The 138630-nt window shown below is 41.1% G+C and overlaps 16 protein-coding genes and 1 non-coding gene across 21 annotated transcripts in view; 12 read left to right on the forward strand and 5 right to left on the reverse strand.

The window, feature by feature from the left end:
* The first annotated feature begins 4819 nt into the window (after positions 1-4819).
* Positions 4820-11866, forward strand: LOC133019363 (T-complex protein 1 subunit theta-like). Of its 2 annotated transcripts, none has more exons than XM_061085807.1 (15): positions 4820-4972; positions 5433-5523; positions 5621-5700; positions 5786-5935; positions 6048-6228; positions 6635-6696; positions 6778-6915; positions 7207-7385; positions 7770-7836; positions 7941-8028; positions 8136-8251; positions 9248-9319; positions 9430-9594; positions 9805-9924; positions 11574-11866. In XM_061085807.1, exons 1-15 carry the CDS (start codon positions 4913-4915, stop codon positions 11646-11648), a joined length of 1644 nt encoding a protein of 547 aa, XP_060941790.1. In that variant the 5' UTR covers positions 4820-4912; the 3' UTR covers positions 11649-11866. The 2 variants fall into 2 exon arrangements, with proteins under 2 accessions (XP_060941790.1, XP_060941789.1); XM_061085806.1 differs by lacking the exon at positions 11574-11866 and adding an exon at positions 10325-11566.
* A 1354-nt stretch (positions 11867-13220) lies between these two features.
* Positions 13221-19567, forward strand: rskrb (ribosomal protein S6 kinase related b). Its single transcript, XM_061086577.1, has 13 exons — positions 13221-13250; positions 14605-14895; positions 14985-15068; positions 15227-15295; positions 15852-15921; positions 16693-16800; positions 17089-17129; positions 17987-18014; positions 18290-18379; positions 18531-18619; positions 18867-18977; positions 19078-19191; positions 19331-19567. Exons 1-13 carry the CDS (start codon positions 13221-13223, stop codon positions 19565-19567), a joined length of 1362 nt encoding a protein of 453 aa, XP_060942560.1.
* A 2295-nt stretch (positions 19568-21862) lies between these two features.
* aldocb (aldolase C, fructose-bisphosphate, b) lies at positions 21863-31777 on the forward strand. Its single transcript, XM_061085390.1, has 9 exons — positions 21863-21950; positions 27279-27395; positions 28273-28484; positions 28906-28960; positions 29046-29206; positions 29359-29442; positions 29556-29730; positions 30351-30550; positions 30658-31777. Exons 2-9 carry the CDS (start codon positions 27284-27286, stop codon positions 30748-30750), a joined length of 1092 nt encoding a protein of 363 aa, XP_060941373.1. The 5' UTR covers positions 21863-21950; positions 27279-27283; the 3' UTR covers positions 30751-31777.
* A 1653-nt stretch (positions 31778-33430) lies between these two features.
* On the forward strand, positions 33431-38829 carry pigs (phosphatidylinositol glycan anchor biosynthesis, class S). The gene is made up of 12 exons (XM_061085651.1): positions 33431-33462; positions 34623-34762; positions 34888-34999; positions 35097-35186; positions 35293-35384; positions 35704-35944; positions 36057-36199; positions 36276-36390; positions 36502-36647; positions 36746-36846; positions 36932-37142; positions 37730-38829. The coding sequence occupies exons 1-12, from the start codon at positions 33444-33446 to the stop codon at positions 38006-38008; spliced, it is 1689 nt and encodes a 562-aa protein (XP_060941634.1). The 5' UTR covers positions 33431-33443; the 3' UTR covers positions 38009-38829.
* Positions 38830-39855: 1026 nt separating this feature from the next.
* srsf1b (serine and arginine rich splicing factor 1b) lies at positions 39856-43864 on the forward strand. Of its 2 annotated transcripts, XR_009682862.1 has the most exons (5): positions 39856-40280; positions 41301-41542; positions 41636-41808; positions 42234-42937; positions 43281-43864. XR_009682862.1 is itself a non-coding variant. In XM_061085426.1 (4 exons), exons 1-4 carry the CDS (start codon positions 40093-40095, stop codon positions 42420-42422), a joined length of 792 nt encoding a protein of 263 aa, XP_060941409.1. In that variant the 5' UTR covers positions 39856-40092; the 3' UTR covers positions 42423-43864. The 2 variants fall into 2 exon arrangements, 1 of the variants encoding a protein (XP_060941409.1); XM_061085426.1 differs by having other exon boundaries at positions 42234-43864.
* A 2488-nt stretch (positions 43865-46352) lies between these two features.
* On the forward strand, positions 46353-48381 carry dynll2b (dynein, light chain, LC8-type 2b). Its single transcript, XM_061085668.1, has 3 exons — positions 46353-46425; positions 47326-47470; positions 47575-48381. The coding sequence occupies exons 2-3, from the start codon at positions 47339-47341 to the stop codon at positions 47710-47712; spliced, it is 270 nt and encodes an 89-aa protein (XP_060941651.1). The 5' UTR covers positions 46353-46425; positions 47326-47338; the 3' UTR covers positions 47713-48381.
* Positions 48382-50519: 2138 nt separating this feature from the next.
* Positions 50520-59180, forward strand: heatr6 (HEAT repeat containing 6). The gene is made up of 20 exons (XM_061085945.1): positions 50520-50807; positions 51731-51838; positions 51940-52080; positions 52165-52280; positions 53245-53359; positions 53452-53553; positions 53683-53847; positions 53923-54122; positions 54321-54495; positions 54594-54800; positions 55285-55384; positions 55467-55858; positions 55937-56059; positions 56156-56242; positions 56536-56670; positions 56768-56890; positions 57015-57139; positions 57299-57395; positions 57836-58040; positions 58209-59180. The coding sequence occupies exons 1-20, from the start codon at positions 50520-50522 to the stop codon at positions 58793-58795; spliced, it is 3591 nt and encodes a 1196-aa protein (XP_060941928.1). The 3' UTR covers positions 58796-59180.
* A 542-nt stretch (positions 59181-59722) lies between these two features.
* Positions 59723-65269, forward strand: ddx52 (DEAD (Asp-Glu-Ala-Asp) box polypeptide 52). Its single transcript, XM_061086001.1, has 15 exons — positions 59723-59822; positions 60062-60302; positions 60757-60881; positions 60989-61174; positions 61263-61406; positions 61780-61891; positions 61975-62047; positions 62173-62376; positions 62464-62554; positions 63131-63253; positions 63333-63483; positions 64118-64193; positions 64451-64522; positions 64654-64917; positions 65135-65269. The coding sequence occupies exons 1-15, from the start codon at positions 59736-59738 to the stop codon at positions 65169-65171; spliced, it is 1986 nt and encodes a 661-aa protein (XP_060941984.1). The 5' UTR covers positions 59723-59735; the 3' UTR covers positions 65172-65269.
* Positions 65270-66633: 1364 nt separating this feature from the next.
* On the forward strand, positions 66634-68691 carry rpl23a (ribosomal protein L23a). The gene is made up of 5 exons (XM_061085237.1): positions 66634-66703; positions 67579-67759; positions 67950-68126; positions 68350-68419; positions 68625-68691. The coding sequence occupies exons 1-5, from the start codon at positions 66634-66636 to the stop codon at positions 68637-68639; spliced, it is 513 nt and encodes a 170-aa protein (XP_060941220.1). The 3' UTR covers positions 68640-68691.
* On the forward strand, positions 68486-68552 carry LOC133020040 (small nucleolar RNA SNORD42). The gene has a single exon (XR_009682913.1). It is a non-coding gene; the product is annotated as a small nucleolar RNA SNORD42 (small nucleolar RNA).
* A 1446-nt stretch (positions 68692-70137) lies between the features above and the next one.
* On the reverse strand, positions 70138-78244 carry birc2 (baculoviral IAP repeat containing 2). Of its 2 annotated transcripts, XM_061085238.1 has the most exons (14): positions 78195-78244; positions 77665-77728; positions 75000-75844; positions 74602-74882; positions 74120-74422; positions 73664-73931; positions 72907-73006; positions 72677-72755; positions 72540-72588; positions 72085-72327; positions 71869-71967; positions 71354-71509; positions 71027-71068; positions 70138-70516 (listed from the first exon to the last, which is right to left on the reverse strand). In XM_061085238.1, the coding sequence occupies exons 3-14, from the start codon at positions 75091-75093 to the stop codon at positions 70323-70325; spliced, it is 1908 nt and encodes a 635-aa protein (XP_060941221.1). In that variant the 5' UTR covers positions 75094-75844; positions 77665-77728; positions 78195-78244; the 3' UTR covers positions 70138-70322. The 2 variants fall into 2 exon arrangements, with proteins under 2 accessions (XP_060941221.1, XP_060941222.1); XM_061085239.1 differs by lacking the exons at positions 77665-77728; positions 78195-78244 and adding an exon at positions 77217-77332.
* Positions 78245-80265: 2021 nt separating this feature from the next.
* LOC133019387 (transcriptional coactivator YAP1-like) lies at positions 80266-90376 on the reverse strand. Of its 2 annotated transcripts, XM_061085847.1 has the most exons (9): positions 90195-90376; positions 89614-89855; positions 87106-87305; positions 86198-86352; positions 85127-85228; positions 84785-84888; positions 84459-84577; positions 84050-84150; positions 80266-83336 (listed from the first exon to the last, which is right to left on the reverse strand). In XM_061085847.1, exons 2-9 carry the CDS (start codon positions 89815-89817, stop codon positions 83155-83157), a joined length of 1167 nt encoding a protein of 388 aa, XP_060941830.1. In that variant the 5' UTR covers positions 89818-89855; positions 90195-90376; the 3' UTR covers positions 80266-83154. The 2 variants fall into 2 exon arrangements, with proteins under 2 accessions (XP_060941830.1, XP_060941831.1); XM_061085848.1 differs by lacking the exon at positions 85127-85228.
* Positions 90377-99852: 9476 nt separating this feature from the next.
* On the forward strand, positions 99853-103685 carry angptl5 (angiopoietin-like 5). Its single transcript, XM_061086397.1, has 8 exons — positions 99853-99910; positions 100872-101043; positions 101491-101594; positions 101689-101782; positions 101927-102030; positions 102114-102234; positions 102967-103152; positions 103263-103685. The coding sequence occupies exons 1-8, from the start codon at positions 99854-99856 to the stop codon at positions 103580-103582; spliced, it is 1158 nt and encodes a 385-aa protein (XP_060942380.1). The 5' UTR covers position 99853; the 3' UTR covers positions 103583-103685.
* A 3573-nt stretch (positions 103686-107258) lies between these two features.
* Positions 107259-116903, forward strand: trpc6a (transient receptor potential cation channel, subfamily C, member 6a). Its single transcript, XM_061086325.1, has 14 exons — positions 107259-107416; positions 108338-108666; positions 109105-109237; positions 109400-109700; positions 109808-109993; positions 110374-110538; positions 110638-110881; positions 110997-111224; positions 112343-112607; positions 113939-114134; positions 115103-115303; positions 115474-115530; positions 115696-115771; positions 115943-116903. The coding sequence occupies exons 1-14, from the start codon at positions 107274-107276 to the stop codon at positions 116068-116070; spliced, it is 2652 nt and encodes an 883-aa protein (XP_060942308.1). The 5' UTR covers positions 107259-107273; the 3' UTR covers positions 116071-116903.
* Positions 116904-117262: 359 nt separating this feature from the next.
* arhgap42a (Rho GTPase activating protein 42a) lies at positions 117263-131302 on the reverse strand. The gene is made up of 24 exons (XM_061086324.1): positions 130778-131302; positions 128499-128594; positions 128343-128404; positions 126003-126074; positions 124525-124626; positions 124312-124422; positions 123708-123812; positions 123104-123233; positions 122900-123000; positions 122444-122553; positions 122208-122286; positions 121957-121996; positions 121756-121818; positions 121593-121667; positions 121424-121508; positions 121279-121337; positions 121075-121180; positions 120296-120455; positions 120029-120179; positions 118873-119607; positions 118579-118738; positions 118251-118322; positions 118027-118106; positions 117263-117808 (listed from the first exon to the last, which is right to left on the reverse strand). Exons 1-24 carry the CDS (start codon positions 130929-130931, stop codon positions 117720-117722), a joined length of 2997 nt encoding a protein of 998 aa, XP_060942307.1. The 5' UTR covers positions 130932-131302; the 3' UTR covers positions 117263-117719.
* Positions 131303-135512: 4210 nt separating this feature from the next.
* snrnp35 (small nuclear ribonucleoprotein 35 (U11/U12)) lies at positions 135513-137133 on the reverse strand. The gene has a single exon (XM_061086170.1). It carries the CDS (start codon positions 137064-137066, stop codon positions 136362-136364), a length of 705 nt encoding a protein of 234 aa, XP_060942153.1. The 5' UTR covers positions 137067-137133; the 3' UTR covers positions 135513-136361.
* A 1109-nt stretch (positions 137134-138242) lies between these two features.
* Positions 138243-138630, reverse strand: part of bud13 (BUD13 homolog) — a 4022-nt gene continuing 3634 nt past the window's right edge. The window contains exon 9 of the mRNA XM_061085914.1: positions 138243-138548. Within this exon, the coding sequence (XP_060941897.1) occupies positions 138455-138548 (94 nt within the window). The 3' untranslated portion in view covers positions 138243-138454. The remainder of the gene's footprint in view (positions 138549-138630) is intronic.

Here is a 138630-nt window from a genome sequence, read left to right on the forward strand (position 1 = left end):
TGACCATGCATTGGTTAACAAATACAAATGTGAAAGTAAACTGTATGGATAGCGCTGTTTGCTTTTTATGTTCTTAGGCCAAATAAAAGGCACTGCTGTCATGTCTTGGTTTGCTTGTGGGTTTGTGCCTTTCAGCCTTGTTCTGTGATTGTAGTACTCTGTGTGTTCACTCACATTGTTAACTCCACCAGTGAGGTTGTTTTTTCATCTGTGTTTGGTTGTTTGGGTTTCATAAGAGGACTTAGCAGAGGTATGTAATCTCATGAGTGCCATTCTAGTTTAATTACAGATTTCAATTTTTAATCTTATCACGCTATGAGGTTTTTTTTAAGTTTGGACGAACATAAGTTGTCATGTTAGAATGAGTTTAAAGCCGTCATAAGGCAAGACTGTCATATGCACAACAATTACATACTGCAGTCGCTGGCAATTAAACACTTTGGTCACAGGCTACTTCTAACCATGCTCAAAAATATTAAAAAGGAATCACACAAGCAAAAAATGTGATTATAAAATCTAAAATAAATATATGAACAACTACATGAGATTTTCCTGCCATTTGAATCCACAATAGGATGCACCTCTCGTCAATCCGCTGCAGGATGCACTGACATGCATGAGATGACTTTACCCATGAAGCTGCCCTGTGGGGTTTCACTTGATATGTTGTGGAAGCAGAAATTATGCATGCACGGATTTATTTTTAGACCAAAGGGAAGTGAAGATTTGAATCAAGGGGTCGATTGAAGATTCATCATCATGCAACGCAGCAGGAATGATTGTTTTATTGATGCTTAATTTGTTTCCTCTCTGCAAATATATACGACCAAGCAAATTATGACAGGAAAAAAAAGACACTAGTGTAATTTCACTCCACAGCTGTGTTTGCAGGAGGAGCAACAGGGGGCGCTGCACTCCCACAGTTTCATTGGCTGGAGGGGATGTGGGCGGATCTGCGCTGACGTTGAACATACCCGTGATTAACTTGTGTGGTTCTGTTATGTCGCCATATCTGTCAGGTTTTTGCGCAGGATATCCCGATCACCTGCGGTCTGCCGATAACCAGACCAGCTCGAGACCAGGGCGGGGCCGACGTAACTGCGTCACCGTGGCGAGGCGACGCAAGAACAGCCAACGCGCATGCGCAGGGGACGGGTCTCCTCTAGTGATGGGAAGTTCGGATCATTTACCGACTCGGTTCTTTGAATCTCGTTCAGTAAAATGAACGAATCTTTTCGAGTCATTCGTTCATTTCAACGGGGGGGGGGGGTTCCTGCTTGAAATTCCTGCATTAAAATAATGTATCATGACAATTTGGATGATTTGAAATGGTTATTTATTATCACACTGGCATTTAATCATCATAGCAAACAATTACACTGCACTAAACTGTAAGTGTAAAGTGAAAATAACAAAACCAGTCAGTATGACTTGTGAACGAAAATCATTCACGTCTTTCTAAAACAGTGTTCACGCGAATGGGAATGAGGTAACTGTTTCCTCTACTAAACCAATGTAGGTCACGTGAAAAAGGATCCAAAGACTCGTACCCGAAAACCCAGTCAAAATTAACAAATCATTTCTGTTTCCTTGACTGAGCCTATGCAACAGTCCAGATGCGCGGTCCCAAGAAAATGAGCAAATCTCTCTTTGAGAGGACTCGTTACTCCTGAGTCCTTGTAAGGATTTGTTCAAAATGAACGAATCGTTCACGAACGACACATCACTAGTCTCCTCTGCCTGGCGTTTCCATGCAGCATGATTCTGCAAGTTTTCAATGTCGTGACACTGAATGAAACATCACATCTGCAGCATCTGCCCTGACTTTTCATGGTAACAACGTATAGGATTTAAAACTGAATTATGTTCGTTTTATTGTGACTCATGTTTGTAAGAAACAAAATGGCTTCTACCCAATCAAGTTTGTATTCTAAATCAAATAAAAGATGTCTGTGAATGTGAATAAGTCTTTCCGTGCTCATCCATTCGTTGTGATAAAACAACAACTATCACTATTATGATATATTGAAAACCTGGCTTAAGTTTTTATGTTTTCAGTACCTATATGATACTGACTGTTAAATAATGTCTTGTCACAACAGTTCCCTACTTCTAGCCCCTATGTCTGAATCTTTACTGGGACAAACTTGTACATCTACTCTCTCAGAGGAATCAAACAAAAATGGCAATGTTAAAGAAAGCCTTTACAATCTGTGGAACAATCCAATACATGGGTGAGAAATGTGTCTGGGGCTGATTCCTGACCGAGCTGCAGTCACTGGGACACATTAGTGCATTTTAATATATAACACCAAGAAGTAAATTATTCATGATACAAATACACATTGCGTGCAGTGTTTTCGAATGTGCTCTGTCTGCTCTGCAGCCCCAGAGGTGCTGAGTGGTGGACCCTATAACCATGCAGCTGATTGGTGGTCACTGGGCATTCTGCTTTTCTCATTGGTTACTGGGAAGGGGAGCTCTTGTTGCCAGTAGGCTCACAGTGTCTTGCATAATAATGTGATATTACACACAATTAACACTTCCAGTGACATAGCTGAGCTTGGATTTTGCTGTTGATGTAGTTGATGCTTGTTTCATGATGTCATTTGTGTCATGATGTCATTTGTGTTCACACTCTGCATCGAAACTGTTTTCTAGTTCCTGAAATCTATTTTAAAGAAACGCTGCATGAGACCAAATTTGTATCTGCAGAACAAGCTAAATTCACTGACTGAAGGAAGATACCCTTTCCTGTACTTTATACATATGCATTGATGTTACTAACATTTGTTATGCCTTTTTTATATCTTATTGGATTATACCAAATTGTGAAGTGTATTTTCTATGAAAGGGGACATTGTATACAAGCATAGACATATTTGAATTGTATGTTTCTTTTTTCTTTTATATTCTTTCCTTGAGGTAGAGTTCCACACTATTGGTGGCCTGTAGATGATTCATGCACCAACAGTATTCGCATAAATCATCTTGTGATGTGATAAGAAAGATGTAATGGCTCATTATCTGATGATGATGATGTTATGAAGCCATATCTAGCAGGTCAATTATGTAGAGACTGTCAAGCAAACAGCCTCAAGTGAAGCAAAACGTCTCTTCTGTCAGAGAGACAGTGTTTTAATGTGAAAAAGAAAATAAAATCTGTAATCTTCCATCAACCTAAATGTGAATGCCCTAATTTTCTTTATTGCAACACCTGTAATATGAGCCATTTACACAATTCCTGTCAACAGCATTGCTGATGTAACTCTTGGTATTTTTGTCTCAAAATGATGACACAGAAGTTTTCATTTAATATTTAAGCACATGAATGGAGAACATGAAATATATGATGCATTGATATCAATAAACTCTATAGTGCATTTAAACTGCTGCCCTAATCATTGCCGGACACATCTGTCCAGGCCCTGGGGATATAAAGTTTTTGTAGGGGCTCCTAATGATTTGTTGATTGACATAAAATTAATTGGCAATCATTGTTAGTCAATTAAAAGTTCCTTTAAAAGAGCTGGTGTTTTACTTTTATAATAAATCACTTCAATACATGTTATCACGATAAAAACTAAAGTAGTTGAGGTTTCAACACACATTTCTTTCAACCACTGCAACACCAGGGCCACAGTATGGCCGATGAAGGACCAAACAGTGGAGTAAAGTTTCGACAAATTGGCAATCAATCCAATTATGTCGGCTCAAATGACATGTAGTCATCCTTGGATTAACCTACAGAATGGTCTCACCAGTCGTTTCCATAGACTTTGACAAACCCAGCTTTGGCCTCAACAATCCAGTGATATAGTATATTTATACATAATCAAACTTTCTCCAAATCTGCATTCAACATGATATATAACTTTTCTTTGATCCTTTAATTTGCAGCATTTTGTTTATAATGGTAACGCTATAAATAGTCTGGATACCTCCATCTATGGAGCCAACCCAATGCCAATTATTTTTAAAAACGATATTTGTAATTAAGGCCCGAGCACTGACATCAAGGGTCAGGTGAGACCCTATTGAAATTGTAAGGATTATTATTATTATTATTATTCAGGCAAATTAATTGGCTTTTTGAGGGCTTTACCATGCTCAAATTCTTACCAAAATTTGCAGAAAGTTAGAAAGTGGTGAAAATTTACGTATTATGAAGGAATTTCCAATGGGCATCGCAAAATGGCTCAACGGTGCCCCCCCGAGACCCCTGGAACGTGTTCACATTGACCGGTCTTCACAAAAATCGATATACAGGTGTATCATGACCAGACAAACAAAAAAGTCTTAGGTGCAATTGGAAAAACACAACAGGAAGCCTGCTATTTTGCATTAAGTGGCCATTTTGGCCATATTCCACATTTTTACTTTGATGTACTTGAAAAAAATGCATTTTGAAACTGTAAACTCCGATTTTCATGTCGAAGTAATAAGAACGTAGGAATTGTGGAAAGTTGGTCGATTTTAATCAGATTTTATTATTTAGATTACTGGCATTCTATATTTACAATCATTGAAAAAATAATAACCTCGCTTATTTATTAATTGAAATACATAAGCAAGGTTATTATTTTTTCAATTTAAAAAATTGAATTTTACAATTTTACATTATCAGATACTTTGTTTCATTGTTTTTAAGCTGTAAATCAAAGTTCTTTTTTTCTTTCAAAATCAGTTTTACTTCACTTTAGGTATTTTTCAAATCGACAGCGCCCCCCAGTGGCGCTTCTTCGTCCCCGCTGGTGAAACGCGAGCGACTCGGTTTGTCCCTCGCTGTTCCCCGTCCGTCGCCCCACGCCTCGCTGAAGAAGCTCCACCTCGCTCTCTCAGGCTTTGTACCCAGAGCTGATCCCACGCCGCCGCTGACTTCCAGAACTCAGGGGCCGTTAAACATCAGAAAATGGCTCTCCACGTCCCCAAAGCACCGGGCTTTGCCCAAATGTTGAAGGATGGCGCCAAGGTGAGAATCTACCAGCGCGTCAGACCATCGTGTTAGCCCCGGGTGAAGCAATGTGGAGTTAGCATGCTAGCTAGCATTAGCACGTTTATTCGCAGTCATGTGGGAGAGTTCTAGAAGCATCAGGCCGGTCGCAGGGGCTGGACCCGCGGCTGCTCGCATGGACCACATAACGGATCCGCGTCTTTAAATGTCCACTACAGCGCCAAGTCCCACTCTATATATAAGAAAGTGATAACTGTCGCACATAGTTAGCATTGAGCTAACTGTCAGGCTTTGATGGCCACCAGAGCTCATGGATGATGATGATGCTGGTTCCTGTTTCCTACGCACACATGCACTGATAAATCCATCACATTTTCTGATGGGATTTTTTTTTGCTTTACTTATGGGTTAGGATATCTAGAGCTACTTGATGACAGTAAGGAAGTTGAATATTGCATTATAATTCTGATGTTTGCAGCACTACTCTGGGCTTGAAGAGGCTGTCTACCGTAACATCAAAGCCTGTAAGGAACTGTCTCAGACCACTCGCACCGCCTATGGGCCCAATGGTAAGCACCACCCCTCCCACTAGCAATATGTTTTTTTATTAAATCCTTTTTCCAGAGTAATCAGTGAGCACTAAACTTCCACATTGTTGCCTTTCAGGTATGAACAAAATGGTCATCAACCACTTGGAGAAGCTGTTTGTCACCAATGACGCAGCAACGATTCTTAGAGAGCTTGAGGTGAGGGCAACTAACAGTAAAGAAATATACTGTAACCTGGAATGACATGCACATGATGGAAATTAACCGCTTTATTTTCTCATAGGTGCAACATCCAGCAGCCAAAATGATTGTGATGGCATCACACATGCAAGAGCAAGAGGTCGGGGACGGCACTAACTTTGTGCTGGTGTTTGCCGGAGCTCTGCTGGACCTGGCTGAAGAGCTGCTCAGGATGGGCCTGTCCGTGTCCGAGGTAAACACACGTGATCACTGCTCGTCATCGTCCCCTTGACGTTGGGTAGATAATTCAGAAATGTTGAGAGCTGGTCGCAGTCGGCCTCAGTGTACATGTGTCTTTGCCACAGGTGATTGAAGGCTATGAGATGGCGTGCAAGAAGGCGCTGGAGATCCTCCCAGAATGCGTATGCTCCTCAGCCAAAGACCTCCACGATGTGAAGGAGGCCACGTCACTGATCCGTACAGCAGTCATGAGCAAACAGTACGGCAATGAAGACTTCCTCGGCGGCCTCATCGCTGATGCCTGCGGTGAGTCAGCAGTCTAGGCTACCTAAACCAAACTGAGGCTACGTCCATAACCCTGTTCTTATTTGTAAACCGCATTTGCAAACTAAAAGAATCCCGGTCCGCACAAGCGTTTTGGCTCCGTAACAGTTTTAATCCCCACCCAAAGTAACAAGCCGGAAAACACATATCAGGTGGCTACTCGGGTACACGGGGCGTCCCGGTGTAAACAGGAAGCATTTCCAAACTTCAAGATTTAGCAGCGCTATAACTCTTTAGTAGTGTGGACACTAGGTGTAGCAGACATGGTTTATTTTCAAATGAAAGCGTTTTATTACTGAGCCATTCAGCTGTAAAAAAAATAATCCACTTGATTACAAATACTTTTCCTTTCTTTGACTGTCTTTTTCTTCACCATCATGTGCCACAGTGTCCATCTTCACAGAGACCGGCAATTTCAATGTTGATTGCGTCAGAGTCTGCAAGATTTTGGTAAGCAGCCTTATCAGTCAACTAGATTCTTTCTGTGAGTGTGTTGGCTTTTGTCTAAATTGATGTCTTTGGTGTTTTCAGGGTTGTGGAGTGACGGCGTCCACCATGCTACATGGCATGGTTTTCAAGAAGGAGGCGGAGGGAGATGTGACATCTGTCAAAGATGCAAAGATTGCTGTCTACTCCTGTCCCTTTGACTCCATGGTGACAGAGACCAAGGTAATGAATACAGTACTGAACAGATTCTTAAGAGACATCAGGAATTCTATTCTCTGGCATGCTATAATTTCAAGTTCATTTTGGCCAGTGTCGCATGATGTGAATCGGTTTATAGTGTTATCTTGATAGCAAAGTATTAATTTGTAATATGTATGTGTTATGATGTATGATGTATTCATTAAAACATCATGCAACTAAGAACAGGTGTGTGAGCCACATTTCAGGTTGTATAAGAAAAGAGAAGAAATTATCATTGTAGTTGTGCTGACATTGATCTTGTGTGTCTCATAGGGCACCGTGCTGATCAACAGTGCTAAGGAGCTCATGGACTTCAGTAAGGGAGAGGAGGATATGATGGAGGAGCAGGTGAAGGCCATCAAGGCCTCTGGTGCCAACCTAGTGGTCACTGGAGGGAAGGTGGCCGACATGGCGCTGCACTATGCCAACAAGTACAAGCTCATGGTGGTGAGGTAAGACAGGGAAGACTTGTGATTATCCCATCCCAGTTACTGACTTGAATTCAGGATGGTTTGCATATTTGAAATTATCACAATAGATTGAATTACATAGGGAGAGATTTCAGCATGTAAAACACTGTGAAATCTGCGGGATATTCATTCTATGGCTTTCTTTTTTGTGTAAAACCTTCAGATGAAGTGAGATCTAGATATTTTGTCAGTCCTTGTAATAAAATGTCCCGAATACTATTATCAGATATTGTCAACATAGTATATGGGTTCTTCATGTTATTCATTTATGATGAACTATTTTTTTTAATTTTGTCTTTCTTTTCTCAGTATTGTACTGTTTCTCACAGTGTTCTTCCCGACCTTAAATCTTCCTTTCCCCCCCAGGCTTAATTCCAAATGGGACCTCAGGAGGTTATGCAAGACTGTGGGAGCTATTGCACTGCCCAGGCTGGTGAGTGCAGACATGTTTTAATGAGGTCACATAAATGAGACAGTTGTTATGTGTCATCTATAAAATTATTGTTATTATAATCATGTTATTATTATTGTTCCTAGATCCCTCCAACCCCCGAGGAGATGGGTCACTGTGAAAATGTGTACCTGAACGAGGTGGGCGACACGCAGGTGGTGGTCTTCAAACATGGTAAATCACTGTTTGCGCCAGTTTTGTGAATTTTCATTTTAATTCAGTGTTTCTTTCCACGTTGCGTTGTAGGATTAACACTGTTTGGTCTTGGTTGTTTCAAACAGAGAAAGAAGAATGTGCCATCTCAACAGTGGTGATCAGAGGCTCCACTGACAACCTGCTGGACGACATTGAGAGGGCCGTAGATGATGGAGTGAACACCTTCAAGGTTCTGGTCAGGGTGAGTCAGCACAATCAACCACTAAAGTTTTTTCTACCTCTGCCGGTTTTCACTCCTGTCTGTTTGTTTGTCGATTAAACAAGCAAGCAAGATTACACAAAAATAATAGAACAGATTTTCACAAACCCTATTAGTTTTGGGGGCAGGGCCAGGATTTCTTCCCCCCTACTTAAACCTTGCGTGTTAGAGCTTTTTCTAATATTTGGCTCATTTCCCAGGGAATGATTTATGGATATTGATCAAATAAATCTGGAATTTTTTAGGGAGTGACATTTGAATTGAATTTAATTAAGGGGTCTGTTGGTTCCTTGCGGAGGTATGAGTTCTACTAAGGGCCATTCTAATTTATAACTTAGTAAAACTAATAAGAAATGTTGTGGTACAGAAAATCTGGAAATACAAGAGGCTGGAAACACCAAAGTTATCTACGTGTATTTAATAAGGGGCTTTCTGTAGAAAGGATCAACACAGGGAGTCCCAAGGATCTCAGAGTGAAGATAGAGAACAGTCAAATACAAGGATCTTATATAGGACGACTGAGGGCTGTCTCTCTGAACCAATCCAGACTGGTTCCGTAGGCGCGGGAAGGAGAGGAATCTTAACAGAAAACAGCTGATCACATGTGTTTCTTAAGGTGATAAGCAGACATGCACTCCTTCATGTGGGGGGTAAACAAGTGGCAAAAGGCTCTGACAGTTGTCAGGTCATAAACAGTTCAGATCATAAAACAGCTCAGGTTATAAAAGTCTTTAGACAGAGCTGCAAAAGCTTACTTTCCAAATACAAAATAGTTTCAACCACACTTAATTAATTTTTCAAATACAGACGTTGAAGATAACTGATACTTAAATCAATGATATTCATATGTTGGAAGGAAAAAGTTTGTTCTTAAACATAACATTAACATAAAATTATGAGTTAAAGCTGAGAACTTTTTTCCCCTTTTACTGTTTATCCTGCACAACAGCTGACGTTTCTTTGTGATTCCCTCTCTAGGACAAGCGACTGCTACCCGGAGCAGGAGCAACTGAGATCGAACTGGCCAAGCAGCTCACTTCATATGGAGAGGTATGCAGATTATACTACATTATATGAGCCAGTTTTAAGACTGTCCTTGGTTTTGCTGCTCACTGGCTTACAATTAGCAGAGTCATGACTTCTTGACTTCCCCTCTGTAGTCCTGCCCTGGTCTGGAGCAGTACTCCATTAAGAAGTTTGGTGAAGCCTTCGAGACGCTGCCCCGTGCACTGGCTGAGAACTCCGGTGTGAAGGGGAGCGAGCTCATCTCCAAGTTGTACGCTGCACATCACGAGGGAAACAAAAACATGGGCTTTGACATTGAGGTCAGTATGGATACAAAAAATGCCTGCATCACATTTAATAATGCATTCATCATGTGTATTGTCCAGAAAATATATTTTAAGTTAATTATGTTTTTCTAGCAAGCTTTAGCATAACAGTCAAATCAAATCTGCAGAGCAATGTTAATGTTCTTGTTAGGCAGCATGTCTTGATCTGATGACTAATGGCATATACATATGTGATGACTTCAGGGAGAAGGCCCCGCAATCAAGGACATGCTGGAAGCCGGCATCCTGGAGCCTTACCTGGTCAAATACTGGGGCATCAAACTGGCCACCAACGCTGCCATAACAGTACTGAGAGTTGACCAGGTACGTACACTAGCACACAAACACTCATTACACACACATTATCAAGACTTTTCCCCACCAGGGCATAAGAGAGTTAACCAAGTCCTTAAAATGTTCAAATGTGACCTTCTAGGTCTCAGTTACCCATAGGTAGGACTTAATTATGTTATCGCCTTACCATCTTAAAAGTCCTCTGGAACCTGCAGAACCCCTCAATGCTTATATCTGCATTTCAACTGTACAAGGGTTTTTTTTGTTTTATCTAGCAGGATTCCTGATGGTGCCGAAGCTTTTACAAAAAATTGTTATGTTCATTTGTGAGTTTAAAATGTCCTAATGTTCTTTCAGCAGGTGAAGTGTTGTTTAATGTATTTATAGCTCAGGTAGTTAATGTTTGTGTGTGTACATATGAACGAACCAGATCATCATGGCAAAGGCTGCAGGGGGACCCAAGGCTCCCAAGCAGAGCGGCCATTGGGACAAGGACGATTGGGACGAGGCACCAGAGAATTTTGAAACTCACCATTAAAGGGTGCACACACACGCCCTCTGTCAGTAGGTCCTGGAATGCGTGTGCGATTTTTGACTTGGAAAAACTCACACGGATGCCCTCAATCTCTCACAGGCCACTGAAGCTGTGAAACGTTTGTCACTGCTAAGCCACTTCAGTTCACGTGTGTTTTTTTTATTAATACAAAGCGTGTCACCGACGGCAAACTAAACCTGCACCGAGTGGATACAGTGTGGTGTGTTGGCATGCTGCATGCACTAATGAACACTTTTCCTTACAGTGAACGTCCTCAGGCTGCATGTGAAATTGAAGAGAGCATGTTAATAAGATGTAATGTGGCGCTCCGGAGTCTGAGGTGGCCTTTTGTTCCAAAGGGCATCCTCCCAAGCAGATATACTCCCATCACAATGAAGGCATTCTACTTCATTAATAATCTGTACTGTTTGGATCGCAGTCCATGTCTCGAGATACCAGTAGAATCTGAGATTATTAAAACCACATTCATCTTCCTTGATGAGAGTATTTCTTATTTATAAACTATCGTCCCTCTACCAGAGCTTCCACTGCCTGTCCCCTGCTTTCTTACTGAGGAGCTTTAAAGCTGCTCTGGTTACATTGAAGGCCTCAGTGGTGTTTCCATCCATTTTTTTCAGCATCAATGAAAATGAAGGTTGTTCTTGGATTCATAACTTTGTCATAGATTTTTCTAATATATACTGAAAGTGCTGTTAGTTCATCACTGAATATAGCCGTCCGATCGCCCCTTTTTTACCCCCTGTAAATACTTGAATTGCCTGTGCTGCATAATTTTTCCTTGTGTAGCAAATTCTCATATGTGCTCATGAATATTTCATCGCCATCAATAGTCTTTAATGGAATCTCCAGGGGCTTTAATCACCTATTTTACTTTTAAATATTGTGAATGCCTTTTTTTTTTCTTTTTTTTTGTGTGCAAACATTTTCTAATCAAATGAAAAACTCATCCGTCATATTAGCTAAACTGAGTCATTGATGTCTACAAATAACACTTGATGCTACCTTCTGTTTGACAAGTTTGTTTTAAAATGTCCGTCTGTTTCCTCAGAGCCCGCAGCCTGCTGCTTGTATCTTAGTGCTTAGCCAGGAGGGATCGACTGACTGCTGTGTTGTCTCCTTTCAGATCATCATGGCCAAACCAGCAGGGGGACCCAAACCTCCTCCCCAGGGCAAAAACTTCGACGACGACGAAGACTAAAAGCAGACGACGTCCAGCCGATGCACCTTTTGACCCTTATTGCTTCCACGTGGATTCACAAACCCCTTTTCTACTTGTTTATTTAAAGTTCAACAGTTCGGTTTATTTTGTTTAGATGACCATGCATTGGTTAACAAATACAAATGTGAAAGTAAACTGTATGGATAGCACTGTTTGCTTTTTATGTTCTTAGGCCCAAATAAAAGGCACTGCTGTCATGTCTTGGTTTGCTTGTGGGTTTGTGCCTTTCAGCCTTGTTCTGTGATTGTAGTACTTTGTGTGTTCACTCACATTGTTAACTCCACCAGTGAGGTTGTTTTTTCATCTGTGTTTGGTTGTTATTTAGCCAGCCACATTAACCAAAAACTACTCAACCAGTTTCCATGAAGATTTGTGGACGGTTGGGACATGACCTGGGAAGGAACCCTTTAAATCTTAGTCTGGTTCCATTGAAGGGGGCACATCCAGGAATGTTGCATGAAATTCCAAAAAGGGGATTTTCCTTGATTTCTCAGACAATCCTTCATGGATCTTAATGAAAAGAAACAGGCAGGTGTGCATTTTGATACAGATCCCAATAGGAATTTGGATTCATAAGAGGACTTAGCAGAGGTATGTAATCTCAGGAGTGCCAATCTAGTTTAATTACAGATTTCAATTTTTAATCTTATCACGCTATGAGGGTTTTTAAGCAGTTCAGTTTGGACAAACATAAGTTGTCACATTAGAATGAGTTTAAAGCCGTCATAAGGCAAGACTGTCATGTGCACAACAATTCCATACTGCAGTCGCTGGCAATTAAATACTTTGGTCACAGGCTACCTCTAACCATGCTCAAAAATATTAAAAAGGAATCACACAAGCAAAAAATGTGGTTATAAAATCTAAAATAAATATATGAACAGCTACATGAGATTTTCCTTCCATTTGATTCCACAATAGGTTGAACCTCTCGTAGAAGCTCATCAATTCGCTGCAGGATGCACTGACATGCATGAGATGACTTTACCCATGAAGCTGCCCTGTGGGGTTTCACTTGACATGTTGTGGAAGCAGAAATTATGCATGCACTGATTTATTTTTAGACCAAAGGGAAGTGAAGATTTGAATCAAGGGGTCGATTGAAGATTCATCATCATGCACCGCAGCAGGAATGATTGTTTTATTGATGCTTTATTTGTTTCCTCTCTGCAAACATATACACCCACGCAAATTATGACAGGAAAAAAAAGACACTAGTGTAATTTCACTCCGCAGCTGTGTTCGCAGGAGGAGCAGCAGGGGGCGCTGCACTCCAGCAGTTTCATTGGCTGGCGGGGATGTGGGCGGATTTGCGCTGACGTTGAACATACCCGGGATTAACTTGTGTGGTTCTGTTATGTCGCCATATCTGTCAGGTTTTGCGCAGGATATCCCCATCACCTGCGGTCTGCCGATAACAGAACGCCTCTTAATGCGTTAAATCCTTAGACTCGTCCGTGTGATGTGTATGTGAGTGCGTGTGTGGTGCACACGCACGACAATGTGAGGACGCATGAGGAGCGGATCCGGAGCTGATGTCCTGACGGGTTGATGGGGGCCGACGGCAGCAAACACAGGAAGGTGAGTGATTCCTGTTGCCAAGGTGTGACGCACTACAGGGGGTTCCTTGTTTCCATGGCGATGAGGATGAGACCGAAATCTCCAGGTAGTAACCATGGTGCCAGACATGGACGTTTCCTTCTCCAGTGTATTGAACATCACAATAGTTTTTTCAGATAAATTCCTTATTTGTTATTACACTGGGGATCATCCGTCAACAGACTTTCTATTAGTGTTCCATAGAAGGCTACTTTCATCTCTTTTATACTTGTGTTATGCTTTTACTTTGAAGATAAGATCACGCTTCCTGTATTGACATGTTAATCGATAGAGAATTGAACCCTTTACTATAAACCAAATTAAATCCTCACACTGGCTCCCTCTGGTCAGTTGTCAGGCGATGTCCCATTGAACAGTCTTTTTTTTCTATCTGAGTGGGTATAGATTGGTCCATGTGTCCCATTTCTCTGGCTCAGATGATAATAACATCCTGCATGGTTGGTTGCTCTGCACATCTTGCACCACAGAGCATCAGATCTGTCGTGGAGCACAGGGCCCAGGGGGAGAGGGCCTGTCTGACTGTGACTGCAGAATGGAGGGTGTTGTTAATCACAAATGAGAGCAGGAACAGTCAGATTATTCTAAGCTGTTGGTCAATGAGCTCCCCCAATTCTTTCTAGGTTGCATAAGTTTCCCTTTTCACAGTTTGCGACAAAGGTTTAGCACAGTTTTTCTTCTGCAGTTCACAGCGTCATTAACAGGCCTGTGGAAATCCTAATGTACATAACACAACTTAAGTGATTGTGTATGACTTAAATGATTGTCTGTTTAAATGAGGAATGACATTTATGTAATAGAGTTTTTTCTGTTAGACAATTGAGTTTAATATTTTTGATGACACCTTTTAAAACAGCCGGTAGAAAGTGCTTTACAAATAAAAACAAGAATACAAAGCATAAATGGAAAAAATGATACCAAATCTAAAATAAAATAAAAACAAAGGCAACAAATAAATAATCCAACATCATTTAGAAGTAATAGCAAAACAAATTGATATAAGAAACATGAGTAATAGCAAAAAAAATAGAAACTAACTGAATACATTTTCTTAAAATACTTAAAAAATACTTTATATGGCCCCCATCTGAACCTATTATATTAATATATATAATATAAAATACTGTTACTGTTAAATAAATAGTCACTTAACACGGCCTAGGGGTTGTCTCCTTAGAAATCACTGTAATAATCATATTCAATCAGGGAGTAACTCCACAGGGCGACTAGCTCTTGTTTCTGGTGACACCAGCAGCACCATTTACAAACCTGTACCACAACTTCTCCTTCTCCTCCGTCTCCCCTGTCTCCCCTGCAGAGGCCCACTGAGGGGCAGGAGGAAGAGCCCCTCCCATCTGGATGGCGTGGCTTCCTCTCCAGCATGGGCCTGTCAATCCCAGCAGCCCTATGTCGCCTGGCCCCACCGGGCCTGCGCCTGGGCCGGCACCGAATGCTCCAAGGCAAGTCCCCTGACATCCCGGAGCACGTCCTGAGGCTGGCGGGAGTCGGCCCAGACAAGCTGAGAGCGGAGTGGAGCCTGCCGGGGTTCATTAGTATGTTCCTGCCTGAATATCCCCACAGAGCCCTGCCTGGGCAGGAACACTTCCAGGTAAACCCCAGTTCCAACATCAGATGCCAATAATGTGTTAGGCTTGATGTGATTGGATAACACATCCCGTGTGTTTTTCCCTTAACCAGGTGTTGGGTTATATCGCCAAAGGTTCATTTGGACCCATTCTGAAAGTAAAGGACAAGTCCAAACGGAAAACATATGCTGTCAAAGTGAGTCTTCTGTTTCAGTGAGTTTAATTATTTCCTGAGTCATATACATGTGCACATATAGTAATAAACAAGCTTCTTTAGCTTAACTTAACTTAATATACAATATACAACCTTTGCTAAAACATTTTAAAGACTATGGTATTTTTGTCTGTCAACAGGTTATTCCTAAATCAGAGATTCTGAGACTCGGGGTCTTAGAACAGTCAAAAGAAGAAGTCATAATCCAGGTAAGCAGGACAGGCCTGTAAAATCATAAAGAATAAAGTTTTTGACAATTAGAAGATTAATTATTTATCACTGCTTTGTAGTAATTTCTTTTTTAGATCTGAAATACACTCAAAACTCATCTATTTAGCCAGAGACAATGAAGAAACAATTCCTCTAAATTTTTTTCCATGTCCTCGGTTTTCATGAAAGCTACGTAGTTATATTAGTATGAGGAGAGAAATAAACACTGACCTTCAACTATCCCTCTATTAGTATTCAGCATTGAATAATTCATCTCATCTAAGGTATAAAAATAGTTGACAGTCAACCAAAATGTCTTTATGCAGATGATGTATTATTATATATCTCAGATTAATTGGTCTAAGAAAGTGATTTTTGTTTGCCCTCTCTTCAAAAGTGATGTATCTATAAAGTTGTATTCTAGTTTTATGTCAGAGTTCAGGATCATAGTTTATCTGAGGAAAACGAGTTAGATGCAGAAGAAGAACAGGACTTCTCTTTGATCGAAGGCCAGAAGTGAGATTTTCCAGGTTGACCTTTCACCTTTGCCCGCAGCGTCAGGTTCGCCACCCATTTGTCCACGACCTCGAGGACTGCTGGCAGACACAGCGCCACCTCTACATTAGTGAGTCAGCCAGAGAACCAGTGACCCAATCCAACCCAGATCCCACTATCCAAAACCCCTCACTCCAATTTCTTCCACCTCAACACTGGTAGTCTTATCCAGGATCTTCCCACAATTATTATTTGAATTCTGGGGGTTTTGCTTGAACAGAAATAGAACCTTTACTTCTACAACCCCAATCTCCCACTGCCTGTGTTCCTCGTAGCTGATTTGCCCCCTTTTCTTCTCCCTCAGAGCATTTACCCTTTTTTCAAAATCAGTCACTGACTCAGAAAGTGTGACCCAGTATGTTTGCTTCCCCACCCCCTGTGAAGAGACTGTGTTAGCCCGCGGACCTGATGTGGAAAAAACAGCTGCAGCTCAACATAATAAGTGTGTCACATTCCAAAGAAAAGACGCCCCTTCTCAGGAAAATGATGACTCATCACTGAATTACAAATTTCAATAGAAAAAAAATCGAAAAGGAACGTAAACGCAGCAGAGCATTTTGCTGTCTTCTCTTGTCGCGGCACCATTATTCCACATTCACATCTGTTCACTTCAGCACCCCCAACACACTTTATAGAACACTGAAAAACAGGCGGCAGAAAACCACTGTTATTTGATTTGTAGAGGAAGATAGTTGTTCACTGTCCTCAATTCCAGAGCTCACTCCTTTTTCCTCATTTCTCTTGCCAGTGTCTGTTCCACATCCTGCTGACCTTCACTCCCCCCTCTACACCTCACATCACATGACACAGGCATGTTATAACGCTGTTTCTCCTCCTGCAGTGTGCGACTACTGTAGCACGGGAGACCTGTACACCTATTGGCAGATGATTGGTCAGTTCACAGAGGACACAGTACGGGTGTTTGCAGCAGAGTTGGGATGTGCGCTCGGTGAGTAAGATCAAAGGACAATTACAGAAAGGGTTCAACCTACTTACTGTTTTATACACCTCACCTTTCCCCTCAAATAAGAACTAGATCAGACTTAGCCAAGTGAATGTTTTAATTAATTGTAAGTACTTATAAAAAGAGGTCTAATTAAAATGAGATGAGCTCCCAAAGGATTTCCCACAGCATCAAGGTGGGGCCAGTGTTTTTTAAAATGCCTGTAGCACGACACAGGGATGGATTTGAAGAATGTTGACTAAGTTTTATATTTTTGGTTCCTCTCTTTTACAGGCTTTCTGCACGACTTTGGGATCATTCACAGAGATGTGAAGGTAAGACAGGGAACAAAATGACAAAGTAAAAAGTTTATTCTGATTAAACGTACAAAATCAAAATAAATGTATTAGTTCTTAAGTAAGAAGTAATGAAGGCAGTTTTATTCCTGTCGTGTCAAACTGCTGATTCATCCTACCTGATAGTGTGAGACATATACATACATACGTTTTTTTAAATCCCATTAACACAGATGCAATACCCAGTAAAAACAGCGAGGAGTTTTGCTCATACCACCGCCAAGGCCCGACAGTCCCCTTATGAAACCACATTTTAATCCAGATTTTTATTTGGATCTGCACCAAATTTCACACACATTCATAAATATCAGTCCCCTAAACAAACCAGATTTGTTTTAACATCAAGATCCATAAACGTTTCTGACAAATCAAAAACACCCTACCTGCAACGTGAGAGAAAATCAAACCAAAGAGTCTCTGACTCATACCACATCCTTCCTAAGGAAGTAATAACATTATGTCGACATATCTGCATATAGTCGATGTATAAAGTTTATGTCCTAGATAACTTGTTCACCATAAAGCCTCCTCCACTTTAGCTGCCCCACTTACATCTTCCACATGTGACTGACTCAGCAGTGTCCATGCTGCAAAAATCTATTTCTGTTTTTTGATGAAACTATTTTCCATGTATTTCATCTATAAAGCTTTCAAACTGTGTGTGTGTGTTTGTGTGTGTGTGTGTGTGTGTGTGTGTGTGTGATACAAAAAATCACTGGCAACTTAATTATGACAATAGGAAATCCAAGGCTGAGGAGAATCAGCTATAGGCCATTTATGCCATTTAAATTAAATACAGATGGTGTCTAATTAAGTCTGCTTGCTATTTTTTGTAGATGGAGAATATTCTGCTGACAGACAACGGTGAGTAAACAGCCTGTTCCCAGCAGAGAGCAGCACAGCGCTGCACGCAGAAGCTCACATGGGAACATCCTGACTGTGCAGCTGTCAGTGATACAGATTAATGCAAACAGTACATCTGTTACTGAGAGGGAACAGCCTGTATCCAATCACAAACACTGAGCATGACAGATTATGATGGGAACATCTAATGTTTCTGCATCAGTTGTATTTGGAATCTGTATCCAGGGTCTCATGTCACAGGCTCATATTGATGTAGAGAAAATGGTCTGTTCCAGGACACCTCCGCTTAGCTGACTTTGGTTTGTCCCGTCGCCTGGAGAGAGGAGGACGAGCCTTTACAATCTGTGGAACAATCCAATACATGGGTGAGAAATGTGTCTGGGGCTGATTCCTGACCGAGCTGCAGTCACTGGGACACATTAGTGCATTTTAATATATAACACCAAGAAGTGAATTATTCATGGTACAAATACACATTGCGTGCAGTGTTTCGAATGTGCTCTGTCTGCTCTGCAGCCCCTGAGGTGTTGAGTGGTGGACCCTATAACCACGCAGCTGATTGGTGGTCGCTGGGCATTCTGCTTTTCTCATTGGTTACTGGGAAGGTGAGCTCTTGTTGCCAGTAGGCTCACGATGTCCTGCATAGCAATGTGATATTACACACAATTAACACTTCCAGTGACATAGCTGAGCTTGGATTTTGCTGTTGATGTAGTTGATGCTTGTTTCATGATGTAATTTTACACATATTTGAGACAGTACCTGACATTGTAATTCAATAATGTAATTTTTATTTTAAATTTTTGGTTGTTATTTAATGTTTGTTCTTCATGTTCCTCCGACTCTCCACAGTTTCCTGTGCCTGCAGAAATAGACCACTGTTGTATGCTGAGGAAAGTGCGGGGTTTCCCCTATGAAATGCCCCTAAGCTTCAGCTCCCCATTTGCCTTGCTAATAACCGAGGTAATTTCACAAAGTGTAATACTTGTACTACTTGCACCAGGATCTAGGTGTTTGTCAGGTTTGATGTAAGATCATGGCCATCACCTGTTTGTCCATCCAGCTTTTGTGCAAGACTCCCGCCCGCCGCCTCAGGACCATCGATCGTTTCAAACGACAAACCTTCTTCTACGGATCAACCTTCGACCTCGCTCTGCTGCAGCGCCAGCCCGTAGAGGTAACTGATGAATGTCTGGATGTGTAGTCACCGTTGTTGTGCCCTTGCAAAACTTCAAAATCATGAGTCAGGCAGTCAAAGTGATGCTCAATGTGCAAACGAAGTGAAGTGACTTTTCTCCTCATCGTCATTGTTCCAGGTGATTTTGGAGCTGAGAGAGAGGCCAGACCGAGCCGCCAAAGCTCGACGAGGCCTCACTTTGTCTCTGCAGCCGCTTAAAGGCTTCGACTATGACTTCCTGCTCAGCCCGCCAGCCACACCGGACACACAGCTGGACGCCGACACACAAACTCACGCTGATGCACCGCTGCCCGGCCCGGCACTCCCATTGAAACCCACTCAGGAAAATGTCCCACACAGAGAAGTGTTTGTGTGATGGACTGTGAGTTTACAGTATGATTATTCACCACACTAAAGATAAAGGCCAACAACAGTGTACTTCTGCACACTTCTTATCACCCTGACACACGCCTTGTAAAATGTCTTATTTAGTAAAAGCCAAAATAGATGATTACGATTTTATTGTATCTATGGTTTTAAAAGGAAAAGATTCAGTTAACTTAAAAACAGTACATCCCCATTTGTATCAGCAAGTTTTCTTTTTTTTGTGTTGTACTATTCACAATTTTTTACTTGATTGCCTTTCTCCAATGAGCACCTTCTCACGCCTACAGTGTTTGCTCAACAAATGTGCAAGAAAGATTGCACTATTGTCCATCTTCTTTCAGTTTTTACAGCTATCTGGTCACGGTCGCCCTGTTAGGACATAATGTACGACTGCTCTCAAGTTCACTCCACAATGCACAACACGTCTTGTCTTTCTTTAAAAAAAGGGGAAAAAATTAGGTCATTATGAAGAAACCTGTCCTCTATCCGTTATTCACACTGCGATACAACCTTTTCATAAACTTGACGTTTTTATAGCCTAAACTCTGTCGCAGCAGAAATGTCTCTCCTCCTCTTCTGTACTTTGTAAAATATCAACTACTTTATCATGTACAACGTGTCTCAGGGGAGCACTTACTGGTTTTCTCAAGTCAGTTTTGACTCCGACTCCAAGATGGCTGATGCAGACCTGAGCTGGGAGTGTAAAGGGTTGAATGATCAACATAAACAATTGTTTACCTTCAATGAACATTTTGATAGATACAGGGCTTTTTCTATTGTCCATTATGAATCCTAGCCAGTAATCACACGTTCATGCACTTACCTGATCATCAGATTATGTAACTGTTTTGTAAAGCATGCCCAGATGTGTACCCAGAAGGCCTCACGGTGATCCCCAGTTGCTTTTAATGTCACAAAGATCCTTATCTGTAAATTCCTCTTTACAAAGTTTATATAAATCTTTTGGATGCTATTTGATGTTATATGTTATGTAACAATGTATTTTTGTAATGACCATGTAGCACAGATGGAATATTAAACTCTTAATATACAGTGGTCTTCTGGTTTTGTCTGCACTTAATAAGCACTGAGAATTTAAAATTTTAAAAGCACTGATAGTTTTTAACATATCAGTGATATATTGAAAATCATCATTGCTACAGTTATAAATCCATTTGAACATGGAATCCAACTTTATATATCATTCAATCATGGACAATTAACTAGGTTTGCACTGCAACTTATTATAATTTAAACTATTCATTTGATCAGGGAATTCTGCCCAGGTCGCCCAGCTTCCTCCACAATCCAAACACATACATCTTAGGTTAGCTGGAGACTCTAAATTGTCCGTAGTTGTTAATGTGAGCATGAATGGTTGTTTGACTCTGTATCGTGGCCCAGTGAATCACAGGCTGTGATACACTGGTGAACTGTCCATGGTGTAGCCCACCTCTAGTCCAATGTCAGCTGAGATTGGCTCCATCCCCCTGCCACAATCGAAGGATAAGCAGTATAAATATTGGATGTATGAATGAAGGAATGTCATCCAGGTTTAGAGATCAACAAACAAACCTTGAGACATATCTCAGCTTAGTAGTAAAACATCAAAACGATATTCCAAAAAGCCTCCTGACAGATTAACATGAAACTTGGTTGGAGAATGCAGTATGGGGGGGAGGGAATATCACATAAAATACTGATGTGGATGCGGATCGGGGGACGGATGGAGGATGTTTTTAAACTTTCTTTAACATTGCTATTTTTTCTTTGATTTGTCTGAGAGAGTAGGTGTTTGCTAGTCCCAGTAAAGATTCCGACTGTAGTGACAAGAAATTATTTAACAGTCATTATCATATAGGTACCAAAACATAGGAAATTAGGCCAGGTTTATAAATATATCATATTAATAATAGTCGTTGTTATATCACAGTGAAAGAATGAATGGATGAGCACAGAAAGACTTATTCACATTCACCGACATCTTTTAGTTGATTAGGAATACAAACTTTATTGGCAAAAAGCATATAATAACACGAACAAAATTCAGTTTTAAATCCCAAACGTTGTTACCATTAAAAAACAGGCCAGATGCTGCAGATGTGATGTTTCATTCAGTGTCACGACATTGAAAACTTGCAGAATCATGCTGCATGGACACGCCAGGCAGAGGAGCCCCGTCCCCTGCGCATGCGCGTCGGCTGTTCTTGCGTCGCCTCGCCTCGCCACGGTGACGCAGTTACGTCGGCCCCGCCCTGGTCTGGAGCACTTTAAATGAGTCACGTTGCGCTGCAGCAGTGAAACAGGAGATTGTCCCTCATCCGCCGAGCAGCTCTCACCTGATCTCTACACAGCCCGACAGCCATCAGCAGGTAACACACACACACACACACAGACACACACACTTTCTCCTCACGCCTTATCTATCCTCCTAAAAAGATTATAACAATATGGAAGAGGAGGATGAGGAGGAGGAAGAGGATGCTCTGCTCAACCCACTCCTAACTTTACCCTCCTCTCTGGTGGGGGGTACATTCAGTGCCCGCGACAGCAAACGACGTCGTGTACTTTTTTGACCCAAAACTATTACGACTCTTCCGCCTTTTCTGTGTATGTGTTTAAAGTGGCACATCATCGAAACACGTAACCGGAAGAGCACCGCCAAAAAAAAGAAAAGAGGATGACCTTCAAGGGCGAGCCTGTTGCGTCAGCTCGGTTTGAGCCCGCACGACGAAACCTCCAGTTGTACACGATTTAATATGATGTAAGTCTAAATTAGATTATGTTCATTAACACGGTGTGTGGTGTGATGGGGAGATGGGGTGAGGAGGGGGGGGGGTCTGTCTGTGTGTATCTGAGCCGGAGCACGTAGACCTCCCTCCTCCTCCTCTTCCTCCTCCTCCTCCTCCTCCTCTGTGATGGGAGGGAGGCGGGTGTACGTGCAGCAGTCAGAGTGACACATCTGTGAAGCTGCAGCACATCCCGGTAGATTTCCACAAGCAGACTTCATCCGAGAAAGATTGTCAGTGTTTGCAAACCTATAGCGATATGTGCATAATAAATAGTATGGTGAAGAGATCACTGGAAACCTAAATAAGAGAATGTTTTATATATGTATATATATTTTATAAGCACTGAAACTGTAACAAATACTTTATTTCCACGGTCAACTAATTTTCCAAGTACTTTCTTCACTAAGTGAATATTTAGGAAAATACCAACAACTCTAAGCAGACTATTACCATCAATTTTTAGGCAGGAAGTAGTGAATTTTTACTAACATGGTGAACAAAAATGTTAATCTATTCATGATCATCAAATCAATAACTATAGAGCTATAAAGGATATGCAAATGTGTATAAACGAATATAAGATTTTTATTTGGATCGGCACCAAATTACGCACACTTAATTATTTATTTTTTAATCAAGATAAATAAATGATTCTCTGAGAAATCAGTGAAAATCATTCAATGTAAAAGATAATAAAAAATATATATATTCCTGTACTGTATATAAATATTATAAATGATGCATCAACGGGCTGTTTGTACAGACAGTACTAAATGTTCTACTTTGTACCCTTAACTGTAATAACTAGCTTTTCCTTATCTATATACTATGGAAATTAAAACATTTACAAATGTTCATGTAAATAACGATTGGAAAGAAAAGAGTGAGGTGTAGGATTGTTAAAGAGAGAATCATCACCTGCTGTGTAACCCAAACATTGTTATCAGTATCAACCTCTCTCTTAACTGTGGCTCTGACGTGATGTCTCAGAGAGCTGCATGGGAACCAGGGCTCCTGGCAGCGCTGCAGCACCAAGGCCTGAAGATACAAAGAGTCCCAACACAGGGGCGGGCATCACGCTCAAGGCCAGCAGCCTGTCTGGTAACAAAACGCTGCACAGAGAGCAAGGCTTTTCACTTGTGACTATAGTGCTGCTGTGGGAGCCATTTTACCTCCTTAAAGCTCACGCAGCTTGCAATGTAGAGAAGAGAAAAAAGAAGGTGGGGAGACCTCCAGTGAGTGATGATACAGACATGGCAGCAAAAACGTGATCCCATTTTCCCTTCAAACGCCCCCATCCTCTCCCTACATCCTTATGACTATAATAACTACTACACTAAATACTATTTACGGAGTTTACCCCCACTGAGTCCCTGCCTGCAGCCTTACCAGTACTACATATTATAGTATGCAAGCTTCAAACACCTTGCAGTTCAATGCATCAAGAAACGAGCTGCAGCAGGACTTCTAGAGATGTAGATTGAGACAGATGCAGAAGGTACACTAGCTTGAGTGTGTTTCAGACAGGGAACATATGAATTTATTCTCCTCTGGTCTTAACCAGTGTCCAAATAAACCTTAAATTAAATTGTTGTTAAAATGTGAATTTACATATAAAGATCGTGATGCCAGTTCTGAGTGGTTCTGCATGACGCCACAGGAGGGAGTTGGCCATAACATCCTGATGTCGCAGTGCAGAAATGGCGTCTTGTGGTCGACCACTCTGCAACAGGCTGAAGAGAAAATCCCAGATAAAGACAATAAATAGTGATCTTCTCAGCTTTCTCACTATTACATATCTCTTGGACATTTACTATGATATCTCTCAGCATTAAGTCTTGCTAAATCAAACAAATTGAAATGGAATATTTGTTTAATTACAACCTCAAACATGTATAACGCCTGTCATTGTGTTATGCATTTCAATGCTCCTCCACACTGTATGAAAAGTGGAAGATAAACCTTGTCAGTGTTGCTATAAAATAACAGCCACTTCAAATCATGTCAAAGTGACATTTTTTGTCACAGGCTGCATTTCTCTTGATAAGGAAGATTATTTTCATGCCCTTGAAACAAATACAAACATGAATTCCCTCATCAGAGAACAAGAGGTTACTAGAATAAGGTTGAAGGTTGTGAAACTTGAATCTCACTATATAATAGCATAAAGCAAAGGTTATTTATTGCTTCCAAGGATCTGTGCAACCACAACTGCATTTAATCAACTTAAGCAGTGTGGAGTGACCAATCTCAAGGGCATGCACAGAAATCTATGAGGCCTGTCGCTATTTGTTAGATTACTCAAGTAAATGAAGTCTCAGGAAGAATACTCGAATAAACCGATTAAACCAATAAATCGCTGTAGATAGCAGCTTATCAGACAGTATCTCTAAAGGAGAAGAACTCTCACTTGACTTACTCCTTCATGTTGTTCCCACTATCAAATTAAGTTCTGCTTGATAGCGTCACATTTTTCTGGAATGGGAGACAGGCCAGAGTTTCAGAGTTATATCATTGCTGGTTTCAGAAACAATAAATATTCAGGCATATAAATAATGTAATAAATAGATATAGAAAAGTGTCATTCCTGTGTAGAAAAGACTTATCTTGTCTCGGACAGCATTGATGCTCTTACACTTACACAACTAATACTGACAAATACAATATCTCCTCTATATGTGAAACATCCTTAGTTGAGTCTTTTTTTGGTTTTGCCATCATGTTTGGCTTTTTAACGGCTGGATATATTTGCAAACCAAATGGCAGAATAGTTAATAAGTAGTGCGGTGGATTCTGTATGTATGTGTAAGTATTTTTTACACAATATCCGGCTTCAGGCGGATCACATGTCAGAGGAAAGTCACTCTGTCCTTCAAGGTCCCTTTTCACGCTCTCAGGTGATTAACACACTTACCCACATATGGCATCATTGTTTCTTTCAGCTCGTTTGATTTGGCAAAAAAAAAAGCTCACATCTTTGGAAACGTTTGACTCAACATTGCGTAAAACCTAGACTTGATATTGCAAAGTTTGCAACGTTTTCTCAACACAAACCAAACCACACTGTGCCAAGAGTCAGTGAAACTGTATTGACAAAGCATGCAGGAACTCACAGAAGATGGCAGGTATTTGCTAGTGTGAGTTTTGTCGGGCTAATAGTGGAGCAGGGACATGCCTGCACTCTTCACTATCACGTTTAAACACTTTGCTTTATTCAATTAAGTAGTTTGTCTGCAGTTTATACTCCCGCTCGAGCTCTTCCCCCTCAGGAGACGAGTTGTACCCTGCAGGTCGGGACGCCTCCTTTCCACCTGCATGTAGAATCTAACTATCAACAGCGAGCCGTGCTTGACGTTTGTGTTGTAGTAACCACTCGCTGTTTTCATTGACTGCCTTTGTGTGTGTGCATGTGCTCCAAAGGTGGTTATCTCATCTATCTTAAGCTGAGGATTAACACAGAGGATACCTGGAATGTCGGCCAGTGTCCAAACCAGCCTTCGTTGGGGATTTAAACGGTCACAAGAGTTTATAATGTAAAAGTGTGTAAAGAATAGAATAGAGGTGGACTCACGGTTAAGACTCCATAGCGTCCTGCTAAGCCTATTTTCAACCTTCGCCATGGGGGTCATGTTTTCTTTGCTGTTAGTCTGTAAGCAGGCACGCAAATACTCCTGAGCCGATTTTATTGGAACTTAATGGAGGAGTGCGATATGGGCCAATGAAGAAGCCAGCAACTTTTGGAGCCGCTTCGATTAAGTGACGACAACAGAACAAAAACCTTAAGTTTCTAGCATTGTGAGATAGGGCATCAGACTTCGTGAAGGGATGCGCTCTATATTCACTGTGGTCAAACATTTATGGTGAATACTTCGGGCAGCAACACCTCAATACACAGCAGCTTGGGGCTAATCCATGCAAGCCTAAGTAAAAGTGTCACCTCCACCCATCAAACAGAGTCGTATATTACTGATCCAGTATTGCGCACATACTCTGCAGCATACAGTGTGGTCGGGAGTTGGGATCGCCTTGGCAACTGGTGTAGTCGACCAGAAAGATAAGTCACAACTTGTTCCCTGGCATAGTGTGCAATAGTGGGAGTGGTGCGTTTAAGGGGTGGGTGAAAATGGGAATTTACAAATCATCGTGTTCATCGTGTATGCCTCCCTTTGTTGTCAGGAAGCAGAAGCAGCATTCTGCAGTGAGGAGGTGTAAGTGTGATATAAACCTAATGAAAAGATTGAAAAGGCATGTGTATGTGCATTGCATATAAAGAGGTCTAATGTAATTTGTGGGAAAATGGGAGAAGGCACAGTGTTGCTGAGGAGAGAGAAACTGGCCTCTGTGCATCCAGTCCTGCAGCCCTAATGAGGACTGGCAGCAGGGTACACAGGAGCCGTGTTACATAACCCTCTCTGTCTTCTGTGGATCAGAGGGGGCGGGGTGGGGTTATGCAACAGCTTATTTACGACAGAGTGGAGAAGGGAATAGGGAACAAAATAATCTGGTTTGAGGCCTTGTCGTGTGCGTCTTGGCACGTCGTGACAGCGTTAGCGGCTGCTGCCACCAAACGGATCCTGTGTGACTGAGACCTGGCGGTGCATCAAAGAGACATTGACTTCAACACAGTCATATTCAACCTTGGATGATGTAAATGTAAATGAGGAAGCTTGATGTGTCCATTCCTATCTGCTCTTATTTATTTTTTCGGCTCAAAGTCACTGGTGTCACTCGCCCGTTTTTGTCCTTTCCGCCCATCCCCCCTGCCCTCAGAGGAGCTCAGTCCTGCAGGAGGTGGCCATGTTTGGGGACAACAGAGGGACATGAAATGTGGCCCGTCCTGGGCAGTCATCCAAACAAACACACCGTGAAACAATGCAACCTCTCACTCTCTTCCTCTTCCTCTTTCAGCCACCATGACTCACCAGTACCCCGCACTGACTCCTGAGCAGAAGAAGGAACTGCAGGACATCGCTCTGAGGATAGTCGCCCCAGGAAAAGGCATCCTCGCAGCCGATGAGTCCACCGGTAGGTGCAAGAGAGTCTGTGTTTGCAAAAATGTATATGTTTTCTTTTCTTTTCTAGAGCTGGAATCCCCAGTTGCTTCAGGGGTGCTTCATAATCCCAATTTTACATAACTGAATCAATAAGGTGTCACATCAACACTGGATTGTACATAATGTTAATCTTTTTTGAACCTGGTACTGTATATACTTTAACTCCTCATGATAATGTGCCATCAAACATTCTACTTTCTACAATCATTCACAGAGCAAGATGCATGGTTCAGCTTTGATATTTAGTTTTACAGCATCACTATAAAACTAACTGTGGATAATTAATTAGTAAATTAGGACCCTTTCACATAGATTTTCATCTAACAAAAATATAGACACATTTTAAGTGATCAAGATCGGTTTATATAGTATTTTATGATGTCATGCATTACATATTGAAAAATATTGGTACAAATCCCAATGTCAGCTGGGATTGGCTTCAACTGCCCAACGACCCTCGAATGATAAGCAATACAGATAGTTACGCAGCCCCCAAAGTCCCGACAGGTGATTTTTTAAACCTTATTGATAATAATTTGTTCCCACATGATAAATATGTTGTTCATACTAAATATATACAGGTTTGCACCAGATAATGACCTTGTTGGAACAAGTGAATATTTGTGCAGCAAACATTTCCTGCTGAAGATGTCTCTGTACAATAGCTGCAAGAAATTTGTGATATTCTAAGGTGAAAATAAAACTTGTTTAGCTGAGTTCTTTTCATCCTGGTGGCTGGGTGCATATGAAGTTATTATATAATATAATATTGAACATTAGATAAAATACCTGTCTGGAATGACCTCTGTCTTCATTTGAACATGCATGAATCATTGTACCATTTACAGGCAGCATGACCAAACGTTTCAACCCCATTGGGGTTGAGAACACAGAGGAGAACAGGCGCCGCTACCGCCAGCTGCTCTTCACAGCCGACCAGCGCATGGACAACTGCATCGGAGGGGTCATCTTCTTCCATGAAACCCTCTACCAGAACACAGACGACGGCACATGCTTCTCCAAGCTCATCCAGGACCGCGGCATGGTTGTTGGAATCAAGGTAAAGTTGGCTAGTGGGTTTGGTCTCACAGTCCAAACCTCATCTTCTCTTTGTTATTTGGTGGCTGTTTGCTTCGGCTCTTACGTACCCACATCCACTGTGTTGATGTTATTCTGCAGCCTAGGATTTCAGTTCAGCTGGAGGAAAGCCAGTGGTCATGTGTTTGACAGGGTTAACGAAAAAGGCTCTGTACTGTATATGAAAACACAGAATCACTGTCAGCATGTTTAGACACACACAGACCCAGCCAAAGGAGAAGATCAGGTTTTGAGGACAGGTTGTGTCAAAGAGCTTTCAGGTCCTATTTTCAGTAGGTTGTAGAAATATTTTTTGAAGAAAAGATTGATGCAGTTGAGAATCTGGTGTAATTTCACCTGTACACAATGTAATTTTATAATAATTACTGTGTCTGTCTTTACAGGTGGACAAAGGTGTCGTGCCCCTTGCTGGAACAAATGGAGAAACCACCACTCAGGGTAGGAACCTATTAGAGAAACTCAGTTTAAAAAGGTCATAAAACCGTCTGCTGCTGTGTTTCTGACGGAGCGGCTCTGTGTCTAGGTCTGGACGGGCTGTCTGAGCGCTGCGCGCAGTACAAGAAGGACGGCGCCGACTTTGCCAAGTGGCGCTGTGTGCTGAAGATCAGCGACACCACGCCATCTGAGCTGGCCATCCTTGAGAATGCTAACGTACTAGCACGATATGCTAGCATCTGCCAGCAGGTGACTAAGCATTTCAGTCAGTTGACTTACAGATATATTCCCTTAGGTTTTTCAAAAGCATTCCCCAATCCCAGTTCAAAATTGGAAGTGCATATTTAGAACATGTCAAATAATTATATAACAATAAACCTATTCTTAATAATGTCTCCTAGAATGGTATTGTTCCTATTGTGGAGCCTGAGATCCTTCCTGACGGAGACCATGACCTGAAGCGTTGCCAGTATGTCACTGAGAAGGTAATTTAAAGAGGATTATATATGAAAAATGGCTGTATGTGTCCTCATTTGACTACATGTATGCTGCTACAGTCTTTTTAAAATCAGTATCTATATCTGTCTTCTGCTGTTAGGTTCTAGCTGCTGTGTACAAGTCTCTGTCAGACCACCATGTGTACCTGGAGGGGACACTGCTGAAACCCAACATGGTCACAGCCGGACACTCCTGCCCCACCAAGTACAGCGGCGAGGAAATCGCCATGGCTACCGTCACCGCCCTGCGCCGCACTGTGCCTCCTGCAGTCACAGGTCAGAGACAGATAGATGTTTTAAAGATATATAATAATAGATTAGGACCTAATTTAATGGGGGAATGAGGTTGTAACCCCCCCCAATAATCGCCCTTTCACACTTAGTGGAAAATACAAACAGTTAATGATAAATTGGTTGTTTTCTCGATTCAATTTATTTGTAGCATGCAGAGAGAATCACTTTTTTTTTCACTACAACTTTATTGCAGCTTCTTTAGCTACTAGCTAGTTGGTATTACCTGGCAAGTATGATGTATAAATAGGTATATGTAGCCTAACGCGGTATATCCAGCGATTGGTCAACCCAAAGTTACACTCTTGATATTAAAACTGGGAAAACAATTGTATAATAAACTGGCAAATCAGTTTATTATAAAACGGGAAAATACATAAGAAATGATTATGATATTATTAGTTATTTATTTATCCATGAAATAAAGCATCAGCATATATGCATGCATGTTTTGCAGTAAATATTCTGTATGTGTTGTTATATATTGTCACGTTAATTATTTGATCATCCCATGCTCAGATGAAGAGAGTAACAGATTAACATTTTCTTAAATCCGGTTTGAACAGGTCGATAATGTCCGTATTTCTTTGTGTCTGTCTTTTCAGGAGTGACCTTCTTGTCAGGCGGCCAGTCTGAAGAGGAGGCCAGCGTGAACCTCAACGCCATCAACAACTGTCCGCTCGCCAAGCCCTGGGCCCTGACTTTCTCCTTCGGCCGCGCCCTGCAGGCCTCCGCCCTCAATGCATGGAAAGGAGAGCTGAGCAACGAGAAGGCCGCCACCGAGGAATACCTCAAACGCGCTGAGGTCAGACAAAACCCTGAATGCACGCCACACTCAGTCACATCCACTTCAACTTCCATCGTGCAATATTCTTTTTTTCACTTTTCTTGTCTCTTCTCTGTCTTCTTCAGGCAAACAGTCAGGCTTCTCTCGGCAAGTACGAGTCTTCTGGAGCTGGTGGCGCAGCGGCAAAGTCTCTCTACGTGGTCAATCACGCCTATTAAACATCGATCGTCCACATACTACTGTGGACTAGTTAAAGTCTCATACCTGCTCTGCTATTCCCCCTCACGCCTCCATAAATCACAGGCCTGCGCTGTCTACTGTACTTTAGAGTTGTCAGAGTTATTCAAATTATTAGTTATGTGTGTTAAAAAACAAAATGTGAAACGAGAATTCTAAAAGTATGAGATTTATGCGGTGAGGAAAATGTTTTTAATTTCTTGTCTGTACCCGTTTCACCGGGCTCAGAGACAGGAAGTTAGACCCTGCAAAATGTTATTAGAGGATCAGATAATCAGTCAGTATTCAGTTCCTGCCTCCTCTGAACTGCACCTGTCTCCACATCTTGTGCTTTCCGACTTCATCCCCCGCTCACGACAAATCTTGAACCACTCCAGAGCAGGACAGATCAGCTTGTGTGTTGTCGCTTGTGTCTGAACAAAGTGCCGGCTTCAAATCCTCAAAATGCCACACTAACACTCTCCCCGACACTGGGACCAACCGATCATTAGCAGCATCAGCACTATCCGGTGAGAGACGAAACAAAAAAGACAGCGTGGATTAATTTCCTACCCAGTTGATCTTTGGAGCGACTGTGGGGGGTGCTTGTTGTACTGTCAGACAGATGTAGCTCCAGCAGAGGTCAGTAGAGGCCCACGTTAACAACATTACACACCAGGATGCGTCCGTATGATTCAGCCTAACCTATCTGTTCTCATGTCAATTCTAAGTATAACTTTAGCTTTAAATCACATACAGTACTCAATGTATTCAGTTGTGTGTGGGTGTCGGTATTATGTGATGCTTGTTTGTCATCCCCCCTCCTCCCCTCTTCCTGATTCCCCTCAACCAGCCCCACGAGAAGAACACGTGGTTTATTTTGACGTACGTATGATGTGGACCAACTCGTGGGGTCGGCGGCGGGGGAAGTGTTCACTGCTGTGTTGGAATTCTGTGATGTTTGTGATGTTAATATTGTTCTTGAAGCACTTGGTGTGTCAAATAGTGGAGACAAATAAACTAAAAAAAAAAAAACTGCAGAGATCCCTGTGTGTGATGTTATGGCTCTTATGCTTATGAACACAATGTTATGATATATTATATTCAGTGACATAATCCCAGCTGTAGTTACAGTCAGTGGTGGAAAGTAACTTGCTCAGGTACTGTGCTTCAGTATGAATTTGAAGTACATGGGTATTTTCTTTAAATGCTACTTTTACTCTTCTCAATTTCAGTGGTAGAGTTATTTTCAGGAAGAGTTCTTCCTTTTAAGAATGACGCTTTTAATTAAATACGCCTAGAAAAACATTAAAGATTAATTGGTGTCCAAGTGTTCTGGCTTGAGACCCTTTACCCTTTTTGTCTGGTTGCGGTCGCTTGTCATGTTTCAGATGTCAAATATGAACTGCTCTCCAGAGAACAAACATATCGTCGAAAGCAGGATTCAGTGAAAATACCTGTTTCATACAAAGGTAAAATCAATATCACTAACCCTAACCCAATCCAGGTGAATCTACATTTTTGTTGCACATTATGGAATTTTTTTTCCTCTCATGTTAATCCCCCAGAAGATCCTTCAGATTTATCTTGTGATCCCCTTGGACACAACCCACAGTTATAAGTGGATTCTACCCAACCAGCTACAGCAGTGAAATGCTATCTATGCATTGATGCATCAGTATTAACAGGTTAATAATGTAAAATTTAAATTATGCATCAGCCACAAAGATAAATGTTTTTCCGAACACATTTTTTTCCTTTTGATGCAAGAACAATATTCCTCGGCTACTGTACGATTATCAATGTTGAACTTTTACATGTAATAGAATATTATTATATATATTATATATTTAGACTAAGTATTTTCATTTCATGCTTCTTTGTGCAGCAACTCCGCCACATTTCACTGGTAAATATTGTTCTTTTAACACCACAACATTTATCTATATTATCTCTTTTCATATAAAAATGATAAGTTTAAACAGAATGATACCTTATTAAATAATAACGTACCCAACTGTATATGAAACAGGCAAAATTAGCTTTACTCAGACAAACTAAAAAACTCCCCTGAATGTATATATAATATATAATGTATATATGAATATATCTATAATACTAATAACATCAATTATAATCAATCTACATTAGAAAAGTTAATCTTTTGATACTCAAAATTTCACAAATAATACTGAGGTACGTGAATGATATTTTGAAAGCAGGATTGTTATTGTTATTTCTACTGCTACTACTTGTGTCTTTATATTAAACTGTTGTGTTTAGATTAAAGTAATTGAATTTTCCATGTCAGTTTTCATGCTGCTATGACTGAAACCACCACACGGGGCGCTAGTAAACAAAATGTCCCCACGTTATGTTTGTGCGCTCGATATTCACACCAGTTAGGCCCGGAATGGCTCCGGGTGAGGCGATGGTTACAGAAAGATAATCTTAATACAACACATCAAAGATTCCTGTGATCTATGACCACAGACACTGTCACTGCAGGAGTGGAGCTGTCTGTTGACGGCTCAGCATCGAAGGATTCATGGTCCTTGTATGTCCTACAGAACATCTTGTCTGAGGACATTTTGGGGTTTTCCTGTCACACTACCGGTTTCTGTGTGGGACATGTGACTTCTGACTGACTCCACAGCTCAAAACCAAACACACCTCGCCCAGTTCACTGACAGAAATGGCGACCGCGGAAGTAGGTGAGTAACCTCACATCTGCATTCTGTAGGAGCTGTTTCTGTAAAAGAGGAATAATTTAAACCATTTACGTAACTAACCACAGCATCTTTAACACGTACAACAGCCGTATTGACGTAGTGGCTTGATGCTGCTGCTTTCCCCATGTAATTGGGAACCTCTGAAGCTAAATGCTAACTAGCCGCAGCAGTGATGTCCTCCCTATGTCCACCGAGGACACTGCAAGAGGACCCGCTGGTGTTTGTGTCATTGATTATCTTCCCTTCTTTCTCACTCCCCGGTTGTCTTCAACATCCGAGCTCTTAAACACAGGGAGACACATCTTTCCCCTAAACTCTCTGCTTGTTTAGCTTTAAAGCTAAACCAGGGCTTGCAGTGATTTCCTGAATGTAAATAAAGTCATCAGCAAATGTGCCATGTATCTTTATAAATGCAGCATCTAGCTACGTCTTATGGAATAAACAGATTACTGTAAACATATTATTATTGAGTCAAAGGAGAGGAATCAATCTTCTTTGCTTATCTAGTGTCCAATCAAGGTATTTCACATTATAGTGCAATTCTGTTTTGTTGGCCACAACGTCATAAAACAAGAGATATGACAGGGACAACAGTAAATAGGGCTAATCAGGCAGGCTCCAGCATTTCACTAGTTATTAGTGATTTACTGTTTTTTAATAACCCAAAATCACACCACCATCAGCAGCCGGGACCATGGATTCATGCAGTTGATGCTTAATTTTAACTAATTAAATCCAGCCTCAGCAGAATTCCAAATCAGCAGAATTTCCAATATTTAACCCTCCAGTTTTGCTGAGCCTGTTCCTACAGTCTCAGATTTCTGTTCTTGGTTGGCAGGAGAATAACCAAACATCCTTTGCTGTTGTTGCACATTTGTCTCAAGTTTTGAAGTGTCATACTTTCTATGATACTTAGTTATCCGTGTTATGGTCGTCTTACTTTCAGGCTAAGCCAGTGTGGTCATTATCCTCTGAACTCCCGTATTAACCAGACATTTCCTTCTGCAAACTCATGCTCAGTGGATGTTTTCAAGCACCAACAATCATGTCAAAGTCATTGAGATCATGTTTTTTCACCATTCGGATGTTTGATGTGCACATAAAAACTACTTTCGGCTGATCTGTGTGTCTGTATCTCCCAGAGCGTCGACGCGGCCAGCTGGCTGCTCTGTCCATAGCAGTGGTGGTCATCATCGTGGGAGTTCCTCTGTGGTGGCGGACGACTGAAACCTACCGCGCATGGTTGCCTGTCAGTCAGATAAATGAGTTGGCTAAGCTGCAGGTTTGTTTGTTCATCCATTAATTAACACTCCCCCCCCCCCCCCCATCTTATGTCACTGTATCTTCCATGTGTAATACATGTGTACCTTTAATTAAATATCTCCATTTTAATTTCTTTCTTCGCAGCTCCAGTTGAGTGCTGATGTGGAGGTTGTGTTTGCCCGTGGCACTGTAACACCAGAACAACAGAAGAAGGTCCCACTGACGCAGACGCAGGATGAGGAACACAGAGTAGATGGTGATTTACTAACACTGTCTCTGATCTTTTATGAGGAGGTTATATATATATATGAGGAGTGCAATGTCATTTTTGTGTCAAATGTATTTGTTTCCAGAGGACACAGCTTTGAGGTACAGATATGAAACAAAGTACCGCACAGCCACAGTCATGGAGGAGGATGCCCTGAACCAGCCGACAGCTGCAGGTGAGATGCTGTTTGCCTCTAGAATCATCACATTTAAACATGTTGTTATTTCAGTCAGACCTCAGATAGTAACCCCTCTCCGTCTCTCTTGCTTTTTCATGCGTAGAGGCAGATCTGGCTCTGCACATACTAAGCGAGAGTCCGTGTGGTTCTTTGGTTGTGTACGTGATCCCAGAGTCCTCTTCACTGCTGCCTCAGGTAGAAATGCTATTTTTCCTACATTGAAAAAACAGGACACTGTTATGAGCGTCCTGTTTTTTATTACCAGTGGTGGTGTGATGCGGTCACTAGATGTTTTGTAGTTGCTTCTGCTTTTCATTGACATGTATGTGCTTATAAAAGGGTTGATTAAAGTCTACGTATAGTTTAATGCTTTGGTAAATTGATAAGTTGATTGATCTGTGTGGTTAAGCAGCATTTCCCTATAAAAAATTATGTAAACTGTCAATGGTGCTTAATGTTGAAATATAGTTTAAAATAGTAATACAATACCTACCTGTGCCTTCATTCTTCTCAGGATGTTGACGTGTATATCGGTCAGAGACGGACTGCCTTTCTTCGAATTGGTGCTCAGATGAAAGTGGGCAGGACTCTAAATCAACTGCTCACTCACATGGAGCCTCGAGTGAAGCAGGTGCTGCAGGTGATGTCTTTCAGCCACACCGACATCACTGCTGCCCTCAGCGACCGAGTCCGGCTCAGCCCTGGCAGCAAGGAGAGCATCGCTGACAGTATGAGGGCCTTTAAATCCAGCCCAGGTTGGTATTTGTTTCACCACAGCCACAAAATGGGCCCACTTAGTTTGTGTTCTACTCAGTTTCCACCTCAAATCTATGAACACTCATGTTATCTACTTGTTCTTCTCTTTAGGTTATGAGATAACTTTCAGTCTGCTGAACCCAGACCCAAAGTCCCACCGGCTAAACTGGGACATAGAGGGTGCTGTGCAGACCTACATCCAACCTTTGCTTACAAAACTGGCCCCTGTCGCCAACTTTAGCATCGACTCTCAGGTACTGCGTGTGTTAATGTTAAGCTACAGTTAAGATACTCAGCCACTATACGTTAAAGCGTGTATTCTCCTTATAGACCTTATACTATGCCGTGCTGGGCGTCAACCCTCGCTTCGACAGTAGCCTCGGCTCCTACACAATCAACGCTGACAGCCTTGCACACGTCATCAACCCCGTGGAGGCCAGACTTGGTAAACGAGAAAAGTCACACTGAATGTTTTGCAACAAAGAGGAAACTTGATGATGTTTATTTTCTGGTGTTTTTATATGTAACAGTTGTTTTTTTTACATTTGATTTCCAGGCTCGAATGCTGCATCTTCCAACCCAGTGTTGAATTTCCTCCTGTACGTCCCGGATGCCCACCATTCACCTCTTCACATCCATGACCGCAAGAAGCAACAAGTGAAGTCTAATGCTTTTCACTCTCCTCGGTGGGGTGGAATCATGGTGAGATCATCTTGTAGTAGAGAAGTTCGATTTTGCACTCTATTATATGTTGTTTTGGGTTTCGCTCAACAAAAATGTTCGTATCAATGTTTTTACAGGTGTACAATGTTAATGATTTCTATGGACCGGAGGTTGCGTTCCCTGTTGACATCCACATCAACATGGCTAAAGTTATGGGAGTCTTCCTTGCTCAGCTTCGGTGAGTGGACACCACCAGGACCCAGTTGCTCTTTTATACTTTTCCTGAAGACACAAGGTAACTTAGCTGTCCTGCATGCTGTCAGACTGCTGCTTGGCGTGCAGTTGTCCTCCCCTCCCCCAGGGTTCCAGGTTGCACCGTGTGGCAGCGCAGGACTCGCCGATTGGGAGCTGGATCGCCTCATGTGGAGTCGGAGTGTGGAAAATATCGCCACAGCAACGACCACCATCACCTCACTGGCACAGCTGCTGGACCAGATAGGCAACATCGTGATCAACGACAACATTGCTGAACTGGTAAGATGCACACGCAGTTACAATTCTGGGTTGGCAGTATATGTGCATGTTTCAGCGTGAGATGAGCATCAAATGTAGTCTTTCTGGAAATGTTGTATAGTATTTAAAAATCAATTGTGGATGTTCACATCAGGCGATGTTCAGCCTCGTTCTGGGGGATCTCAGTCTAAAGTAGAAACTGACGTGCCTGGTTCCTCTGAATCAATGCTTACATCTCATCCTTGTTCATTGATCAAAAAAAGGTCTGGGGCCTCAGAACTGTTGCATAAACTCAAAACTGAGCATGAAATATGCACACAGCTCCTCCCATGAAAAGGCTAAGATGAATTCAAACAGACCTGATTGTATAATGTGTGTACCTGTGCGGAAACTCTGACTGAAGCAAACATTCAGTCATAAATCTGAAAGCTTTTGTAAAAAATTGCTTCAAGGAATAGATGTCAATCCTCTGAGTGGCTCAAGCTGGCAGAGACATGATTGTTCTGCGATAATTGGTATTTGAATATATAATAAAAGAAGAAATAATTGCTTCTCTTTGTTGCATCTGTTGTATCATTGTTTTTTTTATTTTTGTATCTGTCTTTTAGGTGTCCAGCGCTGTCACGTCTCTGCAGCTGGCTGTGGCTGAGCTGGAGTCTGGGAACCTGGGCTTCGCTCTGCAGTACAGTAAAGAGGCCATCTTGGCATCAGAGAGGGCGTTCTTCGACCCGTCGCTCCTCCATCTCCTCTACTTCCCTGATGACCAGAAGTTTGCTATCTACATACCACTCTTCCTGCCCATGTGTGTGCCCATCCTGCTGTCACTGCTCAAAATATTGTCTGATGTTCGACAGAGACGCAAAGAAAAACAAGCCAAGAAGGACTGAGAACCACATAATTAGCTGTTTTGTGAGTGGCCTTGACATGTAGGTACAAAGGAAGCATGAAGAATGGCTTGTTTGCAGCCTTGAACTGTTTGGTTTACAGTCGTGTATAATATTTATTGTTTCATGTGAGGGATGTGAGGGATTGTGCTTATCATAAGCTTTTATTGAAAGAATGCTGTGGCTGTCAGATACTGTACTGTTGAAAGCTTGAATTGTTGTAAATTTGCAAACGTTTTATATTTGAATTCCACTTTATAAGTTATTAACAAATAAAAACCAAGGTGTAGCTCGTTTTTGTGTTAGTTTTATACCTGACCAGTCTCTGGAACTACCTTGAGATGAGAATACTAGATTTGATATATATTTATCAAATAAAAATGGGAGGGACTTTTTTCCAAGCGGAGTGGTAAACTTGTGTTTTTTACATTGGAAAAACTCGTTTTGACAAATACAAGGTAAATTAACTTGGTATTATTTGAGATTTTAATGGGATCTCACTGTTTTAGTCTTTTGATTGTTTTTCACTTGGCAAACTAAAACTTTCTGTGTTTGTTAATCCATTATGTATACATTGAAGTTTCTGTATGACAAAGGTATTTCCTGTGTTGTAAAGTGAATCTCTATTTAAACGCAATTTAACTGCACATCTCAAGCTTTTGATCAATTCACGCATTTTTTATTTATTTTTTTACCACTTCTTTATGTGATTATCGCGTTCTTCATTAATTTTTGTACACCGATGAACACTGCTCTGTTGTATAGAATAGCATAGGGGTGTTTGATTTTCCATTTTTATCTCCCAATAAAGATTACGTGATGTAGTCGAGAACTCATTAATCAAATCAAACCTCCGGCCTCCTGAACTTTTACTTTGACGGTGAGCTGTCTCTCTGTCCCCCTCTGGATGTCCTCGTTCAAGTTTAGCTTCTCAGGTTGACTTCCACTTCATGCACAGACCAGGTGAGGCCGCACTACTGCACGAATCTACAACAACAACAAATCCCTGGATCTTGGCTGCTTAATTTCTAAGCAGTCTGCTGCTGCTTGTTTCCATGTGATGTCCTGAGCCTGCCCCCTGCTGGCTGCTGGGTTCCTCTGCTGCTCTTGTTTGGTTTCTGCAGCTTGATAATAAAGAAAATATTTATTATCCGTCAAGGGCAAATTGATGTACAACCAGCAATCGGTGCACGACAAAAATAAACCAATATACACAATGTAAATAATTAGTATTTATGTTTTACCACTTCTTTATGTGATAATCAGGTTCTTTATTACTATCATATATAAATATATATTATGTACTATATATACTGTACTATTCTTATATACTGTCTAACAATAACATTACCATCATATCATCAGTACTATTAACATCATCTTGCCACTGCACCTTATCTACCTATTTTATTTTATTTTATCTTGTGCTTCTGTTTTTTATTCTTTCTACCTCAATATTTTTTATTTTATTGTATTGTATTGTATTTTATTGTATTCAAATATACCGGCTGCTATGACAACTTAATTTCCCTTCGGGGATGAATAAAGTACTCTATCTATATATCTATTAGTTTTTGTAGACCAATGAACTTTGCTCTGTTGTATAGAATAGGGGTCTTTGATTTCCCATTTTTATCTCCCGATAAAGATAACGTGATGTAGTCGAGAGCCCCGGCACAGAACCCAACTGGATGTCGAGGTTTCACTTTGCTGTTTCCTAGAATCCCCTCTGGTGATGAGCCTGCTGTGCACCTCTGCTGGAGGATGTAACCTCGCCCTCCAGCTGGTGGCGCTGTGCGCGTCTTTAAAGCCAGCTGCTGCACGCCATTCAGCACAAAGAAGAACACGTGTAGTAGGCGGAAGGCGCTGAACCACAACTCGCAACTTTGAGCCTTTGTTATCTGGATGCTTTGTGCGTTTCCCTGGAAGATCCTCAGCTTCCAGTAGGACGCAGCCGTAACTGAAGAATCGTCGTGCGTTCCTGCTCGTCTCTTTGCGACCTAAGCGCCATCTTGTCGTCTTTTCTTGAGGAGAAGTGCTGTTAGCCCACTTGCTAACTTCCGTACATTAGCGAGTTTGTAGCGATCATGTCCGGCGTCATCCGTGGACCCGCGGGGAGCAACGACTGCCGTATCTACGTGGGGAATCTCCCGCCAGACATCCGCTCGAAAGACGTCGAAGACCTGTTCTACAAGTATGGGGCGATCCGTGATATCGATCTGAAGAACCGGAGAGGAGGACCACCGTTCGCCTTCGTGCAGTTCGAGGACCCGAGGTGAGCCTGCGGAGCCCCGCCATGTCTCGTCGCTATCTCCCCTGTAGTTTCCCCACAAAGCCGTTTTTACTAAAGATGCAGCCACACACTCATACATAGAAACGGTTCATCTGGTTACCAATGCATCCTATTTAAATTAATGGTGTTCCTTATTTTAGAAAGACGTTTATTCAACCGGATGGTCGATTTAATGGCGGGAAGTAAATGAATCAATTACACTGGTGGTTGGCTAATCCTTTACAAACACATGTTGTGGCTCCTCACATGTAAAAATCAACCACTTTCCCTGGTAAACACAGAATTAAATTAATTTGACTGTATTCTATCTGTCATGCGACCCAAATATTAATTGCTATATATAATATGTAATTTTAAGGGGACATATTTATAGTTTCACTTTAAGTAATCCGCTAAATAACAGACTGAATAATCGATTAATTGCATCCCTAATTACATTGTTGCACTACTGTACATTACGATATTGTTTATTTGTTATTTTTCAGCCCCTTACCTGCATTTCAGTGATGGATGTTTTTACACCATTCCCTCATACAAAAGACTATCGTATATTTAACAGCAGTTCATCATGTACCAGTATAGGATGAGTAAATCCCTTTCTCTGTGTCTCACACCCTAAACTATTAAATTATATCAAGTAAAAGTTTGATCCTCATATGAAGCTTTTCTTAAAACTTTGGAAACGGCTTTCTACACTGTTTCATATTGATGAAAATGTAATAATCTTATTTGCACTGATACAGACCCTTAATTGTGAGATAACTGGCAGCTGCACTGGCTTCACAGCTAGAAATTACCAATATTTAGCATTTTAGCTCAGAATAGCTTCACAATCTTTTTGTAATTTGTGTCATATTAAACTCTTTAACTATTTCATTTTCAACAGCTCAATTTCTTTAGGTTCTCCTGGGTTTCATCAGCCAGTTGGCTTAAATTATATCTCGGCTCTGTGCTTATTTAGCTCATTCAAGTTCGCTGATTTGTAACTGTCTGTTTCCACAGGGATGCTGAGGATGCTGTTCATGGGCGTGATGGTTATGACTACGATGGATACCGCCTGCGTGTTGAGTTTCCAAGAGGAGGAAGGGGAGGCGGTGGTGGGGGCGGCGGAGGAGAAGGAGGAGGAAGAGGCGGCGGTGGTGGAGGGGGGGGTGGTGGTGGTGGTGGTAGTGGAGGCATGGGACCCCCGAGGGGAAGGTACGGGCCCCCGTCCCGACGCTCTGAGCACAGGGTTATTGTGTCAGGTGAGTGTTGTGTTCCTCTCACTGCAGATTGTTCTTGAAACTGTAAGTGTAAGAGGTGAATTTACGAATTTATACCTCATTTCTTCATGTCAGGTCTTCCCCCCAGTGGAAGCTGGCAGGACCTGAAGGATCACATGCGAGAGGCAGGTGACGTATGTTATGCTGATGTTTACCGTGATGGCACCGGCGTAGTGGAGTTTGTGCGGAAAGAAGACATGGTCTACGCTCTCCGTAATTTGGATAACACCAAGTTTCGTTCTCATGAGGTACGTAAAGTGTTCCAGCCTTAAGCTATCTTGATAAGGAATGGCCATGGAACGCCGAACTGGGAGTTTTAATATTTTCTCAAATGAAGAAGGCAAGAGTGTGGAGTGACAACAACTGGGCAGTAAGTAAAGGCCAATGTTAAGTTTGAATGGTGAGATGATGTCACTTTGCATCATAATTCTGCCTGTGTTTCATTTGTCGTGTGATGGCGACAACAATGGTCTTTTGGTGTAATCAAAGTCTTATGTGATTTGCTGATTTTCATCAGAATGAACTTTAGACTTAGGAATAAATAGTTGTGATGTCCAGAAACGGTAAATGTGCAAACAGAAATTGATCCCGTTTGTGGCTGCAGGTATTTCTTTCTCATGTTTTAACTTGCACGTGGAAATTAATATTCCCCAATGTGTGTGTGTGTGTTCAGGGAGAGACGGCCTACATCGGGGTGAAGGAGGACGGCCCTCGCAGTCCCAGCTACGGGCGGTCGCGCTCTCGTAGCCGCAGTCGGAGCCGGAGCAAGAGCGGCTCACGCGGCTACTCCCCTCGTCGCAACAGGGCGTCTCCACGTTACTCTCCCCGTCGTTCCCGCTCTCGCTCTCGCTCCCGCACCTAGACTCACCTGACCGTAACCAAAGTAATGGTGTACCTCGGAGCTGGAGAGGAAATCTTCACATCAAATTACAGATCCTGTATACTGACCACGTATCATCTTGTCTGTGACCCCTTCATGCTGTTGTGTTGTGTGCTCGCTTTTCCCCCAACTTTCTTTTTCGCAGTTTTTTTATTTTAGTTTTTAATTTTTTTGCTGACCACAAGTACACAACCCACCTGGTCTGTGTACATGGCATTATTCACTCTGCCATGCTTCCCTTTTTTAAATTCTCACAAATTGTGTCTCTGCTAGCCATCTCTCCCCCTCCTTTCCACTTCTCCTGTGCTGATTGTGCTCGTTGTATGCTTCATGTTTAGTTTCTTTTAAGAATTGACTTCTTCAATCATTTACTATTGTCCTTTGACCTTCTTGTGTGTCTCTCTGTAGAGATCAGAGGAACAGGATAGGATGGGAACAGAGGAAACAGTTCATATTAGGATAAACAGGAGGAGGAGGAGTCAAATATGGCACCAATGGTATGATGGCTGTGCCCTGTCATCTATGAAATCTGCATTATAAGGCTGTCCAGCTTCTTTTGTTAACATACACTTGACAGTAGAGCGCATTATTGAATGTTTTGAGTATTGGCACATTCTGCTCACCACTTTGTATTTCAAAACCCAAAGCTTGTGTTCTTTGCTTTTGCTCATCTTTTACTATCTTAAGTATACCTTAGTTTTTGGGATTGATCATGGAAGTGTCACTTGTTTTTCTCAACGTAAACTCCCTCATAGATGTATTCATTGACATTTTTAAGTAATTTGTGAAGGTGTGATTCTAACTTGCCTCCTTCTCTTTGGTTCTGCTGGTATTCTGAAGGTTTGGACTGGGCTCATTGTCTCCCCATTCCGGAGCTGGATCAGGATTCAGGATCAGATCAGGATTAGGATTAGGCTTCGGGATGGATACATGGAGCAGGAGCATGGGAGCATTTTGCAGGGAGAGGATCCCGACCCCTGGCCCTGTCCACATAAACCCACAAACCGGAATCATAGTCACCTATTCGAAGTAAATTGGCTTTCAAATTATCCAAATAATTTTTTCCAATTTCCTTTGGGACCTCAAAGACACAATTACCGACGGCGACATGACGAGCGAATTATTTTTCGGATTTTTAAAAAGAATTAATAAGAGCAAAGCTTGGATCAAAACCAAGAAGAGGGCTGGGAAGTGCAGGATGGATCAAGACGCGTAAGGAGTGGTAAATAGTGGGCAACCATTAACAGCGGTGGAGGGAGGGAAGAGGGAGGCGACCAGGGATTGTGACCTTAACGTGGTTTGTATCTTTTTCTTCAGTCAGTCTTTCCAGAGAAGGATGATTTCTGGTTTATTTTCTTAGGTATGATCTTCAGTATCTCAAAGCTTTATTCTCTTTTAATAAAAGTTTCGATAACACAAGTAAATGTTAGTGTTTTTCTTGTTCAGTATTTTGGATTCCTCAAATGGCTTTACACAAAAGCCTGCAAAATCTGTATGCATGACATGCAAATGTGTTTTTATATTTTGCAATAATATGTGTCAGTATTTAGGTCATTTAGGAAAATGTATTTGGATTTTAGTATTAAATATCTTTACAAAACTCATGATGCAGACTGAAGGTGTTCACACTGTTCTCATTATTACGTTCAACAAGCTTGAAGAAATGTTTTAATGGGCTGAAATGAGGATCTAGGACTAACAGTATAACAACATCAATGGAGGATATATATTTGATTTTCAAAAAATTAATTGACCATTGCCCTCCAAAATAATTGTACGGGATCATTTTTATTTAATGTATTTTGAATTTGCATGGGTATCCATAATAGTAACTGCTTCAGAAACATATTGACAGTTTTTCTGCTGGGATGATTTCCCCTGTACCTTTCGGCATGGGATTTCTCAATTGACATGAATAAGTTGGCATTAAACTGAACTTAATGATTTTATTTTCCTCATAATAAAATAAAATGCAATCTCGAACGCAAACAATAAAAGCCAAAATACATTTAAAAATTGGTTGTGTTCAAACATAAGTCAAGCTGTTTTTTTGTTTCTTTTAAATTTTCGTCGAGTCCGAAGAACGTAGGTTTAATGGAATAGAAGAGTTGATCCAACAACCTTAAATGCATTCTCCTCTGGTCTTCAGCCTGCAGCGAGGAACAAAGTAGTGAGATAGTCTAGTTGGCCTTCAAACAACCCAAACAGGATGTTTCCTGTCTTGGACCTCAAAGACACAGTCTCTGATGACATCCCGATGAGTGATTGTCTTTCAGATAAGTCTGTCTGTATTGTGGAGCAAATCCAGAAGGAGGGGCAGGAGGGATCCATGCACTTAAGGAGCGTGGGAATCCATCAACAGTGGAGGAGGGAGGGAACAAGGGAATGTGACCTATTGTGTTTTTTTTTATCACTTAGGTCAGTCTTTCACTCCAGAGGCTTCAATAAAAGTTCCCTTGATAGTTTCATATAATCTTGATTTTCTTGTTTCAGTAGTCGAACATTCATAAATTACACAATCCATTGAAACGATTGGGGTGAGGACACAAAACTACTGATAACCTGTAAAGAGAAAATTATTTTATGTGACTAGCCTGAAGGTTGTCATTCGAATGTTTTGATAATCATGCTGTATGGCCGTTGTTAGTTTCAGTCATTCGTTGATTTACATTTTTACAGGCTGCTGCTGCTGCTGTTTGTGTTTTATCATCCGATGTTACACAAATGCTATTGGAAGCAGGATGCCATCGCTGTTGTGTCGGGGTTTCAATTCTTGTACCCAAAAATGAATTAAAAACTGATACTCCAACCAACGATTGTCCTTTATCCTTAAAAGAGAAAGAGTGCCCTCCTTTCTTTTCTGTTTGGGACATTACAACCAGTGGCAATGAACACCATGGCTCCGGTGTATTTCCTACCCTGATACAGTTTGTGTATCATCCCCACGACCAATCAGCTCCAAAACCTAATCCTATCACCTTCAAAGTAATATTCCTACAACTTTTGTTAAATGTCTGCCCATAGTTTATGATGTAATTCTAGACACACACAACTTTATTGCAAATTCTGCCATATGTACAGGACATAGACAGGATTGAAATGCTGTTTCTCTCTAATCCCCAGTGTAAACATAAGCATGCAGCATATTTGATTTACTCAAAGCATAGTATGCAGACATCATAGTATTATTATGGCTCTTTGTGGAAATAGAATCGTTGTTAATGGGATAAGTGCAACCATGTGTTTAACCAATACTACATTTCAAATTGATGTGTGAGCAGGAAGTGTATTCAGTGTCTCATTTGGTATGCAGGACTTCAACCACCTATTCATTGCACAATATCTAATAATATGTAAATTTAAAAACAAAAATGAACCATAACCATTTCAAATTAAATATATATAAAAAAAATTAAATTAAATAAAACCTGCGGAGAAGCCCATTGCGCACATCCTCACCGCAAAGTAGAGGAGAAGAAAGAACAATATAGAGGTAAAGAATCACCCCGATTGTGGACATCATTAATGTTTATTTTTGTCGACATGACATGATATGCTATCACTAGAGCTGATTTTCAGACTCTTTATATTTTGTGTTATATATTTGTATTGTTTTTGGATAGCTAATGTGAACGCCTCTTGTACATTGTTCAGGTTCAATCCAGCTCTTCACATCTTCTCATGTGGATCAACACGATCGATCGACCTGATCACCTGGATCGATCCCGCACACAGGAGGGGGCGGGGCAGGTGTGTGTGCGTGTGTGTGTGAAAACAGTGCATTCTGGGTGGAAATAAGATGCGGGCGGATTGTCCGCGAGTAAAAAACGCCCACGAGCAGGGTGGAGGCTCGGCTCCGGCCAATCAGATTAGCGGCTGTGATTTGAAGGGCGGGGCGAGGGCGCACACGCTACATCCATAAAGGAAGTGCAAACTGCAGCTGCCTGTGACGCACACGTCTGATCACTGTAACACAACAGAGACGGTAAGAATCACTGCATGTGTTTTACGGTTTGTTTGTGTGATAGAAGCTGTGTGTGCAGGAGGTGAGTGAACATCCAGGCTGCTCTCCTATTGTGTTTGTCCTGAGAAGGTGTGTATGTATGTATGTAGGTATGAATGTGTCAGCGTGCGTGCGTGCGTGCGTGTGTGTGTGCGTGTGTGTGTTGCTCCCACTTTCTTTGCAGTGTTTGCAAACCTCAGAGCTTTATTAAATGATGGTACCTAGTTGATTTCAAATTTTGAAGCTTTAACTCGTTGCACCAGCAGGTAACCAGATATACAGATTGCAACTAATGAGCATCTGATGTTGCTGAATTACATTGTCTTGCTTGTCACGTCAACACTCTTCTTGTATTGCTTGCTTAGTGAGTTTCCAACATGCACATCAACTACATCCTGAGAGGGATCACAGTTTTCCCTCAGTTATCCAGATGATTTTGTTAATCCTGTTTTTTAGATGCCAATCTCACTAGGCTCTCAATTTTTTGAAATATTTATACCAAGGTACGAATAAGTAGACTCCTCTTAAAGTGACTTTCCTGGAGAAATTGTCTTTAACCTGTATTTATAGGACTAGCATTCTGTTTATTGTTTTTAAAAAATCTCACTCAGACACTTAATTGCTCTTGCCTTGGTAGAAATGTTGCGTTCTTCTTCTTTGTATTGTCTTTTGACTGATCGTTTGTGAACACGGGTCCCGAGAAATACAAATGTCCTCCACTGTATTCTTTTAGGTATGGGTCGAATGACATAAATAAACTTGAGACGTCAATGCAGGTGCCATGGGATGCTAGGACAAGTGTCACTGGATGTATGAGCTGGAATTTGTGTGTGAGCTATACGTGTAAGGAAAAGTTTCAACAATTTGCTTTTTCTTGTGCAGTTAAGAAGCCAACATGTCTGACAAGAAGGCAGTGATAAAGAATGCAGACATGTCTGATGAAATGCAGCAGGATGCTGTGGACTGTGCCATGCAGGCCATGGAGAAGTACAACATTGAGAAGGATATTGCTGCTTATGTCAAAAAGGTATGCCGGATAAAACATAATTATCACCTACATGAAACATTTATTGAATGCCGTTTTTTAATGGCGTCCTATCTGTGTTTTGCTTATTATCACCTCCCTTGCAGGAGTTTGACAAGAAGTACAACCCCACCTGGCATTGCATCGTCGGGAGGAACTTTGGTAGCTATGTGACACACGAGACCAAGCATTTCATCTACTTCTACCTGGGCCAAGTGGCTATTCTACTCTTCAAGTCGGGCTGAAATCCCAACGTGCCCTCTGACAACTACTTTTAAATTCAGCCTTTAATTCTTCTGTGCCATGCTGTACATTTGCTACCAACTTCATGCAGACATGCCCACCTCATGGTTCCCTACTTTCTGCAGTCTGTTATTGTTTAGCACCTACGATGTTACCACTGTTCTGGATGGTGCATTAGTCCTGCCTGAACTGGTGGCGTGCTGTTCCAAAAAAAAATGTTAAACTAAGATCGCCAGAATCCAGGCAGCAGTTGCGCGTCCGACAGACTTGACCATGAATCATAATTTTTGGATATAATTTCTGCTGTGCATTGATGCACAGACCTTGTACATTATTTCATATGAATATGTTGTATAATAACTTATTTTTCAAGACATTAAAATGAGCAACAGAGTTTTTGTTAATGCCTTTTTAATTTTCAGTGTCAACTCAGATTGAATTAAAGAAGGAAAAAAATGCAGTTACTGTTGCTCACACTTAATAAAGAATACTGTATGCTAAGATTGAAGGCTTTTGTACATGTTTGAACATTCCTGTTTCCACTTCTGCTCCGAGTATTTGCAATGTTGCCGCTTTGTATCGCTGGACTGTAATTTAGTGAACACTTGGGTGTTGTAATATTTTCGACATGTTGAGCACAAAACATTTGAGACAGTAAATTGGTTCGACTACTTTTGTGTACCTTGAATTTTCTTCAGCTGCATTTACTTTTATCTTAATATAATTCCTCCTGTATTCTGACCTTAATAATATAGTATGTACATTGAGGCAACAAACCAGTGTTGTTGTTTTTTGTGTCATATTTGTAATGGCTAACAGGTAATAATTATTCCAGGTAAAGCAGAGGAAAGTAATATTAACATTAGTATATTTTATGCCTATATTGTAATTGAAATAGTCTAGTCTTAATCCTTACACTTGCCTGATAGCCAGTAAGAAATTAAATGGAAATTTGGTACAATATAGTTTGAATGAAATATAACTTACCTACATGTATATAATTGGGTCCACCTTAACTAGCTGCAACAACCTCACGTTATTTATTAATCATTAAACTCAAGTATATAGTATGGACCAAAGCCACCGCTATCTTATCTCTGTCTTAAGAAAAAAAAGAAGGTTGAGTCCGTTCAAAAAGACTCACTTTTGATTGATAATTAATGCACTTTAAAGGGCCCATATTTGACACCTACCGGGATTTAATTGGAGGTAAAGGTACCCCTAAGATCATATATCAGTGGTTTAAAGTAATAAAAAAAAAACTGCTTCAATGTGTATTTCCATGTCCTCACTTCTGCCTCTCTCTGGAGCTGCTGACAGAACAGGCTGTTTTCACCTGCCTCTTGAGCCCCTCTGATTGGCTGATCACAGGTCTCATTCTGGCCAGTGACTCTCTCTGCTAAACACAGCTAAAAGTCCTGTTATGTTTGGATACATCTATAGAAGACCAGCCACATATTTACAGGCAGTTACAACAGGATGTTTCTGAACGATAAGTTACACCGTCCTCGTGTTAAAGTTTTAGCAGGATGGTGGGCCAATGTAGGAATAACGTCCTGAGTTACAGTATGGAGTTTCAGAACTGAGTTTCAGTCCCTAGAAACGAGTAACGTCTAGCAGAGCCACACGGCAAGGCAGAAGAAATTGAGCGTTACCGCTGGTCTCGAAAGTAACGTTCTTAGGAGGAATGTGCACGGACACATTCTCTTCCTTGCATCGCTCCACGCAGCAGTGTTTCTTCGGTCTAGTTTGTTGTGGTTAGCCTGTGGTAGCTAACAAGCTGCTAGCTCAGCAACATGTCTGCTTAGTGTCATGTTCGATGTGGAGAGACAGTGGTGGAGGTGACTGGGAGCAGGGGTGGTGGGTTCGGAGGCTGGACTGGTACCCGGCTGGGTGGGCCTGAGAGACGAGTGCAATCCCGAATGACTCATACGGGGCAGGAAGTACGAAACAAGACGTTTCGATAACATGTTTCTTAGAATGGACTGAGGGAAAAAGTCGGCGAAGTGACTGTTATCCTACTTTGAGGGTCCCTACTGACCCCCTACAAGTAATTACGGATAGTAAAAGCCCAGAAATGTATTTTACACAATATAGGCCCCTTCATGAATATTTTTAAAGGTGAATATCCAAATTTGGGATAGAGCTTCAGCTAATGTATAAGGTGGTGTAAAAACATGAAAGGTGGGTGGAGGACCAGGAAGGAAGGAGATATAAGATACAAAACTCAGTCACAGCCAAGAACTTCATATAAAGGAACAGAAGAGATGGATTTCTTATAACAACATTAAGATTAGATCACATAGGACTAAATTACACCTTGTTTATAAGTGGGAAGAGGAACAGTGACAAATGTAGTGATTGTGAGGTTAAAGAAAACACCGAACATGTAATCTTCCTTTGTAATAAGCAGAACGACAAAGCTTCCAGGATAAAGTCTGGAAAGTGGGACAGGAGTGGGATCTAGTGGGGGATTTAAAGACAGAAGGATGAGGAATAAGAGACATCATGTGGCACTCGTTACGTTTTTAAGACACAGGGCTGATCTGTAGAATTTGAGAAAATCTGTTAAATACACACTCTTGTACAGTAGGTGGCGGTGTGCACCTTTCATTGTTTGCGATCCGCCAGTCAATCGAGAGACGAAGAACATGACAAATCAAAAATCAAAAAATCTTGCCTGTTGAATGGTGCCTGTGCTTCTGGTTTTCACCGCTAGAGGAAGTAATGAGCCTCCCAGTTTGGTGTCTAGCTGTAAATGCAGCGCCAGCACCACAAAACAAGTAATTTACTTCCGGGTGTGGAAAACATGGCTTCAACAACTGGGATGTCATCGCCGGCTTTCGGGCGCAGCGGTGTCTCTGCCGCCCCGCAGGCGGCTGACGCCGGGGAGCGGTTCGCCCCGGCCGGCCTGGACCGGTGGAGGCTCGGGGTCGCGTCGGACGCCGAGAAACAGTTTTCCCGCAGCGCCGCTAAACTCCGATCCGTGCGAGCGGACTCGGGCCAACTCCAAGAGGAGCTCAACCTGGTGTTTGACCAGCTCATGTCCGAAAACTACAACAAAACCATTTACCCCGACATCGACATCCGACCAGAGGTAACACACACTCCTCTGTCTGGTGGAGACGCCAACCCCCACCCCTCAACACTTTGTTTTTTGTTGATGTGACAAGGTGCACCTGGTGCTATGGCAACAGGAACAACAGCCAAGCCTTGACCAATGTAAACTGCCTAATTTCAGTGCAAACCCAATCTTTTAACGTTTTTGACATTCATTCCACTTTATTCGGAACACCTTAATAATATTGAGAAAGGCCTCAGCTCTTAATGTCATGGATTCAACGAGATGGTGGAAACATTCATCGCTTCTGATGGAGAGATTCCACAGAATGCACTTGGTATTCTATTGGTTGGTGAACTTTGACAGACAGAAGAAACGTCCAAGAGCAGAGGAGAAATCTAAGTGCAGATGAAGTGCAAGGAATCTATTAGAGCGAGTACAAGCGCATTGTTTGAGCACAAGCTGAAGAAGTCGAATCACAAGCGGGGGCTACTTGGGTGCGAGTGCAGGGATTTGAGTGAAAGCTTTTTGAAATTTGAATGTGAAATCAATATGTTCTGCTCTCAACTGAAAGACCAAACTCTTAAATAAATAAAGGACGGGGGGGCATGATGATTCACCCACCTCAAAGCATGTACACTATGCTTTGAGGTGGGTGAATCATCATGCTGGGCGCAGCCATCAGAGGATGATTCTAAAGTGATGCAGAGCACATTGTCATCAACAACACTCTTTTGTTGTTGAGTCTGTTGCTGCTGCAGCCTCAGACGTCTGTTATGGCCGACAGGAGTGAAACATGGTGACCGTGGTCATGTTGAATATTTGTGTATCAGTAACCAGATGTGTATATTTGCCAAATGTCCTGTTTCTGTTCCATCAACAGAATATCTTTGGGTTTTATGTGCTTTTATGTGGTTGTTGGACAAATAAACCTAAGCTTCTTTATGTATCCATTTCAGGATGTGTGTACTCTGCTGAAACGTGCCGTCCCTCTTGTGCCGCTGACTCAAGAACATTTAGTCATCAAACTCTGCCAGTTAATACATCATCTGCTCTATCAGCTCAAGGTAACAACTTTCCTTTTAGTAATAGTAGAGCTTAGCCGTCAGGTCCATCAATTAGCTATCAGTTTTTCTCACTCTTCTGCTCTCACTGATTTTTCTTTAAGGTCATAATGGATGAACAGACATTGATTGTGCTGCTGAAGTATACAACCAGTGCATTGAAAGTGTGCAGTACATGGACACACTCCGACGTGCTCCTGGCACTCTCCACAGTAGTGTATGGGAATGGACCTCAGTGCCACCAGGTATGTATTTATACAAGCGCAATGAAAGTGTGTCAAATAAAGATAACCATTACATATTAACATTGAGATTCTTCTCATTCACAGCAACTCAGTGAACTTCTGCTTGAAGATGGCGTCCTTCTTCTGTATAGTGCTCCATCTCAGCCAAATCTGGAACTACGTCGTGTTGCTCTTACCTGTTTGGCAAACATGTTTTACAGGTAGATTTTTGTTTACCTTCTTATTGGCAGACAGTTTGAGACGTGCTGTCTGTTATCTGATTTCGAAAAGGGTGTTTTAAAATCTTGAGAGTCGTGGTTCTACACTTCCAATCTAGAAGCCAGAATGAATAAATATGTTGGTTTTGGTGTAGCTAAGGTGAAACGAGCATGCTAAGCATAATCCTACATTTTTTCTTAATTTAATAACTTTCAATACATCATCTAGATGTCTGGCACAATAACTGGAATAGTACTCAGTAGAGCAAATTACTCCACCAAGGCCCAACAGTCCCCTTAAATTCAATCAACCTGCACCATATTTCACTCATTTAAAGATATTAGTTCCCTAAATATGTCTATCTTTCAATTTTAATGAAAGTGATGAAACCTTTATGCACCTGCCCTCTGGATTCACATTTTATGGGTTCTACTGTGACCTATACCCCACCCTTCCTCCAAGTTTCATTGTTATCCGTCCAGTAGATTTTGCCTTACCTTCCTTATAAACAAATAAACCAGCCAACAAAAAGACAGGGGTGGCGTTTAGATTCAAAGACCTTGTATTAAAATAGCCATCTGTGTCTATCTCACTTTAACAAGTCCAGTTGGTATGGGGGATGTGAAAAGTGGCAATAAAAGGGTTGTAGCTTTGTGGAGGATGGCCACTGGTTTCAGCTTAGATTATCAAATGTTAAAGTGCATTCTAATGAGGGCACATTGTCAAGGCAAAAACAATATTTTTTAAAACAATAATTATGTATATTTCCTTATTTTCAAATTGGTTCTACTCCAGCAGTTGTCACAGAGTTACTACTATCATAATATGTCTGAAATCCATTCATAATGGATATCTATTAGCATTCTGTCACAAACTGTATTTTGTATTGTATTGTCATTTCTGCATAAATGTTGCTTCTTCTTGGCTGTAAAGGTTTCTGTGCTTGGATGAATTGTTTCTTTCCAGGATCCCTGGTCAGGCCCCTCTGGATGATGAATACAGAAGTCTATGTTTCAATGTCTTTTTGAAAAATCTGCAGTCACCCATGCCCCCCGACACAGATGAGCTCTTCTACTGCATGGTACGGACAATTGTGTGTTGTAACAAATAACATTTTGAAGAAAAAAGCACTCTATCACATCCGACCCATGCCTGCCCATCTCTCCTCTGCAGGTGATCCAGTCAGCGCTGAAGGGACTTCACTGTTGTCTGTCAGGTGGCAGGTGGAAATTTGGTGAAGTGGAGGAGCTTGGATCTGTGCTGGCCACTATTAAGGTGCAAAACTGTACCACACTTGCAGATTTTTTCATTTTCTTTATCATTCTTGTCCTTTTCCAATAACACACACTACACAACAATTGTAAGTAATGTTATAAAGCAGAGATATGTACATGTATTCTGCAGAGGCTCATGTTCCAGGCAGTTCCAGGGGTGAATGTCGAGTGGCCGGATGTGCTTTACCCAGCTCCTCTTCCTCAGTATGAAGGTCTTTCTGCACCAAAACCTGCCGAACCACCAGAAACCCCTGAACCAAAAAAGGATGCTGCCGTGCCGGGCAAATCCTCAGGGGTAAGGCAAGCCTTTTTTTTTTGTGGTCTTATTTAAAGAAAGGACCATATTCAAATCAGTTGTGTCTCTCCTAAGAATAAAAAGAAGAAGTCAAGAGGAAAGGCGAAGAAGACGAGCACCGAGCAAAGCAGAGGGGATGATGGAGAAGAGGGAGGCAGAGGTGAGGCAGAGTCGTTTACTTCACCCTCCGATCCGTCTTTCTACCCGTCCTGGAAGCTAAAGAGTTCGGACTCTGAGTTCTCCGATGCAGAGGGCAACGCACAGAGCAAATTGAGGTACATAAAGAAAGAGCATGCCCATTCACGTCACTATTTTCTCATTCCAGAGAACAAGCATGTATGTGGTTGCTGTTTTTTCATTGAATGTTCATTTGACTGAACTTAGGATGTCTTGAATGAATGATTCACAAGTTATGTACAAACACGCGAGAAATCCTTTTCCGTCGTCCATCCTGTTGCATTTTTCTCTTTCAGATGTCATCATGGTCGTGTGCGTCAGGGAGCTGTGCAGTGTCTGATAGCGCTGGTGAAAAGTGTAGAGAAACGGATGCTGTATGGCTATTGGTTCTCCTTCATCCCTGAATCTCCTATTGGCGGACCACCACCTCTCACTCTGGTCACGATTATACTGAAGGACCCATCACCAAAGGTACAACTTGACCTCACTCATCTTATAATTCTTCTTAACTTATACGACTGTAACATCTTTCTCTGTCTCTCTCTCTTTCTCTCTCTCTCTCTGTGCAGGTACGTGCGTGTGCACTTCAGGTATTATCAGCCATGTTGGATGGCTCCCGTCAGTTCCTGGCTGTGGCTGAAGACACGGCGTCTCCTCGGACATCTTACACACCTTTCTCCCTCTCCCTGGCCACGACCATCAGAGAGCTGCACCGGGCTCTGAGTCTCGCGCTGGTAGCTGAGACCGCTACTCAGACAATCATACAGGTCTTTAAGGTACGGTGACAAAACTTTAATAAAAAGAACCTTACAGTCATATGAGATACTACTTCTGTTCTGAAAGTCACGGGAGAATTGCACTGTTTTTACTGTCAGCAATCAAGCTGCATTGATCAAACTTAAAGTCAACAGGCACATTAGCTTCCCCGTGAGGTTTTGATGCTTATTTTGCAAAAACACCTTTGCTAAGAAAACAAGTTAACCCTAAGTCCATTTACTCACATTAGATGCTTACTACGTACAGTAAGAAAGATAGTTTAGAGGTAACCACAATCATAATCATTTGTATTGTTCATCCTATGAGTAAAAAAGTCATATCTCAGCTTGATTGACAAAGATATAGTGGTCACAGACTAATAATTACATCTCCCAGAATTACATTATATAATAGAATGAGCATAAAACGTATTGTGCCTAGACAAAGCCTATCTATCCAGGTTAATCATCCTAACAGTATGTCTCCTCGCTCCCTCTGTGTTAGTGTCTGGCCTGTCTGGTGTTTAACGCTCCCTACCACCGTCTCAGACCTGGTCTGCTCAGCCCACTCTGGAAGCAGATGCGTTGTTATTTGGGCCACAGAGGTTTGTCTGTCTTCTCCCCATGGCTTCAAGTTACAGGTCAGTACATAATGCTTCTTTTAACACAACTGTTCTCTGTCTTCAGACGTGAATGTGCGTGTGTCCGTCCTGACCCTTTACGGGGCTCTGGTGCTGACTCACGCTCCTTTCCCTGAGGTGCAGCTCCTCCTCCAACAGCCAGAAAGCAGCAGCGGCTCCTTCACACAGCATGACTCGGCACTCAGCTGGAGACGTAGAGACGGAGAGTCGTCCCCATCGCGCACACCTCTCACACCCTCCCAGCGCAGCTCGTGCACACACTCCCCCCGCGTGCTTCATACACCGGGGGAGGAGGACAGCTCACCGCCCTGGCTGCTGCAGCTCTGTATGTCGTTGGTGACTCAGCCCAGAGAGGACCACCAGTCAGACAGCGAGGGAGCAGGAACAGGAGGAGGTGTAGTTTTAGAGCCAGCCCCTATCCTAGTGGAAGCTTTACAGGTTGGTGAGACGGTACAACAAGAAATCCCCCTAATAGACACTTGTGAAATCTGAAGGTAATTTTTTATGGTGTTTCAGCTCCTGTCCCACCTGGTACGCGGCTACTTTTCTCTAGTCCAAGCAAGTCTGTTAGATATTGGGCAGATGTGCGCTCACTGCCTTGGAGAGTCAAACCCCTTCATGCAACTGCACGCGACAAAGGTACCTCTCTTTTGAAAAATGTTCAGAAATGACATAATGAACAACTGGAAGGTCAAGATCTGGGCGCTGATATCTATGTCCTTGACTTCTGTTTAGCTACTAGTGGAGTTGGGAACGGGAATAATCCAGCAGTATTCAGCAGAGAGCAAAGTGCCTGAGAACTTGCGGGTCCCAATGAGCCAAGTACGTACAAACTGTCCATACCGAATATACTTATACTGAGTCAGACCTTTTTTTATTATTAAGAGAGTTTTTCCTTTTTATTGTGTTGGATTCTTCAATCTCTACTGTTGAACAACACTGATGAAAATGCTAACACAATAAAAAAGGCATTTCTGAAATTATGTCAAAACTGTTATTTCTTCAATCAAATCCTGAAAATTGTTTGTGATTATTGTAATATTTATTTTGTGTGATCGCAAAACCTGTAAGGTTCTGTAATCCATTAAATGTTATTGTGTTTCCATTCATTTCAGGTGGTACAGTTTTGGTCTGAAATATTGAGTGGTCCGCTCAACGGACCGCTTCAGAACGAGCAACACACCATGCTGCAGATGAGCGCGTGCGACTCGCTCTCCTCCATCCTGCCGCAGGCCTTCGCACAACTGCCCGTGAGTTTCAATGCGACTGAACTCCGTCCCTGACTGCACAGCTCAGACTGTGCTCTGTAAAAGCTGTGTGTGTGTGATCGTGTCACGTTGTTTTTAGGACAAGACCCAGATGATGTGCGTCACTGTGCTGCTGGGGCTGACCTACAGTGAAAAATATCTGGTGAAGAAGTCCGCTGTTAGGGCTCTGGGAGTCTACATCCTGTTCCCCTGTCTGAGAGAGGTAAGGATGGTGCCGAGCAGCTATGGCCACTAACTTAATATCTTTTACCTCCTGTCAAGAGATTCAAGTCTTGAAAAACCGACAAAACAGAAAACGTGTTTCTGAGGTGTTGATGTCTTTGCAGGATGTGATGTTCTTGGCAGATACAGCAAACACTGTCCTCGCCGCCCTGAACGACCGATCTCCAAACGTCCGTGCCAAGGCGGCCTGGACTTTAGGAAATCTCACAGACACGCTTACTGTCAATATGTAAGAAATAATATAGCGTTTGGAGTAAATGCTTTTGAAATCACACTGCTACTGCTACACTGTTTATAATGTCACTTTAACATAAAAATCCAGTATGGTATATTGTTTAATGTCTATAATTTGTTAAGAGAGATTTGCTTTGTGTAATCTGTTTATCAGTGAGAGTGTTGGTGTCGACTTCCAAGAGGAGCTGTCAGACATGCTGCTGCTCAAGATGTTGCAGGCAGCTACTCTAGCATCAGATGACAAGGACATAGTGAGTGCATTCACACTCTCACTCGCACAACACTAAGCAGGTTGTTGACAGATGTGAGATCTGTCAACAACCTGCTTAGTGTTGTTATTTCAAGATGTGTCTGTTCTGTCAGAGTAAAAAAATCTATGAATGAATGAAAAGTATCTTCTCTGTTTTACCAAGCTCATGAAGACAAGACCAGGAAAAAGCCAGTTTTCCCTTACTGCCTATTGAAGTAGAATGGCACCCATTCCTCTGTCGCTCATAGTTCTAAAACGTGCCTGCATTTTCTTTTTCATAAAGACCCATGGAGTTTTCTCTGGGAAAATAGTGAAAAGGTCCAAACATTCATAACCTCCGCGGAGATCAAACATATGCCCTGTAAGGACATCATCTCCATATCTTCTTTTTGATTGCCTCTCATCTCCTTCCAACTTTCGTCCTCTCCTCAACCCTCTCAGGTGAAGTCTCACGCAGTGCGAGCGCTCGGGAATCTGCTTCGTTTCCTGCGAGAGAGTCAGCTGACCAAGTCGGCCTTTCAGCGCCCACTGGATGATGCCGTCCGCGCTCTTGTAAAAACTGTCCAAGCAGAGGCCATTATGAAGGTCAGATGGAACACCTGCTACGCCTTGGGAAATGCTTTCAGGAACCCAGCCCTGCCACTCGGTGAGTCTTTATTCCAGGGGCGTCTGTCACTACTCTAATGTTTTTATATGTAGTTTATATATATATATATAAAGAAAGTAAAATAACAGGATTCAAAGTGGAGGGTTAATCAGTAAGATTTATCTCCCCTATTGAACTTAACAGTTAATTTTGTTTTTTTTCTCTCAGACTCGCCCCTGTTCTCTCAGGACGTCTTCTCTGCCCTCTGCCACGTTGTTACTTTCTGTAAGAACTACAAGGTGCGCATCAAATCGGCTGCTGCGCTGGCAGTTCCCGCCCGCCGCGGCTGCTACGGGGACATTAAGCAGTTCAGTTTTGTGTGGCATTCCCTGGCCACAGCGCTAGAGAACAGTGAAGACACAAACGACTTCTTGGAGTACCGCTACTGTGCCAGCCTGCGACACACACTCTCACAAGCGCTACTGCACCTGCTCGGTGTCAGCCAGTCTCAGGACATGCCCGCCATCGGGGCATCGCTGGACAGCGAGGAGGGGTGTACCATCAAAAAGCACTTGACCAAATGCATCAGAGCAGAGGATGGTGGAGGAGAGTTGGAGGGAGAGAAAGAAATGGGGGGAAACTGTTCCAACACTCAGCAGAGAATTGAGCATCTGCAGCTGACTCTGACCAGAGTAAAGGAGTTGAGGGCTGAAGGCGATGGACGGAGAGAGGAGGAGGGGGGCAAGGACATAGTTGTCGGTTTTCTGGAGGATTGTTTGAAGACCTGTGAAGAGCAGTTAGAGCAACAGCAATAGGTTCCGGAAAACTGAAGTCCTGAGTCACGAAGGCTCCTGAAGGACAGCAGATGTTCAACCACACACTTAATCAGTGTGCCTTGTCTGAAATCATCAATGAATGTGAACGTGTGTTATTATTCCACAAAATGTACTACATCATGTAAACCAAATGATTAACTGAAGTCCTTGATACACCCTGATATTTAAACAGAGTGATGGTCTAACTGGAATTAAAAAAAAGAAAAAGAAAGAAATCTAACTACTCCCCATTAAGCACATACATTTCACATTGATGGAATAGAGTTAACAAAGAAAAAAAATCCCAAATTTGGTGAATGATCTGTATTACTGTGACTTCTGAAATATACATACACATATATATGTATAAATTTCAGATACATTTAAAAATGACATTATAAAGATATTCATTTATATTTATTTATATATTGCAGACAAATTTAAATAAAATGATTTGAAGCTTATATTTTATATATTTGTGTATTTCAGACATTTAAATATTGAGTTTATTTAGTATATATTCAGTATATATATATTTATATATACACACATTTAAAAAACAAGACATAAAATATCACATTTATTTAAGTATAGTTTTTCAGACTATTTAAATAAGACAGTAAATATTACATTGACATATATTTCTGGACACATTTAAATAAATAGACATGAAAGATGTTTTTTGTGTGTATTTCAGACACATTTAAATAGTAAGACATAAAATCTAACATTTGTTTATATATATATATTACAGAAATTCAAATAGAAAGACATGAATTGTACATGATATGTATTATTATAATTGTACTAGTCTGTGGTTTTTTAGTTTATACATAAACCTGCGGTGTTGGGTGCAGCCATTAGGGGGCGCCAGGGTCAGTGGTGGACGATCCGGGTTGATTAGTGATGCCTGATCATTGAAGACCACGCTGCCTCAGGAATGGACGCGTTCGATTTGTTTCGGAAACTCGGAGCTGGAGCTAAGTTTGACCTGAAGAGGTTTGGACAGGACGCGAACCGGTTCAAGGTAAATTCAAAACGTGACGCTGATGTCGCACTACATGGAAATATCGCTCAATACTGGCAGCATGAGCCGTGGTTCAGTCTATTAGCTAACCCCTGTGAGAGTGTGCTAACGTGCTTGTTTTTACGGTATTTAGGAAGTTAAAGTTGGATTTGGTGCCTCAGTACCGCAGTTCATTAGAGACCTGGTGGAACAGGATGTTGTATTAACACACATTCGGTGTTTTATTCTCTGGTTTTCAGGTTGTCAAAGCTCAGGGAGGAGAAGCTTCCGTAGATCCCCTCTCTGCCATCGATTACTTCGGCACAGGCCTAGCCAATGGAGCCCAGAGCAGCCCCACAGAGCTGGAGGAGCATGGAGAAGAGGATGAGAAAGAAAGTGACAGTGGCGATTCTTCTGCAGGCGTCAAAAGACAGAGGGAGGAAGAAGAGAGAAGCCTGAGGACAAAGAAGAAGAAAAAGATGAAAGTTAACCAGGTGGAAGGTAAAGAGCTTGTCTGACTGGCCACATGTTTGTTTCTTGTGTGTGTATCTATCCACAAACTGTGTGATATATGCACAAAAACATTGAAGAATACAAAAACTTTGAATCACGAGTCGATTAGTATTATAAACCCCTCTGATAAAGCAGAACAATAAATACATCCGTAAAGCACTGGACCGATTATCAACACAAGTCAAATCTCCTTGAACTTTTTAGAGGAACAGAAAAATTCATATAATTTGCACATCGACCAGAACTGAAGTGCGATTATAAATGTATATTCTCTCGCCTTGTTCTTTCATCCACAAACACTTAAATTTCAATTATCGTCCCACACAGCTCTTTGCAATGTGTTCACAATGGAATGGTGTGTGTGATGCAGTTTACATTGAATGTGATGTAGCTGTGCAGTTCCGAGCCTCACTGCTGTTTGCTGTGTTGTGTCTGACTGAAGCCGGGGCCACAGAGGGAGGTGGCATCACCTGGACGTCCTCACAGGAGAGAAAGATCCTGAATTTGCCGAGTGACGCGAAGGAGAAAAACTCTATGAAGAGGCTGAAACATCTTCATCAGCAAAAGGTCGCAACAGTGACACAGCTCACAACACAAAGAAACACAAAGTGAAATGGAATCTTGTCCCCCCTCGATCTTTATGTAAAGTTCCTTTTCTGTTCTATTGATTTCAGGTGAACCATATTCGCTCCCAACACCGTATAAACGTCCACGGCTGCGATGTGCCCGACCCAGTGTCCACATTTGACGAGCTGCAGTCCGAGTATCGTCTCCACACGTGTGTCCTTCAGAACCTCAAAGATGCAGGGTTGAATTCCCCAACGCCAATACAGATGCAGGCGATTCCGCTCATGATGCATGTGAGCACGCACACACACACGCCACACACAGTTAGTAAACAACAGCCTCTGGGTTTGTCAGGATCTGAATAACTGGTTTGTCTGTCAGGGTCGGGAGCTCCTGGCCTGCGCTCCCACTGGATCAGGGAAGACTTTGGCTTTCTGTCTCCCGCTGCTCGCACAGCTGCAGCAGCCGGCCAACCTGGGCTTCAGAGCGGTGGTTATCTCCCCGACCAGAGAGCTGGCCAGCCAGGTACACACACACACTCACACACAGACACACACACGGGTCTTTTTTACTCTACTGGATTTTTCTAATACTGCTGAAGATTCAAGTAGATTACAGTCAGTATTTCTGTTTTCCTACATGAACTCTCAAAAATGTCTGGACAACAGGTTCTGGAATTTGCCTTTCAAACATAAAAAACTTCTGAATTGTACAGAACATAACAGGACAATTTCTGGAGTGCTCAGGCAATTGTTGGTGCAGGAGGCAGAATATGACGTATAAATTCCACTGCAAAGATCCTGTGTTTTATTTACAACTCATCAAAAGTCTACATATCCAGAGTTTTTACTTGGGACTGGCTGGAAAAAACACTTATTGTCGTTGTTGTTGTGCTTAGACCTACAGAGAGCTGCTCCGTCTGTCAGAGGGAATCGGATTTCGAGTTCACATAATTGACAAAGCCTCTCTGGCAGCAAAGAAATATGGACCACAGTCAAACAAAAAATATGGTAAGAAGGAAAAACTTTGTTTACAGAAGAGTGAAATGTGATTGGTCTTCCTCGTTGTTTACATCCTACTTTTCTATACACAGACATACTCGTCAGTACTCCAAACAGACTCGTCTTCCTTCTCAATCAGGATCCTCCAGCTCTCGACCTCAGCAGGTCACATGTTCATCCGTTACTCTCATGTTCTTAGATGGTTTCTTGTTTCTTTCCTCTGACATTTGCCCATTAATTGCAATATGTTTTTTACGTGACCTTGATGGTTGTGTTGTGTTGCTGTTCAGTGTGGAGTGGCTGGTGGTGGACGAGTCAGACAAGCTGTTTGAAGGGGGTAAGACCGGCTTCCGGGAGCAGCTGGCCACGGTGTTTCTGGCCTGCTCTGGGTCAAAGGTGCGAAGGGCTTTCTTCAGCGCCACCTGCACACCGGATGTTGAGCAGTGGTGTCGTCTGAACCTCGACAACCTGGTGTCGGTCAACATCGGACACAGGTAATAATCTACCTGTTACACTAATACTTACTTTGATGGAGTTATATGGGCTTTTGTTCTCACTTAAATCATCTGTCGTCCTCTCAGAAATACAGCAGTGGAGACGGTGGACCAGCAGCTGCTGTTTGTCGGCACAGAGAGCGGCAAACTGGTCGCCATGAGGGACATCATCAAAAAAGTAAGGGCACATTAAGGAGGTAACCTTTCAAGGTTGTTAAGAATTAAATTTTTTCAGTCATTTTGTGCTTGAGATAATCCCACATTGTTAGTTTGATGAGCTTTTTCTGCCTGAATACAAGCTGTTCAGTATTATTCTGTGGAATCCTACTGACAAACAAGCAAAATAACAAACAAATTTTCCACACAAAACACAAACAGCGATGCATTTTTTAAAGGTGTTTAAGATCCACATTACATTTGAGCTCATATCTATTGACAGCTATCTGCATAGGAATGCAGATCAATAATAAAAATCAACAGCAGATACATTTCAGTCAATGTGTTCTGCCTCTTCTTCTCACCACACAGACTGTTTACCTGCTCAAACATGATTGGTCAAACTACAACCAAAACCAGAAGGCCTTCAACCCCAAAATCTTGTCCCTCAGCCACAGATTCTGCATTTTCACATGTAGATTCTGTTTATAGTGACGGGTTCATTCATTAAATTCAGAAATGGTAATTACAAATGAAACTAACTCTCTAAAAAGAAGAGACATTAACATGAAAGCATGTTCTTCTTGCTTTATTCCAGGGTTTCCTTCCTCCCATGCTGGTGTTTGTTCAGTCTATAGATCGAGCACGGGAGCTTTTCCATGAGCTGGTGTATGAAGGCATCAACGTAGATGTGATCCACGCAGACCGCACTCAGCAGCAGGTACACAGACACTCTAACAGACCTCAGTGTCGACCCTCTCTTAGTGCAGCCTGGTGATTAACCTCCTCTTCTGTTGCAGAGGGACAATGTGGTGAGCAGTTTCCGCTCCGGTAAGATTTGGGTGTTGATCTGCACGGCGCTGCTCGCCAGAGGAATCGACTTCAAAGGAGTCAACCTCGTGCTGAACTACGACTTCCCCACCAGTGCTGTGGAATACATCCACCGGATTGGTTAGTTCAATATGATCATTGAGATGATTAACCAAATAGATAATGGAAAAATTGAGAAATTTTAGTCTTAATTAAATGTTTTGAAAATGAGATCTAAAGAGATCTAAAACATTAATTTAGCAGCTGACAACTATTCAATAATGTGTATCTTTGTTATGCTCATTGATTCTGCCTTTATGGATGATAAGAGATGCGTCCGTTTCAAACAATGTAACTGTCACTGCACACATTTTACGTTGACTTGGTTTTTAAGCAATATCACTAGAGACAAAAACAGTTGAAGAGGTTGTGCTAATGTTCCTCAGAAGAAAAAGTAAAAAAGATTGTTGTCCCTTTTACAGGGGGAATTTACTTCATGTAGATTCATGTAGTTACTTACCAACTTGCCATTGATGAAATGTCTTCGTCTTTCCCCCCCGTTTTCTGCTGGTAATTCCATTGTATCCATAAGCTTTCAGAAAACGTGCAAAAATATGGCTGAAATGAAGGCAGAGTACAAACAGAGAGCTTTGTCCGTTTCCATATCTAACGCTGAGCATAAATTTTTCTTTTTAAGTAGTTGCTCGAATCCTGTTTTTTCTTTTTCTCTCTGCTCATCTGTTCCTCACTTCTTTTCCTGTTTGCTGTTCCTCAGGTCGGACAGGCCGAGCTGGACATCAAGGGAAGGCCATGACCTTCTTCACAGAAGATGACAAACCACTGCTCCGAAGGTACGGTGATGCAGCACACAAATATTAAATATTAAAACAATTTATCTGCAGTACAGTGATGTTACAATAGTAAAATATTGGATAGTGCTGGATTTGGTTTACTTTTCTCTAAACATGAATTTGAATCAAAGGGTCTACTCTTTTGCATAAACATGCTGCTTCAGTCTGTACAGTTTCCATAACTGTTTATGTATGTGATATTATATATGATTTACTTTTCCACTGAATGTATTTCTGTCTCCATCTCTTTGTAACAGCATTGCTAATGTCATTAAACAAGCTGGCTGTCCTGTGCCCGATTACATGATCGGCTTTAAGAAGATTCACAGGTAAGAAGGATGATGATTAGGAAGAGTTTAAATATTACTTAAATATTTAAAGATGTTATTTGTTACTAAATTAATCAGTTGAAGTTTTGTTAATTTGGGTCTAATATTCTGTCTTTTTGTATGTGTTTTAGCAAAGATAAGCGCAAACTTGAGAAGAGGCCTCCCAAGAGAAGCACCATTTGCACAACCCCTCGTTTCTTAATGAAGAAAACGGGCAAAGAACAAGGACAGAAAGAACAGAAGAGAGCAGCGGAGGGAGAGCAGACAGGAGAAAAGAATACCAAAGGACTGAAAGTGAAGAAAAGAAATGAAACTCAAAAAGACAAGGGAACAAAAAAACAAAGCAGGCCGTCACAGAAGATGGGATCAAATTCCCCTGCGGCTAAGTTTAAGAAGTAAGTTTTTAATTTCCTCATGTTTTAAAACAGAACCATGAAGGAAACAGTCTGAAATAATTATTAAAACTAGATCCTGTTAATGTTGCGAGTATGGACCTTTCATCTGATGTTGCGCTTCTCAACCTGAGTTTTTGTTTTAGAAATTAGAACCATGGAATATGTAAATCCGACAACTGGAATGAGCTTTCTTTTCTTTGTCTTTTCTTTTCATCAGGAAAGGAGGGAAGAAGACTAAGCCACAAAAGGAATAGAAGAATTGGTACAAACAGCCTGATATGAACTTGGATGCTTTTTTTTTTCATTTTACGGTTTTATTTACTGCAAATTTTTTTGTCTGTGCTTTGTGTTATCAGAGTATAAAATAAACTGTTTTATATATATATACATATATATAACTATATGGTTGTCTTTGTTACATTTGCTCACCACTGAAAGAAGATATTTAACAAACATTCTTCAATACAAAATGAAGACCGTAATAGATGGATTTTGTAATAGAATACAACAAAGTTGGTGGTAATCCACAGGTGCACTCACACTTAACGGAAAATAAGTAAAACACTACAAACTACTAATTGAAGGGCAATTATATAAATAAAGCCTATAAGATAATACAATATGAGACGTAAGACAATGAAATACGAGCTGAACTATTGCACTTGGAGTGTTGCAAGTGATAGTTGAGAGTAGTATCAGATGGTAGTATAAAATATAAATTACCAATTGAGTGATGTATGATTATTTTTAACAATATAAGAAGGAAAAACATGATTATGAAAAATACAAATGTACCTGTTTATACAGGTAATTATGGGAGAGACAGGGAAACATATTCCCTTCAATGTGTTTAATGTCCATCAGTCGCTGAACAATGCAATTTGTATCTACCAATTAAACAACGAATTTGAGACCTGTGTAGATTTATATAATTTAAACAATAGATTGTACTTCATGTGCTTGATGGATGTTATTTGGATTATTGATGACCACACAACCACGTTGGGGAAATCATTTTTCGGGGAAAAAAAGAAAGACGTAGACAATAGTGACACTGCACAATCCACCAATATATCGACAGGACAACATCCCATACAGGAACACAACAGAGCAGAGTGTTTAAAGTCGGTGTGATTACTGCAGAGACTTTAGAGTCCTAAAGCTCAGGCCAGCTTGTGCTATTAACAGAACAGGGAATAACCACACTCAGCTGCCGTATGGCTTAAGGAGATGTAAAGATATCACCAGCAAAATGACATTTACTCTGTATGATGAGCAAATGGTATACTGTTATTCAATGTATATTTGAATGAGAATAATGTAATAAACTCCATATAGCACTTCAAAGAAAAACACATTTACAAAAGTGCTTCACCGGCATAAAAACAAAATGGACATCCAGAACAAGAACGAATTTTTTCCGATGTGGGGTCAAAAAATTTAATTAAGTAAGATTAAGTCACTTAATTAATGTGTCTTTCTAGTTACAATCTTACAGATTTTTTTAACCACTACGTAGGTGTCATCAAAGGGCATCAAAGGAGCCTTCTTCATTTAGTAGAGACACATGGGTAAAAAATGGCCAATACTTGCTGTGTAAAAACAATAGTGTATGTATATTTATTTTTATTTTTATTTTTTTTCGGGCAAATTAATTCCCTCAAGAAAGTGCGACTTGCTTTGCTATCGCGATACGTCAGCCATGAGTTCTCGCCCATGCATTATACTGCAGGAAACCCCGTTCAGTCTTCCTTTCTCAACATGGCACCGAAGGTGAAGAAGGAAGGTTCGTCAACCTGATCATTTTCTATGAATAAACCGCAGTAATTTCATAAATATTGTCTCTTAGCTTTAACAGTCGGGTCCGACATGAGATGATTAATCTGTAACTGGTTTAATTATATCCGTGTGTCGCCGTCAAGTGTTTAAATACGCCTGTAACTTAGAGAGGGGCTCCGGCATGTTAGCTCCAACGCGATGCCAAGCTAATGCTAATGCTAGCCTCTCTGGCTCATCGTCACACTTGTACATTTACACTTGTTCTTGGTTTCTTCCGACACTGTTCTTCGTTGAATCTAAACCTCATTGTGTGGTGTCGTGCTAGTTTTTGTCAGAACTTACTTAGCATGTTAGCTGTGGTTGTGGCGATGCTAGAAGCCGCTGCTCATGTGAAACGTCACAGATCCCACATGTGAAACCTCACCCTCTGATTTACCGTGAGCAAGATTATATATGTAGAGTAAAACTTAACTCATCATGTTAGCTCTCGATGATGGCTAATCCTGAGGTGTTTTAATCACCACTAAGTGAGTCAGTTACGTGATAGTTTACTGTAATTGTGCTAAATGCTAAAGTCGTGGTGCTTCTGGCTAAATGACTATTTAGGATGTGATTAAGTTCATGTAGCTTTGATCTTTGTATGCTGCAATAGTATTTAAACAAGAAGCAGGGAGCTGTTTCATTATATTGATGTATCTTTGTTGGTTAAATAACAGTTAAAGATTGTTATGGAAATGTGAGTGCTGCTACAACACTGAGGCAGATGACAAGTGAAGCTTGTATCATCTTGTGACTCTACACACTTGGTGAAGGCCAAAGGAGATGTTATTTTGTGGCCTATGACAAACAGCTCACTGACAAATGGTTATCTCTCTGTCTTAGCTGTCCCGGCCAAGACTGAGGCCAAGTCAAAGGCCCTGAAGGCCAAGAAGGCTGTGCTCAAAGGCGTCCACAGCCAGAGGAAGAAGAAGATCAGGACTTCTCCCACCTTCCGTCGCCCCAAAACCATGCGTCTGCGCAGGCAGCCCAAGTATCCTCGCAAGAGCGCACCTCGCAGGAACAAGTGAGTTACAATGACTGTATGCTGCCAACACAAGTGTGAAAAAACATGATTCCAGCCTGATAACTCACTGATGCACCCAATGTAAAAAAAAATTACATATTCACAGTTAAGAAAATAAGCAATAGTCAGGTAGCATATTTAGAAGACTTCAGAGTGTTTTGTTGACTCAATAAATGTATTTTCCCTACAGGCTGGATCACTATGCCATCATCAAGTTCCCCTTGACGACAGAGTCTGCCATGAAGAAGATTGAAGACAACAACACGCTTGTGTTCATCGTGGACGTCAAGGCAAACAAACACCAGATTAAACACGCGGTCAAGAAGCTGTACGACATCGACGTCGCCAAAGTCAACACACTCATCAGGTAGCCATTTTCACCCAGGCTGAGCTGAAGACTGGTTTTATGTTGTTGGAAACTAAGTTGCTGGACTGATTGCATTACTTTGTGCACTACATCTTTGGTTTAGTCCAGATTCTTTGAACAGCATTTTAGCCTCACATTGTAAATATATACTTTGCAATAAATTGGTCGTACCAGTCTTTTCATTGTTTCATATTCTTCCCTGTATTTTCTGATCCGTGTCCAGGCCTGATGGTGAGAAGAAGGCGTACGTCCGTCTTGCACCAGACTACGATGCGTTGGATGTTGCAAACAAGGTGAGTCTTCAAAATGTCGGTTTTATTTAAGTTAAACCAAATGGTTGCTTTCAGAAATTCAATCCTGTGCACATGATGTTAAATTAAATGTATCTGAATGTATATGATGCATTCAAAGGAACCACTGATGCCAGATGATGCAGGTTCAACTCTTCCCCATCTGTCTATGAACAGTGTGTAATTTGTGTCTTTTTTTCCTTCACAGATTGGCATCATCTAAACTGTGGCTGGAGAGACTTGTGGAAGAATAAATTTGTATAAACTAAAACTGATTTATTGTGCTGGTGTTTTTTCTTTATTTGAGTTTTTCATGTGTTTGCAACTACTGCGAGTAAAGCATTCAATAATCCCAATATAAGTATTGGGAGGAAAAGCATACATTTCTAATAACCGTACCACTGTAAGTCATGCTCACATTCATGTAAACACTGGTCTTTGTCAATGTTACATTTTCTGGGTCTGTGATCATGAATAATTTAAAATTGTACAAAGAGCACAAGGCATTGAAGTTTTTTTTTATGTTTAATAATATATTACACATAACCATGATTGATCAAGTTGACTGGCAGTATGCTGACAGTTTTTTAAGTTTAACCATTATGTAAAAAAGGGAGAACTCTTAGTGATTTCACTTTCTTTTAAATTGTTCATATTATTTTCCTCTTTATCTAAATACTTTTAATCATCACTATGTAGGCCATCATGTTGTACTGTAGCCCAGACAAACACCTTTTGAGTTTTAATGACAACTGGAGGTGTCCACAGGTTCTCTATCATGTTTGGAAGGAAAAGGTTTGAGGTTTATTCAGCTGCAACATGCAATTTCTCCACTAGATGTCACTAAATTCTACACAACCTTTAACCTTACATGTCCACACCGTGATGAATGTGCCTGTTTTTTCTTTCAGTTCAAACGGTTCCATTCAAAGGGCCTTAAACCACACAAGATTAACTGAAGTCATGCTCACTGACAGATATAGGGTTTGAATTTTGTTTATTAATATAGGTAAAAGTACCCACATTCACTACATAGTAACACAACTGGCCGATATTAGTGGTCAGTATTAACTGAAAACCCAGGGTAAATGCTGCTTTATCACCAAATGTCTGAGAAAAGGACTTAAATGTTTAATTTGAACATCAATAGAATATTAATGTTTCTTATTAACAGATGACAGTGAAAGGGTATTCAGTCGGTTCAGATTGATAGCAAGACTGTTTATGATCAGATTTTTAGCCATCACTGCTTCTCTATCCTCAGTTTTGGAAAAGAGACTTTGCTTCTTGTTGAAAAGTCCAAAATGATTCAGCCTCTCAGGTCAGAAGAAGCAGACTTGAGTAGCTATTGTAGGTGTGTCAAACCATGATTCAGGACCCGGTCAGACATGTTTCAGTCTTGGACCAAAGCCAAGGAGGATAATGAAAACATTAAAATGGCAGCAAGTTCAACTTCAGTGATCTTTTATATTCAATTCATATTGATAACTGCGCCCTCACTGTAGTTGCTGCCTGTGCTTGACCCTTAATACATAAAGACCAGCTCATCGATATTTATACCAGACAGACAAGTAAAAAAAATTATGCCTTACCATTGATTGTTTACTTCATGGCAGCAATAGCAAAACATAAATCATTTGATTACTTTGAGGTTTTTCATATGGTTTACATATTGTGATATTTATGGATTAGTATTTTTGATCCCATATAAACCAGACCTATCAATAAAAAACTGATTTATTGACACATGTAAAAAGTCGTAAATATTTCTTAAGGTGGATTGGGTAAGTCACATGAGAAGAAAAAAAGCAAAACCTTTCCAGGTAAAAACGTGTATATTGTATTGCTTTACATTCAATCACATCATTGTGAAACAAGACTGAGGAAACACAGCTCAGCCTCCTGGTTATGAGAGGAAGGTTCGGACGGTGCCTTTCACCAGACCTCTGCAGATTGGGCACTTTCTAAGTGACGGTGCACACTCTTTGCACACCACCAGATGTCCACACGGGATGAAGACGATGTTGACCTCTTTGTCCATACACACCTTGCAGGTACGCTCCTCCTGCAGGCGCCGTAGCTGCTCCTCCATGGGAAGGTCTGTGAAGTGAAACAAAAATGTCTCCATTTTAACAATCTGTATTCCTGTTAGTTCCCAAAAACTGAAATTTATGTAAAAGCTACAAAATCAAATGACCTGACGTGTCTGGATCTAACAGGACATCACTGTAAATCTCAACATTAAATTCCTTAAATGTACAATACATGTAATTGCAATTTATGCAGAAAATACTGCATTAAAATAGGAAATCTTGCTGGATCAACAAAACATCACAAAATGTTTCATAAAGATTAGATCTAAACACCTAACCGAACCATTCACGGATATAATTGCCGGGACTCTTTTTCTAAACATCTACAGGAAGGCCCTTGTTTTCAAGATGTCACTGGTAGATAAAACCTTTTACATGAGCTTTAGGTGTGTGAAAATACTGCATTACTCTTGTGACAAAACTTAGATTTAGAAATGTCAAATAAGAGATACAAAGTCGAACAACATTCATTTTGGCACGACATGACGTTCTCTCTGAGGCTCGGGTTTCTTCATACCTGAAAGATCCTGGCTCGGTGACGCAGCTTCATTTGACTGGGCTGAAAATGTGAAAGACAACATGGAGTTAGCTCATGCTTTGGTTTATACTCAGTGGAAACGAATAGACTAATCCTTTTTTAATTCTCTTTTAAGACAGAACACTTTTGTTCTGTGGATTTCAACCTGGGCTTGAGTTCACTGAGCTACACCTTTGATTTCTGTATGATTTGATTACATTTTTAAAAATCTATGTTGGTGGTTTCTGTACAAGCTGATCCACAAAGCCAACCAATTTGTGGCCAAGACATAACAAACTTCTTATTTCAATGTGAGCAAAAAATTACCCATGAGATCCCTGAGCAGGTGGACATCGTTTTTCTGGATCCAGTTGCGGAAAACTTCGGCCGCAGCGTTGCCCTTGGTGAGGACGAGCTCGATCAGCTTGGCAGTTTGCTGCTGGGCCGTAGTCTGAGCCTGGAGGCTGCTGTACTCCTCGGCAGCTGCAGGTTATCAGGGAAGAGTTACTCCTAATCGAGGTTTCACAACTCTTAGTGCTACAGCTGCATGATATGGGCTAAAATAAAGATGGAAATAATGATCTTTGATACATAAATATTATAATGTTGAATCATACATGGATAATATATCTGCATTATCTCAAAATTAGTATTCATTTAGGGGGAAAACCTGATATACTCACTAATTAATAGTTTCAACTCCGGATACTGTCCTTAAATTACTACGGAGGGAAGAATACCTTGCTGCGCCACTCCTGTTTTGCTGTTGTTCTTACTGGAGAGTTGTCTGACAACCTTTTAAATGTCAATCTCAGACTAAACCACAAAAGAGATGAGCTTACATAAGACATTTTGGTCTCTCAAATGCTCCAACACTGGCTCGACACTCTTGAGACGCTGGATCAAAGCTGCCTGGTGTCTCTTCACAAACGTGAAACCATCTGAAACAGAGAGAGACATAACGATAAGTTCTGAAAAAAATGTTTAGTTGATCACTTTCATAAGGGTCCGAGAACAGCCGCTACACTGGAATTGATGTCTGCTCCATTTTCATGTACCTGATGCCATCGCCTCAGCCACCATCTCGCGCTCCTCTTCCCTCTTCTGGTCCTCGGCACTCAGCAGGTCCAACACCAGCTCCTGGACCGTTCTGTAGTTCTCTCCGCTGGTCAGGATCTTGCTCTGGACTGTTTGCTTGACTAAACTCCGCTCAAAGCCCATCTCTAATGCAGACTTAATCACTGGGGTGTTCATCATGACAGCATCCTCAGACCGCTCCTCTCCTGGACCGAGGTGGACCACTTAGAGGAAGAAAGAGGAGACACTTCAGACCGGGGGATTTGACTTCTCAGCTTTGACATTTGAAACATTACATTTCACTCTGGGATCCATTGTTTCATTTGATTTTGATAAAGCCAATTAAGGCTCCAAATCAATGAAAAGTTGAATCATCGGGTGTTGTTACACGGTACAGTTCAGCTGATTCTGAGATTTTATGTAACTTAACACTCACCAGGTGGATCAACAAATTCTCTGGAGTTGCTGTCTCCATTGTTTAAAAGCTTGAGGAAAAAAACAGAAGACATTTTTAAAGGACTTGTTCTAGGCCAAATGTTTGAACTGAGAGAATCTTTTCTGCTGTCGACTCACCTGCTCGAACAGCCGAGGGAAGCGAGCCTGGATCTGGTGAACAAATTCTTGTCCCTTCTCCTGGAGTAAATACTCACACCTGAAATGAACCAGAGAGACGGGAATACATCCATGTCAGCTAGCCGCTTCACGTGTATTTAGACCATTCAAATATCTGTTTAGTGGCGTTTGAATTACTGATACAATTAAATCAGCATAGAAATATCAACAAATGAAAGAGCAGCACCTACCGAGGAAACCATTTAGCATGCTCCACCCAGGGATCATCTCCAGATTCCCAGCACCGAAGGCCTCCATCGCAGCAGAAACACTTGACGTCATCGTTACGACCTTGCGGGCAAACAAAGAGCTTTAAGTTTGACAAATGGTTTTTTAGGGGAATTCAAGGACAGAAAAAAACAGAAAGTAAACCCATCCTTCCACAAAACGTGACTGTTTGAACACAAATGAATAAGTTGTTTCCTATCGCTGTTTTTGTACTAGAGTTACCACATTTGGGCCTTATGTTTTGAGATCATGAGATTTTGATGTTTATAACCAGGTGTCACTACAAAGATTACCGACACTGTGACACTGACAAATAACTGTTTGCAGTGGAATCCCCCCCGAGGGAAAAAATGTAACTGGTATCAAAACAGAAGAAATTACTTCATTTCAACACTTGATTAGCATATTATGACTATATTCAGTGTGAGATGTTCATGACCTTTAAATGGGAGCTATCAGATTTGATTTTGGAATTTTTGCACAAATGTTTTATCTGGCTTTTCCTATGTAAAGCACTTTGGAGCTGCTTTTGAAAAGGGCTACATTATTAGAATTTATTTTTATTTTTCATTGCCATTTTCGGAGAATATACACATGACGACATTATAAAGCTGATATTGGAAACACGCATTAAACCACCCGATTAAATCCAAGTCCAACATTCAGATTCCTTATGAGGTCGATGAATAACTGCCTCTGCCTCTTGGACATAGTCCTTACCTACATAGTAGAAGCCAGCCTTAGCCAGCTGGTCTGGCCGGACGGGTATACGAGATGGCCAGTTGACGAAGGTGAGCCGCCTCTCTTCGCACTGCTGCATGGCTGGATTGGAGACGTTACTGAGAGTTGGGCCTCCTGCAGACTGCTGGGAAGTCGCTGCTCCGGCCAGCGACACATTGTCCGCTCTGTCTCCTCGGACAAAACGACAGTTGGGATAATGTCTCTGGTGTTCGGACACAGCTCTGTCACCTGGCTCCCAGTTACTCAACTGCCAATACAAAACAAAGACTTCTGTCACATCCACTGTTCCACTCGGATGTTAGTTATGCCTGTCATTCAATTTATTAACACAACATAGAAGACAAGCAGGTTAAGGATACTAATCAAACCCATTAAAATGAAAGCAAATCTTAAGTGTTCGTATTTGAATATGACAGTGATGACACAGACACACACCTGTCCTCCGCAGCTGAAGCATGCCACTCTGTCACCCTGGCCTAAATAGTAGAAGCCCGCCTTCCCAAGCTCTGCGGGGGTGATGATGGAGAGTGTCCATGAGTTGAAGGAGTCCAGGCGGTCCTGCTCTCTGCGCATGCCTGGGTTGTGGCATGTTGGTCTCTGGTGGGACATGTCCTCTACACCCCGAGAGGTCAGTGGGCTGGAGGGCGGTGGAGCAGAGAAACCCATATTTAGGTATCCACCTGGTTCTTCACCCTGGTTTACTGTTGGGTTAGGAGCGGCTGGACCTGGACCAGAAAGCTAGAATAAAGAAAATTACAGTCAGAATATACTCAGTTAGCTAAATGCTACTAGTTTGGGAAACTACAGTTTTCAAATAATGTTGTTGTCAAGAAGGTTTAATTCTTCAACTATGATTTTTTCTAGATGTAGGAAATAATGGAATCCCTTATTCTTTAAGAAAGTACCAGTAAACTTACTGGTATGGCTGGGGCAATGCGGAGTGGGGAAAAGGCAGAGTGAGACGAGGAGAGTAGGTTGGCTGTGGACGGGAGGCTCTGGATGAAGGAGCAGGAAGGAGAGAGCTGCCTGTGTTTCTCTGTCGGACAGTCTCCGGCCTGCCATCCCTCTGCCGTCACGTTGCACCTGAAACACTGCACGCGGTCGCCCACCCCTGTGTAGAACCACCCTGCCCTCGCCAGGCTGCGCTCTGTGACTCCCGAGGTCGGGAAACGAGCAAAGGTGGAGATGCGAAAGAGCTCTGCAGAGGAAAACGACATTATATAAGCATATTTTCTTAAGATTGGTAGATTAATACAACAATAAATTATATATATATATGTATCTGCTGAAATGACAGAATAAAAAAGATTGGTACCTGAGGAGTTATCATATTGTAGATCAGATGGAGGTCCGTTACGACACAATCCCATCAAAAACGGGTTGTTTTTGAGTTGAACAAGAGTTTCCATTTTTAGATTGAAGTACAGCTATATAAGGGAAAAGTGATGTCCTTTTAAGGGAGAGAGGTTTGAGAAAACCCAAGGTCTTTCTTTCACATGCACACTCAGTCACACAAGAAATGAAAGTATAATGTGGGAGGTGCAACTCAGAAAAGAAAGCTAAGCCGAAAGTGTATGCAAGTGTGAAACTTAAGAACTCTTTTACCGAAGAATGAAAACTCATCACACAGCATATGTATGTCCCTCAAACATCCTGTTCCCTGCATACTAGGATCTGGAACTTGGACCTACATTTCCCTCACTGCTTGGAGAATACCACCAATAAACATTTAACTGGTGAAACTTCTTTATGTTTTAATTACAGGCGTTAGTCGAACAAAACATCCTGAGCAGTCAAAAAAAGATGAACTATCTTAAAAAGCATCTTCGCAGGATCACCCAGGTTCCATGTAGGCGTTATTATCCTGTACATTTATCAGAGACAAGTCTAAGACATAAACTGACCAGCTCAACCTAAACATGCGTGTGATTATATATAAAAACATTATAAACTAAATGATAAAGTAAATCAATGTCTCAAGCACTCACATTCACACAGACCAAGGGACGCGTGATCTCAAACCCCTCCCCCCATCTTGGACACCCCTTTTGTAGGTGATTAGGCCTCCATTATTAAATATTGAAAGCCTACTAAGAAAAATGAGATCCTCCTTTGGTGGAGATAATGGGATCCTCTCTTTAGTTTTCTTGTTAGCAGCACCTGTAGGAATATACAAAAAAAACACAAGAGAGAAACAGAAAACAAAGGTTAAATTCTGTCAATGTAGAAATAACTTTTGGTGGATTTTATTCGCTATAAATTGTCTGTTTTAGTTATAAAAATCAATCTTTGGCATGTTCATCAATACAATAATCAATGTATGAATCTATGTAACTGCTTTTTATTTTATTCTACTAAAATTCTAGTAAAACAAACTCTAGTTTAATATCTGACTCCAATGCAACATCTGTAAAAATAAATATAATCTACTTGGATTAAATATTGGGAAGGAAAATCTTGTGCAATCATTTACGACTAAGTTATTACAGCGTGAGTAGTGATTCAACTAACAGTAATTTTCCACAGAAGTACATCCACAAATTACAAGCTCAAGGCATGACCCAACAGTTTTGGAATATTGAAAACAGAAGAAGTCAATTCTAACATTTGAGAAGCTGGAAATATTTAACAAATTCACTTTACAAATGTCTTGAATGATTTATCAGTTAAAGGATTACTCCAGAGATTTAGAGAACCACTTCCATAAAGCTGGGAAAGACACAGTATGCAGATTTTAAAAGGAGTGGTCAAGATTAAACCAACAGATAACCCGATAGTTACTCCATAGTACGAGTCATAATTCAAGGTACTACAATTCTCACAATGAAACCCAATAGCACATTCCTCGTAGATAGAAATAACCAAGATGACCTCCGGGTTATTTTCTAAAACCTTAGAGAGGTCTCCTTACAGCAACTCTCACAGAGAACTCAACAGCAACTACTTAATGACAGATTCATAATTTGTTATTTTTTAAGCAATAATGCCAAACACTGAACACATTGAAAATTAGAATAATTGTTCCTTTTTCTAATCTTCTATGATTCTAAACTCAACAGCATTTTTTTTCTTGCTGGCTAGTTGATCTAATTAAGATATGTTTATATGGGCTTCAGGGACTAATGATTTTTTTAAAACTCTACAGTTTTGCAGATGCATTAATAAAAGGAACATTTCTCACATTTATTGATAATGGAAATTGTTGCCTTGAAATTATATGATGGACCAAAATAACCTTACTTCAGTTTCTCTGTGGCACTTTAATTAAATACATTTAAATTTAATATATAAAGCCCCTCTCTTAGAAGGAAAAGGGACCATGGCAGAGCAGATGTTCCACTTCAGGTTTTACAGATTTATAACAAAACCGCAGTTAATCCAACCCTGCGGACAGATGTGGAGTAAAGCTGGCGATCCAACCTTAGTGGAAATTTGCTGGAATGCCCCATAAACAAAACGGCCAAACAATTTCTTCCCCATTGCTTCAAATTACAGCTGCTGACAGTCAAATAAAGAGTGTGTAGTCAATTACAGTTGTTGTTTCCGTCATGGGAGCTCGGTACTTTCCGCTGCGGGTCACTCTTCCTGTTGCTGCTCTGATTAATTTAAGGTGGAATTTAGCTTTAGCGGCTAACGTTAGCTGTGTCGTACATATATTTAACATCAAAGACGAGGTCACGTGTCGAGTCAAACACTCGGTTATCATGATACGTAACTTCAAATGCCCCCCCCCCCCGTAGAAACCGGTTTTGATAACACTAACTGACGATAGCATTAGCTTAGCGTTAGCAGACGCTAGCAAAACAGACACGGAGAGGTACAGGAAACGGCTGCTAACGCTAATGACAGCGACGCTTTGCTAATGCTAAGCTGCGCGGCGACACGGGGAAAGGAAAACGAAAGTGCCAGACAGCCGGGAGGACATGAGGATACGGGGACAGGTCGTGTCTGCCCCCTCGTCAGAGACTGGTTCCACTCACCGCTTCACAGCCCGGCCGAGACGCTGCGGAAAGCCCCGGTGTTCACAGCACCAGCTACTTCCGGCTGTGAAGGAACAGAGATGATTCACCTGGTTGGAATTCCTTCAGCTAAATACTCCCTAATGTATTTATACATATATTACATAACTATCAGAGATTGTATGGGTCCGAATCAACCATTTAAAGGGACCTATTTTGGACAGCTGATCTATGAAATGTCTTTAATGCATTCAGTCCAAAGTTGTAAAAAAAAAAAATACTTTCAGAAAATGAAGATCTACACTGCTCGTTTTGTCACTTTTAACACATCATACAATACATATGTGTTTGAGAGCAAATGTTCAATGAAAATACGATGTGAAGACACATTTCTGATTCATTACAACATAGATCTACCTCTGATAACTACATATAAACAACACATGATACTGTCTCAATTAATTCAACAACAATATATGTGTTAAAAAATGCGAACTTCAAGATTAATTAAAAATAACCTTACAGGGAATAAAAGAGGAGAAGATACTTACAAGTGGAGGCCTTGTTGAAATCAAGTCAGGAGGTTACAAATACCATGAGCTGTCATTTAAGCAGATTAGAGTCTGGTATTTCCACTCACTTCCTCCACAGACTCCGCCTGCTGCTATGAGTCACACCCTCCAGCTTGCTTCACTTTTTAATACCGCATATTTATTTTCAAAAAGTCGTCGCCATGATTATCTCCACTCCTGTCAAGGCTGCATTTTTTTCCGCGTTCCATCAAGGCTAATGATAAGCTTTATTGAAACACCTTTCAAAACACAGTTACAAGAATCACAAGAGTGAAGAAGGCAAGCAATAGGAAACAAACAGTTAAATAATAATTAAAAAACAATAATTAGAGTTAATTGTGCTCTAAAGTATCAACGTACGGCTACAAAATTCCTTAGAGGGTAACCAGAAAAACACATTTTAAAGGGACTTAATCCTATTATTTGATCCCACATCGTAATTGTTCTGGTGTCCTTTTTGTTTTTATGCCGGTGAAGCACATTTGAAAATGTGTTTTTCTTTAAGGTGCTATATGGAGTTTATCACATCATTATCATTCAAATAAAATATGAATGTTATAGGTTATGTAATAAGGTATGGTGACATTGAGTAACAGTACACATAACTGCTTCTGTGCTGATAATGTTGATTTTAATATACAGTAAATACATATATGGGTGGATGACATGACGCATGATTTTTCTGTAACTAAGTGTGAATGTCTATTTAGATGCATTTAACCACTTAAACAACACATGGATGTGATGCATATTATGGTACTTTGTTTTAAACTTATGATTTTGTATGAAATATCTGTTATGTTTTGATTATATTTTAAGGTGAATACGCAAAATGACCTGCGGTGTGACTGTAACATAGGTGAAGGCAGCATTAAACTTACATATTAACAAAATGAACCAGAAATATCTGGAGCAGGTAATAACTGCCTTGGCATTATATTGTATATAATGACTTTATTAATATTAGGTTTTAATATGCACAAAACTAGTATATTAGTTTTTACAGCAAAATAACTTTCGTAACACAGATGCTGTCCTGTGGCGTGACATGGAAAATCAGATTTTTGAAACGGCAGTTACATGGACAACTATAGGGGCCCTTAGTTGTTGGATGTTGGAATGTACTGTGTATGTTGAAAGGTGACTGTTAACCTCTGATTTATTTCATAAATTTCACTCTTTCTGTCAGACAATGAATGTGTCATTTTTTGAAAGTCCTTTAGTGTGACGGCTGTAGTTAAAAATGTGTACAAAAAAAATTGTACAACATTTTTTTAACTTTTATTTTTATTTTTATTTAATTAAACATATTAAGGTTAAACTGTGTTATTATTCAGTTAGCATAAAAGCTAAGGTCAGTCTTGTATAGCAATCACTTAAAATAGCCACAAGGATGAAAATGTCCTGTGGTGTGACGGCCTGTCACACCACAATGAAATTATACAAAAAATCCACAGAACACTAGCAGTTTAAAAAAATTCAGCATTTGAACATTATAATTTCATACAACTGTAATCCTCATTAGAACTTTATTAAAAAAATACTGTTTCATCCTTATTTGTCATCTACCCGCATGTACAATATGAGTTTCTCCATCTAAATTCAAATAGCCTTTAATGAATATAGATGTCTGGTTGAGAATCGCATTTCAAGATTTTAAAAAATGTAAAAGTTCATTTTATATAAAAAAATATATATATATAAACTGACAACCCAATGTGCCAACTACTGTTCAGAAACCTAATGCAGAGTTAAAGACTGGAGTTTGAAGCTTGCACATTTACAAGCAGTGCAATTCATTTTTTGCTCATCATACAGTCTTTATGTCAGATATGTAAATAAACCTGCACTCAAACAAACTGACTGATGGAAAGGGTTGTTGTGAAAAGTGCACTTTTAAAATAATTGATCATTATTGAAGTATTTGCATATCTCAAGACACATTTTCCGTATAACTGCTTTTAAATAAAGTTAAACTTAAAAAAACTATCATGATATAAAGCAGTTTTATATAACACAAAAATATGAGTAGCAATGACTACAGGTCAAGTGTATTTGAAAGTTTATTAAACAGAAACTTCTTTAAAATGATTACAGTGAGAGTATTTTATATAAAGCACATGCATAAAAAGGTATAAAACAAGTGTGATTGCCTCCAAACTCTCTGTAAATAACATAATGAACAGTATATGGAACATACATAGCGTCATAGTGTCATGCATGCTAAGATAAATAATAGGCTAGGTAGTGTGTTGCATTATGTGTATGAGCCCATGGAACTTTAATTTAGAAAGAAATTACAAAAAAGATGACGTGGCTCTTTGTTTGGGGATGTTGTGATATCATTCTTTACCTCTATATACTGTGTGTATATATATATATAAAAGGGAAGCTGGTTAGAAGTAATGATCTCACCAGTAATAAAACAGCTTCAAAATTAGATTAAATATAAACACACTGCAGAAAAAAAACAGATTATGGTCTGTGTTTATATAGACCATATACTCAAAATTATATAGTTTAACTAAAAGGGGAGAGTTACAGAGCTCTCCCATATTGATGATTGGCCTCTGCATTACAGATAGCACTTGTTGTTAGAGCAAAAGTAAAGAAATACACAGCATCCACAATTAGTACGTTGCGTTTCTGAGGAGGCGGAGCAGACTCATGCGAACCTGACGCCCATTTTTAAGGCACAATATCTTTTATCATTCCCACTAAAAACATCGCTCTGCAAGGGGGGAAACTTGAGCAAAGACAGATTCTTTAAGAGCAGGACGATGAGGATTGGTATATGTGGCATCTATGGTGAGTTCTCATGAATATTAATATTAAATATTTATGACATGTCTTAATTTTGATGAACCTTGAGATGAATCTGCATCTCGCTGTGTCCTCAGAGTAAGAAACAATTCATCTAGACAGTGAGCATAAAAACTGCCCTTTTTAAAACAGAGTTACACTATCATTGTTTGGGAATGCAATTAAGACTCTTCAAATCAATCTGCACCCAAATTGCATAACTACAGCTGGAAAATTGATGCAGACTTGATGCTCACTCCTAATGATGACTTTACTCGAGCAATTTTCAAGGGTCTGGTATTTAATTTAGGAAATTATGGGAAACAAATGATGCCTAAACCTTTGCGAAAATGCATCTGAATATCTAAATCTTTCCTTCATTCAGCCCCCCAAAAAATCTGCAATGGTATCAAGTGCAGATGATTTGTAAGTCACAAAACTAAAACCAATACTTTGACTGGTTTTATGTCATCCTCTGGGTGACAGGAAGTTTTGTATGACTGTATCAAACCATTAGTGGAAAAGTGAGAAAAGGGAATAAAATGAAAACCAAGCATCCAGGCCGTGATGAAAATTATATGGCCCCATTTCTAAAACAAGGGGTGGACATAATAATATTACAACTGTACAATATAATGCAACCTGATAAAACAATTCTCCAATAAATACTACCTTTGTGACGCTTATATTCAATGATTGAGTGGGCAAAACAACCAGAACACTGAGCAGTAAAATGCAAACCAATACAAACACCTAAAATCCAGCATTAACAAAATCTGGATATGAGTTACTTCAAGGACGGGGATTGTTTTGGCGCAGATGCAGGCGATTATTCTAAAGAAGAAACAAACAAACACTTGAATATAAGAAAACTAACCAGAGGGTAAAATATAGCTATTTCACACAGCATAGACTATATATTGTTTCTAATGAGTGCGGCTACTGTTGAAGTCGTCGTCTACCAACTAAATTGATCACAAGACCAGATGTGCGGGGATTACAGTTTCCTAGAGGAAACCCTGTATTGTGTTGGATTGCTTTATACTGACCATGTGTTCAATGACAGGAGACGTCAACAATACATTCCAGTGGTACCGTCTACCACGAGACACAAGAGATACAAACACACTTTCATGTTAGTTTCAATATGGAGTTCCTCGACACAGCCTCTACTTCTCTAAGTGCTTTGATTAGTTAGGAATGAGGCTTTTACTGTGACAAAAATCAAAGCTTATTCTCCTGAACTTTACTTTGAAAGAGATATGATTGGAAGATATTACAATCTTGGTTGTGAGCAGCCCCGAAGTCTTCAACACTGTGTTATAAATGACTCGACTAAAGAATGTTAAGTCATTTATTTAATACCTTTTTTGGATTGTGAGCACAATGGTGCGTCCTCTTCCTCCTCATGTTTCTGTGTCATTATAGGTGTCTTTGAGCAGATATTTATGGTTTTGTGGAACCAATGTAGTGTTAAATAGTGTTGATTCTTTGATTCGTCTCTCGCAACTCTGTTGTTTTCTGACCACTGTGAGCATGTGCATTGGAATCAGAGATCACAGGCTGCTTAGAGGTAGTAGCACTACTGCAGATGTTGAGTCTTTTGTTCCACAGGCTTCTATGCACTAAGAGTTAAATGTGATGCTATTTTTCTGTTACACTTAAATAAATATCTTTTACATGATTTCTTTGCATTTCTGTAACTTTTCATGCAGAGTTTTCTTTAAAACTTGACACTGTTCTGTAAAGGTTTGCTGGAAGCACTATTACCCATGTGGGGATAATAAAAGATCTGCTCCCTAAAATTAGCTACTACTTCACGAGAGATGTTGGGAGCATCAACTGAGGCCAATAACTAAAAATAAAGGAGTGTTGTGAAAATTATGATGCTCTGTCATGCACCTCTGTAAAACCAGGCCCCAAAAAAAGAGGAAAACACTGCAGCTTACCACCTTCTGTCAGAGTCAGGTATTTATATTCCTCTGGGTGAGTAGGGTTGGGTATCCATCACACAACAGTAGCGTTTTCTCTCAGTAATCTTGTTCTGTACCACTTCTGAATAAAAAAAAAAAGAGATCCTCCAAAGTCTCAGTCATGTTGTGACGTCAGACCACACGTCGGGGGCGGCTGGGCGTGTCTATAGCCAGGTGAGCAGGCTGTCCCTGTCCATGTGTGATCCAGAGAGAACGGTCTCCATGTCCATCAGAAGGTCTGAACTGAGACCCTCGGGGATGCAGGGCATAAGCTCCTCGCCCTCAGACAACGGGAGCACGGGCATCGACTCCTGTAGGGACATCGAGGAGTTCTCGCCAGAGTCACCTACACGAGTCAGAGAAGAAGATAAAATGTCTGAACTGTGTTGAGAATTCAAAAGATCAAGTCTATCAAGCTGTTTGACCCAAAATCAAGGACTGTGTTTTTAATATAGCTGCACATGGATCAAGTAGTATTTATATACAGACATAAAATGTGCAATTCATGTTTTGTCTTGTGTTCAATAAAAACAAAAATCGATACAAGAAATAAGAAAAGGGAGCTTCTGAAAGCACAATTGTAGATAAATAAATAGATTATAGAGGCCTCATTTGGATGCCACTTGATAAAAAGAGAAACTTGGTGTAATTCACTGTAGCTGCTGCCAGTCAAGTTGTGTTCTTAATCTTCTTTATATTTGTGCACACAACATACAACTTATTCTTGTGCTATTGGTGATTTGTTTGGGAAGTCTATTCAATAGTGTTTTTAACACACAGTGAATGCATAACTGATAATAAATAAATAAAAGAATATAAATCTCAGGAGGTGTCATACACGTATAGAAGACACAGAAGAATGATATTCGAGAATTTTTGACCCAATTTTCTGGACATTGTCCGGAGTTCATGTCGGAGAAAAGCTTAAAATACGGAAAAATAAACAAACTCAAAAGTCTGCTCTTCCACAGCAGAAATCCCAGGTCTATCTTTATCTATGACATTGTTGTTGTATGGTTGGTGTGTGTGTGTGCGTGTTTGTGTGTGCGTGTGCATTACCAGTGTCCATGTGATCCACAGAGCTCAACATGTGGTCCGATGTGCGGGGTAAGCTGCTGACACTCAGACCACTGTCAGTGCTCTCGTTGCGAGAGTGAGCGCTACACAACAACACATGCACATATAAACATTCTTGTATTTGTGATCATATTATCTCTTTAAAAATGGAATGCATATTAGAAATTACATGCATTTCATAGAAATTAAATATACAATAATATTTTCCTGGAACTGCTTATCTTTCACTAAACTGTGACTGTTTTTTTGAGAGACTTCCGTTAATATTCATGTAATTAGCTTCCTTGATTATTACATTAAGATATAGATTTTACTTTGATAAAAGGTTTAAGATTTACTACAACGCTTTAGAAATCACTACAGTTATAGAAAATGACGAGATGAAACTCACCCGTTAAGAGTAGGTTCGTAGTTCGGGGCTCTGATCCTGACATCCAGAGTTGGGACAAGCGTCTGTGCGTTCCTGTCATGGTCCATCCCACTGGTCATCTGGTTTCTTCCTCCTGCCTCCTACAAGAGACACACACACACACACACACACACACCTTGAATTGTATTTACGTGCAACACAATTTAATTTACTGGTTAATCTCAACCGATTACCATAATGCAACCAGATAACAGTAACTTTAAAAAGCTTCTGTATTTTTTAATGCGATTTCAAATTGAACGAGTTTGAAGCGGCACATCCAGCTTCAGTTTCCTTTGACCTCTGACCTGTGGTGTGGTTTGCGGTGGGAGGCCTTGTTTGCACCTGAGCCTCTCCTTTTCCTGCCTTTGCTGCAGTGCCAAGCTAAGGATGCCAGGGTTCATCTTTTGTGCTGCAACATAAAAATTCATAGAAAAATTTGCTTTTTTTTTTACAATTAAATAAACATTTCAAAGAAACATTTCAGTAATGGCATATATGAGGAAAAACATGTCAAAACTACTTTGGGATCTTTCTTACTTTTGTTGCTGCTAAACAGAAACTTGAGATGATGGACATTGGAAAAAAATGTTTCTCATTGACGAACAAGAATTGTCAATTTAGGAGACACAAATTTGATAGTGCGCTACCTAGACGCGGGTCGACCCATGCGGTGTTCTTATTTATGTGATCGATGAAGAACACCTCTCCATCTGCAGTCACAGCCTGTTCCCAGCCTTCAGGCATTGGACCTGAACAGCAGTGAAAGTACACAGTGAGAAGGCAAATGGTGGCTGGAGTGCATGGGGTGTTGGGAGGAAAAAGTAGAAAAGCCCACGTCCTCTAATGTCTGTGTAACTTCTAGTTTGTAGAGATTTTAGAATAGAGGTGAAGGTTAGAGGGTAAATAGCTGAAGCATGTTCCTAAGAGTAAAACTGGTATATGTGCATTGGGCCTAAATGCAGGTGGGAGATTTTGTAAAAGATTAGTGTCAATACTCAGGGTTAATGCTCATTGTCAAAAAAGAGGGACTATTTTATTCTTTAAGGGTCTGTTCAACCAAATTACAACATAAAAATTCAACAACTCCGTTATTCCAGAAACAGTGTCCACATTATTCTGGACAAAATACAGTCTGCATTTTTAAACCTGCATTAATCAATTTTAACCACTTGGGTGAGTCTCTCTTTTAGCTCGGTTTTTGGTCTCTACCACCTCCTGAGAGAAATGTGTGGCTCTGCAGCTGCTAAATGCTCTGCTGTTTACCCCAGCTTGTCCTTTACTGTGTTGCAGGTTGCATTGAGGATTATTTTTGCTAAAAATCCTTGTTTCTTTGTTGATTTTTTGTAATTTGGGTGAACCGACTTGATAACAAATTCACATTGGTGGAATATATATTCAAAAGACAACAATGAGCAAACAATAAAAATGGCATATTAGGAATAAAAGTACATTCACCCAGCTCTCTGTTAAATGCGGATTCCATCGTGCACTGTCATCAGGGAGACACCACTAGAGTTCTCCCTGGGTGTTAGCCATTAACATGATCGCTCCCAACCAAAGTCACCCAAAAACCACAGATGCTGACACCAAGAACTAAATCCCTGAAGAAAACACACCCAGCAAAGACCTTGCCAGCTGGAGATGGAGTTGAACTATGAAAGGCAGGAGAGTGCTCTAAAGAGAAACTGGATGGGTAGACGGGGGGAGCAGAGTGATACCTGTCTCTGGATTGATGTTTTGTGCTTGCGTAGCAGGCGCTGGGTTGCTGAGGGAGTGGGCATGGATCGGCGTGCCGGTGATAGGATGCTGGGTCGCAGCCGACTGAAGCTGTGACAGACGAGGGTCGTGCCAAGTGGTTGTCTTATCCAGGTGACTGCAAACACACAACAAGCCCAAACGTATCTGCATTTGTCAAACCATTGTAACCAGACGGATGAGATGCACAAGGCTCATTTTGCCTCTGACCTGATTTACCTGTACGACCAGATGTGCACGTACATCTACACTTGCGCAGGCAAAATGTCACTGCTCGTGCTGGTGTGGCCTTTGACACGAGTGTGAGCTGTCAGGCCATGTGCTGTCATTAATGACACTAGCTGAAACCGCAACGGTTGTAAAACTAGTTGGAACATTTTCTGTCAGCATGCAACTGGTCGGGTTTGAGTCCTGGTAACATCTACACAGTTGCATGTGTCTCCTCTCTTTCCAGTCTTTCACTATACTGTCTGTAGCAGGACAGACAGCTAATCATCTCAATGCTGGAATGTTTGTCAGATATCGTTTATAATGATCTAGATCAAATCAAACAAACAATTTTGACAGTTTAATCTTAATCTTTTAGTAACTAAGTTGGTTCCAAGTGAGGATTTGGAACTTGACAAACACGCAGAAAAAAAACAATATAGATTAGGGCTTTTGGGAAATTATCTGCAGTGCTTTTCAACAATATCTGACTTATAAATTAAAAGACATTAAAATACGATGCTTTCAAGTGCAGAAATCGGGATTTTGGAACAAGCCGGGGTCAATTATTTGGGTTTTTCTAAACAGAAACCCTTCAAGTTATAGCAGTTACCTGCAGAGCAACAGATCAAACACGGTGATCAACAGAAGGTAGACATCTTACTTGAGGAAGTATCGTTGGCCAGTAGGCGTTTTTGCCATTTCCCAGCCGTGGGGGAGTGGCACGTCGTCAGGTATGATCGGCGTCGCTGCTGCATCCGCTGCTTGAGTGGAGAGGGAGTTGACGGGGAGGGAGGCTGGGGAGGAATGGGCGCGGACGTGATGAGGAGTGAGGGAGCCGCACACACCTCCATCCGAACTGGCCTGACGAGAAACAAACAGGGTTTACAAACTGCCATGACGAGCGGCGATCAGAAATGCAGTGGAAGGCAGAAGGAGGAAGAAGGCTGGATAAAATAATAATTATAATAATCACTTTATTTGTATAGCACTTATCTAAACGAGGTTACAAAGTGCTTCACACAAAAGTCCATGGCAAAAATGAAGAATCGATTGTAATAAAAGATATTCTGTTTGGCCCAATTTAAGAGCCAAATCATGACATAATAAGCTTGAGACCTTAGGTTTGTAGAGAAATCCCAACAGTTCCCACTGGATGAATACCAGAGTGAGAGAAGATGGAAAAACAAACGTTTAGAGGAAGAAGAGTGAAACTGGACATTCATTCGAACGTCCGGTTGTTTTACTTTACAAGATGGTTTGTACAACGTAACAGAAAAGCAGCAAATCCTCACATTGGAAAAGCTGGAACCAGAAAATGATCAACATTGGGACAGAATAAATGGCATAACTCACTTATTTATGACCAAGCTATAGCTGAAGGTATTTTACTTGATCACAGAAACTTACCGGCAGCTAATTTGGTATTAAAGTGATTATTATATCAGCTTCTCAAATGTGCAGATCGAATGCTCGTCACGGTTACATGTGAGAGTAAACTGAGAATCTTTGGGTTTTCAAGCAAAGTTTGAATTAAAAATACTCCTGGACTATAACAAATTATGATGGGCATTCATTCCGGAACTATTTATTCCTGACATTTAATTAATGTGTAATATTTTTTATTTTATTTTATTACTTAAGCTTAAACGGACATATGTATTACTAGGAGGTCCTAACTGATCAGTTTACTACTTGTTTCAATGTCATATTGGGCACAATATTTTGTCCTCTCGTGTACGGCTGTATGACATTACCAAAAATATATCAAGATTGATAATATCAATGATATGTCCCATTCGTATTTATTTTAAGTTTAATGACAGTTTTTTTTGCTCCCGAGTGAAGGTTGTGGTTTTAAACTCTTCTTTATACAAATATGAGGTAGCTCAATTATGTGTGACACCTCCTCACTATGTTAGCACAATGTATAAGCATTATATCAATATATAGTGACCTTTTTCCATATTGTTCTGAAAACTATATCGCATGAGGGGTGAATTTTGGTAATCTGGTATTGGGTAATGTGGGACACGTAAGCTTCAGTCTGTTTATTTCCTGTTCCAACAAAATCCAGTCAACAGCACTTTTAAAAGTTAGCATGGATATCATGTGACTGAAATCACATCACTCCTTGGGGGTGATGTCACAGGAAGGGGCTGGGACAATGTTATTCAGAAGGATTGCATGACAAGGTCAATGACATAAGAATCTGAGAAGATTAATGTTAAAGATATATATCTGTCATACAGATATTTTTGTCATCAAATTATGTTTATGACGCCTTCAAGCAACCAAAATGTGTTTTAAATGGTCTTTTTTTCAAACTTATTTTTGCTGTCCCACTTTATCAACTATGATTAATCAGGTGGGACCGCATGCTTCTGGGAATCTGGGACAGTCATTTAAGTTCTATTAATGGGAGAAATATGCATTTAGTGACTTCCTGAAGTAAATAATAAAAAGAAAAACCACAGAGATGTTGGATGTGGTCAGCAGTTGTCAGACAGGAGTTAATGGTAAATACTGCCTGTCCGTGTCTGTTCAAACTGAGTGTCTGGTTAGCTAACTAGCATATAATCAGTTTGCTCTCTAGGACGGAGATGATACAAAAAGCACAGAAGAGTGACTGTCCTGTGGTCTGCAGCCATTGGTTTCACCAAACATGTGAAGAAGACAATGGGCTGATCGATGATGATGGACTCTCACCTGCAAGGACTGTTTGTTTTTCTTTTTTGGCACAAAGAACAGTAACAATACTCCTCGGGGTACAATATCTCCATTCTTTCTGCTCGTGTTGTTAGAAAACGTCTCAAAGAATATAGAAAGGGACAATATTTTGATCTAATGTGTACAACAGATATCGGAATAAGTCAAAATTGCAAAATAATCTCCCAGATTACTCAGATTCACCCTCTTAATCATATATCATATCCATATATGTACATCATGGTGTATACAGCAGTACCTCTGTGCACCCCGTTTAGCTGCTGTTGTGTATCATGAATGTGGTGCCTTTTTATGAAGCTGGTATCTGTACTGGTATTGATACTGGTATTGTTAATAGCATTGGTACTGGTATTGATTCTAGCATTGATTCTGGTCTTTTTAATGGCATTAGAACTGATATTGGTTCTGGAATTGTTACTGGTATTGGTAATGGTATCAGTACTTGTCTGGAGTGGCCCCGGGGGTCCGGCTGCCTGAAGAAGGAGTCTGGCAGCTTCCTCATCCTCATGGGCAGGGAGGCCTGCTGCTGTGTGGCCTTGCTGGGGTTCATCACGGCGCTGAACAAGGCCTCCAGCTCCGTCTGCGAGTCCCCGCGGACGTGCACGATCTGCTGCCCGGCCGGAGGCGCGCCGCGGTGCGCGTCCATGTCGCCAAAAAAAAAGTTTTGCTGGTGTCGAAGCAGATCTGGGGGAAAAAATAAAGTTCAACAAACAAACAAAGACATACAAACAAACACGACCGGATGCGTGTGCGCGCGGTTCTAAGAGTTCTAATGATCGGGCTGTGTTTACACTCTTCGCCCTCAGACACCCCCCCCCCCTCCTCCCCTCCACCCTGATTTCTCCCGTCGCGTCGTTCAGTCTATTTCCAGCCGCAACAATCTCGGAAGTTTAATCGGCTCCGAAAACACGAAAAGTCTCCCGGTGTGTGGGTCGAGTTTGTGCGGTGTAAAGCGGCGGATCGCAGACAAAAACCAGAACCCGAGCTCCGCGCTGTGCAGCACGTTCCGAGCCTCCCACATACCTCCAAGCAGCCAGAGCGTTTTCCTCCGTGTCTGCCTCCCTGTGCGATCCTGCAGGAAACTCGAGTGGAGAATCACAGCCGAGCGAAAACACAACGATCCACACTGGCCTCCGAGGATTCCGCTGTAAAGCCTCCCCACGTAGAGAAAAAAGTATGGAGGTAGTTGGAGAAAAGTGAGAGCTCCAAACTTTTTTTTTTTTTTTCTCATCCAGTGTTGAGTCCAGATTCATGTGATAGTGCTGAGGGGCGGGGCTGTAGGCTTTAAAGCTGCCGCAGCTGCGGGGGAAATGTTTCACTGCAAGGACACACGCAATCCCTGCACAGGACAACACTGCAAAGGACAACACACCAATAAGCAACACAAGTTGTTTATTATATTCACTGGCTCTGACAAATGTCCACACACCTACTGCACAGGACCATATCCGGAGAACAAATTGTTTATCAAAGTTTTTTTATATTCACATGCTTCTGAACAATGTCCACTCACCCACCAGACTCTACTGCACAGGACAATATCCGGAGAACAAACTGTTTATCAAAGTTTTTTTATATTCACATGCTTCCGAACAATGTCCACTCACCCACCAGACTCCACTGCACAGGACAATATCCGGAGAACCAATTGTTTATCAAAGTTTTTTATATTCACATGCTTCCGAACAATGTCCACTCACCCACCAGACTCCACTGCACAGGACAATATCCGGAGAAAAAATAGTTTATCAAAGTTTTTTTATATTCACATGCTTCCGAACAATGTCCACTCACCCACCAGACTCCACTGCACAGGACAATATCCGGAGAACCAATTGTTTATCAAAGTTTTTTATATTCACGTACTCCGACAAATGTCCACTAACCCACCAGACTCCACTGCACAGGACAATATCCGGAGAACAAATTGTTTATCAAAGTTTTTTTATATTCACATCCTTCCGAACAATGTCCACTCACCCACCAGACTCCACTGCACAGGACAATATCCGGAGAACCAATTGTTTATCAAAGTTTTTTATATTCACGTACTCCGACAAATGTCCACTAACCCACCAGACTCCACTGCACAGTACAATATCCGGAGAACAAATTGTTTATCAAAGTTTTTTTATATTCACATCCTTCCAAACAATGTCCACTCACCCACCAGACTCCACTGCACAGGACAATATCCGGAGAACCAATTGTTTATCAAAGTTTTTTATATTCACGTACTCCGAAAAATGTCCACTCACCCACCAGATTCTACTGCACAGGACAATATCCGGAGAACCAATTGTTTATCAAAGTTTTTTATATTCACGTACTCCGAACAATGTCCACTAACCCACCAGATTCTACTGCACAGGACAATATCCGGAGAACAAATTGTTTATCAAAGTTTTTTATATTCACGTACTCTGAAAAATGTCCACCAACCCACCAGACTCCACTGCACAGGACAATATCCAGAGAACAAATTGTTTATCAAAGTTTTTTTATATTCACATGCTTCTGAACAATGTCCACTCACCCACCAGACTCCACTGCACAGGACAGTATCCGGAGAAAAAATTGTTTATCAAAGTTTTGTTATATTCACATGCTTCCGAACAATGTCCACTAACCCACCAGATTCTACTGCACAGGACAATATCCGGAGAACAAATTGTTTATCAAAGTTTTTTTATATTCACATGCTTCCGAACAATGTCCACTCACCCACCAGACTCCACTGCATAGGACAATATCCGGAGAACAAATTGTTTATCAAAGTTTTGTTATATTCACATGCTTCCGAACAATGTCCACTAACCCACCAGATTCTACTGCACAGGACAATATCCGGAGAACAAATCTTTTATCAAAGTTTTTTTATATTCACATGCTTCCGAACAATGTCCACTCACCCACCAGACTCCACTGCACAGGACAGTATCCGGAGAAAAAATTGTTTATCAAAGTTTTGTTATATTCACATGCTTCCGAACAATGTCCACTAACCCACCAGATTCTACTGCACAGGACAATATCCGGAGAAAAAATTGTTTATCAAAGTTTTTTTATATTCACATGCTTCCGAACAATGTCCACTCACCCACCAGACTCCACTGCATAGGACAATATCCGGAGAAAAAATTGTTTATCAAAGTTTTTTATATTCACATGCTCCAAAAAATGTCCACCAACCCACCAGATTCTACTGCACAGGACAATATCCGGAGAACCAATTGTTTATCAAAGTTTTTTATATTCACGTACTCCGAAAAATGTCCACTAACCCACCAGATTCTACTGCACAGGACAATATCCGGAGAACCAATTGTTTATCAAAGTTTTTTATATTCACGTACTCCGACAAATGTCCACTAACCCACCAGACTCCACTGCACAGGACAATATCCGGAGAACAAATTGTTTATCAAAGTTTTGTTATATTCACATGCTTCCGAACAATGTCCACTAACCCACCAGATTCTACTGCACAGGACAATATCCGGAGAACAAATTGTTTATCAAAGTTTTTTTATATTCACATGCTTCCGAACAATGTCCACTCACCCACCAGACTCCACTGCACAGGACAGTATCCGGAGAAAAAATTGTTTATCAAAGTTTTGTTATATTCACATGCTTCCGAACAATGTCCACTAACCCACCAGATTCTACTGCACAGGACAATATCCGGAGAAAAAATTGTTTATCAAAGTTTTTTTATATTCACATGCTTCCGAACAATGTCCACTCACCCACCAGACTCCACTGCATAGGACAATATCCGGAGAAAAAATTGTTTATCAAAGTTTTTTATATTCACATGCTCCAAAAAATGTCCACCAACCCACCAGATTCTACTGCACAGGACAATATCCGGAGAACCAATTGTTTATCAAAGTTTTTTATATTCACGTACTCCGAAAAATGTCCACTAACCCACCAGATTCTACTGCACAGGGCAATATCCGGAGAACCAATTGTTTATCAAAGTTTTTTATATTCACGTACTCCGAAAAATGTCCACTAACCCACCAGATTCTACTGCACAGGACAATATCCGGAGAACCAATTGTTTATCAAAGTTTTTTATATTCACATACTCCGAAAAAAGTCCACTCACCCACCAGACTCCACTGCACAGGACAATATCCGGAGAACAAATTGTTTATCAACGTTTTTTTATATTCACATGCTTCCGAACAATGTCCACTCACCCACCAGACTACACTGCACAGGACAATATCCGGAGAACAAATTGTTTATCAAAGTTTTTTTATATTCACATGCTTCCGAACAATGTCCACTCACCCACCAGACTCCACTGCACAGGACAATATCCGGAGAAAAAATTGTTTATCAAAGTTTTTTATATTCACATGCTCCAAAAAATGTCGACTTACCCACCAGACTCTAGTGCACAGGACAATGTCCGGAGTAAAACGAGTTGGTTAGTGTTTTTATATTCAGAGGCTCCAAAAAATGTCCACTCACCCACCAGAGTCTCCTGCACAGGACAATACTCAGAGAACCAGTTGGTTGTTAATGTTTTTTTATTCACACGTTCTGAAAAATGTCCAGCCTTCACTGCGCAATACCCGGAGAACAACTTGTTTTACGTGCGTTTTTGATCTTCACAGGTTCCAGAAATGCCCTCTCATCGGCCATCACAGAATAATACCTGGCTAACAAGCTAACAAGTTGCTGATCTGTATTACTATTTTTTCAACGAAAGATACTTTAAAACAGAACCATCACTCACCAGCCTTCACTGCATAGGACAATACCAGGAGAACTAGTTTTTTACAAGTGTTTTGATAAATCAGAGGCTCAGAGCAGTTTCCAGTTTGTGGCCTTTTCTCCTGCTGAAGTTAAAATAAAAAAGCAGACAGAGGAGATACTGAGGAGGAAACCTGAGACTTTCTGTGCATTCGTGCGGGGTGACATATAATCGGAAAAAATTAGTTTTCCATCTGGGAAAAATTCACATGTACGCCACCTCAACAGCTCGGAAAGTGGGCGAAAATGCTGGTTCACGAGTTGCTGACGTCAGGACATATAAACCAATCAACAGAATTTTACAATCAGCTCTAGATTGCAGCATTTTCTGTGAACTTGTAAAATGTTGTATTTTGTTACTTTCAAACTGCATAGCAATCTCTCACAAGCGCCTAACAGGTTTCAAATGATTCAGTCAAGCTTTATTCCAGACTCAGAGCTGTATCAGTTTATAAATAACATAACTGCAGAAAAATAACTAAATAGAGCATAAAATATTGATTACAAGCATCACAAGAACACATGGATTCAAAAAACATATACATACATACAATCCAGTGTTTCAGAAACGAGATAGGATAGGTGTATATAAAGTACATACTCAGCATTTGCTACTAAAGTTTTTTTTCTCACGTCATTCTGACCTGCCTGCTGCTGTAACAATTGAATTTCCCCAGTGTGTGGATCAATAAAGTGTCATCTTACCTTGTCCTATCATCCATGTAAATATCGGAAGGAGGGGTCAGGGGCCTCGTTCACACCTGGCATTAACTTGTGGTTTTTGAGATCTGATCACACATGAGCAGCTTCAGCAGGTGTGAACACAATCAGATCGCATGTAGATCCGTTCACGCCAGACCACATCCGGTCCAAATCTGTCCACATTCTTTTAGCAGTGTGAACTCAAGTCAGTCCTGGGCCACATATGAAGGACCTCCTACTCAGCTGACCTCTTCTGACCTGCTGCAGTTTCAAATGTTTTCTCTCATGACTTGTCTCTCCACCTTTCTTTTGTTAGCTCGTGCTGACACACACACACAGACACACACGCACACACAGAAATGATGTGCATATTTGTTTATATAGAAACAACATCTGACATATCTGAGATGCGATCACGAGACGTATGTGGGGCAAAATTTTAATACCAGGTGTGAACACACACACTCAGAGCTGTCCACTTGTGATCGGATCACAAAAAACACATGTTAATACCACGTGTGTACCGGGCTGGGTTGTTGTTTAGACACATAAATACAACTCATTTTGTCTACATCGTCCATGTCTACATTTCCACTTCAAAGCACACAAACAGGCCTAAGAACAACTCTGGAACATGGGACCTTCCGAGGATCCGTTAATGAACAGTCTCATCTGTCAGTGGGCCTGAGTCGGGCCTGCTGCATTTGGAGAAGGTGGGGTGGGGGCGGGGGGTCATTGGGAAGTTGCATTGAGAAAACATCCGTCCCTGGTGTGGCCAACCCCAACCGCAGCAGCCGCAGTGTTCCGCCCTCTAGTGGAAAACATGTGCAGCGACGAGCCAGAACTCAGCTGGCCCACAAATTGAATTCATCAATATAATGTCTGGTTCTATGTGGGACTATAATCTATTGTGTATCCAATGACTCATACAGTTATTTCTAATAATCCTAATTCACCAGGGTTTATATATTAGACTCTACCGGACATGGAGACTAAAAATATGGATCAATACTTACGGATGGACATTAGCTCTAATTAAATGCTAAATTTGTTATATTTTAAAGAGAAATAAATATCTCAAGTCACATTTTGACATACAATTTGAAATACCCAGTGGATGACTGTGGCTCATGGGGTAGAGAGGGTCGTCTACTAATCAGAAGGATGGCTGTCCAATCCTCAAAATATGAAACCCCAAATTCCTCCAGTATGAATTATATGTGCAAAATAAGCACTACTGAAGTCGTGGTGTATGAGTGTGTGTATTAATGGTTGATTGCAATTTGTTCGGTCCATTTTGTCCATTTGCTTGATAAACACACCACCATAGGGTATGATTTTAAACATTGTTTAACCCAAGACATCTGTTCGAATGAATGGTGCAGGCATGAAAAACCTAAATCTTGTATTTAAATACAGTATTTCCCATTGTAAACAGAACAATGCTAACATTCTGAGTTGCAATAAGCTGACACTTAATATGTATGAACTCATACGTTCTACCTTTCTCCTACTATTTTAGATTGTTGTATGTTTGGTCATGTGTATTTAACGTTATCATTTTTTTTAGGGGCTTAAACATAAAGAACAAAATGAGAAAACTAAATGTAAAGGAGTGAAAATTGATTTCTCCACTTGATCATGCAAATTTCACAGTTTCCTTTTACTGACTTTTAACAAAACATTTTGATGGTCTGAGGTCAAGAAAGAAAGTTTCCTTCCTACCTGTCAGCAACAAAGAGAGGATGACATCACAGAAAGCGCGGTTTAACATACTAGTCCAGGCTGGTTAGTTTTGGATTACCCCTGAAAAGTTTGTTTAACCACCAATTTCTTATGTGATATACAAACACAATTTCTTCGCATTTTTTTTTATGCACCATGGCATAAAGCAAACATATAGAAATGTGATGTAATACATGCCAGTGGGCTTTAGATGGCACTATCTCACCTTAACGCCTGCAGCATATTTTGTTTATTGTTACTGTCATAGTGATGTTAAGTATGTACACAAATACAATCCAGCAGTAGTTTAACCACAGAGCAGATCTGATTGTTTATTCTCTCTGCAGAGTTTAATCTGTGTTCAGCAAAATCATATCCACACTGCTTTCAACCAGCGGAGGGTGCCCGTTCATATGATCAAAGCCATTGGGATAAAACATATTGTTTCTAGGGCCCGAGCACTGACAGGCACTGACAGTCAGTGAGGCCCTATTGAAATTGTGAGGATTATTATTAATATTTTTCAGGCAAATTAACTGGATTTTTGTGGGCTTTAACACGTCCCCTCAGCAGTCGGACTTTTAAACCAGCTGTAGCCCTGGTGTATGGCACACACACATTTTAATATATTTTAGTATTTTAACAAAGGACTTATAGATGTATAATGCTCTTTTTATGTATTGTTATGATGTGTATGGGTTGTGTGTGACTACTGTTTGCAAACCAAATGGCCCCACGTTATTATTATTTTTTTCATGTAAATGAATTGGCTTTTTGATGGCATGCTCAAATTCTTACCAAAATTTGCAGAAAATTTGAAAGTGGTGAAAATTATTGTGTGTCTGTGTCATTCTATGTTGCTTTATACACATTTCAGAGAAAACCATTGTATTTTCTACTTAAATACATATATTTGACAGCCTTACTCAAAAGCTACTTTTATATTTTCGGATTTTAGATACTGGAGGATTTAACATGCTTTAAAAACCTATTGTAGTTTCCGGCCTGAATCACAGTGTGGGACACATTTAATTTAATGTAATTCTGAAAATTCATGCAAAACCTTCTTTAGTTTATATATGGTGATCAAATAAATGACACATTGTTCCCATCAACTAGCACAAGGAGTAAGGGTCACTCATTACTCATTAATCAAATCAAACCTCCGGCCTCCTGAACTTTTACTTTGAGGGTGAGCTGTCTCTCTGTCCCCCTCTCGATGTCCTCGTTCAAGTTTAGCGTCTCTCAGGTTGACTTCCACTTCATGCACAGACCAGGTGAGGCCTCACTACTGCATGAATCTACAACAACAACAAATCCCTGGTTTCTATTACAATATTGTTTGTGTTTTTACATACAAAGACAATTTAAGTATCCATCTGTCCCGCCCACCGTCAGTGCAGTGTCCGTGATCCCCTGTAGATGGAAACAACAGACACTTAATACCTTGAACTGTAAATAAAGATGGACGATGGAGTCTCCTCTTCCTCCCGTTATTCATATAAGAAGCCTGGTGAGTGAAGCCGTGGTAACGAGGTCTTGCTGATACACTCACTCAACCAATAGAGAGGCAGTCTCAGCTGTCAATCATAACATTTCACCCTGTTTTTAGAGCATTGAATGATTCAATTAAAACCAAACGCACTTGAACATACATCAGTGTGATAAGTACTACCTAAAATGGCAGAAACTATCTTTCAGAAAAATGTATTTAACATATATTTTGACTTTTCAGTTTGGTCCACCTCTGGCTTCACTTTTGGTAAGCTGTCATGTTGTCCATCTTAATATATAGTCTATGCTCAATACACATCAACAACAGCGTTTCTTCCCATTAATGTCACTACAGTGGGAATATTCATTGGGATTCAGGTTAATTTACCTCTTTTACCACCGTGTAGGCTTTGGCCACACCTTCTCTCAGGTCCACAGGCTGATGGACCTGTCCGCAATGAGAGAACCGTTTTATCCCCTTTGAGTCCCTCTCATCAGGCACTGGAGAAGCCATGTCGTAGGCCGTCTCTGCTGCTGCCTGAAGGGCCTCCATATGTTAATAAAGCTTTAAAAGGACCCTTTGAGTTAATATATATTATAAACATGTGGCATTTTTGACCCTGTGAGAAAAGGACGTAGAAGCACGTCAAATCGAACATCTCGTATAAGGAGTGAAGTGGAAGCTATGTCAACAGAGGATTCAGGATACTTTGGATAGAGGGCACACACTGAATCAGGTTTAAATTGCACTTCAAACATCTCAGTCAAAGCCTTGAAAACACCAAAAACTGGAGAGAGGCAGACACTATTACACCATGTGCACTTGGTCAGTATTTCAGCTTAATATTCAGATAAATCCTTGTTTTGGGGATTTGAGTTGATTAGTTCACATGGCCTTGTCCCATTTTGTGTTGTGCATCTTGCTGCTTCGTCCATAAAATTTAAAAACGTGTTTTTTCAAAGGTTTAATATCTCAAACCTTTACACAGACACAAGACGAGCATTTGATTAACAGACTGAACATGTGGCCTGTTCAGATATGATGTGTCATTCACATGCATAGGTGGCTTTATAGGGCATGTAACATGGGACAGATGTGGGGGCCCCAGGGCGGCGGCACCAGGCTTTTCACATTCCTCTCTGACCGTGGCTGTTAACTCACACAGGTTCAGAACAACAGCGAATCTTTTCTTTGGCACTAGCGGCACAGTTTTCCGAGGAAGCAACAGGCTGGCTGGCTCCAGCTGGACCCTTGACTGGAATGTTCTGTTGCTCTCCATTGCTTTCCCACTTTCTTCACCTCTTAACTGCCCTGTTAACTGGCCTAATTGGTCTGACCCTCTAGGAGGCTGTTTTCAGATGTATGACTCAGTGGTCATAGGGAGAGGAGAGTGGTGTAACAGGGAGGAAATATGAGCAGAAGATGCAGAGACACCCTACCTTCAGCTGCAGCTTCCACGCAAAGACAAGCCCAGAGAAAATGTTCCTGCATTAAAACGAGCTGCCCACTTCCCCTCTTTCCACATCTGTTTCTCATGCTGTGGCAGGATATAACCTGTAAAACACAGACGGCTGGTAATAGACACGAATGAGGGGGAAGGTAATCACCCCTCACCACAAATCTGGAATAAGCACATTCAGCAGCTTGTCAGAAACATCCAGACTTTTATCGCCGGCCCGTTTACGAATCTGACCTCATCCCATTGAGAATGTTGTTAGGAGTGTTTACAAGAAAAAAGAGGGAGTGCCTGAGGGAGGTGGAGGAAGGAAGAGAGGAGAGAGTAAAGTTTGATAAGTTGGAGGGAGGAGGAGATGCGGGGAAGACTCTGGTAGATGAGAGAGACAGAGGGATGGACACGTGAAGGGGAAAGTGCAGACTCTGTGGAAAACTGAGCCTGAATGGAGGAGTGGCTGCTGCTGACGGAGGGGACAGGGCTCAGCCCCCTTGCTCCTGGAGGAAAGAAGCACAGTCAAACACGTCTGGCATGATGTGGACAACAATTGTCCTCCTGCTCCTTTTGCCTCATCCGCTCTCCTCCACAGTATGTACAATATGCTTGTCAAAAATGTTTTTCGACTCTGGTCAGTCGTCTGTCTTGTCACTGTCAGGAATTATTATGGTGACGTTCTTCAGGAAACTCAGAGAGATTTAAGAGCTTGGATTTTGGCATCGTAGATGGATCATAACTCAGGATTTGACTTTTCCTTTACATCAATGTTATGTGCTATGTGTAGTTTTAGAGGATTGTTATCACTGATGCATTAAAGTTAAAGGAGCGCTTTTGTTGTTGTTGGTCAATGTGGAGAAGATTCATGCTATGTGTACGGCTGTTTGAGTTCAGAAATCTCAATCGTATAATTACTTTTTTTGTCAATAATTTAATCTAAACACTCCATTCTGCAGGCACAGAGTTATAATAATTCAAATTGCTCGAGAAATAAGTGTCTGTATCTTGAAAAACACCAGAAATTACACAGTTTTTTGAAAGTGTTGATTCTAGAAATTCAACAAGTTGTTTTGTATCGAAATAAATATCAAAATATTCCTTCCTTTACAAGAATATAAAACATACTTAATTCCAAATTAAAAAATCTTCATAAACTGTTTTTATTATTAACATAATATATACAAATGCTACAGACTTTTCAAGAGCTGAAAGACAAAGTTTAAGGAGAGTTATATCTATGACAAAACACCATATTTGAGTGTGTCTTATTTCAAGTATATGAAAATCTGAATTTGTAAAGTACCTGCTGACAGATAAATACAGTGGAGAAAAAAAGTACAATAATTCCATGTGAAGTGCGAAGCAGTTGACACAAGTTAGTTTCTACTGTGCTTAACCCGCCATGACAAAGTCCAGCAGACAAGAAAAAAACGAAAGAATAATGATTCAATCTGTAATCGTCCATGCACCTGAAGTAACGTATCCCAGGCTTGTCACAGATATACATCACAGAATGGTGGATCTAAATTTCACTTTGGTTTTCTCTTTTTTTCAGGACACAGAAAATAGCACAGGTTTTAACCAATCAGAAATAGATGGTGAGGACTTCTCTGACGCTTCTGTCAAGGGCCAGACACCTGTTGGAGGGGTCAAAGGTCGGGATACATGTTCCATCCCGTGTGATATCACAGTCAAGCTGCTGCGGGATGAGAAACATTCAGTCTGTGGTAAAAAATCTATCTATCTATCTATCTATCTATCTATCTATCTATCTATCTATCTATCTATCTATCTATCTATCTATCTATCTATCTATCTATCTATCTATCTATCTATCTATCTATCTATCTATCTATCTATCTATCTATCTATCTATCTATCTATCTATCTATCTATCTATCTATCTACCTACCTACCTATCTATCTATCTATCTATCTATTTATCTATCTATCTATCTATCTATCTATCTATCTATCTATCTATCTATCTATCTATCTATCTATCTATCTATCTATCTATCTATCTATCTATCTATCTATCTATCTATCTATCTATCTATCTATCTATCTATCTATCTATCTATCTATCTATCTATCTATCTAAAATGATTGTCTGTGTGTGTGTGTGTTTGTGTGTGTGTGTGTGTGTTGTGTGTGTGTGTGTGTGTGTGCAGGCCAGCTGCAGCAGTCTCTGTTGTCATTTGGACGCAGCACCAGGAAGCTGATCAGGGATGTGATGGAGGAGCAGCAGAGGGCTCTGGACACCCTCACCAGTCAGGTAAGGTCTTAGTCTTCTTTTCTCCTGTTAGCGACATGAGTTTTAAAGCACCTGATTGGCCGGCCTCGTTTACAGTAGTGTCACACATTTGCAGGTCACAGAGCTGATGACCAAAGTGCAGACGCTCAGCTTCGAGGTTCAGAGGAGCAACAGTGAGATCTACTCTGTGAGACCTGTGCAGTCCCATGGTAACTCACACACAAACACATACAAGAATCATACAGTTGGGTCATATAAATAAGTATAAGTTTTCCAGTGATGGAAAATAAGTACATGGATTCATTGAAATAGTGTACTTAGGTACTTAACTTGAGCAAGTTTGCTTTGATCAGGACGAGACTGCAGCGACATCAAGGACAGTCTTGTGTCAGTCGTCCCCAAGATCCCCAGTGGGATTTACATTGTCCACCCAGAGAACACTGACTCTTCATTTGAGGTACATGCTTCAATCAGTCATTCAGAGTCTGCCGCTTGCTCATCAGTCATGGTTATGTAGTTAAATCAAAGCTTGTCCTGCAGGTTTTCTGTGAGATGGACTATATGGGAGGTGGATGGACGGTGGTGCAGAGGCGGACTGATGGTTTGACTGACTTCAAACGGCCGTGGGCTGACTATGCCGATGGATTTGGAAACCTTGCAGGTTGGGCACTGCAGCACCGTAACCAGGGCATTTTTCCTGTCTCATGCATTTAACCAACAGCAGCTAATGCAAGCTGTCATAGAGAGCTGGCTCCAACATCCAGCAAACACATCAAGAATCTTTGCAAAGCTAACTTTTTGAAAGTAAACACACTAACCTTTGTGTTGCACAAAAGGTGTGTCTCAAATCAGGGGGCAAATCCTTCGGAGGACACAGTCTACCGTGACCATAAAGACCAGCTCCTTTGTGGGCCGTGTCCTTGAAGGCCAAATCAACATTTAAGACGGTTTGGTCCAATGATCGCCTATATACCATTTAAAGGTTCGACACAGAAGTGCAATAAATCTTGGGATAGGTCAGGCCGGGAAGGATCCATTTGTCTGAGCCTTCTTTTCTCTGGGATGGAAGGACACACTTGTCTGACATATTTGGAGGAGCCTTTGAAATGACAGGTCAGTCACTGTGATGCAAGGATCCTGCCCCTGGATTGAGACACAGCTAAAGTCAAGGCTAGCTGCTTCTGCTAATCCGTACTCTCTGTGCTAAACTAGCTTAATCAGCTGCTTGTAGCTTCATTTAACAGAATAATATCTCATAATTGGAATTGGACCGATTTCCTTCAGGTATCTCTCATTAAACAAAGTCTACAGATGCTGGGGATCATGTTTTGCATCTGACAGTGATGGAAGAATCATATTATTTCTGTGTATGTGTTTGTTTGTGTGTGCTTAGGAGAACACTGGTTGGGCCTAAAGAAGATGTTTTACATAGTAAACCAGAAAGAAACTCGGTTCCAGCTTCATGTTGCTCTGACCTCCCACGATGATGTGACTTCTTATGCATCATATGATGATTTCCGCCTGGACAGTGAAACCCAGTTCTTCACTATACACTTGGGCCGATATGCAGGCAGTGCAGGTAGGGTATGACTGAATGAATCAAGAAATATCCTCAGACAAATGTGGTCCCACTGTGAATCATGTGTTTTCTCCATGCCCAAGTGCATTTCAGTGTATGTTTTTGTGCAGGCGATGCGTTTCGTGGCTATGAACAGGAGCAGAACCAGGACACGGCTCCATTCAGCGCCTCAGACGTGGACAACGACGGCTGCAACCCTTTCTGCTCTATCGACAACCGCACGGTGGAGAGCTGCAGCACTCAGCACAACCACACAGGATGGTGGTTCAACCAGTGCGGACTGGCAAACCTCAACGGCTCTCCTGAGGATGCAGAGCAGAGCCAAGGGCAGAGGACAAACATTCTGTGGGACACCTGGAGACAGAACGGGGTCCCTCACACCATCAAATCTGTCACGATAAAGATCAGGAGGATTGCAACCAACAATTGACACATTTTATGGGACAGAAGAGCACAGATTCAGAACTGTCAAAGTTGCACTGCATCCTTGTACACCACAAAGTTTTAATAAAACCTTTTCTGAAATCATTAAATTAACGTGTTCATCTCTGAACAAAACTACACGACCAAAACTACATAAGCAAACAAGAGACTGAACAAACTGCCATGTTTATTTGAAATGTCATATTTTCAAGTATTTAAAAATGTATAAAAAAAGTAATCACTGATGGGAAATATATGTAGGCCAGTATCCATGTAAAAATGTATTTAATATATATCTTTAGAATATATTACAGTCATTTGTTTTCTAAATATGTAACCATTGTCACCTATTGAATATATACAACCTGTTTAAATATTTGCATTACTTTAAAAGTGTGTTGCTGGAGTCACAACTTGTCAAATGCATACGTACATACAAATGTACAGTGTTCGTACACACAATGTGGTACTTTTATATAAATGATGAATAGTTCTTAAGTCAACTAAAGATGAAAAACAATCCCCTCTTAATTGTGCTGAAATATTTGCATATCACTTCAAATAGTTTCTTCCGGAAGGCTCCAGTCTTGTTCGTTGCTGCTGAGGTCCTGAATTGTAATGATTTTGCATGTTAGTGCATGCTTATGCCTGGACCACTCAGGGAGGGAATTTTCATTCATTTCTTTTGTCAGGCCAGTAAGGCCGTAGAATTCCTTAACTGAAATCTCATTCAGTTCAGACCCTTCACTGCAGGATGAGGAAATTGCTGATACAGGCAAAGCTAGGGGAGGTTAAACCTTCTTTCACATTTAAACACAGCTTTAAACTTTCCGGTGTCTGTAGGATTCCTCAACTGAAAACTGCATCTGTTCAGAACCTTCACTGCAGGTCAAGGTCATTCCTGTTGTACATGCCGAGTCAGTGGGTGCTGAACCTTCACTGCAGGTCAAGGTCATTCCTGATGTACATGCCGAGTCAGTGGGTGCTGAACCTTCACTGCAGGTCAAGGTCATTCCTGATGTACATGCCGAGTCAGTGGGTGCTGAACCTTCATTGGACTTTAACCAGAGCCCTACATTTCTCTCATGGCGTGTCTCTTCATCCCATTGGGAGTTATTGGCTGATTCAGTTTCCTCATCCATATCTTCAGCATGGGAATCGTCTTGGTTTGGTGAATGGTTTGATTTATCCAGATGTTTGGTTTCCTCTTCATAAACCAGGTGAACCCCTGTTATAAAACGATGATTAAGGGACTGATTCTATGTTCAGCTGATGTATGCAGACAGCATTTCAGGAAGTCTAAAAAGGCCATATGTTCAGGCTTGTTTACTTTTATTGCATCCTCCAAATTCTTAGCCAAGTTAAAACGGGTCCAGGCAATGTTTGTATGGCCATGGTACTCCTGTTGTGTCCTTAGTCTCCAAACTCCAGTCTGATCATCACAGATGAAACATGTCCGGCTGTATTTTCCAGCAAGTAACTGTTGATCATCTGGCTGGCCCAGCAAGCGCACCACAGTTTCCATCCAATGATACTTACAGTGGTGAGGGAAGAGGTTATTGCCAAAGTACATAAATGCCATGACACAGCCTACTCCCCACATATCGACAGCCTCTGACAAGGGGAGGCCGTATAACACTGTATAACACAAGAATAATTTAGTCACTTTTTAAGTTAATGATAGTATTTGTTTCTCTCTGTCATTTTGGAGATATTTAGGAAAACTAGAAAATGCACTTCATGCTGTATGTGAAGTGTATTTGCTAAACTGGTGAAAGGCATTGCTGATTCAAGCAGAAAATGTCTGATAAAACACATCATAGTAACCTGTCCTTGTATCAACACTCTGGAAGCATCCCAAAGAAACCCACAACGAAGCAGAATATTGCAGGAAAAGTTTAATATATTTAAAAATATAAATATTTAAACTAAGTGGTTTACTAGCTGAAATGTCCTCAAGCTGAATGTTGAGATGATAATTAAAATTGGCTGAAGTATGTTTAATTGGCGTAATTAGAGAACAATCTAAACAGTGACTGTCCGCATTAAGGTATATGAAGCTACCTGTGTGTCCTGAAATTCAATAAAAAAAAAACTGGTTGTAAAATTAATAAACATTTTGAAATGTTCCTATATTGCATTTGACATAATTAGGAAATCATATTATAATGGCTAACTTAAAAAATCTACATGTATTTCAAATACGATCCTCCAACACTTATTACACTTAAGACTCACCCACCCCACCATAGTGGTCAGTAGCTTATGGGTGAATTAAAATAGTTCTGTGAACTATCCTTTTAAGACTGTGAATGCAGTAATTCATCACCACTAGAGGGAGGCAGCACCTGTGTTCTGTCCTGCAATGCAGGTTCCTGGCTTTAAAGACCCAGAGTGTGCGAGTGTGATGCAGAAGTTAAATTACATAATTACCTTTGAGGAAAAATTCAGCCAAGAGATGTAGCTGAGGTGTGAGTAGCAAACACAGCTGTGTGTGGGTGTGCATGTCTGGATTCATTGGCAAAACGCACACAGAAGACCACCCAAAGAGCCAGAGTTCCACCAATGTTATCACCAGAATCAGTGGTACTAAAACACACACACACGCACGCACGCACGCACGCACGCACGCACGCACACACACACACACACACACACACAGTTGCGCTTGTCCACTCAGTGGCCCCAAATAAGAGTGTGTATGTTTGAACTGACAGTGTTTACATCCAAATCTTAGGTCTGCTCTGTTCCGAAGGGGAAGTCTTAACAAACTATTGCTGGTGTCATTTATCAGAGATTAGCCCCCTTACCCCTACTGTCAAATATGATGCGTTTACACCTTGAAACGTCCGAAGTGACTAAGCTTCAGCAACGAGGCCCTTAAAAGGCAATTTTCACGGCCACAAACATAAATCAGAAACTCTGCTTTATCAGATTTTTTTATTGTTGAGATAATCCTGTCATATAATGTGGAGTTTTTTTCATGATATTCATATTAAAACTGGGAAAGCTAGCGAGTGTTGCAGGCCGCACCGTACTATCAGACAAGAAAAGCTAAAGTAAAGGTTTTTACAAGTGTGTGTGTGAGTGAGAGCGTGTTCTTGTCATGTTCTTGACTCACCTTTAAACGGGTAATGCACGTTTGCGTTCTTCAACAGACATATATGTGTATGTGTACATAATGTGTGTGCGTGCAGAGTAAGACGTTGTTTTCCCACAGTGGACAAGGATCAGAGGAGACTGGGAGCACACAGGAAGCAACGTCTCCTAGGAATTTGAACCCTGGGGAATCTCATCTGCTGTTCATCAGCCATCAGTCACACACACACACACACTGACACAATTGAACATGTACTCTAAACACTGCAGTTAAAAATAACGTTTTACAGCCTGAGCTGTGAATCAGCTGCTGAAACCCAATATTTGGAGAATGCTCTACTGCTGAAAATGTATGTACATTTTTAACTGATTAGACTTCAGTGTGTTCATTCATAGCACTGAGCTGCCCTCCACATCTGTCAAGTTTAACGAGTCACGTAAATAAAAGTATAGTGGGACCCAGAAGGGAGCATTCTTTCTCAAGGACATTGGAAAAAAAACAGAGGGGGAGGGAGACGGAGGGAGTGTCATTCCACAGGCACTTGATTACTCGTTCGTATCAAGCTGGAGCAGACCCTCTATTGTTGACCACTTGCAGGATGAACCACAAACCACTGGAGACTTATTATAACAGCCGGCCTGTGGGTTGCTCTAACAGCCCGAGGGCCAGGAGCCGTGATAACCTGTTGACCTACGATGATTTGGGAGAGGAGAACTGCTGCACTGCTGGACGAAGCTTTGGGTAACTCTTTTATTTACTTTCCCTATTGAGGCAGATGTTCATGTATTGGTCAGGTGTGTTTTTAGGCTTTGATATCAGAATAAAGTGTACAGTCCTTTTTCAAACGTGTTGTTTTCAACATACTTGGTCCAAAGCTGTTCTGTCTATAAAAAACCTGGTGATGAAAGTTAGATTCTTAAATATTAATGTAAAAGCCTTAAAAGACATGGGCTAAATGATGTTGTCCAGCATGTCTACTACATGTTCCCTGTATGAGGCACAGACTTCACTGTTTTAAGACTTAAAACACTGAACATGGTATAATGATCCAATGATTGTAGAATAAAGGATAAAAATGTAACTTGGTGTTATATGTAATAATGGTTTAAAACGCACCATTTTAATAAGCTCTATTGCTTGAATACCTAATCTCACTCTAGTAGTATATATACAGTATATATTTTAAATTTTCATCTAGATTTGGTTAACTATAAGGGAGTTTTTAGTCTCTCTCGCATAATGTTTAACGTGAAACTTGGAAATTATTTACTTTTATCTCATTTCCTTCATGTAATTCACAAACTCTGGTTAAGGATGTTGTGAGACTGAGATGAGACAAGCTCCTGATGTGTGGTTTCCAAAAGGGCTTGTGTGTGTGTGTGTGTGTGTGTGTGAGTGTGTGTGCAAGAACAGGTCTCATGTTGTTGGGACATAAATTTGTCACATTTTGGGGACTTGTTTTCCTTGTTGAGACAATAAGTCCTCATAACATAAATTAGGCTTGGGTTTAGTTTAGGGTAAGGGTTAGACAACTATGTTCAAGGTTAGAGTCGCCGGGAAATCAATGTAGGCCAATGTAATTTCCTCTTAAGTGATGAAGTTGTGTGTGCTTGCAGGCCTATAAGCTACCATGTGGACATTATATACTGTGTGTTTCTACAGCTACAGCAGCTCGGAGATGCAGCTCATGGCTCGCCTCAGCGCCGTTAAACGACGCCAGGCCCTTCGTGGTCCTTCCTACATGTTCTCTGCACCTTCAGTCAACCTGTCTGAGGTTGAGCAGCGTTTCCTGGAGGCAGCCGAGTACGGCAACATACCAGAGGTGCGACGCATGTTGCTCGGCTTGCCCAACTTGAATGTCAATGCTGTGGACTACATGGGCCAGAATGCATTGCAGCTGGCTGTGTCCAATGAGCATCTGGAGGTGACAGAGCTGCTGCTGGGGAGAGCGGATTTGGCCAGAGTGGGTGACGCCCTTCTATTAGCCATCAGTAAGACGTGTCCATTTAAATGAGTCCAACTGCATTTTGCATTCTATTGGTTTATCCTTATATAATGTTGTCATATACATCAGTCGTATGTTAGCAAGATATAAAGTATATATGTGTCAAACTCAGCATAAGAAATTAGCAGATGCATCCATTAAATGTGGGGCAACATGGTTGTGGCCACCTGATAAATGTCAGTCCAATAATTCCTCACTGTTTAGCTATTTTAAGGTCTCAACCGTGGCTTGTGCTGCATAAAGCTCCACAATGCTATTTCACTGTTACAAACGGCTTCCTGCTGCAACTCAAAACATATTAGACTGAGCCGAAACTGTAAAGTGGTGGGACGTAGAACCAAAATAAAAGTTCTCAGAATACTCAGAGTTGGGTGATATTCTAATAACATGATGCCCTGTGTCTGTCTGTGTGTCCGTGTTGTAGGTAAAGGTTATGTTCGTATTACAGAGACTCTGTTGAGTCACCCTGCATTTAGAGATTCCAATCGTCAAACAGCGAGCCCTGCTCAAGCTGACATGTTGGATGACTTCTATGCTTATGATGAGGACGGGACGAGGTAAGACATTTGGAAGGAAGATGTGTGACAAAGATTTCTGCACCAGTGACATAAAGATCTAAATTCTCTGACATTTTGGGGAGTCTTGAATTGATTGTATAAGGCCTTCGACTTACCTTTGTGTTGCTTTCTAAAATGTTCTGTATGTGTTGGTTCCCATAGGTTTTCTCATGATGTGACTCCAGTGATACTTGCAGCACACTGCCAGGAATACGAGATAGTTCACACCCTGCTGAGTAAAGGCGCTCGCATCGATCACCCCCATGACTACTTCTGCAGCTGCGACTCGTGTAACTATCAGCAGCAGTTTGACTCCTTCAGCCACTCGCGATCAAGAATCAATGCCTACAGAGGCCTCGCCAGTCCTGCTTACCTCTCCTTGTCCAATGAGGACCCGGTGCTGGCCGCCCTGGAGCTCAGCAATGAACTGGCCATGCTGGCCAATATTGAGAAAGAATTTAAGGTACAAAGATCATACATGATCACCAACAACAATTGTGCAAACACAAGTCCTCTAAGATCACAGTGCACATTCGTTACTCCTACAATTTCCCCTTGTGGTGTTTGTAGAACGACTACTGCCGCCTGTCGAGCCAGTGTAAGGACTATGTGGTGGGTCTCCTGGATCTGTGCCGCAGCACTGAGGAGGTGGAGGCCATACTGAGTGGAGAAGAAGACTCTGAAGACAGCTATGGTCTCCCAGGTCGGCCCTCCCTTACAAGGCTCAAATTAGCCATCAAATATGAACTTAAAAAGGTTAGTATGCTCACAAACAGGCAGGTAAGGTAAAGTTAATGTTCAGTTGCACTCACGGATTAACAGATTCGATTTCGGTGGTCAAAGGTCAAAGACACAACGACCTCATGTTTTTCTGAACATGATATACAAGGAACAGCATAGTCAATCTCATTACTTCCGGAACAAACATTCACTTAGACTCAAGGAAGATCTGGTCAGAATTTGGTGATCAACGGTCGAGGTCACTGTGACCTCCAAATCCCGTTTCTAAATGTGTTATCTTCACCTCACCTCAAGAGTTTGGCAAATTTGGCACAAATGTTCATATAAACTTAGATTGTCGACAACTAGGTGTTTCTGGTCTGAACCACTGTGTCCATGTGTCCTTCCCTCTTTAGTTTGTGGCTCATCCTAACTGCCAGCAGCAGCTGCTCGGTATCTGGTTTGAGAATCTGCCAGGCCTGAGACAACAGACCACTGCTATCAAACTGCTGGTGGTGCTGGCGGTGGCTATTGGACTTCCTGGACTGGCGGTGGCTTACTGGATCGCTCCGTGCAGCAGAGTAGGAGCCTCATATTAACTCCTTCATATCCAAACCTGACTTTAAGTCCCCACTGGAGTTTTTCGCTCATCCCTCGGTTGTTCGTTCTCTCTCGTCCAGGTGGGGAAAGTAATGCGCAGCCCCTTCATGAGGTTTGTGGCCCATGCCTCGTCCTTCACAATTTTCCTGGGTCTTCTCATCCTGAATGCCGCTGACCGTTTCGCAGGCACCACCCATTTACCAAACATGACCCACCATCAGCACCCAGGAGGAGCACATGTCAAGTCGGACCCACTGCTGCTCTACCGCATGACCACGACGCCCTTCACATGCATGGAGATCCTCATCATTTCATGGGTCATCGGTGAGCATTAGATGATCATGATCATTGAAAACGTCATGTCTGTCAGGGTTTAATGTTTGCAGAACTGCAGATGACAGAGCAGGAACATGACTATGTCATCATGTACTTTGTGCAGGTATGATCTGGGCTGAGGTGAAGGAGATCTGGAGTCAGGGACCGGGGGAGTATCTGGTCGAGCCGTGGAACTTCCTGGACTTTGGGATGCTGGCGATCTTCCTCGCCTCCTTTTGCTGCCGCTTCTCTGCTCTGAGACACGCTAACTTAGCACAGACCTATGTACACACACACTACACAACGCTGGTTAATGTCACACTGCCCCCCGAGATACACTACTTCACACTGGGTGAGCATGCTCACACACCTGCACAGACTAACAACCATCCTTTATTTCCTGTATAAAAGTACAAACAGCAGCAGTAAGTTAGCACAGGATGGTCCTGCATACAGAGGTGAATGAAAATCGTCTTTTAAGGAAGAGCTGGGGCAGGCAGACGACAGGCTGGTGGCTTGGTGAGAATGTGCAGAAGATCCTGTGAGCTGGAGAAAAGGCAGGCGGGTTGGCTCTGGCGATCCCGAGGCACAGGAGGAAAATACCATTAGGAGATTCACTGAGTTCAATAAAAAAGAGAATAAAACAGATGAAACGTTTACTAATCCCATTTTGAATTATAGCATTTTTGTAGGTGACCCTAATTAGCCATTGTTTAGTTCAGTTGTTCCCATCATTTCATCTTGAGATCCTTAAAATACAAATACGTTAGTACTTACTAAGTCACAGATTGCACACACGTCTCTGAAAGTGACTAGAAGCCAAAAGGACCAAATACTATTCAACAATTTACATGAAAAGCTAACTTAATTTTTTTTTTCGGGAAATGCATATTTGTGGAAAAGTATCTGGACTATGAGATTTTTCTTTGAATTTCAAGAATAAAGTTCAAAGATTATTTTGTTTTAAAGAGTCAAACTGTCAGGAATAAAGTCGCAGGAGTGACTGACAGCTATATGAGTGTTCCATCTTTACAGACATGGTTACTTCTTCTGAACAGACAATGTGTTAATGTGGAAAAAGAGAAAGAATTTCCTTGTTACCAAAACTGGTTGTGAAGGAAAGTCTCAAAAATGTATCTACACACAGTGTTTTGTTAAAGCAGTCAAGCGCTTACGTAATTAGTTTGATATATTCTTTAAAAATGGACTTCTAATACTGAAATTTCAAGTTAATTTTCTTTTTTTCTTGTTAGGGTTAGTTTTAGTTTTTTTCTGTTAATCCCTCTAATCATAATGATTTGACATGGACTGGCTTTATTCATATTCCTTCTCTGTGTCCTAATGGAATTGTGTTTATTAAAAACCTCCTTAATCTGCAATGAAAGCACAATTACATGCTTTAAAAAGAAGAATGTTTTACAAAGTTGATTTTCTGAAATTCACTAACCTATCCGAGCTTTGTTTTTGCAGCACGTATCTACTGGCTGCCGTCAGATCCCCAGCTGGTGTCAGAGGGCCTGTATGCAGTTGCAGTGGTGCTGAGCTTCTCTCGGATTGCTTACATCCTCCCAGCCAACGAGAGCTTCGGTCCACTGCAGATCTCTCTAGGGAGGACCGTCAAGGACATCTTCAAGTTCATGGTCATCTTCCTCCTGGTCTTCCTGGCGTTCATGATCGGCATGTTCAACCTGTACTCCTACTACCTGGGGGCAAAAGAGAACGACGCCTTCACCACGTGAGACCTTCAGATTTGTACACCACAATATTAACCTTAAGATAGTTCATACACAATTTATTTCCTGATCTGTTGTGTCCAAATCCAGCTTTAATATGAATTCAGCCATAGCCTTGATTAATTTTTACCTCCACCATGGAATTCATGTTTTCCTCAGCGTTTGTCTGTTTGTTTGCAGGATTAGACAAAAGCTATTGAGCCCATTATCGTGAAGCTTGGTTGATGGATGTGGTTTGGGTCAGTGTAGGACACACTCAATTTTTTTTGCAGATCCAGCATTCTTTTTTCACTCTGTTGGCATTTATCAACATTTTTGTTCATTTGCCAGAGAATAATTTCTGGATCTTGGATTTAAATATAAACCCAGACCTAGTAAATTGAAATGTGGTTTCATAAGGGGACTTTGGGGCCTTGGTGGAGGCACGCACACTGAGTGCCATTATTATTACACCAGATGTGACACACAGCTGGCACAAAAAGTTTGTAAATGCATGATTTACAGATGAGTAAGAGCGTGTCTGAAAGTGAATCCACAGATATTTCAGAAGAGTGAGTCCCAACTTAACCAGGGACTGCTCCTCAGCAATACAACCTAATCAAACAAGGAGTGATTTGTCCTTCTCAAATTAATTGATTTGATGGATTTTTAGAGGCGGCGAGAAAAGTACAGCTAAATAACAGTTGTATGTATGAAAGAAATTGTCACATTAAGCTGGGAGGGCCCAGATGCAGGCAAGTTAAGTTAGGGTGGTGAAGGTGAAGTTTAATGGGAAAAAAAAAACAGCCACGGTCTCCAGTTGGCAGGAAAACAACACCAAAACATTAAATATATTAATTCGGATACTGAACACAGGTGAAACATATTAAGAACTGATGCAGACGATTATAAAAATTCGAAAAAAGGACAAAGACAGGAAGTAAAGAAAGAGAGAACCAAACGCAGAACACAAATCCAGAACTCCAATCACAAGGAAAACGAGATGAACATCCGCAACAGAAGAAAGTCCATATAACAGGAAACCTTTCGAAAAAGTTCAAAACTGTCTCTCAAGAGTTCCCTTAGCTTTACAAAATGCATGTTACTGCATTTATACACAGTTAATTATGATTTTTCTTTGTGTGAAAGTTATGATGAAAGTCTAAAAATGTATAACAGCTTTAAAACGGTTGGCAGCAGCACAAACATCACGTTAAAGACTGGGATTTCACTGCGTGGCCTTTTTCTCACAGAGCGTCTTCAGCGTCTCCTTCATTATGATTAATGGTTGTCTGAACTCCAAAATAACTTTTCTCTCATCTCCCTCCACCTCCCTCTCTGTGTGTCCCTCTAGCCTGGAAGAGAGCTTCAAGACATTATTCTGGGCTATATTTGGGCTGTCTGAGGTCAAGTCCGTCGTGATCAACAACGGACACAAATTCATCGAGAACATCGGCTACGTGCTGTACGGGGTCTACAACGTTACCATGGTGATAGTGCTCCTCAACATGCTCATCGCCATGATTAACAGTTCCTTCCAGGAGATTGAGGTGAGTAAAAGAAATGTTGTCCACATAATGACGTCATCATGTGCTTCACGTGCAGGATGCATTTACAGCAGGGGGCAAAACGAAAGTGGAAATCAGTGGAGTACTTAGACCCATCAGTCAATCAACCACCTGTTACCTAAACATGTCAGACTTAAAAAAATGACAAAAAAATAAATATCCAAAAATGACTCCCTGGGGAAATAGAAAATGCCTCACAAAGAAAAATGTACATATCCTGGATATACACCAACACTTGATGGGTTCTTCCCTGACCCATAAGGCAACAGATACTACACTTGATCTTAACTCAGAGGCCCGAGAAGAGATTTCACCAAGTTTCCTGGAAATCAGTTAATTCTTTTTTTCTTTAATCCTGCTGAAAAAACGAACGCTGATGAAAACATGAAAACCTCCTTGGTGGAGGTCAAAATGAATCCAGGCCATAGATCCCTGATTGACATCTACTGTATTATAAGCTGCTTAATAACATGGTTAGGTTATAGTAGTCAGATACACACATCATCCATATACAGCCACAGTAGTCTGACATACACACTGTCACAGTTACAAGATAAATATATTATATTATCTACAATCATCAGCACAGTGTCACTGGACACACCGTGGATCCCTAAAGGCTATGCTAGGTCTTTATTCTGTGATGTGGGGATGACATCATCAGCTTTGTCAGAAGTAGGTGATGTAATTTTCAGGTATGAGACCTGTTCTGCCATTGTACATCGCCTGAAGCCAACCTGGTTCCACAGACGGCCATCCAGGCCATAGATCCCTGTCAAAAAATGAGAAAGGAAGGTGTGGAGTTATATTTCAGCCATTTGAAGGCCATGATTATGTAACTTTTAGGGAACAAAGAGTTTTAGGGGCTGTAATAAGCTGCTGGAGCGTGTGTGTCCAACATCATGTGTTTTTCTCTTTCGTCTGCAACCTGTTTTGTTTTCCCTTTTTAGGATGATGCCGATGTCGAATGGAAGTTCGCTCGGGCCAAACTCTGGTTCTCGTACTTTGAGGAGGGGAGGACGCTCCCTGTGCCCTTTAACCTGGTGCCCAGTCCAAAGTCCATGCTGGGAATGGGCAACGGTATCAAGACCCTGCTGCTGCACTATGTGGCAGGACACAGAGAGGAGGAACCTGAGTCACAGCTTAATCAGGTACAACATACTGTTCACATGTATGTATAATGCAGCCTTTAAGTCCATGGAACCACAGTGGAGCTAGAGATGCAAAAGCCTGAGCACCTCCCAGTGGTTTCTCTGCTGCACTACAAGCTCCAGACCTGACCACAGCAAGAAATGAATTTAACTTCAGCTTAATCTTCCAGCTCGGAGTGGACAAATCTTCAGGATATGGTGCTTCAGCCAGCTCGACCAGGTATCAGGTATGTGTGTGTGTCCAGGTATAACTCATGTTGTGGGGACCTAAATCTTTACGGAGTGTGGAAGATCAAATTATTTATCGAAATTATCATATTAAAATGGGAGCATGTTAATGTTGTTAATTTGTAGCTGTTCAAAGAAGCTTTTTTTCCCATCACTGTTTGCAGAAGATCATGAAGCGACTGATAAAACGTTACATCATCAAAGCCCAAGCTGACAGAGAGAGCGACGAGATCACTGAAGGTAAAATCAGCAGAACGATCCCGAGGCTGAACCAGTTTTTAATTGTTCACATTAATTTTGGGAATAAAGGTTTCTAAATGTTTTTGTCAGTTTGACTTTAATGTGAGAATCATGTCATGAATTTGAAATCTTCTTTTTTGACATGAAGCGCTGTGTCTGTTGTTCACTCAGGTGAGCTGAAAGAGATCAAGCAGGACATCTCCAGCCTGCGATATGAGCTGCTCGAGGAGAAATCCCAGAACAAGGACACGCTGGACGGACTGCTGAAGAGAATGGGAGAGATCAGTTCATCTTTATAGAAGGCAGCACACAAGCGAAAAGGGCCAGTTCTGCATCACTCGATATAGATAAAGAATAATAGCTTTAAAGCTTTGATATAAGACTGTATGTATGTGAATATAAATTTAAAAATGTAACTTATCACTTTATCTGGATAAATTATAAGTGGGAGCACATTGTTTAAAGAGGAGATTGTGTCATTATCACTGACCTACAAAAAACACAGATCCTTTTAATATACATATTCACACAAATGTACACATGTACTAAAAAAATTGTATTGTAAGTTCTCAATTTGTAGATTAGTTTCAGGCAATATTTCATGTAAGCAAAAGGGCAAAACTAGATTGGCCCAACAGAATTTTTATCATTTAAATTCAAACAAGCTGCTGTTTTACACACTCATAGAGATCAATTTCCGACATTAAGCTGTTTTGTTCTCCATCAAGATCCATGAATTAGGAAAATGTTAAAGAAGGTTGTGGATCTGCCCCTTTTTTCTAGATACATGTCCAATCCTTCCACCAAGTTTCCTGGAAATCTGTTTGGTTTTCTTTTGCATAATCCTGCAGAAAAATACACCAACAAACCAATAGATGGGGGCAAAGGTAGAAAGCCTGAACCTTGTCAACACTAACATTCAGTGTTTACCCTTTAATTTGAAGTACAGTTAACTTGAGAACGATTAAATAATTCACCAATAGTCTGTTTCGCACTTATTAGACACATAATATGTCATGGACTGCAGCGTTATTTCCTATGCAGATGTACACCCCCCCCCGTTAAGCGAAAACAGACTTTGCCGGCACACTGAATGAGACATATTGACTGTTATAAAACAAGATTAAGCTGATGGTTTTGTCATGTCAATTTAATTTGCAGCACTAACAAAGAAACCCCAATTTCTTTTGTAGCAACTTTGGCTAGAAGCTAGTTGCTATTATCTGGCAAGTATGATACATAAATAGGGAATTGTCTTTCCTAATGTATAAGAAACGATGTGTAAGAAATGATAATATAGAAATTATCCAGAGTATTTCACTTTAACCTCATGTTCAACTCAAAGTTATGACTTAGGTAACATATTTGTAAGGAAATCAAAAACCATTAATGAACCATTTGCTATGATTTCTTGAAAAATCAATAACAATAAACACACTCACACACTATATGACTTAACATGAACTGAATCTACAAACATAAAGGGGCATCTTTTAGGAAAATAGTCGTCCTTTATTTAGACGGCATGAAATCTGACACGCAGCTGGAGGAGGGCGTTATGGCAGGATTCATTCTGCTGCAGCACAGACAAGTAAATACTTCAAGTTATAACATATATATGATTATTTACAGACATAAGTTATGAAGATTAATAGAAAAAATACTGTTTACAGGTACAGTACCTTACATGTAGCATATAATATAAAAGACACTGATTGACATCTACTGTATTATAAGCTGCTTAATAACATGGTTAGGTTATAGTAGTCAGATACACACATCATCCAGATACAGCCACAGTAGTCTGACATACACACTGTCACAGTTACAAGATAAATATATTATATTATCTACAATCATCAGCACAGTGTCACTGGACACACCGTGGATCCCTAAAGGCTATGCTAGGTCTTTATTCTGTGATGTGGGGATGACATCATCAGCTTCGTCAGAAGTAGGTGATGTAGTTTTCAGGTATGAGACCTGTTCTGCCATTGTACGTCGCCTGAAGCCAACCTGGTTCCACAGACGGGTACACTGCGCCAACAAACACACACAACTCAGCATGTTATGACTCACAATCATCTCAACACACAGAAATGTATCAAACACATCTATGTGACTACAAGAACACCTAGTAACACTTTAACTTGGCATTAAAATACGATCTGTATCTGGATACATCATGTGGAAAAACACATGTTAATGGAACCCAAGCTTCCTGAGGAGATGAGATGTGTGGGTGGTTTTCTTACCGTTTGAGAACAGCGCCCCCTGTGGAAAACTGAGCTCATGGCTGTGCTCTGCTTCACAGGAGTAAAGAGCTTTTGCTTCCCTAAGAAACAAAAAAACATTATCAGTAAAAACAGCGCTTTAGAACATGAGTTAAAGGGGAACTTTGAGTGTGTTTTACTATGTGTAAACTTCACATATCAATGACAACTTCAGAACTGAAAAACAACGTCGTAAATCAACGTACCTTCCTGAGGAACAAATGTCCAACGCTGAGGAGAAGACTGAGCTCTCACGCTGTGGCAGTCTGACTGACAGTCTATGACACACAAACAGTACAAAGCTTTAAATACTGCGAGAGTGGACATGTTGAAAACACGCACTCAGCATCAAAACAATTAAACAGCTTTATTCTAAAATAATACAGGCAGGTATTTAGCTAATCAGAACGATGTAATCACCCATCAGACCAATGATTACACAGTTTAAATCTAGTTAAAAATCAAACAATGTATTTTTCTCTGGTCAAACACATAAATGTCGATTCTTAGAGAACGTTCATGTCTGATACTCACAGGGATCCAGGTCTCTGGTAGCCATTGCTGGATATGGTCGCAGAGTGTTTGGCAGTCACATCGGAGCCATAGCGGACATGTGAGGGTTTGCGTGAAGGTTTCGCGCCTTGTGGGTCAAGCGACATGAGACTCTGAACCGATCCATGACAGCTTTTGTAATCTGCAATAAAACAGGATAAATCAGACCTGGACATGCAGCTACATAATAGATGTTTAAGCTCTTCACCCCGTCAGCACATTTAATACAATTGCCTAATTGCAGCGTTTCAGCAACTTCCTCAGAATTGTACGCACCCTCGGAGATGTGCAGGGATGTGAGAGAGGAGGAAGTGGAAAGTTGGTAGGGAAACAACGAAGAGGAGGAGGAAGAGGAGGAGGAGGCCATCCTGTAGGCAGTCCTGCGTGAGGTAGAGTCCGTCACTTTGGTTTCTGTGAGGGTGGAGGAGTTGCTGGGTGCATTCATTTCATCCACTGAATGGACGCTCTTCAGAGAGGAGATGGACGATGCCCTCTGAACAGGTTGACCCGGCGTGAGAGAGGAGGCGCCCTCCACGGCGCTGGATGTGGAGGCTCGGGAGGGAGATCTCGACTCTTTAACAGAAGACAAGGATGCAGTGGAGTTTCCTTTGACAGACAAGGTCCTCTCTGCAGAGACTAAAGAGGACATGGAAGAGGACACAGAGGAAGTCTGCTGGACAGGAGTGAGCTGCGAGGACGTCCAGGAAGAGGAAGGAGTGAGGTGAGGGGATGCAGCGCTGTCTGCCCGACGTTTCTGCTGCTGCTCGTTTGAGGAAATGTGGACGTGGGAATCGGTGGGAGCTGCAGGGGGAGAGGCAGGGGGAGATGTAGGGGGGGATGTAGGGGGGGATGTAGGGGGAGATGTAGGGGCCGGGGAGGATGAGCTGGCCTCAGCAGCAGGAGAGGACAGAGGAGAGGTCTGAAACAAGCCATTCTTTTCAGAGGAGTGTGAGGACAGAGACTCTTGGCTGCCCCTCGGAGTCGTGCTGGGGCTGCTGCTAAACGTGTCACCTGGAGGGAGACATGAAAACACATCATATAATAAAACTCCTGCTCTCTAGCCCATTCAGTCATTTGTGTTTTGATTATAGTCAAGCATTTAAGCTAATAAGATATAATAATCAGCACATTAAATAATTTTAGGATTTATTTAAATACACTAAATAGAGCTGACGTGAAATCACTTAAGGCAAAGGTGGGAAACCAGTTCAGACATTAATAGAGTAATGTATTGTATAATATGTCTTTTAATATAAAATTTTAACCAGTCAAACAAATGGGGTAAAAACTACAATATTTATCACTGAAAAGTTGCAGAACCGAAGTTAAGGTAGCATAAAATGGAAACACTACGTTAAGTACTAAAAAATTTCATTTCAGCACAGTACTTGAGTAAATGTACTAAGTTACTATTCTCCACGGATTTACTCACTGTCATTGTCAGCCAGGCAGAGGGCAGGAGAGTAGAGACGAGCCTTCCTCTTTCCTGATGAAAGGCAGATGGCCTTGTTCCTCCGAGGAGTCGCTCGAGAGGACGAAGCCTGAGGTAACGGCACCGACAGGTCCGGGGCCTCCCCAAATATCTGGCAGGAGCATACAGTATGCATGTCTGTTAGCGGTTTGTGTTCACGTGCATACCATAGACTGTATTGGTACATACTTGTGAGTGTGTGTGAAAGGTGTCAACGTGCAAGCGTACCTTGTCATGGTTTTCAATGATTATCTCCACCACAATGTTCTGAAACTTGATATTCATCATGGCGGCCACGGTCTCTTCCTGTGACCTCATCAACGTGGGGCCAAAGATCATTGCCAGGTTGGACACGGTCATCAGGTTCTGGTCACTGTGAGAGGAAACCCTGCACACAAACACACACACACACACACACACACACACACACACACACTTTTGAACATGTCCTAGCCCATGTCACCGGGAAATAAGAAAAAGTACTTGAAAAATTGTAAATTAAAACTGCTTTTACAATTTAACATCAAATCGCAACCTGTGTTTCACCACATGTTCGCCCTATTTATCTTTAAGCATGTTAATACATTTCTGATTTGATTTGTTCAGCTAAAGCAAACTTCACTACACCTTGGCTGAGAACCTTTCATGAATGTTTTTCATTGTTTCATTGTGATATATAACTGGTCTAAAATTTGCCTGCTCACTTTACCTACAGCTGTCAGATGTACTAGAAACAAAAAAAAGGATATAAGGGGGTGACCGCAGTCTCAAATTAGTTTTTAGGAAAATAGGATCCTCTCAGAGCTGAAGGAACATTTGAGTTAAATCAAAAAACAAGAGCATATGGAGCGATGCATGGAAGCTAGTTCAAGCAGTCAACTCGAGTTCTCTCCATAATATCAATATAATCATATCTGGAGGAGTCAGGAAGTTGGATGTCAAACTCAAACTATCTTCTGCTGCTGCAATAAACACTTATTTGAATTGTCCGACTATTGTGTACTTACTTGCGGAGGTGTTTGGTGAGGAGGTCCAACATCACTCTGTTTTTTTCTGGTAGTTTGTGAACAAGAGCATGAATAGCTCTCACTCTGTATTTATGATCATCATACTCTGTGAAAGCAAGGAGAAGCTTATGATTTAGAGCTGATAGGGCGAGAGGCTTTTGTCATTAAGCATGAACTTTGTGTTTTTAAAGTGTAAGATCTTACTTGCAGCCTTGATGAACTCTTTATGCAGCCTGTAGGTCAGTACTGGTTCTGCCAGACACCTGGATTTACAAAAAAAAAATCATAAATTCATAATTAAGTAGAAGTAATTAAAAAAAATACATTTTAGCATTGTAAAGTATGTAACCTGAAATAATTCTTAAGCCCGCTGGTGATGGTCTTGTTGTCCCAGGCGTCTGCGTCCAGCAGCATGTCAGAGGGAGCCGAGGCAGCTACAGGAAAGGGGAGACTTCATGATTCACCAGCAGTGACACATTTTGAATTCACAGTTTGAAACCGTTCATCAATCCTCTTACCAAACACACTTGTCATCAGCCGCTGCACTTTGGAGTTGACTCCTCCGGTTCTATACAGTCCCAGCGTGTTGATGCCTACAAACACAGACAGACATGTTTTTACACACCAGGTAAATAAACAGCCTGGAAGCGGAACCAACATGAATTGACTTGATCATTTTACCTCTGCTTTCCACCAGCTCAATACACTTCTTAACAAAGTTTAAGCCGGCCGCATTGAGAAATGCTGTTTAAAAACACAAACAAACATTACATTAATTTCCTGTGCATTTAAGGAATAATAATAGAAATCGATAAATTTATGAATTTCTGCTGTGCTGAATCAAATGTACAATTTAATAACAGAATGAATCAGGGTACTTACTCTCCTCCTTTTTGCTAAGTAAAGAAGGAAGAGTGTAGATCTGCAGAAAGGAATTCAAATTTTATTGTGTTAAACATTAAATCAAAAGTATAACGTAAACTAATGTAATCTACTTTCCAATGCTGTAAGGTGTCATTGACAACCATTACATCATGACGCCTAGCTGCAGTGCAAGTCTGTTGCACCTTTTCTGTGCAGACTACATTTCCCTGATACTTAATTATTTAATAATGAATATAGTGTTTTCATACAGGTTCTTTTCCATCCATTGCCTCCATCCACAGGCGCCTGTTGGCCTCAGAGACAGCTTGCAGGGTGATGACGCCATGTCTGCAGAGAGAGAAAGAGAGAGAGAAAGAGAGCGAGAGAGAGAGAGAGAGAGAGAGAGGTAGAGAGAGAGAGAGAGAGAGAGAGAGAGAGAGAGTTTTCAGTAGTAACAAGTACTTAGTTTATATATTATAGACTCTCAGTCATCTTCCCCTCTCACCTCTCCACCACCTCGATGTCAAAGCAGAAACGCTTATCGATGGAATCAGTCTTCCTCCTGACACACGAGCGCAGACGGAACATCTCTGGTGCGCCGTTAATCACGCCATTCTGTTAAAGAGAGACGTGTTTCCAAAATGTGTTTGGTATTTGATATTTAAAGATTATATTGTTGCAAAGAAACTGGATAGATGAAACTCTACTAAAATATCAGTTAAAAACCCCTTAGCTTTCTTATTCAAATGCTTACGAGAAGCTGCAACACATTTGCAGGCCAGTTGTATTCCCACACATTTTTTGAATGTTTTTTAAAACTACATTAACATAGGACAATAACATACGTCAGGTCTGCTCAAGACTATTTTCATAGTAAATCTTTACAAACAATTTTTTTTTTTAATGGGCTACAAACATTTATCAACACTGGTGTAGTTGTTTGTCTGTGCTGCCAGCTCACCTGTCTGCTGGCTGGTCTGGTCTCTGTGTTGCTCATGGTGAACATCTTGGAGCTTTTCTCATACGTGCAGTAGTATCTGGTCCACACACTGCCCAAGGGACCTGGAATTTGGACACATGTTTTCACGCAGAAGCACTTGAGTTTGCGTAAGCGAGAAAAGAGACAGAGAGAGAGAGGGGACACGATGATTTCTGTGCATCTCACGTTTCTCCTGGATATACAGATATCCCTCGATGGTGAAACAACTGGGGGCTTGGAAGTCTTCTTCTGCTGATCGGATCCTCTTCATCAGCCTCTCAACCTCAGCACGTGTACTTTCAAAGTTATTGCGAGCCTGAACGATAAACATATACATAAAAACTGCATTGAGGGGAGGCTTTCAAACATACAAGCAGTGAAGTTTTTATCTTGTCGTTAATAAAAAAAAAAAATAGAAAGTTAAACAGTGAATGATTACTTAGTCAAGCTGAGTAAGTTACTACATTGTAAACTGTAATGAAGGATATCTTAGACAATATTTTGTAAATCCAAGCTGTGCATCCTTTTCTCATTTGCATTTTTAACAGTGTCTACTTTCATCCAAAAAGAAAAGAAAAAATACTTGAGACCCCAAACCATGATTTTGCAAAAAACTAAATGCGAAAGTAAATAAATTCCCCAGAAATTATTAAAGAAAAAAATGAAGACCTATCACTTTCTCTTAAGAGGCAGATAGACAAAATAAAAGCATAATCTCAGCAAAAATGTCTCTCACAAGTGATTTCAGACCCAGATTCAAGCTTGAAGTTTGCATTAAACACATACTCACATTCTGCAGGTTGAACTGAAGCTGCTGCTTATAGGGTTCAAACTCACTGGCCAGCTCATAGCCCTCGTGGTAGAATGTAAACAAACCCTGCAGGAAAGCTAATAGCTGAAGAGCAAAGGGAGAAATCAACAGGAAAAAATGTTACGTGCTGAGATGATTACAAAAGAATGATCGTCAGTCATCGGCTCAATCAGTCAAAATAGTCTCTGTCGGACCAAACAAAACCAGACGCTGCTTATAGTTTGGTTATTCTACCCTTGTTTACTTTACTACAAAGAGTTCCCCTCTCTGTCTGGCGGAAGAGGTCTTAGAGTGGGGACTGCTGCAACAGCAACAGGAAGTGGGCTTTACTGATATGTATCAATAAAACATTTGTATCACAGGCCAAATACTGTTTGTAGCATGTAGCTGCCTTTCCATGATCTTGTCTGCACGTACACAACTCTCAGCAGGAGGAAAACTGCTGGTCCTGACCAAACATCATGTACTGCAAATTAAATCTGCATCCCAACTTGAAAATACCCTTTTCACCTGAACAAAAGCAACATAAAAACATATAATAATAACAGAAGGTATATTATTGTATGCATATCTGTGAACTTACCGGCTCTACAAATTCAAACTTCTTTCTCTCCTGCACTTCTTGGATCTTGAACACATACTGCAGTGAGGCATCATAAAAAACCTGCCTGTCCTTACTCATCTGGGAGTCAGCCTGCAACAAAAAACAGCCACAACACACATACACTACTTAATGTTATCTAACACATGTGGGAGGAACTAGGTGTGTTTGTTTAGTAGGAGCTGGACAGTTCACCTCGTGCAGCTGGGATTCCTTCTTCTTGGAGGACAGACTGAGGTGTTTCTCCAGGACAGAGTAGTACCTTTCTGTCTCTTTGTCAAACTGCTTCTTTCCATCCTGGTACAGACAGGGGGAGGACATGAGCAGATGGCTTGTGAACTTTTACATCTGATAATAAACGTCTTTTACTGATAGTTATTTATGATCCATTTTATCGTTGAACTGTATAACATCAAGCCTGAATCACATTTCCCAATTATAAGGTTTTGATAATGACATCGCAGTAATCATTACTCTATATATATATCAGCCATATATAGTGCTATTGAAGATCTTTTACTCAATAAGGGCATCGGCTGCCAAAAAATATTTCGGGTTCTGTTCTCTCTGATCTTAATTCAACTATTTGCATGAAGGAAATCCATCCCATTACTGTCAAGATATTTCACTCTGAATCACAAACGCCAGGGGAAACATCACAGGCTCAGCAACACAGCCAGATTTATCCCGTCGGGAGACCAGTGGCCACAAACAAATTTCATGTGAATTCGGCCGATGGTTGTTAAGACATTGTGTAGTTTGGACCACAGCTGTGGTGTGACCCGCTGACCAAAAGACTTGCTGCTGGTGTGCCTCAAAATATCACATTTCCACAAATCTGCAGTGGGATCACCGCATTCCTCTAAATATCCACCCACCACGTCCTGTGTCTGATTCTTCACAAGTTCCGTAGAATTTTGGACTGAACAAACATTCCAGATCGGAGTTATGACTAAATACAGTGGGACCATTAATAATCTAAATAAAGAGACTCTGACAAAATAGTTAGGACAACAGCTCTTTTCTAAAACTGCACATGTCCAAACTCTTCCTTCCTGTTCAATGACATCAGTGTGAGGGTTAACTGTTCACACTCTCCTGCTACATTCTGCAGGCTGAGGAGTCACTTGCATAAGCAGGGTCCTTTGATTTTATTAGTTTGAGCTGCGACCAGTTCTATTTTCCAAACGCTGCCTTTGACTCGAGACTGATATCTCTGCTTCTACTTCTGTAAGTGTATAAAAATACAGAAGTATACAAAGAAAAGACAATGAGAAAAAATGGAATCATTAGATCTGAGACAGCTGCTGAAACCAGACACCAGACTCAGTTTGTATTTACATTGCCTCACCGAGTTCAACTGTGTCTGTCTGCAACGCGGCCCCTGTCTTGTCTCCCAGCGTCCGTTCCCATGACCCTGCTACTGACACCGGACTGAGATGCATCGTTTATCTGAACAAATTGGATTCTCTGACCACTGACTGAGAGGGTGACTGGGACCAGACCAGAGCGGGATAATCTGTCTGCTCACCACCCACAGTGCTATATAACAAATGAGTAATGATCTTCACAGACCGGCCTGGTTAAAAGCAGAACAGAGACTGTGTGAAGTATGGGAATCAAATGTGCTCCTTTTATTTAAAGCGTTAATTCCAACAAGTGCAGATATTTACCTTAACAGCTCCAATCTGCTCCTTACGAAACCTCTCGAGCGGTGAGATCAGCACGTCATCCGCGTTCTGGATCTGAGCCGAAAAAAACAAGTCAGGTCAGGGTGGCAAAACACTAAATACTAAAACCAGCAATGAAAAGAGAAATTAGTTCAGTCACGGTAATGACTTTATTGACTTTAGTTTCCTTCATGGGCAGATGTTGACACTGACGATCAAATTCAACGTCAAACTTCCAGTGTATCACTCAGGGTTTCAAAACATTTCAAATGAAGACATTCAAACGTAAATTACATAACTGGGATCGCAAGGGGTCTCTCAATCAAAACATTAACAAAATACCTAGTTTGATGATGGCGGGAAGCAGTGTGGGATCGTGGGAGTTGAAGTCGTTTCAACCATTGGGTTAATGGATGATGTAATGTATAGAGGTTTTATTAACGTTAGGCAGCGAACGGATCCATTGTGAGTAACTACTAAAGCCAGTGGAAGGGAAGAAACATGTCTTTTGCCCCAAAAGAAACATCCTATTATCTTGTTTAAAATTAGGGGTTTAAAGTACACAAGTCAACAAATATATGACATAGGTCTAGTCGTATTTAGATATTTTAAAGAAGGATTGTTACATATATTTATCTCTAACAAGATTTTAATCCATCATGAAGTTGTGTATGGGTACAAAGGATAAAAAAAAAGTTTAACTTATTCTATTTATCTTGTCCAGTATTTGAGTTAACTGGGAGCAAGCTTCATGCAATTAAATGCTCCAAGTATTTTTTAAATCAAATAATCCACCAGCCATATCAAGTATAAAGCAATTGTAATAATATTTTGGAGCGGACTGTACGATGTGTACTGGAAACATACGGTTGATGTTGAGGTTTGACAGAGCTGTTATCAGAAGTCTGGTGTTTATATTAAGCCTGGGTCCTCTTTAGTCATGAGTCTACATACTGCACGTCTTGGTCATGTCTTGCTTTGTTCTGTCCTGTTGATTTAAGCACTACAGTCTAAATAACTTCCCAGCCCTGCATCATTACTTGGGTTTAGTGCTGCACCAGTAGCCACAAAAAGGCCTGATTTCTTTGTATGTTTTTTTTAAAGCACATAACAATAAGCAGGATGAAACTTAAAACTAAAAGAATGAGGGGCATTGTCGAATTTCTACAATAGTCCTCTCAGGTCAAACAGGTATTTCAGAGGAATCCATTTGCTGGAATTGCCCTTTAACTTAATAAGATGTGTCAGCGGTGCTGTAGCAGAGGTGCCACTCCAGCAGACACACAAAGAGAGGGAGAGGGAGAGAGAGAGAGAGAGAGAGAGAGAGAGAGAGAGAGAGAGGGAGAGAGGGGGGGGGGGGGGAGCAGACAAACACACACAGGACCCTTTTATGGAGTTTCCCAAGCAGTCAGAGCTGTACTCAGTCTCACAGGGGAATTGGCAGAATAGGTTCCACATGGTTCTTCCTCTGTAACCAGACCATACACACACACACACACACTGCGCACCATATACTCAGCCCAGTTAGCATACCTGCACATACATTGCACATGTATGGGGGCTAGCCTGCACAAAGGCTGTGCCAGAGTCCAATCACTCCCACACACAAAGGCCTCTCTGGTTGTTGGAGTGGCTCTGAGTCAAAGACGTTTTTCTCAGAATCACTATGGAGACTGACTGCTGGCACAAGATGTTGTTTCTCTACAAAATGCGTGAATCAGACTTGTGGGGAAACCAGTTCAAGGCACAGGCATGAGGAAGCAGGTGTGATTCATGGAGTGAGGGCTACTGACAAAAACGATTACTTTCACTTGTTGAGAGTGGAGGCAGATTCATGCAGATAAAGCAGAGTTAAAGAGGGTGCACCACTACTGGTGGACAAAAGAAAATGTTGGGTTGGACTTCGTTGACAACAATGTGGGTGAGAAGGGTTTTTGGTTGAATGGTAAACTCAGATCAACAAGATACGATTCCTAGACTGAGAATCCTTCTCCATGTAACTCCCAACTGAGGTCCTTCAGAAGTCTTTAGTTTCTGTTCCCGACAGACTACATTTCTCAGTTTCATACAGATAAATATAGTGTACAGAGAACGTCTAAAGCATTTTTTTCATTAATATATAGTGTAATATGCTTTATTATTAATTAATTACGTTTTGAAGAATTAAGAAGTATTAGAAGTATAAAGACCATGTAAAAAATACATTGAAACTTGTACCAACAGCCCTTTAAAATGTACAACACAAAGACCTCTCGCTCTCTCTCTCTCTCTAACACACACACACACACACACACACACACACACACACACACACACCCTAAGTACACAGCAGTTTAGTCTTACTAGTCGTTTTCTCTCCTCTTCCATGGTGCTCAAGAGCTGAGAGAACTCCTTCAAGGACTGAGCTGTAAAAGACATTTTACATTTAAAATCTGGGAAGACTGATAATATTTTACACATGTTGCAGTTTCAGCTCTTAGTGTTTTATTTTCAACTCACCAATATTGACCTCATCATCAGTCTCAGCATCCCCAGTACATTCAAACTGGAACTCCTGGAGAGACTGAGAGAACCGCTGAACAGCAAGAGAAAGACCTGGTAGAAACACAGAGAGAATTTCAATCAGTCACTTAAAGCAGGTACAACAAGTTATTTCCACCACTCATTCCCTCATAATGGACAATAATGCTATTTGCATGAGATTGCACTACATTGTGCGTCAACAACATTGTGGTTCAACACAATGTTGTACTACTATTTGGCATAGACTGTAGATGCAGATAGAAGACACGTCACCACTTCTTCCCACAGTACAAAATTCAAATCAAAAGGTTCCAGATGTGGGGGGCCACCATCTTGCACTTTCGACGTCATTTCGAGTTTATGCAGCAGTGATTTTGTGGAGGTGCTGCACCAATACACACACCAAACAATCGCGAGTCGGTCTCAATTGTCGATTATGTTTCAACCCATTTTATGGCGACATATAAATCAAACTTGATTTAATAAATTTGATGTGTTGTTTAAGTTTTTTGTTTGGTCCAATTCCCATCCACTAACATGGAGGAGGCAGGGTTTATTACCTACACGCAGCCTGCCACCAGAGGGTGATCCACTTGATGTGGCTTCAATTTTGGGCATTCTCATGGTATTCATCTCTATATTCAGTCGATGCTATTTCCCTACAAAGCTAAAGGTGACATCACTTTTTCCCTCCTGTAATAAGTTGACACCACCGCAGGGACATGAGGTGTCAGAGTCGCATGAAAACAAACTGACACGCCCTGCAGTAAACGCCACTTACACTGACTCGCCAAAATCTGTGTTTATGTGTCCAAACAACCCTCCAATAACAGTTTAACACTCCCTTTCACTCGGTGGTGCATCAACACTTGGCACCACAATGCAGCAGGTTTGCCAGCTGCTGTAAGGCACTATTTTAATCACAGTGCTGCATTGTGCACTTACACTTAAACCATTAAAATGTGATTCAGTAACAGTTTAGACAAGATCACTGCCTGGAGATCAGCAAAACAGAACTGCAGTCAAGTCCGATGCATGAAACTAGACACAGAGTTATAATTTTTGAAAGCTATTCACTATTATAAAATAAAAGCTTAATTGCTATCAGTAAGACCATAGCTGTTGTCCTTAATTATTGATATTTAAAATATGAACTGCATTGAGTTCCTATACTTCTAATGTACAGCAGACTACAAACTGATTTAGCTTGGTTCAGTTTTGAGATGCTGAACTGTTTTAGTTGGTGTTATTTTTATGACATTGTTGTTCGATAGAATTGAAAATCCCCTTTGCTGGAATAACACAAACACATGTGAGATGAAAACACTGACAGCACCAGATCTAGAAAAGACTTTCCAATGACAACAGAAATTCCAGTCAGTAAAGGTAATGAATGTTGGCCTCAAATAACAACAGCACCACATCATGGCTATATCATATTTCTGTGGCGATGGTGTATTAGTGTGACACGGCAACTTGTGTGTGTGGTACACGCTAATGTATTCAACCAGCATGTGAGTCAAAGGAACCACAGGCTGTGTGTCTGAGCTTAAACCTGATCAAAAGAAATAGAATATGAGAGTCCCCATCAGGTTGAGCAGCGGTTAACAGCCAGCTCTACAGAAGGTACAGAACAATCTATGGTCTCTGATACATTTCAGATCCATCCCTGGTTTATTATCTTACAGCGCATTCCTCTGCCAAGGCCCAACAGTGCCCTTAGATTCCATAAAGCTATACCAATGATGCACATGTCTTTACTCAAACAACCAAATGGCAACTTCTGAACTTTAACATTTTTAATGATACATTTAACCTTTTACTGATCTTTGTACAACTTCGTTGAGTCTTACGCATAGACCAACAGTTAGTCAAGCTCTATTTATAAGTTATAAATCTATAGTTGTAAATGTTGATAAGAAACTACGAATCCAGGCAAAGTGGGATGCAACCTTAAATCCCTTCTCGATAATTGGTAATAAGAAAACTATAAAGTAAGTTGGGAAATTAAACTGAAGCTTTGTAAATAGGTCTTTGTCAGACAATGCCCCAAAGCCAAGTGTAGTTGTGAGATTGTATGTTTAACACTATAACTGTGTCATTAACAGTGCTGTTCCCACCATGAAGCCCAGGTCAGTGTGAGAGAGTAGACTAAACTCACCACCCTGTCTGAACTGATGGCCTCGGGCTGCCCTCTGTTATCAGGCTGAGATTCTCAGTGTAATGCACCGTGGATTCCACAGATCTCTACTTACTTCTGAGGGCAGATATGAGCATGTTCCCGTCTTTGATCAGGTCTTTGATAAACCTGTTGGTTCGCTCCAGCTCGATCTCATGGCACTGCAGTCGCTCCCTGAACTCCGGACTGTCCAGGAACGAATCACTGAACTCCAGCGTCGGCAGACCCATCGCTAGACTTCACTCTCCCCGGGGTCAGATGAGTAAAGCGCCGGCTCCTCTGCTGCGGATCCACGGGAGGACGAGCCGGAGTCTCACTGCGCTCGGGGACGTCTGGTCAGAACTTTGTTCCAGCTCCTTTTTGTCATGCCGCTCTCACTTTTTTTTCCCCACAGAACTTCCGGACACTGGATCCCAGCAGAGCCCCGGACACAGACGCGTTCTCTCGGCCTCATAGGCTACACGACGAGCCACCCCTCCCTCTGCTCTCCTCACCTTTTCAATGAAGTGTTCAAGTATAAAGTCGCTCTGACTTGTGAGAAACTTTTTCCCGGGAGAAACGCGAAACCTCCGCCGCCACAAACAAAGCAGCTGCAGCCAGGATCCTACGTCACACAGCTGCAGCGAGCCACACAAGGCTCCCACTGTAGCCCTGTTACTATGGGAACGGGTGACTCCTGCTGGCGCGCGATAAAATAAGTTTGCCAAATAAGAATAATTCCCCCCAAAAAACTTTTTACATTAGCTGGACTGTGTTTAAAGTTAAGCAAGTTCTCTCTCTATTAACATATTTATATGTGTGTGAGTTTAAACATATATCCACGTTTATTATTTATATATAAATATATAAGTATATCCATATATGGATAGTGTGCGTGTGCTATCGTTTTATTACCTGTGTAGGACCTTTTCCAGTATAAACACAGACATTGTTCGTACCAGCAGACCTCATGGCAGACCAAGGCCCCCCAGAAATCTAAAAGCTAACATTACAACAGGAATCTGTTGTACCTCTTTTGATATGTAAAAAAATATGCAGCAACACCACAATTTAATCAGATCAAATTCACCTACATATATGGTACCCATGTGTGTAAGTTTAAAGTGTGGCAAAGAATTTTCACATTGGTTTTAGAGGTTCAGTGTGTCAAATTTGGTGACATCTTGTGGTGAATTGCAGTTGAATACCCCTCAGCTCACCCTACCTTCCCAAACATCTAACAGAACCCGTTGAAACCTTCAGTTTTCATAAAAACTCAAAAGGGGTTGAGCTTGTCCAGTTTTGGCTGCTGTAAATAACATGGCGGCCTCTGTAGAGAGGACCCACTCCCTCTAAATATAAAGTATTTAAATATAAATGGCTCTTTCTGGGGTAAAGAAAACAACAATTTGTACAATTTTATTGAAACACACCAGTGAAAACATCACTAGGATTATTGTACATACAATTTCTGCCAATAGATCACTTCCACCTTAATCCAAGACACTGGACCTAATTTAGAAACTGTTTAAAATATAGACATATAAACCATTTCTTACTGTTATCTGACTGTGAACTGTCCTTGTACAAACTACATAGCAAGACAAAATAACTATTTGCACACACGATTGTGAAACTGTGGTAGATAAGGTCATTACTCCCCTTTTCACAAGTATAATGTTCCCTGCTGAGAAGAAACAGGCTCAACCAGAGCCTCCGATGAGAAAGAATTATAGTTGGTATTTGTTCCAGTTGGAAACCAGGCAGCTCAGAGCATTACTGAGTGCTGCCCAAATGCTTCGGGGCAACCACTTAATAAACATGTTTTCTCTCTTTTCTGACAACTTGGCGTGTTTGACTTTACACAACTGCAGTCTGTTTTACTTTATCAGCGCTGTACTTGCTACGGTACAAACTGTACATCACTGATGCAAGATGTGATTTAGACATGTTTCCTCAGAAACTAGGCTTAGCTCAGTATTTCTTACTCGCTGAGAAGTGCCAGTCTCTTGGATTATGTTCCCTTTTTTAAAAACTGTGCAAGCGGCCACTGCAAAGCTTCAGCTCTCTGTTGGTGCTTTATTGTCTCAGTTGGTAACCACTGTCTCTGGCTGTAGAAGAATAGGAAGCCATGACTACTGTAGTAAACAACTTTCCACTCTATATAATGCCTGGCACACATGGTCACACATAGATGGTATAGGGAAACTGCAGAAGTACATCTCATATAAGGTAAGCAACACAGTCGATATCTTTTCTCATTGTACAATTTTTAAATACAACTACTATCTGTGACTGAACACAATAAACCTTTGGTCATTTTTACAGTATTTTTGCATCCAACACCAAAGATTGAGAGCTGCTGGCGATGCCAGTGAGCCGACAAGACATTCAGGAGCCGAGAGACAAAATGTTCATCCAAAATGCCAACCCACAACAACCACGTCGCCACGAATTCCTTCTGCGTGGTCGACCCTACAGAGGGGAGCTGCCGTCTGTGGCAGGTAAAGGTCGCGAGCGGTGTTGGTGATGTTTTGGGATCATCACCAACAACGCAATCAATATTTTATTTTGTCAAACAAGTATTATGACCTTTCGTATTGTACATATTGTGTTGTATTGGACATTATTTTCTGTTTGATCTATCTTGTTTCTAGTCTGCTAGTGTATTTGTGTAAACAATCAGTTGATCATAACATCAACAGACCTAAAACATTGTGATCAGATATGTTGTGGATCACGTTTGTTCACAACTTCAATAATACAAGATAAGACAACATAAAGAATATAGAAAGAATGTAAATAAAAGAAAAACAATATTTTTCTTCTTCTTTAAGTTAAACTAAGATTACAAACATTCTGAATAAAAAAGTCTGATTGCAAGCCATTCAGTAAATATTAAGTAAGATTATTACAGCGGGGACAATGTGTAAATTGGAAATGGCATTCAATATAATTATTATAATTATAAATATTTGAAAATAACAATTACTTATTATAAGTTCTTAATACTGTTTCGTGTTAAACATGCACACTAGTTAAATACAGAAAAGTTTTTCCCCTTACGAAAGCACTTTTCACCGTCTTTGTTACGTCCTGACCTCCCCAGGATTCCTCCTCTACCCGGACACTCCCGCTAAGATGGAGACCACGTCACAAGAGGCGTTCTGCTCCAGGCCCGTCCCACGACCAGACAGAGGCAAAGGTCGCAATGTAAACTCTATCATATCATATTTGTTTTGAGATAAACAGCGACTGTTGTTTCAGTGTTGACAGTAGACATGCCCGGCAGTGTGTTGTGTGTCATATACATGAAAGGGTGTTTTGGAGAAGTTCATGTGACGAAAATTGATTTATGATGTTTTTTTCTGTCATTTAAAAGTTGAATCAATTGTATCTTAAAATAATTAATACACTGTCATTTTAGTGAGATAATACTGGATGAGTTAAAATGAAACATTACACAACAAATGGTGTGACAGTGTTCCATTTAACAACTGGATATATGATACAAGATAAATAACAATGTTCATATTTAGGAATTATATGGTATTAAGAACATCGAAGAAATTAAGTCTTCAACTAAGTGTTTGAAATGTTATAAGTTTTGAATTTATACATATATTTTTATGGATGTGGTTTCCCAAGACAGAAAGACTTGTTGTTTCATGGGACATTTCAAATCTGTGTTGAAATAGAAACCATTTAACAAGTTCATGAATACCTTCAGGAAGCCATACCACACAGAGCACACAGCAGGAGTCACACTGTCCTCATCCCCCAGCCTCGAGACAAACAGGAAGAGGAAACAGCAGCAGGGACAGGGAACCAGGGGAGGGGGAGACAGCCGTGAAAATTGAACAAGATACAGCAGAGATGCAGTCTCAGTATCAGACGGATTTCCCTCCTCAGTCCTCCTGCCGCAGGAGGCGAACACCCGCCCTCCCGCAGCCGGACAACATTGGCATCAACCCGGCCTTCAGGTTGGAGAGAGCTATCCTAACACCACAGTGTACTTTAGCATTGTGTAGAGAACAGTTCATTAGTGTCTATGTGTTTTGGTTCACAGGATCGAGTTTAACACAGTTCAAAGAGAGACGTACGCTGGTTGGCCCAACATGAACCCCAGGTATGCCGGGCAAACGGACTGAAAGCAGCCCCGTCCTGACAACCCAACATGGCTTCTGAAAGAAAGTCGCTACCATATGTAAGAAATCAGCTTGTCACCCCAGACAGCTTGTAACATTTTCTGTTTGCTATTTTTATTGTAAAATGTCATTGTGTTGCCATGAATCCAAGTTTGTCCCGGTGATGATTTCATAATCACATAATACCAATACAGCAATAAACTGGATTTACGAAGAGGTGAAAAACATACTAGTTTTATGGGTTCTTATTTTTTAGTTTGTTGCCAACTGGTGAGCTACGCTGTCACCCGTGATTTTAATCTTACTCAGCTTAGACATGATTGGGGTGAAAAAGAAGTGAGGTATGCGTGTTGTTTTCCCTGTTGCATCAGTGTTACTGAGGAATCAGTTCTTCTGAGCACAAACTGTTTTCTTGGGATCAATTTCCTTTCGGGCAACAAATGATGAATTTCCCAGCAGTGAAATCTGAAGACCTAATGGACCAATGATTCCACAGCCTGGTGTGTAAGTCACTGGATAAGACCTAATCTGATAAAAGACCTTTAGAGTTTATATTGATGCGTTCAGACGTACCTGCGGTCAGCTTGAGAGAAAACAATCCTCTCGATGACCCATACCTGAAACATGACCTGCCTCTGTGGGCAGGATCAGGGATCAAACAGCTGCAATAAAACTCCACAGCACTGAGAGTTTGATGAGTTTTATATCACACTTTAAAAGTGACATCCAGCACATTCTTATTCAGCTTTTGTCTCTACCACAGGCTGCAAAAAAAGAGAAACGACACATCTTCACATGTTATACAGAAATGAAGGTAAAATATTCCACATATAGATGCTGTTTTGTCCTTGTCCAGCCAGCCACCAGGGGGCAATCAAGATGATTTGGCTTCACTTTTAGGAAGCTGTATTGTCGTCCTTCTTTTTTAGTCAGTCTATGGTCTGGACACGATTTCTTGTATTTTAAAGTTATAAGTGTTTTTGTTTTTGTGTGGTTTGGAACATGTCCGAAAAACAACAACCTCCATTGGCCAAGAACGAAAATCAAACCTTAATTGTAACTAATGCAGTTTCACCTTTAATAATTCTTATTGGTGGCCTCTGCATTTGCTTGATGGTATTTAGCAACATTGCTAGTGCCAGAAATAGCAATAGATTGCAAAAGAGTGAATGCCAACAATGAAAAATAGAACAATAGGACATATTTAGTAACTTAAACTAAAGTAACAATCTCTTGAGCATAGAACAAGCGTAGCACAAAATGCTCATCAGTGGGTTCTACCACATATGATGCCTTCAAATGTCCTCATCAGTTTAAAGTCTGTATGACACAGAGAAGTTAAACTGACAACCTGCCATACATGTCCCAGCCTGTGCAAACCTCATCAGTACAACCTTCTTCCACTGCCTTCTTGACTTCACATTCGAGGAGCTGCAGCAGCTGGGCTGAACATCTGTCACAGGCTGCACATGGACCAGGGGACAGTCTTCTTCTTGGTTTGGTTTTATCGCCATCAAGGTGAGAGTCACGGTATCACCTCCTGTCCCGGTGCCTGCTCCTGTCCCGGTACCTGCGGTCGTCCCTCTCTCTGCCTCTGTCCCGGTCATCTCTGCTCCCTCTGCTTCCCCAGTCCCCCTCCCTGTGTCGGTCCCTGTCCCGGTCCTCCCTGTCTCTCGCCCCATGTCTCTCCCACTCCCTGCCTCCACCTCCCCGGTCCTGCACCAGACCCACGGCGAGGTTGATGGGTTTACGGAACGGCCTGTCCCTGCCGCCGAACCGCAGCTGCCCGGACTCCTTCTTCCCTCCCTGGCCGCCGCCGAGCCGCCGCGGGACCCAGCCCTTCAGGGTCCTCTCCTGCTCGAAGTCCACGAACAACTCGTACTGGTCCACCACCAGTTTGTTGGCGTCCCGGCGGGCCCGGAGCACGGAGCGCTCCTCCTTGTACTCGATGAAGGCGTATCTCTTGGAGAAGCCCGTGACGATGTCCCGGACCAGCCGGAGCCGCTGGATGTCTCCGTACTTGGAGAAGACCTCGTGCAGCTTCTCCTCGGTGGTCTCGGGGTTCAAACGAGACACGAAAGCAATGAGCAGCGGATCTCCGGCGACCCCCTTGTTGGGCTTGTATCGGGCACTCATAGCCCTCCACACCGCCCGGTCGTGCGGCTCCAGGTCCGTCCCGTCGATGCTGCCAGCTTTGAGCGGGTCGTACACCTTGGCTATGGGATTCCAGTCAACCATTTTTACCCGAAACGAAGCTACAAGCGTTTCCTTTCGTACATGAGTTCCAGTGTTCCCTCTAAGGAACCGGGAGCTGTGCGTCCGTCCACAAAAACACCCCGTGGTGAAACAAGCCCCTGTCCATCGCATTATAATAGTTCCTACTCACAGTCTATGGTTGAAACCAGTTTAACCACCAACGCTGTGGACAGACGGCGTCAAAATTATTACCTGTACGGTAACAAATTTGTAATTATACTCAAATAAAGATATAGGTCTCGCTATTTGCCGTGTTTGATATATATTATATCTAGAGTAACAACAAAAACATAACATTTGTCATGGAGTTCAAATCACGAATTGTCTTGGTAGAGGCACTTTACGAAAATTATTTCATTAAATAATCAGAGCTCATATTGCAATCTACAAATAATATACACTCCATATATACCTGCCTTTTCACCAGAAACTGTCCTCTGACCCAGTCATACAATATATTTAAAGGTCTGCACGTCGTGATTATTTGAATTACAAAGTTGTAATGAAATTTCACATAACCATCCCAACTCAAGCCCCTCTTGCTAGTTGTTATGAGGATGGACCTCCACATGAGAGCAAAGAAGCTGATAGGATTTCATCTCCGACACAGTTGAGACTTCTTATCTGCATCTGCTGAAAAGTGAAGTGTGAAGGTTCAATCTTGACTTTGGGCAAAGTATTTTGTCAATTTATTCCTCACAAATGTGTTGCCCCAATAAAGTAATCATATCTGCTTTACTGCTGCAAGTAATAGCATGTTGGACCAATATCCCCTGTTAGAGAAGACATTTGGATTTAAGTTATTAAGTAATATTAATTATTAAGTAATATCAGTTATTAGCAATATTGATGATGGTTCCGTTTCATTAAAATGTTCCAGCTCTGGAGTCCTATCCATGCAAGCTTGCTGAAAACCAAATGACAACACTTAAATGTCATCTTTTAATGTTACTACATGTCAAGGCAGCATTTCCTGTTTAACCTGTGGTTAATTCTAGGGCTTGTTCGTCTGGTATGTGCGTTCTGCCATTTTGATTTAGGAATAACTCCACATTTGAGACAGCATGGAACACCTTTCTCTTGGTGAATTTGACCTTCACACATTTATAAAACTAAAATCATAAATAAAAAAATAAAAATAAAGCTCGAGGGCATCACTTTACAAAAAACTATTTTTAATAAAGCTGTGAAAACATCTCTTTTTCCTCCACATTGAATCAGTTCTTACGAAGTCATAAAGATACCGTCACCCCTCTGCTATATACAATAAAGTGTGTATTTTATCAGTCTGTAGCTGAAAAAATAACAACTTTTCACTAGCACAGATTTTCTGTGTCAACATTTTCTAATTCAACAGCTTCAGATTTCCATTACATGTCCTCCACGCTCCATTTATAAGCCGCGTCCTGCATAGCTTTTTTATCTGACATCCTCGAGTAGCGTTTCTTCTCAAAACCAGATGACCTGCAAGAGAAATTAAATTCTGTCGTTAATTATGAAAATCACAGCCTGATCTCCATCTTTGATTTGATGCACCACAGCAAAC

Source organism: Limanda limanda, chromosome 14 (genome assembly GCF_963576545.1).
Source record: "Limanda limanda chromosome 14, fLimLim1.1, whole genome shotgun sequence".
Taxonomy (NCBI): Eukaryota; Metazoa; Chordata; class Actinopteri; order Pleuronectiformes; family Pleuronectidae; genus Limanda; species Limanda limanda.

Bases quoted from the DNA above. Each gene is read 5' to 3' on its own strand.
- LOC133019363 (XM_061085806.1), top strand. From the start codon at position 4,913: ATGGCTCTCCACGTCCCCAAAGCACCGGGCTTTGCCCAAATGTTGAAG. The intron at 4,973-5,432 runs GTGAGAATCTAC...TGATGTTTGCAG, and splicing joins TGTTGAAGGATGGCGCCAAG to CACTACTCTGGGCTTGAAGA. The intron at 5,701-5,785 runs GTGAGGGCAACT...ATTTTCTCATAG, and splicing joins CGATTCTTAGAGAGCTTGAG to GTGCAACATCCAGCAGCCAA.
- rskrb (XM_061086577.1), top strand. From the start codon at position 13,221: ATGGGGGCCGACGGCAGCAAACACAGGAAG. The intron at 13,251-14,604 runs GTGAGTGATTCC...TCTCCCCTGCAG, and splicing joins ACGGCAGCAAACACAGGAAG to AGGCCCACTGAGGGGCAGGA. The intron at 19,192-19,330 runs GTAACTGATGAA...TCATTGTTCCAG, and splicing joins TGCAGCGCCAGCCCGTAGAG to GTGATTTTGGAGCTGAGAGA.
- aldocb (XM_061085390.1), top strand. From the start codon at position 27,284: ATGACTCACCAGTACCCCGCACTGACTCCTGAGCAGAAGAAGGAACTG. The intron at 29,207-29,358 runs GTGACTAAGCAT...AATGTCTCCTAG, and splicing joins ATGCTAGCATCTGCCAGCAG to AATGGTATTGTTCCTATTGT. The intron at 30,551-30,657 runs GTCAGACAAAAC...TGTCTTCTTCAG, and splicing joins AATACCTCAAACGCGCTGAG to GCAAACAGTCAGGCTTCTCT.
- pigs (XM_061085651.1), top strand. The intron at 34,763-34,887 runs GTTTGTTTGTTC...CTTTCTTCGCAG, and splicing joins ATGAGTTGGCTAAGCTGCAG to CTCCAGTTGAGTGCTGATGT. The intron at 36,200-36,275 runs GTACTGCGTGTG...TTCTCCTTATAG, and splicing joins ACTTTAGCATCGACTCTCAG to ACCTTATACTATGCCGTGCT.
- srsf1b (XM_061085426.1), top strand. From the start codon at position 40,093: ATGTCCGGCGTCATCCGTGGACCCGCGGGGAGCAACGACTGCCGTATC. The intron at 40,281-41,300 runs GTGAGCCTGCGG...CTGTTTCCACAG, and splicing joins GTGCAGTTCGAGGACCCGAG to GGATGCTGAGGATGCTGTTC. The intron at 41,809-42,233 runs GTACGTAAAGTG...GTGTGTGTTCAG, and splicing joins CCAAGTTTCGTTCTCATGAG to GGAGAGACGGCCTACATCGG.
- dynll2b (XM_061085668.1), top strand. From the start codon at position 47,339: ATGTCTGACAAGAAGGCAGTGATAAAGAATGCAGACATGTCTGATGAA. The intron at 47,471-47,574 runs GTATGCCGGATA...CCTCCCTTGCAG, and splicing joins TTGCTGCTTATGTCAAAAAG to GAGTTTGACAAGAAGTACAA.
- heatr6 (XM_061085945.1), top strand. From the start codon at position 50,520: ATGGCTTCAACAACTGGGATGTCATCGCCGGCTTTCGGGCGCAGCGGT. The intron at 56,891-57,014 runs GTAAGGATGGTG...ATGTCTTTGCAG, and splicing joins TGTTCCCCTGTCTGAGAGAG to GATGTGATGTTCTTGGCAGA. The intron at 57,140-57,298 runs GTAAGAAATAAT...TCTGTTTATCAG, and splicing joins GACACGCTTACTGTCAATAT to TGAGAGTGTTGGTGTCGACT.
- ddx52 (XM_061086001.1), top strand. From the start codon at position 59,736: ATGGACGCGTTCGATTTGTTTCGGAAACTCGGAGCTGGAGCTAAGTTT. The intron at 60,882-60,988 runs GTCGCAACAGTG...TATTGATTTCAG, and splicing joins AACATCTTCATCAGCAAAAG to GTGAACCATATTCGCTCCCA. The intron at 64,918-65,134 runs GTAAGTTTTTAA...TCTTTTCATCAG, and splicing joins CCTGCGGCTAAGTTTAAGAA to GAAAGGAGGGAAGAAGACTA.
- rpl23a (XM_061085237.1), top strand. From the start codon at position 66,634: ATGCATTATACTGCAGGAAACCCCGTTCAGTCTTCCTTTCTCAACATG. The intron at 66,704-67,578 runs GTTCGTCAACCT...TCTCTGTCTTAG, and splicing joins ACCGAAGGTGAAGAAGGAAG to CTGTCCCGGCCAAGACTGAG. The intron at 67,760-67,949 runs GTGAGTTACAAT...TTTTCCCTACAG, and splicing joins AGCGCACCTCGCAGGAACAA to GCTGGATCACTATGCCATCA.
- birc2 (XM_061085238.1), bottom strand. From the start codon at position 75,093: ATGGAAACTCTTGTTCAACTCAAAAACAACCCGTTTTTGATGGGATTG. The intron at 72,328-72,539 runs GTGAGTGTTAAG...TCTTCCTCTAAG, and splicing joins AGAATTTGTTGATCCACCTG to TGGTCCACCTCGGTCCAGGA. The intron at 71,968-72,084 runs GTACATGAAAAT...TCTCTGTTTCAG, and splicing joins GGCTGAGGCGATGGCATCAG to ATGGTTTCACGTTTGTGAAG.
- LOC133019387 (XM_061085847.1), bottom strand. From the start codon at position 89,817: ATGGACGCGCACCGCGGCGCGCCTCCGGCCGGGCAGCAGATCGTGCAC. The intron at 85,229-86,197 runs GTATCACTCTGC...ACTGCTGTTCAG, and splicing joins AAACATCAATCCAGAGACAG to GTCCAATGCCTGAAGGCTGG. The intron at 84,578-84,784 runs GTCAGAGGTCAA...TGTCTCTTGTAG, and splicing joins CACCGCAAACCACACCACAG to GAGGCAGGAGGAAGAAACCA.
- angptl5 (XM_061086397.1), top strand. From the start codon at position 99,854: ATGATGTGGACAACAATTGTCCTCCTGCTCCTTTTGCCTCATCCGCTC. The intron at 101,783-101,926 runs GTAACTCACACA...TGCTTTGATCAG, and splicing joins GAGACCTGTGCAGTCCCATG to GACGAGACTGCAGCGACATC. The intron at 102,031-102,113 runs GTACATGCTTCA...CTTGTCCTGCAG, and splicing joins ACACTGACTCTTCATTTGAG to GTTTTCTGTGAGATGGACTA.
- trpc6a (XM_061086325.1), top strand. From the start codon at position 107,274: ATGAACCACAAACCACTGGAGACTTATTATAACAGCCGGCCTGTGGGT. The intron at 110,882-110,996 runs GTGAGCATTAGA...TACTTTGTGCAG, and splicing joins CATCATTTCATGGGTCATCG to GTATGATCTGGGCTGAGGTG. The intron at 114,135-115,102 runs GTGAGTAAAAGA...TTCCCTTTTTAG, and splicing joins GTTCCTTCCAGGAGATTGAG to GATGATGCCGATGTCGAATG.
- arhgap42a (XM_061086324.1), bottom strand. From the start codon at position 130,931: ATGGGTCTGCCGACGCTGGAGTTCAGTGATTCGTTCCTGGACAGTCCG. The intron at 128,405-128,498 runs GTGAGTTGAAAA...TGTCTTTTACAG, and splicing joins TGATGATGAGGTCAATATTG to CTCAGTCCTTGAAGGAGTTC. The intron at 123,234-123,707 runs GTGAGTATGTGT...TTTATCGTTCAG, and splicing joins TTCAGTTCAACCTGCAGAAT to GCTCGCAATAACTTTGAAAG.
- snrnp35 (XM_061086170.1), bottom strand. From the start codon at position 137,066: ATGGTTGACTGGAATCCCATAGCCAAGGTGTACGACCCGCTCAAAGCT.